At 44.9% G+C, this 143,681-nt stretch overlaps 4 protein-coding genes across 12 annotated transcripts in view; 3 read left to right on the forward strand and 1 right to left on the reverse strand.

Annotated features, from left to right (window-relative positions):
* Window positions 1-11,154: 11,154 nt before the first annotated feature.
* LOC107396789 (sentrin-specific protease 5) lies at window positions 11,155-22,653 on the forward strand. Of its 3 annotated transcripts, none has more exons than XM_054738685.2 (10): window positions 11,156-11,372; window positions 13,584-13,738; window positions 13,825-14,487; window positions 16,130-16,235; window positions 16,321-16,468; window positions 16,569-16,616; window positions 20,286-20,363; window positions 20,675-20,812; window positions 20,904-21,016; window positions 21,998-22,653. In XM_054738685.2, the coding sequence occupies exons 3-10, from the start codon at window positions 13,920-13,922 to the stop codon at window positions 22,167-22,169; spliced, it is 1,371 nt and encodes a 456-aa protein (XP_054594660.1). In that variant the 5' UTR covers window positions 11,156-11,372; window positions 13,584-13,738; window positions 13,825-13,919; the 3' UTR covers window positions 22,170-22,653. The 3 variants fall into 3 exon arrangements, with proteins under 3 accessions (XP_015832116.1, XP_054594660.1, XP_015832118.1); XM_015976632.3 differs by adding an exon at window positions 21,083-21,133 and having other exon boundaries at window positions 11,157-11,372; window positions 13,584-14,487; window positions 20,904-20,987; XM_015976630.3 differs by having other exon boundaries at window positions 11,155-11,372; window positions 13,584-14,487.
* Window positions 22,654-23,121: 468 nt separating this feature from the next.
* LOC107396788 (protein crumbs homolog 1) lies at window positions 23,122-45,001 on the reverse strand. 2 transcript variants are annotated; one of them, XM_015976629.3, is made up of 8 exons: window positions 44,711-45,001; window positions 38,220-39,191; window positions 35,745-36,295; window positions 35,506-35,671; window positions 27,684-28,578; window positions 27,253-27,294; window positions 27,061-27,183; window positions 23,122-24,182 (listed from the first exon to the last, which is right to left on the reverse strand). In XM_015976629.3, the coding sequence occupies exons 1-8, from the start codon at window positions 44,757-44,759 to the stop codon at window positions 23,930-23,932; spliced, it is 3,051 nt and encodes a 1,016-aa protein (XP_015832115.1). In that variant the 5' UTR covers window positions 44,760-45,001; the 3' UTR covers window positions 23,122-23,929. The 2 variants fall into 2 exon arrangements, with proteins under 2 accessions (XP_015832115.1, XP_054594658.1); XM_054738683.2 differs by lacking the exon at window positions 23,122-24,182 and having other exon boundaries at window positions 26,576-27,183.
* Window positions 45,002-54,332: 9,331 nt separating this feature from the next.
* zbtb41 (zinc finger and BTB domain containing 41) lies at window positions 54,333-76,895 on the forward strand. 5 transcript variants are annotated; one of them, XM_054738677.2, is made up of 11 exons: window positions 54,333-54,503; window positions 55,054-56,213; window positions 62,913-63,120; window positions 63,659-63,728; window positions 63,828-63,975; window positions 66,662-66,791; window positions 70,358-70,453; window positions 70,531-70,637; window positions 70,706-70,811; window positions 70,902-70,990; window positions 76,078-76,895. In XM_054738677.2, exons 1-11 carry the CDS (start codon window positions 54,358-54,360, stop codon window positions 76,686-76,688), a joined length of 2,871 nt encoding a protein of 956 aa, XP_054594652.1. In that variant the 5' UTR covers window positions 54,333-54,357; the 3' UTR covers window positions 76,689-76,895. The 5 variants fall into 5 exon arrangements, with proteins under 5 accessions (XP_054594652.1, XP_054594653.1, XP_054594654.1 ...); XM_054738678.2 differs by having other exon boundaries at window positions 54,335-54,503; window positions 55,049-56,213; XM_054738679.2 differs by lacking the exon at window positions 54,333-54,503 and adding an exon at window positions 54,542-54,839.
* Window positions 76,896-93,080: 16,185 nt separating this feature from the next.
* The window catches only part of LOC107396792 (homer protein homolog 3), a 71,678-nt gene continuing 21,077 nt past the window's right edge, over window positions 93,081-143,681 (forward strand). Inside the window, exons 1-7 of one of the 2 annotated variants that reach the window (XM_054738691.2) lie at window positions 93,081-93,261; window positions 93,333-93,381; window positions 97,118-97,274; window positions 108,375-108,506; window positions 108,607-108,711; window positions 110,482-110,615; window positions 123,466-123,622. In XM_054738691.2, coding sequence (XP_054594666.2) covers window positions 93,359-93,381; window positions 97,118-97,274; window positions 108,375-108,506; window positions 108,607-108,711; window positions 110,482-110,615; window positions 123,466-123,622 — 708 coding nt within the window. In that variant the 5' untranslated portion in view covers window positions 93,081-93,261; window positions 93,333-93,358. The remainder of the gene's footprint in view (window positions 93,262-93,332; window positions 93,382-97,117; window positions 97,275-108,374; window positions 108,507-108,606; window positions 108,712-110,481; window positions 110,616-123,465; window positions 123,623-143,681) is intronic. The other variant, XM_054738692.2, reaches the window with a different exon arrangement.

The following is a 143,681-nucleotide window of genomic DNA, read 5'->3' on the forward strand; positions in this document are numbered from 1 at the left end:
TGTGGAGTTAGCATGTTCTCATGCATGTGTGGAGTTATCATATTCTCTCCATGCATATATGGAGTTAGCATGTTCTTTCCATGCATATGTGGAGTTGGCATGCTCTCTCCATTTCTATGTGGAGTTAGCATGTTCTCTCCATGCATATGTGGGGTTAGCATGTTCTCTCCTCACATATATGGAGTTAGCATGTTCTCTCCATGCATATGTGGGGTTAGCATGTTCTCTCCTCACATATATGGAGTTAGCATGTTCTCTCCATGCATAAGTGGGGTTAGCATGTTCTCTCCTCACATATATGGAGTTAGCATGTTCTCTCCATGCATATGTGGGGTTAGCATGTTCTCTCCTCACATATATGGAGTTAGCATGTTCTCTCCATGCATATGTGGAGTTAGCATCTTCTCCTAACACATACAGTTCAGGCCAAAAGTTTGGACACACCTCATTCAATGTGTTGTCTATATTTTCATGACCATTTGTATTGGTAGATTCTCACTGAAGGCATCAAAACTATGAATGAACACATGTGGAGTTATGTTCCTTAACCCAAAAAGGTGAAATAACTGAAAACATGTTTTATATTCTATTTTCTTCAAAATAGCCACCATTTGCTCTGATAACTGCTTTACACACTCTTGGCAAAACTATTTTTCCACTTATTTATGTCGACAAACTGTTCAGCTCTCATAACAGGAGTGTTACAAATATGAAATTAACCAACTCATTTGGTGGCATATTAATTAGCACACCAATAAATATATATTAGTCAGTCACTTACCTGACTTCAAACTGAAATGATCTTTTGTTGTAAAACAAAAAACAAACAAAAAAAAAACAGGAGTTCTGCAGTGATTTATGGTGAATGGCCTGTATTTGATATAGCGCCTTCTAGAGTCCGGGAACCCCTCAAGGCGCTTTACAGTGTAATCAGTCATTCACCCTTTCACACACACACACATTCACACCCTGGTGGGGATGAGCTACATTGTAGCTACAGCTGCCCTGGGGCGCATTGACAGAAGCGAGGCTGCTGAACACAGGCGCCACCAGTCCCTCTAACCACCACCAGCAGGCAGGGTGGGTTAAGTGTCTTGCCCAAGGACACAACGGCAGCTACAGACTGAGCGGGGCTCGAACCTGCAACCTTCTGATTACTGGGCGGGCTCTTAACTCCTGTGCCTTGTTGCATTTATAATTTAAATAATTAAATGTCATGTTTTCCTTACCATTAGTTATATGAATTATGACCATATTCCAAGTTGTTTTCAATTCTTCTTTAACATCATGGAGTTTAGTTTAGTCATTTAAACTCAGTTCAAACATTTGGGTTGTGTAAGCACCTGTCTCCCTCCACCGGGGTCAGGGTGCAGCACTGCAGAGCAGGGCCTCACTGTCAGCAGGATCCAGACCGAACTCGTCGGAAGAGGATGTTTGTCGATGGCAGGGGGCATGTTTGAGGGCCAAAGACACTCACTGCACCGCCAACATGTTTGTTTTGTATAAGACCATCTGCACAACACGCACGTGTCACTCCAGGTCCACAGGATGCAGACTGAAACACGGATCAGACAGTTTCAGCTCGTGAGATGGACGGAGTTCATGGGTGGACATGTCACCAGAAGAGGTGTTTTACATTTAGTCCGGTTTGGGTGCAAATCTTTTTTAAGTTCACACATGAAAAGATCTTGGTTTCTCCACGGGAGGGAACAGAGCTGAGGGTCAAAGACACGCCGCTGTTTAGTCAGATGAGCTCGGGATCAGAAGGTCACGAAGGGAGGGTTGTTGTTTTTCTCAGAGCTCAATAACACGAAAGCATTTTCCTCACATCCTGCAATCTTGTATAAAAAATACCATGGTAACAAATTCAGTGTTTCGTGTCTTTTAGTTGTGGAAAACAAAGCAAATTCAACCCAAAACTGACATTACTTACATGCCATTTCAGGAACAACAGGATGGATTTTAACGAAACTCCGCGACAGAATCAGCTTTTTCAGTTCTGATGTCAACTAAATCAAAATGGCTGCCCAAGTAAATCAGTGTAAAAAGGGCTAAAATCAGTCAGTATGACAGATAAAACGCTCACATGTTATGAGGTGAAACGTGAGAATCAGAATGTTTGCTTAAAGGTTTTCCATCAGCTGAGTCAGTGTTGCAAACGTTATCAGGGAGATGGGAGGCCTCCGATTCAAGCTTCAGTGAATGATCCTGACCCTGAAAACAACAAATACCTCCTTAAAATCCAACGGTTCGCCAATTCTAATACACAGTACTATTATTTATTTATTTATTTAACATGTTTTTCAGGAGGATAAACTGCGTGAGATGTAACATCTCGTTTTCGAGCAGGTCCTCCTACAACACAACCGATAACAAATAAGGTGGCAGAGTTAGAAAGTTATAACAGACTTAAAAAAGAGAAAAGATAGAAAGTAAATAAATAATAGTAAAAATAATATGTATAAAAATATATATACACACGTAAATATATGAATATACACACATATACACATACGTACATACTATATACACAATTAAATTAAATAAAACTTATTAAGTCTTCCCATGACAGAACGTGGAATGTTGGATCCTTGTGAAGTATTCGGACATGATTACATAATCGAGGAGCAGGAGGAAAGGTCACACAGTGCAGAATTATCGACAGGGACCCCCACAGATCAGCTTTATTGAACCAAACCAATCAACTAGAGCTGTGGTTAAACATAACGGGCGTAGATAGAAGTAGATAGAAATACGAGTGGACACGCCGTCGCTGGTTTCATCATCACCCAGTTACCCATCACATTTAGTGAAGTGGACCCAAGCTTTAGCGTGCGTTCTTTCTACCATGCTGCTCTGTTTACAACTCGCTCGCAGCGACCGACGACATAACGCTCTTGCGCATGCGCAGCTGTCTAGGCAAGTTCTCGTTGTGAAGGACGGGTACCGAAACGAGGCACCGTTTCAAATGAAGTGAATCAGTGCTCAGTCGGTACTGTGGAATTTGGTCGGTACCTTAAAAAGTACCCAATTCGGTACCAATCCCTAGCTCCAATACGAGCTCAGGCAGAGGCACGACCAAGCCTCCAGCAGCATCATTTCCCAAGATTAAGTCAACTCCTTTAGTTGGGAGCTCATCCAACACCCCGACCACAAAATCACCCGAGACTAAAGGCCAGGACAGTTTAATAGAGTGCATTTCAGCAGAGATAGCTCCCATCTCAATACCTTGAAGCAACACTGAGTAGCCAGCTTGACTGTTTACAGAAAAGGACAACACTCTCTCTCTCTCGTCTCTCTCGTCTTCCTCCGCTTATCCGGGTCCGGGTCGCGGGGGCAGCATCCCAACTAGGGAGCTCCAGGCCGTCCTCTCCCCGGCCTTGTCCACCAGCTCCTCCGGCAGGACCCCAAGGCGTTCCCGGACCAGATTGGAGATGTAACCTCTCCAACGTGTCCTGGGTCGACCCGGGGGCCTTCTGCCGGCAGGACATGCCCGAAACACCTCCCCGGGGAGGCGTCCAGGAGGCATCCTGACCAGATGCCCAAACCACCTCAACTGGACAACACGCTTCTCTTTATTAAAGTTTGGGAAGCTCCCGTATCTCTCAGGATGACTACTTTGGTTTTGTTTTCAGAATCCGGAAGAGACACAAGACCCTCTGATAGAAATGGCTGACAGCAGGGGTTTTCTGAGTTAGCTTCCAAACAACAAGCTATTTCAGTTATGTTTTTCTTACGGTTCTTCAGTTTTAAAGCGTAGCAGCCACGGATTACGTGACCGCGTTTATGGCAATAGAAACACTCTGGATTTTCAGGATTAGGATTAGGAGAGGTTTTCACACTGGGTCTGATTCCTCTGTTTACTTCTGAACGACTCTCTCGGACGCGGTGAGTTAGCGAGAATTCGTCGGCCATCAAAGCAGCCTCAGAGAAGGAAGTGACCTTCTGTTCATCTAAGTAGTGAACCCAAGGACGTAATTTTCACTTTAGAAGTGGGGGGGGCACGGGGGGGGGGGGGGTCTTGACAGTATGCTCTAATGCAGAGATCACTAATAGGCGGACCTGGGTCCGGATCCGGACCGAAATGCTGTCTGGTGTGGACCCGAGCCTAATGCCAAAATAAAGTTCGCCTAATTTTATAACCGCTTCTGGCCGGTGCAGCTATTGCATTCTTTACGGTAGTATTCTAGCATCCACGAACACCCACAGGCCAATTGTGCGCGAGTTTAGTCAGACCACGTGACACCAACAAGCCAATAACATGTTTTATTCCTGCCAGAAAATACAGGCGATACGTAGCGAAAATAAACGGTTCAGACGCCGGAGAGAAGGAGAGCAGCGAAGAGCAGAAATTCGAACAGAGAAAACGAGAGATTCAGGCGGAGAGCGGTGGAAAGAAGGAGACATTCAGGCTAAGAGCAGCGACAAGGAGAGATTCAGGTGTAAAGGAGGAGGAATTCAGTTAGAGAAAAGGAAAGCGGCGACAGGCGACAAGGAGAGATTCAGGCGGGTGAGACGGAGAGAAGTAGAGAAAGCAGAAATGGCAGCCTCTAAAAAACGGAAAGTGGACAGTGAAAATAGAGCATTTAATCCAGAATGGACAGAGTCATTTCTCTTTGTTCTTCCCACTGGTGGCACAAAACCTGTTTGTCTCATATGTTCAGAAACAGTGGCACTTATTAAAAGTGGCAATGTGAAACGCCATTATGAGACAAAACACAAATGTTTTGAAGAAACATATCCCCTCAGATCAGAAGTAAGATCAGAGAAAATACGTAGTCTCAAAGCCCAATATGAACAGTCCACCAGGATCCTGAGCCACACGTTCACTGCTCAGCAACGAGCCCATGAGAGTTCCCTCAGAGTTTCTTGGATTTTGGGTCAGCACAAAAAACCATTTACTGATGGAGAGGTTGTCAAAGAGTGTATGACAGCAGTTGCTGAAACACTGTTTGAAGGAAAAGAAAAACAAGAAGTTTGTGAAAAAATAAAGCAAATCCCCATATCAGCATCATCTGCTACAAAGAAAAGTGAAACACTGACTCAGGATGTTGTAGCCCAGCTAGATGGAGCCATACAGAAGGCACCATGTGTAGGTTTGGCTGTGGATGAGTCCACTGACGTGTGTGACAATGCTCAGCTGTTGGTTTATGTGAGGTTTTATTACGCAGAGCAGAAAGCATTCTATGAAGACCTGCTGGGTATTACTCCTCTTCAGACCAGCACAACAGGAGAGGACATCTACCTGGCCATTATGGAGATGTTGGCAAAGAGAGGAATTGAGCCTTCAAAAGTGATTTCAATAACTACAGATGGAGCCCCTGCTATGATAGGGAGAGAAAAGGGAGCTGTAACAAGAATGAAGAAAGACAACCCTGACCTCTTAACCTACCATTGCATTATTCATCAATCTGTCCTCTGTGCCTCCCTGTCAGATGAGCATGCTGAGGTGATGACTTCAGTGATGAAAATGATCAACTTTCTTAGAGCGTCCTCTTCCTACCAGCATCGCATGCTTAGAGAATTCCTCAAAGAAGTTGATGCCAATGCTGATGATCTTCTGCTGCACAACAATGTGAGATGGCTCAGCAAAGGCAGAGTTTTAGCACGCTTTTGGGCCATCAGGAGGGAAGTAGCATCTTTTTTGGCAGAGCTAAAACATCATAAGGCAACACAGTTGTCTACATTTCTATAAAATGAGAAGCAGATGGACAATGTTGCCTTTTTGGTTGATATAACTTCACATCTAAACGAACTGAACTTGAGGCTACAGGGCAAGGACAATTCCATTTGTGAACTAATGACAGCTGTCCGTGCCTTTCAGAGAAAACTTGAAATGTTCAAGGAGGACTTGCAGGAAGACTGTGTCCACTTCCCAGCAGTGCAGGAACAGGTTCAGGGACAGCGAGATGTCTCGTCGTTTGTTGTCTTCATTGATAAACTTATTGCTAACTTCAGCAATCGTTTTGATAGCTTCAGCATTGGCCAGCAGCTCACCATGTTCATTCAGAACCCATTCCTCATCACAGATGTCAGGAGCTTCTCAAAGGAAGCCACACAGCATTTTAAATGGGTCAATGCCAGGGATCTTCAGATGGAGTTAGTTGACCTCCAAGCAAACTTGGCCATGAAAGAACTGTCTGCCAGGACTGACCCGTCCTCATTCTGGCTCCAAATGGTTCCTGAGACAGCTTTCTCACATCTAAAGAAAGTAGCCCTGTACATCCTGACCATGTTTGGTTCCACCCACAACTGTGAGGCAGCGTTCTCCACAATGAACATTATAAAAAACAAATATCGTTCCAGGCTCACCAATGAGCATCTCCACACATGCATGAGGATGGCTCTGTCTCCATTCAAGCCCAGGTTCAAAATGTTGGCAGGACAAGCAAGAGCTCACATCTCTCACTAAGTAAAAATGTGGAAAACATTAACCTAAATATATGTTCAGTTATTACATGTGTGCAAAGTCACATTTTTAAAAATCATTTTAAGACTTTTTAGTTCGCACGTGAAGAGGAAAAATGTAAAAAAATTAAGCTTTTTCTACATTTATTCTGAAGTTAGTAGTTTGTGAAGATTCAGTTGCCATGTGTTATTTTCTTGTTGACACTTTTTTCTACTTTTATTTAGTAAATGAGAGAACATTCCAAATAAATCATTTACATGTTCAACACTTTAAGTGACAATAAATGTCATAAGTATTTGAATTACACTGAAGTATTTCTGATTTGATATGCAAATTAATAATGCAGATGTTGATAAAACTGCTAGGATACTTAAATACATGTCACACTATTGTAGGTCGGACATAATGATCTTTCGGACCTTGGGCTAAAAAAATTCTTTCTGACTGGACCTTTTTAAATAGTATTTGTATACCCCTGCTCTAATGGGAAACCGGCTTCAACACAAACGGTTGTTTTCCGCTTGGTCCTAGAGCTCAACCAGTGCCAATTTAATATAGCGTAATAAGTTTTTGGATGGTAAAAACTGCAGGGGTCAAAACTTGACTTTGGAAAAAGTGGGGGGGACATGTCCCCCCTGTCCCCCCCCCCAAAATTACGTCCATGAGTGAACCAGTCTCTCAGGGAGATGACGTTTGAACTCCTCTATCAAAATCAATTCTTTCAGCTCGGCTAGCGAGGAGACATGAGAAGCAGCACACCATTTCTCAAACAACACCGACTTAGCGTGGGCATACTCAACATAAGTTTGGTTTAGTCAAGGTTTTTCGAATCTAAAACATTTTTTTAAACAATCTTTACTGACACATTTGCAGCAGACAAGACATAACATATTGACCAGGGGTGTCAAACATGCGGCCCGCGGGCCGAATTCGGCCCGCAAGCTGTTTAGATCCGGCCCGCGAGATGGTTGTGTAAACTTTATTTTCATACTTTACAATGTAGAGTGAAAATAAACTTTTCTTTGTGAGCAAGTTTTCTCTGTAATGAGTATAAATAAAACAAAGCTGCGCTCAAGGCTCACACAAGAACTTGAGTCACATCCTGAAGATGGCTGCCACTCAGGATGTGACTTCTGATGTTGATGTGCTGGTGAAAGCTAAAAGACGTAAAGTAAAATGAGTCAAATATACTTTAAGTGCTGCATGAATCTGATCTTGCCATGTGATCTGTAAGCTCTTTGAATCACTAAGGAATGTTTTTTTAATTTGTTGATTTATTTATTTACTACACTGTCCTCAGGCTCCAGCCTTGTTTTATATTGATTGTATTAAAACAAAGAAAACAATCTGAATTTTTTTTTTATTTACCGGTCCGGCCCACTTGGGACTAGATTTCCCTCAACGTGGCCCCTGAGCTAAAATGAGTTTGACACCCCTGATATTGACAAAACAACATTGATGTACAGGGTGTGATACATTGACAAACAGAGAAGAAAGAGAAAAAAATGTTGATAAAAATAAACATAAATAATTATACACAAATAAAATAAAATAAAATAAAATTCCACTAATACATTACCTTGTAATATGGGACATAATAGAAGTCACCAAGTTGCATATTTTCACAGCTTTCTTGTTTTTACAAATTCTACATACAGAGTCATAAAAAAAATCAAGATCAATATAAAATAAAGTGACATTTGGTATAGCCTGTAAAAATCTGACTTTAAGAATGTGAAATTTACCCAACAGACACAGCAATTTTATTACCTTGTTAACTTCCTTGTTACATTTAACGTTTAAGAATAAGACCGTACTTTCATTAAAAGTAATCAATATTTTATGAGAATCCCAAACTGATGAAGACAATTGATTCCAAAACTGTACAACTAAAGGACAACCATAAAACAAGTTCATAGGCCGTGAGCACAGAGGATTTCACCTTGTCATAATTAGCGTTGGAGACAGAGCGGATACCACTTGAAGGGCCTCACCTTTTAACTTGCAAGTCAAGAGCAGAGACCAAACCTCGCGAGGCCACTGGAGCGTCGCAGCGATCCGCTCAAAAGCTAAGCCATCCACTTCCGTCTCCTGGAACTGGGGCAGCAGCGTGATGCATTTGCTGACATCGAAAGGTGCGGTCTGCAACGGCGAACTGGCGGGTGCCACTGGGGCGGGTCGACCTCCCGCCTGGGAGGCGTCCGAACCATCGGGTTCCTGAGAGGAAGTCCAAGCAGCGGCAGGAACGGGCTTCTTATTCCGTAACTCGAGATCGAGCATTTTAAGCTGGGTTTCAGCGTCCAGTCTTTTCAAGTCCAACTCGTGACGTAGCTTTCGTTCTAGGGCGCGTTCATCCGCCTCGATGCGCGGGCGAGCGAGCCGGAGCTTCAGGCGGGTTCTACTGTGTGGAGAAGTAGGAGGACTTTGACCTGGTGATGGGGAGCCTGAAGATGACTCTTCTGGTTGTCTGATCTTATCCTCTTCTCCTGGAGTCACTGGTTGTGACGAAGGGCGTGAGTCGGTCTCAGAAGGAGGCGGGAAGATCCCCTGCGCCTCCAAATATTCCAACACGAACTTCCCTAGAGCGTCTTTTGTCAGCTGTTTCGGGACAATCAGGTCGAAGTGGCCGGCTACTCCCTGCAGGTCGGCTTTTCTGCAACGCTCCAGCAGCCGGCGCGAAGGAGCCTCCACAAAAGCCTGCAAATTGCCATGGTTGCCATGGTGACATCCGCTCCACCTCCAAGAGAGGAAAACAATGTTAGTCCTGAAAACAACACAAACTAGAATGTAAAACTGGTTTATTAATGTGTAAAAATCCTGGACGAGCCCCCAGCTCGTCTAATAGATGATGTGGTTAGGGAGCGTAAAGAAATGTGGTTGTGAACAGGAACAAACCAAGATTTACTCTCTTAAAAGGAGTTTATTTAACTAAAAGTCAGTATAATGATACAAAACAAGAGAAATCCAAAACTGGGGATTTAACAACAATAATAATATTAAACACAAAGCGCCGGGGATTAAAACCGGGTAAAGAATGAGCAGGATTAACACAAAAAGCTCCACCAAAAGGGTGAGCTAGATCTCTCTTTAACGAGGATGCCGAAGAAACACAAAACGAGCTCTAGAAACTAGGAAACGATTACCGATACCACTCAGGTAAGCAAAGCGAGACTTTAACGTCAGCACGAGGAGGGAAAGAGGAGAGCAAACGCTGCTGCTTGTTCTCTTCTGAACTTCCCCCCCTCTGTATCATCTGATGCACCCTTTTAACAGGGAGCCTCACTGATTTAAATAAACTTCACCTGGCTCAGCTAGAGCCAGGAGAGCAGGTCGTGACACTAGGGCCACCTAGTGGCTACAAAACAGACAGCGTCTGTTACAACATGCCTGGTTAGTAAATAAAACACACTTGCCTACCAGAAGAAGTCATTCGCTCTCATCTTCCTCTTGCGCACTAAAGCCATTAAAGTCCTCTTCTTCAGTGTCGGAGTTGAACAGCCTCAGAAGAGCTTCGTCACATACCTTTTCTGTGGCGATGTCAGTGTCGCTGTCCGTGTTGCTGTCATCATCCCCGGGTGAAGCTGGCTTGAATGAGTTCTTCCCGCTGCCGTCTCCAGCGCCGAACCATGGATTCATTCATGCCAAGCTTACGTGCGGCAGCACTGTTTCCCTCCTTTACTGCCAGATCGATGGTCTTCAACGTAAATGCTGCATCATATGAACTCATACGTGTGTAGTTACCATGATGAGGGGGTATGGATCGTGCCGGCTGCTTGCATGTGCTAAATTAAAATGAGCACTTTCTTCGATTTCCATTTTTGACTTCCACCTGTTTCACTTTGTGCTAAAGCGCCCCCTGCAGGTGAAGGAAAATCTTCAGTAAAGCCGCACCTCATTATAAGCCGCACGGTTCAAAGCGTGGGGAAAAAGTAGCGGGTTATAGTCCGGAAAATACGGTACTTTGTTCAGATAAAAGCAAATTTTGCATGTCATTCGGAAATCAAGGTGCCAGAGTCTGGAGGAAGACTGGGCAGAGGGAAATGCCAAAATACCTGAAGCCCAGTACCCACAGTCAGTGATGGTCTGGGGTGCCATGTCAGCTGCTGGTGTTGGTCCGACTCCGCTGTGTTTTATCAAGGGCAGGGTCACTGCAGCTAGCTATCAGGAGATTTTGGAGCACTTCATGCTTCCATCTGCTGAAAAGCTTTATGGAGATGAAGATTTCATTTTTCAGCACGACCTGGCACTCTGTGGGATATTGTGAAGAGAAAGTTGAGAAACACAGGACCCAACACTCTGGATGAGCTTAAGGCCGCTATCGAAGCATCCTGGGCCTCCATAACACCTCAGCAGTGCCACAGGCTGGTTGCCTCCATGCCACGCCGCATTGAAGCAGTCATTTCTGCAGAAGGATTCCCGACCAAGTACTGAGTGCATAACTGAGCATAATTATTTGAAGGTTGACTTTTTTCTGTATTAAAACACTTTTCTATTATTGGTCGGATGAAATATGCTAATTTTTTGAGATAGTAATTTTGGGTTTTCATGAGCTGTACGCCACTATCATCAATATTAGAAACAATAAAAGGCTTGAACTACTTCAGTTGTGTGTAATGAATCTAATATATATGAAAGTCTAATGTTTATCAGTACATTACAGGAAATGATGAACTTTATCACAATATGCAAATTTTTTTGAGAAGCTACTATGTTCTGTTGCTTCCGTCGTTCTTTGAATTTTGATTGGTTGGCGCATGTATGACGTCCATTACCTGCGCCTCTCAACGTGTGACAGTGTGTTTGACTGTTTGGCTAATTTAGCTAGTTTTCTGGGCTGCGCGGTGAGAAAAGTGTTACACCAGTAAGAGCAGAGTGGGCTCCAACGCTGCCGGGTTGAAGAGGCTTCTGTGGGAGACCAGCTCGCTCCTGTAGGTGTTTGCTTCAGCTTCACGAGGCGGTGCAGGTAAGGCTAGGGAGGCTGTCATGTTCTGTTGTATCTGAACGTAGCTGGCTCCGGGTTCGTTCGGTAGCACGTGCTCAGAGAAACATACAGGTCAGGCTGGAGCAGAGCCGGCATTAACGTAAACACGTGTGTGGCTCGTGCTGTTCACTCCTCATGGCTCACACACCGTTCAGTTAGCTGTAACATGGCTGAACTGTGTGTGGATATGAGTCTCTGTTGGCAGTGACAGTTAACTGTGTCAAAAGCCTCAGAGGCTGGACTCTTTTACCGACACACTTGCATTTTATACTTAAGCCAAACAGACCTGCGTGTGTGTAGGACACACTCTGGTCCCGTTATTAGGTACACCTACTGGTTCAGTCTGACATCTGTTTACCTCTTCATGCTGGATATCCAACAAGTTGTGACAAACGTCCCGCAGACGCTCTGGTCCTCTGTTGTGATTCTCTGAGTTTGTTGTCCTCTGAGGTTATAGTCCTCTGAGGTTGTAGTCCTCTGAGGTTCTGGTCCTCTGAGGTTGTTGTCCTCTGAGGTTGTAGTCCTCTGAGGTTGTGACTCTGAGGTTCTGGCCCTCTGAGGTTGTGACTCTGAGGTTGTTGTCTTCTGAGGTTGTAGTCCTCTGAGGTTGTGACTCTCCGAGGTTCTGGTCCTCTGAGGTTGTGACTCTTTGAGGTTCTGGTCCTCTAAGGTTCTAGTCCTCTGAGGTTGTTGTCCTATGAGGTTCTGGTCCTCTGAGGTTGTGACTCTTTGAGGTTCTGGTCCTCTGAGGTTCTGGTCCTCTGAGGTTCTAGTCCTCTGAGGTTGTTGTCCTCTGAGGTTCTGGTCCTCTGAGGTTGTGACTCTTTGAGGTTCTGGTCCTCTGAGGTTCTAGTCCTCTGAGGTTGTTGTCCTATGAGGTTCTGGTCCTCTGAGGTTGTGACTCTTTGAGGTTCTGGTCCTCTGAGGTTGTGACTCTCTGAGGTTCTTGTCCATCCTGACATAACACAGCATCCGCTCCCGTTCCTCCACTTCCCAAAGGTTCTGGGGTCTCATTTATCAGGCTAGCTTACGCACAAAACGGGGTCAGAAAACTCCGTAAGCAACTTTCCACGCAAACTTTGGGATTTATGAAAGAAAACGTAGCGGAAAAATGTGCACAACTTTAAGCTGACTAAGGACCTGGCTTACACACATGCTGGACATGGAGAGCACCTGCAGCGCTGCTGCTGAGAAGATACAATTATGAAGTCCTGCAGCATTATCACTTGTACCGCTTCGTTTTCACACAGAACATGACCCCCCCCCCCCCCCCACACACACACACACACACACACACCCTGAAGCGCAGAATGCGGAATGCAGAATATCAGCAGGGGGCAGATTGAGACAGAACATCGTGTGTGTGTGACAGTGTGTGTCCTGTCACTGTGACCCGGTTGATCATGCGCCCTGACTACCTGGACAAGGGAGATCTCCGTTTGGCTGACTGGTTAGCCCGTGTGACTTTCACCCGGGAGTCTGGGGATCAAATCCCAATTGGATAATTTTTTTATATCCGCCACAGATCTCTCTGAAAAACTCACAACATTGACGGCTTCAGCAACGCTGTGCCACTCCGTGGATTTTCTCTTATTTGTTTTGCAAAAGCACTTCCTTTCATTTCTCCACCTCACTCACAGGTACCTCAACTTCTGCTTCTGTGAAATAGCGCTTCCTTGATCTGCTGTGATCTACGGTCGCCATGTCATTGGCGGAGCGCTGCAACAGCCGGCTTATGTATATGCATGAGATCCACAAAGCACTTTGCATTGACCATTTATGGCAGTAAGTGGGCGTGGTGAGGGCGGGATGTGACTAAAATGCAGCTGAGAAACATTCTCGTTAGTCTCTGATTTATGAAGCGGAGATTGCGTGCAGCTGTGCGTCCTCCATGTTTGATAGATCACCAACCTACTTGGCGTAAGTACTTTTGTTTTGCTGAGCTTAAGTACGGTTTTAGTAAGGATTCTACGCCATGTGTGATAAATGAGACCGCTGGCCTGGACTAACGCCACTCTTGTGGCAGGTTTTGGACGATCGGTCTTAACGAGTAGTCAGTGTGTCTGACTGGAAGGAGGCTCCGCCCTCTAGGGAAGCTAAAGCTGTGTGTAATCGTAATTGTTGTGAAAAACCAAAACCTGCAAGTTAGAATTAGTTTGTTGTTAAATGATGATTCTTTGTTTCTTTCATCAGATGTTCATCAGACTAAGGAACCCAAGGTGAGACTGCTGATCATGTGAGCCGCTGTTGGTGGTCTTCAGCAGCTAGCATTAGCAGCTAGCGTTAGCAGCCACTGAGGCTGCAGGGATGGAAACGCTAACTCCGGCTTCATCACTAAACAGTCCCATGTGAGTGTCCATCCAGATGTACCAAACACAGAACCACGGGAGGAAGGTTCAGTCCTTACAGAAGAAGTTCATGTCATCTATTAAAGGTGTGTCCCATCTGTCCCGCTGGACCAAGAGACGCTTGTACTGTAAACTTCGGCTTTGGCTGTGGAGGAAGCGGAGAGAGCGCTGCCGTCTGTTGATGTTCAGAGGGAGACGGCCCACGCCAGGGACCTGCAACGACTCTGCCTCCAACTTCAGTTTAGAACCACAGTTGCAGGAAAACAAAAATGTTTTAACAAACTACAGAAAACACAGAGAAAACCCGCCTGCACCAACATCCGGCTGTTTGGAGCCACTTGAGCAGGATGCATGTCTGAACAGGGTGGCGGGAGGATGCGAGTCGCATGATTTTTCTGGGACAAACGAGGATTCCAGCTGCTTGCAGGGTCGGGACATTTGTTCTTCTTTTGTTGCCGACAGTCGGATCACACAAGCAGCTGTAGCTTTGCTTCAGAGCCCAGAAACTTCTGTCCAACCCAGAGGAGCGGCTGACCCTTTAAAACATCGCCATCCTGCGAACCTTCTGCCGTGTGCAGACAGGAACTGTTGTAGCGAATCCCAGCTCGAGGCCGGCCCTCCATCACAACCACCCAGTCCCGTCCCTCCACATCAGGACCACACTGCTGTGAAAGGGAAGGAGAGGACCATCAGTGAGGCATCGTCCTCTGTTGACGTCCACTTCATCTCTCTGATAAGAGACATCAGAGGTACGTCCGTCGCTGCCTCTGGGTTTGATGTTTGAGCTCCACAGATCCGCGGAGGGTCTGCGGAGCGGGGTGTTTACGCTTCAGGGAGTGTTTCTGTTACTCAAGGTCAAGTCACCTTGCTGAACCTCCTCTCTGGCAGAGCGGCGGCTTTGTCCCGGTTTCACACCGGAAGCATCGGTGGCGCCAAACGGCAGCGGAAGGGGTTACTCTCCGACTTCAAAGCGGTACTTTTCACACCGGGAGAGTCTTGGCAGCGGCACTGCTTCCTCGCTGTGCTTTTTGCTCGACCTGCGACGTTACACGATCCCTCGAGACTTCAGGTCACGGTTTGTTTACGCAATCCACCATTAAACCCAAACGAAGGAAATCACGTTTGATATTGCTGTTTGATGTCATATGTGATATTCCTCTCCACCTCCAGGATTAAAGCCATGAAAACACACCGCTGCACTTCTGGAACTATGCTGGGAGTAAAATAACCGTAGGGTCGCACATAAGCTTCATAAATATGAAATTACATCACTGCAGTTCTTTCATTTAGAAAATTAGCAGGGATTTTACACTGAAACAGTGTGATTTCCTGTCTAGCCCTGTGTTAACTGCAGAAATTGAAGTGTCCCAGAAGCGATTTGAGGCAAAAATAGAACTCAATCCTACTTTTAGCGGTGTGACTGGCCTGCGCGGCGCCGGTCTAAGCGGAGCGGCTTTTCTGGGATGTGCCTGGAAACTGCCAGTTTTCTGGTCCGACTAGTGGATTCTATTAGAAGCAGTGACGTTCCACGCCGCTGATGTTTTCAGTGTGAATCCAGGGTTACAGAATCTCCTCAACGCCACTTGTGAACTTTCAATCAATCAATCAATCAAATTTTATTTCTAAAGCGCTTTTCAAACAAAGTGTTATTCAAAGTGCTTTAAAAAATGACCCCAGATTCCCATAACAGGTTAAAAAACATTAACAAACATATGCAATCACACGCACACACACACAGACTCACACACACACACGAGTAAAAATTATATTAGGCTGAGTCCAGATGAGCCAAGTATGGTAACGCAAGGAAACGCCATCAGAGGAGCCGTCTGCCCCGGCAGCATCAGGTCTTCCACACTAAGTCAGGGCGCTCAGTGGAGGGGGGGCATAGACCCCCACCTATAGAGCGCCCAGGAAGCTACAGTCGACCACCGCTCCCGGGGCAGAGGGCCCCCACAGAGGAAACACTGGATTAAAATGAGTAAAAATGTAATAAAAGAGCTAATATAAATGACAACAATTAGAAAATAAGTAATAAATAAAATCATAGACAGTAAAATAATAATTTAAATAATAAAACTGTGCTAAAATATAATCATATAGAACATGCAAAGCAAGTAATAAAATATAATCATGTAAAACGAGAAATAAAACTGTAGTAAATATTTAGATAAAAGCTAACCTAAAAAGATGGGTCTTGAGTCTTGACTTAAAAACATGAACGTTCTCTGCGGCCCTGAGGTCCTTTGACCTTTACAATGAGCGTTGACAGGCCAATTGCCTTTAAAAAGTGCCAAATATCGGTTGATTTTATTGGTTAGTCTGATTGTTTACCTGCTTTATAACAACTGGCACAAAGTTTCCACGAAGGCTGTTGTTTGTGTTCCCCAGAGTTTCTGGATGGCTTCTTCAGGAGATACGGAAGCTTCATCGCTCTGTGTAGGAGTGACCTGCTGAGACATCTGAGGAGGAAGTTCAGCTGTGATTTTGATGACTGGTGAGATGGAGTCGACTCATAAGACCCTCACCCCCAAAGAGCTCAGAGAAAAGCTGATTTGTTTGATTTTGTTAAATCTGTGCAGGAAAAACCTGATCTTCTCCGAGGTTTCCAGGTTCCAAGCAGCAATCCTGGAGAAACCCGCCCCCCCGTTCCGAGTTGTCTACAAGAAGCACATCGTCACGCTGGATGATTTATTGACGCTGGCTGATCAAAACTGGCTCAATGACCAGGTTTCCTCCGACACACCTCAGACTTCTGTCTCACAAAGAGCGATAAATCCACGTCGGCTTCGAGTTTTTAGGCTGACTTTGAGTTTTCTTTCTGCTGAAGGTCATGAACATGTACGGAGAGCTGATCACGGAGTCTTCTCATCACAAGGTATAACAAACCTCACTAAACATGTCATTTTTATCTGTTTAATCCAGTTATAATTAGTCTTACCTGCTTCATGAACAGCCTCTGTTCAGAGAAATGGCTACTGTTACTGTGCTAACTGCTAGACTGAACCAGCATTTTGAAATGGCTACAGGCTCAGCCCAGCCAGCTGAGCTAAGTGTGGCTAAACCTTTTCTGTGCACGTGTGGGCAGACGGCTCTCATTTTCACTCCACCGGGTTCCAGTCTTCACCCTGGCAGGACGCACCTAGCTACGCCCCTGGTGCACGGCTAGGGTTAGGGTTAACCCTAGCCAGCAGTCAGAGAGAGATCGACTCCTCTGAGGGTCTGCTTTACCTTAAAGATAAAATATGTAAAAGTTAGTTTGTTTACCAAATTAATAATTAATACACTAGGTTAAGCTTTAACACAGAAGCAAAACGATGCTTTAACCAAGCTTTTATTTTATCATAAAAGGCATTAAATTCCAGTGGCGGGGCGGTGCGTTCCACCCCTGGGCCGTCAGTGATTTCCTATTCAGTCCACTCTAAACTAATACACCTTAAAATACCATCAATATGACATCACAGCTGGAGAATTCAAATTCAAAAATACTTTATTAATCCCAGAGGGAAATTGATTAATTAATTAATTGATTAATTGAATCCTTCCAGAATCACACACACACACACACACACACACACACACACCTTCTCAAAGGTTGTTTTTTTTCCATCTCGGTGGTGAAGTGGGGTCGGCCTGGTCACGGTTTCCTGGGTTGAACGCCTCAATCGTCTCTTTGAAACCGAGATTGCCGACCATGGACGGGAGTGAAGTGAATCATTAGTGTTTGTAACGTTAGAGCAAATACGTGTCAACGTGTTCGAAATGTAATAAAATCACCACTACTAGTGTTGCTACAGCTAGGAGTACAAGCAGCTCTCTGTTGATGCTAGCAGCTAAAGAGGTGGCTAGCTTACAGAGGCGACTCTCCGTTCTCCGCCATGACGCCGTTGTGCTCCGGTGAAAGTTTCACCGATTTTGCACTCTACATGCTTTTCCTTTGTCTTTTTGAAATGCTCTCAAACTTTGAAGCTACATTGCCGACGCACCGTGATGTCTTGCTTCTCTGGTGATTCTGATGGAGGGTTGGTCTGGATGGCGCGTGAGCCTCGAGCGGAGGGGCAGAAGCTGCCGCAGCAGGCGAGATTTTAAAAGATGCTCATAGACTAAACAACGTGTCGACTGTTACGTTTATCGTCTACAGTTCTGTTTGTCGACGTCGTGGTGACGCGTCGACTAATCGCGGCCTCACTAGCCGGAGTCGAATGTTAATGGTGTAAAAGCATAAAAGTCTACCAGAATCACGAGGTATGAATGGTTGGGAAACGAGAGATTAAAGCTGTTTTAAGATGGCGGCAGTTTGACTAGCCGTTGGTTCTTCAGTTGTGGTGAAAATAAGCCATTTTTCCAAACTGAGGCTGATCAGGCTGAGGCTGTTTATAAGGAAGATGGTACTTATTTAAAACGGTCCCTTTAGTTCAGTACAGAGGTGACCGTTTCTTTCCTTTAGTCGGTGAAGCGTTTGGACACCAGCTGTGAAAAGTCCTGAAACAAGCTCACCCTTAGGCAGGGTCTTGGCCCGGCTCTGGGACGGTAGCCATCGCCATTCTGTACTTCACAAAAATAGAAATAGCCACTTAAAGGTGCATTATGGAAGTGTGACAGCCAAAACATGTATAGAAATAATAAATGTCTTCTTCATACGTTCTCCTGCAATGCCCTGGTCCTGTAGAATGAGCCCTGGCATTTTTACTGTGATTTCCTGTTTTTCTGTAAAATCACAGAAAAAGAGAGATGCTCGGGTCGAGCAGGCTGCTTCATGCGCGTTCACGCTCAGGCATCGCCCGTAGCATTTGCTATCCGTAGCTTTAGCAGCAGAGAGAGAGGCAGTGCCACTTTGTCGCTGTTCCTAACGCCTAGTGACAAAGCTAGCTACATTTCTGAGGACCCTTAGCTACTTTCTGTAGAACTTTCTTCTAGATATTTCCTGCAAATTAGCAACAAAATAGCCATTTTCACTCCGAACCGTTCTTTGAACGTTGTTTCAGCTGTCATCAAGGATATAAATGTTACAGATACAGAAGACGTCACTGGCGCTTTAGCTCACCTAGTAAGACGTCGGACTCTCGTGCAGAAGACCTGGGTTTGATTCTGGATGTGAACATAGTTTATTTAGAGTTTCTTTTTTACATTAATGGTATATTTTTTTACAGTAAGATGCCCAAATTTTTATTTGAGATTCGCTGAACGGCATTGAATTCACAGATAAAAAAGATGTGGGTTCAACTTTCATTTTGGAACAATTTTTCAAGCAAGGGAAGGGAATGATGTGAGCATGCAGGAGGACTGACCCATCATAAACCTTTGTCGGCTGTGCTGAAGAGAAAGGTACAGAACCAAATTATTTAATTAATTAGCTGCACGTTCTCCTGTCCTCTGTCCTCCGGGCCACACACACACACACACACACACACACACACGGGACTGTCTCAGCTGTTATTTTTGTTAAGGAGTGTGCACGTACAGCATGCGCGCCTCGTGCACGAGCCTACTATTGAAGCTGCCGTTACGCTTTTGGCCTGAGGGGGCGATCGCGAGCATAAAAATTCAAAACTCCGTAAAGTCCCTTTAAGGAACAAGTCCAGACTCGTGCTTCATTACTGAGCTCCGTCGTGGCTTATTATTATTACTATTGGACAGTCGGCTGCAACGGTGGAGGGAAATGTGTTGAGCCTAAACCCCAGATGTCCAGAGAGTTAGGAAGCCTGTGCTCATCATGCGTTCATAAACGAGCAGCATCTCGGGTCGTTTGCATTAAGGAGCTGTTAACCAACGTTACCCCATCTTCACACAGCTCCCACCGCCGAGACCAAAGTCGACAAGCGCAGATCCGCTCTGCAACCTGCAATTAATCTGCGTATTTCCAGTAGAGCAGACTTGAACACATTTGTCGGATTATTTGTGTAGTAATCAGATTTTTATTTTATTTCCATGGAAAACAGCGACGGCTTGCCATCACATTTAAAAGCCGTCCCTCGTCAGACCGTCGTTTCTGAAGCTGGCTAACACAATGCCCTTAGACTCTGCTGCAAAGTGCTATTTAAGGGTGTGGAAGACACATTTTTTATTGATTATTTCTGATTCAGAGTGATTTGGATCACTCTGAATATTTCATGCAGACTGAATGTGAAAATAGTCTCCTACACCTACCTCCTGCATTAGCTTCTGATAGACAACAGAAACTCTAGGATTAGAAAATCCTGACAGATCTACATTCATGGCTGGTGGCTGAGCGTCCAGGAAACAGCAGAAAACATCTCTGCTAGTAGAAGCTAACTGTTAGCGTTAGCAGCTAGGCCACACAGCACGTGTGACTTTAAACCTGGTTCTAAACGGTCAGAACAAAGTCCTGTTCTGCTGCTGACAGGAAGCCAGAAATCATCTGAAAACCACGAGAATAAAGATGAAACCATATTTCTTTGTGTTTTATCATATTTTTATTTTACATTAGATTTGATCCTCTTCAGATCAGCTGTTTGTGTAATAATGACTAAAAAGGACGAGTCGTGGTTTCTTTTCAATGTTTGTACCTTTTTGTTTCCACTTTTAGGTTCATTTTTTCAACAGTTTCTTCCACCGGCAGCTTATGACCAAAGGCTACGACGGCGTGAAGCGATGGACTAAACAGGTTAGAGCCAGCCCGGTCCAGAGAGGTTTTGGGATCGGGCAGATCTGGGAAAACGAGTGTTCAGCGATGCTTTCGTGTCTTAAACAAACGATTCTCTGGGAAATTCAAATGAAACGTTTCAACATCCGTAAACATCGGTCAAACCTTTGGTTCTGAGCCCTTGTAGGCCTCATTCTGGTGTTTAGTCTGAGTTGAGTGAGTCTTCTTCGCAGCATCTGATTGGCTGATTAGGTAACTGGTAACAAGCAGGTTTACCTGATAGTCTTAACATCTAAAGTCACAGTTTTCATTTGTCTGGGTCGGTCTTCCAGGTGGACCTGTTCTCCAAGAGCCTTCTGTTGGTGCCAATCCATCTGGAGGTCCACTGGTGTTTAGTCACAGCCGACATCGCCACGAAGACCATCTGCCTGTACGACTCTCAAGGACACGTTCTCCAGAAAGTTGTACGGGTAAAAAAACCACTTTCCCCCTCCGATGGTTCAACTCCTGGTTAGACTCGAGTTGGTTGTGATTAAAGCCGTTCTGCTTCCTGCTCAACAGAACATCCTGAAGTACTTGATGACTGAAGCGAAAGAGAAGCAGCAGCCAGCATTTGAAGATGGGTGGAAGCTTTCCTGTGATGAGGTCTGTCATGATGGGCCACACTCCTACAGGTGTGTCAGGTCGGCGCTAACGCCTCTCCTGTGTAACGTTTTGTCTCCCTCTGCTGGTCGTCACAGGAAATCCCACAGCAGACCAACGAGAACGACTGTGGAGTTTTTGTCTTGGAGGTGCGTGCTGCTCCTAGCAAATCCCTAAAATGACTTCAGACTAAATGAAAAGGCGGAAGCAACTCAGGAAATAACCAAGAGGGTTTTTAGAGGATTTAAGTAGCGGTGAGGAGCTCAGCTGGTCTGGAGCATACAGGTGTGTTAGCCCCGGGGAGGGGGGGTGACCTCGGAGAAGAAGGGTTGAAGGTCATTGTTTTACCAGTCATGAGTGAAATCCGTGGAGCAGCAGCCAGGCCTCACTGAAGCGCCGCACTTCCCTGGGTCCTCCACTCGCGTCTTTAGCGGCAGAACACCGCTGGTGTGAGATGTTCTCCGCTCAGTAACAGCCGGCTGCTGCCACTTCAGCTTTAGGACGAACTACCAGAGTCCCAAAAAGGAAATCACCATTTGAAGTCGCCAACAATAGAAGACAAACAGCGACTAGTGTTCAGCGCCACCTGGTGTCCAGCTCAGGCAGGCGCTTCTCAGGGAAGTCTCGGGTCAGGGTTCTGTAACCTCGCTGTAGCAGCTTCAAACGACCCGGTTCAGTTGGCTTCTCCCGTTTAAATAAAAGGGTTATCGTACGATGCGAGTCCATCCATCTGATTGGACCAAACTGGGCCATAAAACGGAACCGTGATCCGATCTACAACAGAACCAAGGCTCTGTACGGATCCCGAGTCCAGACCTGAGCCTGACTGGGAGCTGTGGTGGGACCTGAGACTCTGATTAACCGAAGCTCCGCTGACCCCGGACCTCCTCCAGAACCGTTTAGAACAGTTAATGGATCGGAGGGTTTTTCGGGTCTGATCAGATTTGTTTATTGTGTAAACACCAACCAAACCTGGGTGGAAGTGAACTCATGTCAGAACTTTACCTTTGCAGTACTCCAGATGCCTGGCGTTGTCGAGGCCTTTCCAGTTCTCCCAGAAGGACATACCAAAGATACGGAAGCGGATCTATAAAGAGCTGTGTGACTGTAAGCTTCGTGAGCAGGACTGACGCGGCGCCCGCTGCGGCAGCAGCCGCACCTGCAGCCCGCCCGCTGTCGGACTGATCTGTCATTCTTGTGCGATAGCTGTATTTATTTAACGCAGATCGGGTTTTAAGAGTAAAACATCTTAGCGCAGCAGAAAGGCCTGACTCAGTCTGCAGGTTCTGGTTTTTTTTATGTTCAAAATGTCATCAAATCTGTTTTCTGCTGCTTTTCATCAACTCCTCAAGACCAAATGGAAAACATTACTTCAGGCCGCCATTCCCACTGTAGGACTCTGCATTAACAGGGAAAAACAGGAAAAACTGGGATGAGGTCACAGCAGGCCTTCCCATCCTCTCCACGCCCACGTTCTGGAGGCATCATCCGTGCTACGGTTGGTGTTGTCCACGTCCAACCGGCTTCTCGGTTCTCTGCTCCTCCACCTGGAGATGCTTTTACTGACTGAGATGAGGTTAAGGTACGCGGTGGTGATGCAACAGAAGTTATTGTTGTGTTGAACTCTGGAATTTTGAGTAAAGGTTTTAAATAAAAACACGTTTCTTAACCTTTTCCTTTATTCGACCAGGTGCTTCAACAACAGGCGTACAGCTGTGACCAAACGCTGAGAGAATGGACAATATTCATTACAAAGTTTTCTCTCGGGCTTTGTTCGGTTAGAAGGTTTAGACTTCAGATGAATTATAATTACTGACTTCCCGTTTTGAGTTTGTTTCTACTGCTTGTGCACCAGGACCTACAGCTGGGCCAGCTGTGGGATCAGTGCTGTACCTGTACAGGTGTGAGAACATCTGCAGCTCAGTGAGGTGAAGCCTTCTGGAGGTTCTGGTATCAAGGGGCAGCAAAGAAGCCACTTCTCTCCTAGAAACCCATCAGAGACATACTGAAGGTCCAGGGGTCAGACTGCTGAGGACTGGAGGAAAGTTTTCTCTGATGGCTCCTTCGTGGTTGTTAGGAGCACCTGGAGAAGAACACGTCCTGATCCTGATGTCTACTTGTTGGGGGTGGGGGTCACTCTGCTTAGCCTCATAACACCCTAAACATCCTCCCAGAGGAACTCCGTCAACCTTCCAGCAGAAGGTTGGTGATGAACAATGACTTCTCCAGCATGATGGAGCGCTTCAGAAGCTAGTCAGCATTAAGTGGACCACAACCCCCCCCCCCCCCCAGACCTTAATCCCACTAAGGATTTATGATCCATCCTCCAGAGGCAGGAGGACAAACCCAACATGGACGATGAAGAATAAGCTCCATGAGTCAGGATCTGGACCTGCAGGTCAGGGTGGACTACAGAGGTCTAGAAGACCAACCCTGAAGATGTGGACCTTTTCAGTCAACTTCACCTACTTGTCAACCAAAACCCTTTATAAGTTTCGGGTTATACCTCGGTAACCATAGAAACGCCTGACACAAAGATCTAAAACCGAAAACTTTATGGAAACCAACACCTCTGGCCATATCTGTGGAGTCTCCTACATGAATGCGTGTGTGGTTACATCACAGTGAGGGAAAGAGCTAGGCGGGTTTAGTCCTTACTAAAACAGACATGAGTCTCCTCTCCATTAGAAAGCAGTACTCCTTTAAGGCACAGCCTGGTCTGACCGCAACGACCACACCCACAAACGATGACTAACCTGGACAAGAACGCAGGTAAAACCGTGATCTCGTCAGCTCTAAGTCATCGAGTCTCTTGTAGCTAAGATCAGGATAAAAACCATTGCAAGTTGAGGAGAAACAACCCTTTCCTCTTGCTTCAGCACCACAGTGTCCCACGAAAACCCCTCCCCACAGCTCTGGTCCCTCTGTCCTGGACAGCGAGACGTCTAATCGTCGACGTGCAACCCCCACTCGATCTCTGGCTCGTCGTCGAGGCGGATGATGAGATAGGACACCAGCTGGAACAGGTTCTGCCACAGCCCCAAGAACAAATACACGTAGAAGTCGCTGACATCCATCTGGCAGTATATTCCTGAGAAGTTTATATCACACACACACTCAAAGCTGTTCACGTAGTTGATGCAGAAGCCTCCGTTCAAACACGGCTCCGAGGCGCATTCATCCACGTCCTTCTCACACCTGAAAGGTACGGAAGGAAGAGTTAACCAAGCACAGGAAATCCACAGAGCAGTGTTCTCTGCTGCAGTGCAGGGGCGCACCTAGGAAATTTTCTGGTCAGTGGTTCCCAATCTTCTGTCCTTAAGCATCCCTAGGCTGTGTGGTGACCTACCTCACAATCTCAGCACAAACATGTTGTAGAAGTAGAAATGATCTTTTGTATGGCGCCTTTCGAGATAAGAATCACAAGGCACTTGTATGTGCTAAGAGCCCCACAAACGTGGTGGGCACCCGGGTTGGGAACCACTGGTGCAGGTGTTCAGGGTATCTGCGGGTCCTTAAAAAGTCTTTAATTAGCTTTTCTAAATTTAAGGCCTTAAAACTCCTTAAAAATGACAAATAATCCTTAAATACAGTTTCCAGAGGTCTTAAATTACTAAAGACCCAATAAACAAGATTCTTTTATTTCTATAAAAATTTTGTGAATTTGTAGTTGGTGTTCAGCAATTTTTGTGTACGATGTTGGCGTAAGCGGAATCGTACACATTCAGTTACTTGTGAAAGGGGGCTCTTTTTAGATGAGCACATTAGCTGGTTAAGCTAGTGGGAGCTTGCGCCATGGGGAAGTGCAAGTTTAATGGTAACTGGATGGCTAATCAAACGTTCGCGACGTGGTTAGCACCGGTTCCAGGCTATAGCTGGAAATTATAGCTCAAATTAAATTTTTAAAAGTAGCTTAAATTTGGTCAAAGTGGCCTTAAAAAATATCTTAAAAAGTCTTAAATTTGGCTCCCTTAAAACCTGCAGATACCCTGTGTGTTGTAGTTTCAAAATGTGAGCAGATTAAAGAGGCTCAGCGAGTGGAACAGTTGGTTGGAAATGCGCTTTAATATTTGGAAACTTGAATTTGAAGCCTGTTTCTCTTTTTTTTATAATTTTTTTTAGCTTTGTCTGAATTTTCACAACGGACCACTAAAATTACCTGTGATATTTTCAGATCAATTTATTTTCACCAAATTTTTCACTAATATCCACATCCCATAGAAAAAAATCCTAAATTTTTCAAATAAATTATCTTTTTTTCTTATTCTTGATCTTAAAAACTGACAAAAAACAAAATGGTGGTTTTTATCTCGTCCAGCAGATATTCAGGGGAGAGAAAACAAAAATCAGTGACCCGATTTGATGGAGAGCCGCCTTTTTGCCTCACAATCAGTTTGTACGAGAGTCAAAGACAAAATGGGAGACGGTCAAAAATGCCGGACGGTGTCTCATTTAGCAGGATGTGTGGAAAATCATGTAAATTCAGGACCGTCCCACAGAAAGCAGGAACCCATGGCCACCCTAACGGCAGCATAGCAGCCAATCAGGAGGGCTCAGAGTCTGGAAAGGGCGAGCAGGATCAAAACATTTTTGAGACGGGAGATTTGCTGTATTGTTGTTTTTAAAATATAACATTTTGACCTGTTGTATGGTTTTTAGATATTACTAATGTGTTAAAAATCACCACAAACGGTAAAAATAAATTGATATTTAAAAAAATGTCAAACTTTAGGGGTGTGAGGGATGAATTTAGGGGCTTCAGCACCCACCAAAATGGGCTAAAAGCGCCTAGGTACAGAGTCCTGCTTTCTTCTCCATCCATGCACCGTGGCACCAGGTGCATTGTGGGAGGATAGTAATCAGGAGGGTCAGTGGGACGCTCTGGGTAAGGTTCTGCTGAAAACGCTGTGTTTGCCACCAACATGATCACCGCTGCAGACAACCAAACCCATAAAAGAATAAGTTACTCAGTCATAGCAGTGGTCTCATCTTGTTAATCTGGGATCTAGACTCATGACAGCCGTGGTCAAATGTAGGACTTGAATTCTGGGTTCAACTTTTCAGATCTTAGAAATCCTGGTGCTGCAGGACTTTCCAGGGTGTCCTGAAGCCTTCTTTACAGAAGCATGCAGAGATGTTTAAAGTTAGTCAAACTGGGACTTTGCTGTTAACTTCTTTAAAAACGAGTTTCCGCGATATGCATCTTCAAATTTATCTCAGCGAAATTAGCTATTAGTATTTCTGTCCATCCCCAGACCTTTGGCAACAGCAGCAGATGTGATTCTGACCCCTTCTTTCCACCGGAGCCGTCAGCAGCACGTTACTGCAGCAGCACGTCATAGCTGCTGATAGGAACCGCTGTGGTCAACAGAACCTTTTCCACCAGAGCCGTCAGCAGCGCGAGTCGGCCGCGTCTCAGGAGCAGCATGTCGCGGCCTTTACGTGCCGGTTCTATTTTCTACGCGCGACGCCTCTGAAACGGGTCAAGTTCGACATTTTTGGGGAAGGAAAGACAGGAAATCGGACGCGGAAATGGAGCAAAGCTCCCGAGATTTTCAGAATAAAGAACGTACTGCCTTCCGGTTGCTTTACTTTAAAAAAAGGTTACTAAATGTGCGGCCCCGTGAGAAGTGATCACCTAGCTAGCGGTCTCCTTTGTTCTTCAGGTCCGTATTGGCGATTATAAAACGGACAGAACATAAAACACAAACCATGTTGTAGTTTTCTCCTGCTTGTTGTTGTGTTTACTGACGAAGTCACTCGTGTGACTTCGTGCTCGGTCGGTGACAGCTGCTCCCCTGCTGCTTCGCGTCTCCTGGGAAGGGCCAAGCAGCAGCTTACGCGAGCAAGACGTGTTGCTGCAGTAACGTGCTGCTGACGGCTCCCGTGGAAAGAAGGGGTTACCTCCAGATGCAGATCAGCAGCCTCAGGGTCAGTGCTGACTGGGTTGGTGGTCATTGTATTATGGCTGATTGTTGAAAGCATGCATTCATATTTTTGATCAGTTGTATGAAAACCCATGATTAGATGTTTGCAGCCATGTGAAGTGTTTCTGTGAGCAGGATGACATGGGTACCATTGTCCTGTGAAGCCGGGCAAGCAGGAGCAGTGGTTTTCTGCTTCAGAGCAGTTTCCTCCATTAAAGCAGCTGTACTTCCATCTTTTACCCAAACACAAAGACACGGGCAGCTCAGGAAGCCTAGGCAGACAAACGTAAAGTAAATATCTGGTTGGTTTGGAGAAATGTACTAAACTGAAGATTACTCACGGATCTGTCTCGATGTACCAGGGGATTTCAGGGATTTTCTCACTGTGAGAAACACGTTGGTAGGTCAGTACAACGTTTAGTGCTTCTTCCGCTGTGTTATGGTTGAATATGGAACAATTTAATAGAAGGCTGTATTTTTGTAAAACGGTACCTCCACGAGGCGTTTGGAGGTGTGCTGACACGGTTTACATCTACCAGCCAATATAGAGCACTGTGGAGCAGCTGCTTCCGAGCCCAGAAGATGTGCTTATCCTACTCAAAAGAGCAGCGACCATAAAAGATCTACACCCGCTGTGATTTTAGGTGGTCTACAGCAGACGGACCCAAATAAAACATTTCAGGTATCCCGACAGCTGGAAACTGTTGTTGCGGCACGCTAGACGTCGCTTCGGGGTTTGTGTTCCATATTCAACCTTCAGAGATAAACTCACTCGCAGTAGTGGCCAGTCGTGTTTCGAGGGCAGAGACACGTGTAACTCTGGAAGCCCTTGAGGCACGTGGAGCCGTTGCTGCAGCTGCTGTTTTCGCACACATCCTCTTCAACCTCGCACTGTTCACCAGTGAACCCCGGGTCACACTCACACCTGAACCCCTCTGGTAGGCTGGCGCAGTTGCCGAAGATGCAGGGGCTGGAGTTGCAGTAGTCTGTAGGGTTCTGACATAACGAGCCTGTCCACTCAGGCAAACACATGCACTGATGCAGGTCAAACAGGTCTTCACATGCCCCCCCATTCTGGCAGGGGTTGGGTGTGCACACAGGGGCCCCCCAGCAGCCGTACTGCAGAGCAGTATCAGCAGTCATCCTCACAAACTGCTCCTCCTGAGGCCTGGGGATGTTCAGCTCTGCGTCCAGGTGGAATGGAAGAAGAAGTCCCCCAATCCTTACTGGACCCAGACAGCCAGTCAGGACTCCAGAGTGCTGACTGAGACCTCCCAGGAAAATGTCTGCTCCCTCTTTGAGAAAGTCAAAGTCCTTCACCTTCGTTTGGGAAACGCTTATGTTTCCTTTACCTCCATCCACGATTAAGACCCATCTGGATGTTTGCATCTCCTTGTTGATCTCCACAGTATGCCACTCGCCATTACTGAGAGGACCGAAGCTTTGAGCTGTCACCTGATCTGCTCCAACCCTGAGCTCCATGACCAGACCAGAGTTCAGGAGGGAGATGGTGAAAAAGTCAGAGTCTCTTTGTCCATGAAGCAAAGTCCCTGCAGGCTGTCTGGTGCGGAAGCTGAAGGAGACATCAGTGAGACTACTGCTGATCTTCCCGTTACCACGGAACTGCAGAATGCTGCTTTCAAGCTGAAACGTCACGTTGGACAAACCTAAAGTAGACAAAAGTTCGAGATTCTTATGATTGGTACTCTTCCTCTGCAGAGTACAGCAATTGATTAGCAACCATTTTTCATTCAGACCCAGTAATCAATCCCTTACCAGTTACAGGTAATAACTGTTACTAGTTACAGTTGTAAAGGGTTAATTTACATCTATTTAAGGAACCATAAGACACGAGATTTCATAGTAAATATGAAATCAATGTTATGGATCTTTGGGTACTTTTAACCAGAAGATTGGAACTTTTTATTGCAGGGATTATGTAACACTTCATATTAACTGAGAGACAAGAGAAGAGAGAGTCACCTTTAAAACGTTTAAGAAGATTTATTTCTAAACAATTTTAAACAAGACTAAGTCTAAACTCTAAGTGATGAATGGATCTTGGTGTGAATGAGACGTGAGATGAATGGTGTATGTGTGAGTGGTGATGTCATCAGAACTCTCGTATCCAGAGAAGCACGTCTGAGTGATGAAGTGATGTTTTGCTCTTAAGCTATGATTGAAGTTTCATAAACACATGAGACGCCATTTTGCCGCTCCACACATACCCTTCAGATGAGACCTCCGTACAGATCCAGAATGCCAGGTCCTCTGACCCCCCTTTCGGTACCGGACCCGATGAAACAGCATCAGCAGTACGACAGACTAGTCTTTGGATTGTCTCCAGGTAAAAAGCGACAGTTGGTTGACAGCGTCAGATGGACCCGGAGGGTCAGTGAGTTCAGCTTTTATTCTGAAAGGAACCGTTGCTTGGTTGGTAAAATACAACAGATTTTATCCAGCTTGTTGGTTCTTTGCTTAAAAAGGAAGTCCGGGTGACCGGTCCGATACTTCTCTTAGAATGCGGTGAACTGCAGAGAACTGGACTAAGATGGCGTGGGACTGGTTTTATTAATCTGGATGTTTTGATTTCTGGTCGAATCAAAGTTGGACAGATTTATAAACACCACAGAGACTATGCCACGCTTCAGAAAGGAAGGTTCCGATTGGATGAGAAAGAGTAAAACCACTCTTGTTTGTGGTTTTGTATCGTCCTCCAGGCCCTTACTCTGAGTTTTTGGATCAGATCTCTCATTTTTTATCTGATTTGGTGCTAAATACTGATAAGGTCATTGTAGTGGGGGATTTTAACATTCATGTGGACATTGAAAATGATAGCCTCAATGAAGCCTTTAGTAATATCTTAGACTCAATTGGTTTTACCCAAAGAATACATAGCTCCACCCACTCCTGCCATCATACATTGGACCTTGTGCTGACTTATGGCATAGAGTGTGAGGAAATAACAATCTTTCCACATAATCCAATCCTCTCTGACCACTTTCTGATAACCTTTGAGTTTTTTATAACTGAGTTCTCGAGACATGAAAGTAAATTTCACTATAGTCGGTCTCTATCTGACAACACAGTTGCATCTTTTAAATCAACTGTTCCATCTTTACTGTCCTCTGCATCTCAGAGGAACGTAACAGAGGGCAATATTTTTATTTCTAGCCCCTTCACAAATGGATGCTTTAGTTCATAATGTTACTTCCTCTTTAAGTGTGGCATTAGATGATGTTGCCCCTTTAAAAAAAAGGTAATTAGGGACAGGACGTTGGCTCCCTGGTTTAATTCTCATTTACGAGCTTTAAAGCAAAACTCTAGAAAGAACATTCTCTAGAGAAAACATGGTGCTCTACACACCAGGAGTCCTACTTATCCTGGAAAAATTGTCTTCTGCTTTATAAAAATAAGCTTCAACAAGCTAGAACGGATTATTTTTCATCGCTAATTGAAGTGAATAAGAGTAATTCTGAATTTATTTTCAGTACAGTTGCTAAACTTACACAGAATCATAGCTCTGAACCATCTATTCCCTTAGCCCTCAGCAGCAATGACTTTATGGGATTTTTCACAAGTAAAATTAATTCCATTAGAAACAAAATCTTTAGCATCCTCCCTAATGCGATTTCTTCCTCAGTAAGTGAGGCAGCATCAGAGGTAACTGTAGAACCTCATCTGTGCTTGAACCATTTTGATCCAGTTGAGCTTTCAGAGTTATCAAAAATATTAGCTTCATCTAAACCTTCAACTTGCATTTTAGATCCAATCCCAACCAAATTATTTAAAGATGCATTTCCTTTGGTTACTGCCCCCATTCTAGATACAATCAATATATCCTTAGTAAATGGGTATGTAACACAGGATTTTAAGGTTGCTGTAATCAAACCTTCACTTAAGAAGTCTTCTCTGGACCCAGATGACCCAAGGAATTATAGATCAATATCTAACCTTCCATTTTTATCCAAAGCTCTTGAGAAAATAGTGGCCATCCAAGTATGTGAGCATTTAAACACTAATGCTCTGTTTGAGGAATTTCAGTCTGGTTTTAGAGAGTATCACAGTACTGAAACTGCATTAGTGAGAGTTACAAATGATATTCTCATGGCCTCAGATAAGAATCTTGTGTCTGTTCTAGTCTTGTTAGATTTCAGTGCTGCCTTTGACACAGTTGATCACAATGTTCTTTTAGAAAGACTTGAACATGTTGTAGGGATCAAAGGAACAGCGCTAGGCTGGTTTACATCCTACCTGTCTGACAGATTTCATTTTGTAAATGTACATGACAAATCTTCATACTCCAGGGTTACTTGTGGAGTACCACAGGGTTCAGTGCTTGGACCAATTCTTTTTACTATGTATATGCTCCCAACTGGTAAAATCATTAGACAGCATGGGATAAACTTCCACTTGTGATGGGGCCATAGGCGCCATTTTAACCGGGGATGCCGGGGACATGTCCCCGGCAAAATTTGTGATTGGCAGCTGTGTCCCCCCCACTTTCAAAAAAGCCTGCTGATGAGGATTTTTGTTTTACCAGCTCAGATCTTATACCAGGGGTCGGCAACCTGTTCCCATCAAAGAGCCATTATTACCCATTTCCCACAGTAAAGAAAACACCGCAGCAGCCGCAGCGTTGTGGGCGGGGCCTACCCTCAGACAGCAGAGAGCTGCTCACAACAGGTGACAGCAGCCGGTACCGGTCGCTCGCATGGGCGTCACACCCGTGGGGGATGCAACACCCACACTTTTCCAGCTGTTTTGCTCACCTCCACACCAATCTGGTTTCTTTATGTCGCACTCACTCTGTTGGCCTCATCTCCTTCTTCACCTCCCGCTTCTGACAGCCGATGTCGGGTTTCCAGGAGAGCAGGAGAGGGAGGGACGGAAGAGCTCGACTGAATTCATAATTTTACATCTTGACATTAGCTGTACAAAGTCTGAGTTTGATAAAGTGAAGAACAACAATTTGCAGAGGTTTATAACAGGCGCGGTGCCAGGTTTTCATTTGTGGGTGGGCCACGGTAATTCTGGACGGACCTTAATAAGCAGTGACTTCAGTGAAGCAGGCAGGTCGCGCTAGAAAAATTCGTTTAAAAAGACGTCATAAATATTTTCCCCCGTCATTTTTATTTCTAAAATATGAAGTAAAAACTCACAATTTAATTTTCATCCATTTGTCATTAAAATTTAGTCTACACCCGTGCGTTAAGTGGACCATCTTCTAGTAAATGCAAAGCATCCAGCCCACCTCTCCAAATGCGTAAAATGTGCATCAGCCGCTAGTTAGGCGCGCCGCGCGCACCGTCAGCTACGTCAGCCCAGACAAGAGAAGAACAAATAGAGAAAGAATAGAGGATAATTCTGTCTGGATGTGGATGGAGATTACATTTTACAGCAGCCTGATCATCATTTAAATACGTAAACCATCACCTGTCTTCTAGTCCACGCTATCAGCATTATTTTAATTGGTGTGTGTGTGTGTGTGTGTGTGTGTGTGTGTGTGTGTGTGTGTGTGTGTGTGTGTGTGCGTGCCTGCTCTGTCTTCTCCATCCCCAGGGAGTCGTGGAGGATGGCTGCTTATACTGAGCCAGGATCCTCTGGAGGTTTCTTCCTGTTAAAAGGGAGTTTTCCTCTCCACTGTCGCTGCATGCTTGCTTAGTATGAGGACTGCTGTAAAGACTCTGACACTAGTCACTGACTCGATGCAATTTGCTGGGTTCCTTATATAGGAAACTTTTTTTCTGATTGGCTTAATGAACTGACCTGAATTGGAATGTTTATTATGTGAAGTGCCTTGAGACGACTCTTGTCGTGATTTGGCACTTTATAAATAAACTTGAATTGAAAACATTGATTAGTCAACACTGTTCTTGCAGCCACCAGATTGTGGGTACTAATGTTTTAGCCTTTTCCCTTTTGTTTATTGTATGTGTTTGCACCACATTTCACTAGGAAGACTGTAACAAACTCCAAATACTTCATGTATGTTTAGTCAATCACATTCAAGATGGCCGCCACACCCAGCTACTTAGGATATACATAGCAAAAAATAAATAAAAAATATGTATATATATAAATTTGAATATCTCACGTATTGAGCTGAAACCTAATATTGTAAAGCAAAAATAATCCTTCCTATAAACAACCTGACTGCTGGTGTTTGCACCTGATCCATCCTTTATCTGAACTACTTCATCCTCACTGGAGTTGGGGGGAGCAGGCGTCCATCTCCAGCGGTCATTCATTGGGTAAGACATGGAGGAAATCCTGGACATGTCTCCTGTCCACCACAGGGAAACACACTCACTCACACCTCCACAGGGACAAATGAGAGTCTCGAGTTAACAAGGAATGTCTCCGGTCTGTGGATCGAAAACATGCATGCTACCTCCACACATTTATGTGGAGAACATGCTAACTCCACACACATGGAGCATGGAGATCATGCTACCTCCTCACATTTATGTGGATAACATGCTAACTTAACACATTTATGTGGATAACATGCTAACTCCACACATATGGAACATGGCGAGAACATGCTACCTCCTCATAACATGCTAACTTAACACATTTATGTGGAGAACATGCTAACTTAACATATTTATGTGGATAACATGCTAACTCCACACATATGGAACATGGAGAGAACATGCTACCTCCTCACATTTATGTGGATAACATGCCAACTTAACACATTTATGTGGAACATGCTAACTCCACACATATGGAACATGGCGAGAACATGCTACCTCCTCATAACATGCTAACTTAACACATTTATGTGGAGAACATGCTAACTTAACATATTTATGTGGATAACATGCTAACTCCACACATATGGAACATGGAGAGAACATGCTACCTCCTCACATTTATGTGGAGAACATGCTAACTCCACACATATGGAACATGGAGAGAACATGCTACCTCCTCACATTTATGTGGAGAACATGCTAACTTAACACATTTATGTGGATAACATGCTAACTCCACACATATGGAACATGGAGAGAACATGCTAACTCCACACATGCATGTAGCACAGAGAGAACATGCTACCTCCACACATTTATGTGGATAACATGCTAACTCCACACATATGGAACATGGAGAGAACATGCTAACTCCACACATGCATGTAGCACAGAGAGAACATGCTACCTCCACACATTTATGTGGAGAACATGCTTTATGTGGAGAAATGCTAACTCCGCACATGCATGGAGCATGGAGAGAACATGCTAACTCCACACATTTATGTGGAGAACATGCTAACTCCTAGCCTTTGTGGGCTGAACATGCTAAATCTGTTGTTAGTGAGATATCTCGTGAGCCATTTGGGCTTTACTTCATGTAGTAATTATTGTAGCACACTGCTGCATGAGTAGTTATTCACGTTTCTTCTACCTGGAAGCACCTACAAGAAAACAATATGCTGCAGCAACAACGTAGGGTGGATAGGTCTGGGCTACACTTTCTGGTCTGTCCTTATCGATGAGATCTCCGCACTAAAATAATCTTTGTTTTTCATCATCAGCTGATCAGAACACGTTTTTCTTTCATGTCAGAAAAGTGGACATCTCTGAGTGATGGACTCGAAGTCTTTGTTCATGAGTTACTACAGCTTACTAGCAAACACACAATCGGTCCCAATGAAATTAATTTTAGAGATGTTGAATTAAACTTTATTAACTGCATTATGTTATGTTTAACGTTTGAACAAAGCAGCCATCTTTCCGCCTTTTATCACAATAATTTAATATTAAGCCAGAACTCAGCAGCCTCGCCTCTGTCAGTGCACCCCAGGGCAGCTGTGGCTATATCGTAGCTCATCCCCACCAGCGTGTGAATGTGTGTGTGAATGGGTGAATGACTGATTGTGTTGTAAAGCGCCTTGGGGGGGGGGGGGGGGGGGGGGGGATCCAGGACTCTAGAAGGCGCTATATCAAATACAGGCCATTTAAACTACAAATTCAAGTGGACTCCAAGGAAATCTTTCTCTAAATGATTCAACTGCTTTTATTTTCATGGCAGCTCCTACATAAATGGTTTATAACTTGAGCTTGGTTTAATACTCTGCCAGGTGATTTTATGATTAAGCCCATCTCTTGTTTCCTGAAGTGGGTGGAGCTTGCTCAGACTTTGGTAGAAAGAAGATTTTCACTGAGATTTTCTGTTTTAGGACATTAAGGGAACCTTCCAATATTTCACTTATTACTATCGAACTGATAGTTACTAAGTTTTCTGCAGATGCCTTTGTTTACGCCTCATGAACACGTGGCCTCCTAGGAGAAGCATGTCATTATGGATGACCACGGGCATGTGTGAGTAGACATAATCTGACCAGGGATTACTACGTATTAGAGGACTCCTGAGAGAAATCTCTGCCTCTACTCTGTTCCCTCCTGTAATTAGCCTCAATGTAATTAATCAGTCTGCCATCATCTGCGAGTGCTTCTCAGGACGGGGAAGAAAAAATTCGCCTCTACAAGCCGTGCTATTCTTAGAGAGCCTTGATTAGTCTTTGTGGCTGTGTTTTGGGAATAAGAATAATGCAACAGCAGGTCCTGATCCAGGATACTTACACTCGAAGCCCTGAGAGAGAGGCTGGCAAACAGCAGTGGTGGGACAGGGGGACCGCTCGCACCATTTCACCTTCTCACACCTCCGCCCTGCAGTGTTGGTGGGGCAGCTGCAGATAAAATCATCCCAAATGGAGTAACACTCTCCCCCGTTCAGACAAGGCTTGGTCTAAAAGAGAGACGGTGGTACAGAGTGTAGCTGGTGTATTTTAGACACACGCACCAACATTTCTCAGACTTACAGCACAGGCGTTTTCACTGCTGCAACCTTCAGCCACGCCCACAAGCTTTACCAGGTTGTGGGACTCTACTGGAGTAGCTACTGGATAAAACTGCAGTCGTCTGCCATTGATCCTCAGATCCTGGACACATCCCTTGAAGTAGCCACCAAACGAAGCAGAGGCTCTTGAGTCTGGTAGTCCCCCAACAAGAACCAAGTCACCAGGGTGAGTTTGGACATGCCTGACAGTTGTAGAACCCTGGCTTCGGGCTGACTGGAACAAACTAACCGTTGTTTCATCCAGTTTCACACTGATGAGGTGGAAATGACCATCGTTGACCACATTCAGACCAGATACACTCTTAAAGTTGTTAACCTGCACCTTGAGCCGGCTCTCCTCCAGCCACAGGTGGAGGTACTGGCTGGTGCTGTTGGCTAGGGTGAGCAGCAGGCCAGAGGACTGTCTGGTCCGAATAAACATGGATATAATGACAGATGTGCCAGAGTTATCGGTCAATGAGAACTCAGCATAGCTCTCGAGGTTGTTGTTCCCAAACCGGGCAGTGATGTACTCTGCGGGGGTGGTGGGAAGACAAGAAATGAAAGTCAGATGAGAAGAAAATGGCACACATGTTATAAAAATGACATTAGGTACAATCTTGTGCAGGTGAGTTGAGAAAAATATCCAAATTTTGGTTAGTCTGTAAAACTGACATAGCTAGTTTTGCTAAAGTCAGCTAGCTCGCTGTAAGGCTGTCATGAACTGGGATCTCTAGGTTGTAGAGTTTCATCCATTGATGACTTTGTTTCATTCGGAAACATCCGGTGTTTTACACACATTTAGCTTCAGGCAGACGTGGTTATTTAAAGTCTGAAACACACATTTCATGTGAATTGTTGCCACCTATACGTTAGCTCACCACCACCGAGTGAAATCATTTTGTGTTTGCTAACGATGATTAGCTACGGTGGCCATCTTGGATCAAGTTGATTTCAAAGGTAATAAGTTCTTCTTGACTAATGATCATTGATGTTCGCTCTTCTTTGTCCTGCCGCAGGGCTGAGCCACAGGGACGCATCAGAACAAGCACTTAAGGAACCAGAACGTGTTTATTAACTAGAGCTTTACCTGGAGATGAAGAATGTTGTGTTTATCGGAGGAGAGGCTTCTGAAAGCCAACAGCTCAGCATCCCAGCATTTAAGACTCTGACTTAGCGAGCCAAGAGAGTTCCTGGTCAACTAGCGAGACCCACGTTTATTTAATCTGTGACTCAGGTGTTGGTTCTTAATGCGACAGGTGTTTGACTGGATTGTGTTATTTCTGTCGTAAGCTCCTGTAAGATCTGATGTGTGTGTGTGTGTGTGTACTTGTCTTTATATGCTTAAGTGGACACATTTAACTTTAACCTTTAGTGTGTGGACCTTTCCACATTGTGGGGACAGCTGGCTGGTCCACACAACACCCACAAACGTGGTTTTTGAGGTATGGTGTGAATCAACTTTTGGTTTAGATTAGGATTAGGAACAGAGCAGCATTGGTTATGGTTAGGGTATATCGGTTAGGCATAGTGGCCTCTTCAGCTGCAGGAGCCCGGAGCATCCAGCCCCATTAATTGGCCAGGACACCACCCTTCCTCCTCCTCTTCAGGCTGCCGATGAGCACAGCTGAGCTGGCTCCCACTAGTGACCCACATCTGGGATGAAAGGCTGTGCCGTCGGCTCAGGGCCTCAAGGCGTTTATGGGGGTGAGGATGAGCCTCGTTCAGGTGCTTTGGTCAGCGGGGTGGTATACGGCATTCTGCTGTCGTCCAGGTCTCTCCTTGGACTTGAACACCTTTTGTGTTGAGAAGGTTAACTAAAACTGTTAACTGGAGATGACCTTAGGTCAGACTGCGTTGACAGTCTAGATCAGGGCTATTCAGTTGTGGGCCTCGAGGGCCGGTATCCGGCACATTTTGGTTTCAACTCTGCTTCGACACACCTGACTTCAGTCAGCAGGTGGTTAACAGGCTTCTGCAGAAACTGATGAGCTGCTGCAGGTGATACAACCACTGACTAGAGAGAGCACTAAAACCTGCAGGATAGCGGCCCTTGAGGCCTGGAATTGGATAACCCTGGTTTACGGTAATTCCCTCTTTGGTTTTCAGGTTAACTCTGGTTGATAAACTGTTTTATTGACTTTGGTTTTAAACATCTTCTGATTTGGTAAAACTCCCGCCGACGTCCGTCACAGCGGTGGGTGGGGCTTCGGCGGCTGCGCTTTACCGACTTCCAGGGAAGTTCGTTACCAAAGACGAGATGAACGTCTCTACCGGGACTCGGCTCTCATCGTTCACGTTTAAAACCCGCTCACAAGACTTGATTCGCTCGTGAATGTCACATCACCAGTGTGTAGTAGGCCTGTTGGTTTAGATGGACACTCAGCAGCCGGTGACGATTTCCTTTCTGTTAGGATGTAATCTGATTACACAGTTAAATGATGCATGTGTCTGTTACCCTCAGCGCAGTTGGGTCCCTCGTACGGCCTGTGGCATTCGCAGATGTAGCTCCTCCAGCCCTGGCTCACACAGTGCCCTCTGTTCTGACACGGACTTTCATCACACTTGTCTCTGTCGCTGCAGCCCGCTGTGACGTTGACCTGTGTGCCCGAGGCTTCAGAGCCGTCAGCAGGCAGCACCAGACGTGAGTCTACAAACACATCTCTGAAGCAGCCCAGAAACGCAGGTGCATCGTTTGCTGGACCCAGAGTTCTGGCCCAAGCCCAGCTCCTCCCGGCTGATCCAATAAAGAGGCTCTGACGAACATCCCCAGGGTCAGGGAGAGCAGCAGCCTGTTCAAGCAGCTGGACTTCAGTGTTGGGCTTGCTGGTGCAGCTTCCCTGGCTGCAGAGCAGCCTGATGAGGCTGACCACACCACCTAGTGATGCTTCCACTGTGTGCCACTTGCTGTCGGACAAATACTTTGGCAGCTCCTGAACCAGAGTGCTGGAGCCTTGTCTTCTTAGGCTGATGAGGCGGAGGTGTCCATCCATCAGCTCAATGCTGAGGAGAAGGTCATCCACTCTGTGCTGAAAGAGGGTGCCGTTCGGTCTCTCTGTCCTAAAGCTGAACGTCAAATTAAGTGGAACTTCTGTGTCCAGCTGCTGAGTTTTAACATACATGTAGCCCTGGGTCTCAAAGGAGAAGAAGGTGGAGGTCTGGCATTTTGGCCCGGTGTAGCCCAGCAGGCAGGTGCACGTGTAGGTGTGTTGATCATTCACAAGCAAAGGAGAGCACATTCCTCCGTTCTCGCACCGGGCTTCATCGCAGCCCGAAAGCGCGACGGTGCAGTTCTCCCCGCCGTACAGACGCCCGCTCGGGCTCTGCCGGGAACAAAGGCACCGGAATCCTCCGTTGTGGCTCTCACACACACCACCGTTTTGGCATGGGAGCTGTTCACATCCACCGATGTTCTCACTGTAGGACGCTCCTGGAGAGACAAACACGCATCATCATCACGCTGAGGTCTGATTGGACACAAGTAACAAAGAAGCCAGGAAAACCTAAACCAGGGGCGTCCAAACTTCTCACAACAAGGGCCAAAATCTTCAAGTTAATTACAAAAGTTATTTATGGTATTTCTTCATTTGTTTTTCTCAAAATAGGTCTAAATTATGAAAATGTGTGAATTTGAAGCTTTGAATGTTAGAAAAATTTCAATAAATCAATAGTCTGCAGGAGAGGGAAAAAATGCAAGTGGGGCCCACCAAAAATAACTCCAAGGGCCACAAACAGCCCCTGGGCCCAGGCGCGCAGATAGGGTGGGGGACGGGGGGATCTGTCCCCCCCCAGATTCAGATCGACCCCGATCCCCCCCAACTAAGGCCAGAAAGAAAACAAAATTGGTGGTTTAGTGCTTGAAGCTACTTTTTCCAATTACTTTGAACGCAGCATGACGTAAACAAACACCGACTCCAGAGGCGCCATAGTGGTTGCTGCTAGGATGCAGGATGAAGCAACGATTACTGCGTATTTAAAAAAGACCAACAGTGTAAGTAGGCGGGACCGATCTGTCTGTTTATGCGTGTTGGTTCTAGTTTCAGTACGTTGTTGTCAGTGTTGGGACTTACTCGTTATAAACGCCAAAGCCTCATTGCTGACTTTAACAAGTCTCATCTACAAATATGATCCCTCATGAAGTTACTACTTTACACCAGAAGATAGTGGAGATGTGGAACCTTCAGGCTGAGCAAAGTTTGGGAGTTTTTAGAGTTTGAAAATCGCCTCCCGCCGAGAGGCTCCCAGTCGGGGAGAGGAGGAGATGTGTGCAACATGAAGAGCGCAAATATTAGATAAAACGTATAATTGCCGGCAGGTCTGGTCTTTGTTGACTGATCACTTTGTCTGGTCATGACTGACTCTGATTATGAAGCAGAATATTGACTCTGATGAAGAAATTCACTCATCCAGCCGGGAAGATTGACGCTGCTGCAGCATCAGACAGCTGGTGCTGCACGAGAGGTGTGTGGAGTTTACGAGCTCCAGACGTTGGGTTTGATGTTGGTTTAACCTTCCCTGGGATGTGATGCCCCCCCAGATATAAACAAACGCATCTGCTAAACTTTAACTCCTGCAGCGTAGAGGAAACGTGTTAAATACGTCAACACGGTGGATTTAATAGAAGCTTTAAAGAACAAACTCTGGATGGTGTGAGGTGAGTTTGTCTCACTGCAGAAATAAAAACACACACAGAGCGTCAGCAGTCAGACACAGCTGCTCACCAACACTTGTGTGTGTGTGTGTGTGTGTGTGTGTGTGTGTGTGTGTGTGTGTGTGTGTGTGTGTGTGTCTTGTCTTGTGTCGCATGTCTTGGACACTCGGGGTAAGAGAGGGACGGAGCTGTCAACTGACCACTACCTGGTGGGGAGTTGGCTCTGTAGCATCATGAATGTCCTGTTTTTGACCTAAAGGTCATGATCTGCTGCGTCTGCTCGAGCAGAGACATAAAGTCTCTGACAGGCTAATCTACATGAGATAGTGGCCAAGGTCCTTCATGCACTCTGCTCATCTGAACTGCTTCACCTCTTTACAGCAAAAACGAAGAACTATTCTGATGAATACATAATCAACAACTCTGTTATTACCAATAATAATGTGAGCCCAATGTTCATTCAATCTGTGAAATGACAATGTTATTACTTGATATTATAATCCTGTGATCAGTAGTATTTTACAAGTAATTATAATCCTGGACATTTGCACTAGACACTGATGACACGTAATGTTAAAGTCACATGACACATTTCCTTTTGTCTGACCCAATCAGAACCTTCGTTTCTGGTGGGGCGTGGTTATCTGTGGTGTTTGTATAAACCCTCTTTTGCATGTCAAGTTCTGATTCGCCAGTAAACCAAAATATGATAATTATAAAAACTATTCCACGCCACCTTTTCTTTAGTTCAAGCGTTCTAGAGAAGTCTCAGACCGGCCATCCGGACTTCCTCTTCAGCCATAAAGAACCTCGACAAGCTGGATAAAATCTGTTGCAAGTTACACCTGACCACAACGGTTCCTTCAGAATAAAAGCTGAACCTCATGACCCCTTCAGGGTCTCGGAGACGCCAGTGATAACCTGTCGTGACCTGGAAGCATTCCAAGACTAGTTTGGTCAGCACCGCTGCTTTTCTACCGGCTTCGGTACCAAAGAGGGTCCATGAGGACCTCGACATTCTGGATCCAAGCGGAGGCTTCCCCTGGGGTACGTAGACCGACAGATGGCGTTTCATGTGTGTTATAAACCTCTTACTAAAGTTTAGAGCGAAACATTCACTCCCACTCAGAACTAACTGCTTCTTCGGATCCGCTGGTTCTGAATAACATTCCACACACCATCATCATTCACGTCTCACTCCACCTAGTCCATCAGTACACAGAGTGTTTAAGTTAGTCTTGTTTAAATTGTGTAGAAATAAATTTCTTAACTATTTTAAACCTGACTCTCTCTCTTTCCTCGGAGTTAATACGAAGTGTCGCTTAATCCCTGCAATAAAAAGTTCTGATCTTCTGGTTAAAATAGTCAAAGATCCATCAGATTGATATTTCATATTTCTATGGAATCTCACATTTTATGGTTCATAAGTAAGACGTAAACTACCCATCCTTTACAGCTCCAATGGTGACGGGAGGAAGACGGTCAGACCTGGCAGGCCCAAACATACTGTGAGTGTCTGCTGACTCCAGAGGCAGCTGATGGAGACCGGCAGCCTAAGCGGAATGTACCTCGGGTGGTAGCGGAGGCAAAAACCCAGGTGTGGGAGGAGTTTGGTGAGACAAGACTCTCATATGGCCTCGAGGAGAATCTGGTCAACCACCCGGTGTCTCAGGCGGGGAAAGCAGTGCCCTACCAAAACGGTTTACAGTGGTTACGATGTGCTGCTGACCACGACTCGGGACATTGTGGATCGGTGGGCAGAATACTTCAAAGACCTCCTCAATCCCACCGGCACGTCTTCCAGTGAGGAAGCAGAGTCTGGGGACTTTGGGTTGAGCTCCAATCTCTAGGGCAGAGGTCACTGAGGTGGTCAAAAACTCCTCAGTGGCAAAGCTCCGGGGGTGGATGAGATCTGCCCGGAATTTCTGAAGGCTCTGGATGTTGTGGGTCTGTCTTGGCTGAAGCGGCTTTGCAGTAAAGTGTGGACATCAGGGGCAGTTCCACTGGACTGGCAGACTGGGCTGGTGGTCCTCCTATGTAAAAAGGGGGACCGCAGGGTGTGTTCCAACTAAAGAGGGATCACACTCCTGAGCCTCCCTGGTAAGGTCTTTTCAGGGGTTCTGGAGAAGAGGGTCCGTCGGACTGTCGATCCTCAGATTCAGGTGGAGCTATGTGTTTTTCGTCCTGGCCGTGGAACACTAGACCAGCTCCATACCCTTAGGAGGGTACTGGAGGGTGCGTGGGGGTTAATCCAACCAATCTACATGTGTTTTGTGGATTTGGAGAAGGTGTTCGTCCACGTCCCTCGGGGGGTCCTGTGGGGGGTACTCTGGGAGTATGGGGTACCAGGCCCTCTGATACGGGCTGTTAGGTCCCTGTATGACCGGTGTCAGAGCTTGGTCACACATTGCCGGCAGTAAGTCGGGCTCGTTCCCAGTGAGAGTTGGACTCCGCCAAGGCTGCCCTTTGTCACCGATTCTGTTCATAACCTTTATGGACAGATTTCTAGGTGCAGCCAAGGTGTGGAGGGCATCCGTTTTGGTTGCTTAAGGATCAGGTCTCTGCTTTTTGCAGATGATGTGGTCCTGTTGGCTTCATTGGACAGTGATTCCCAGCTTTCGCTGGAGCGGGTCGCAGCCGAGTGTGAAGCAGCTGGGACGAGAATCAGCTCCTCTAAATCTGAGAACATGGTCTTAATTCGGAAAAGGGTCAGGGATGAGGTCCTGCCCCAAGTGGAGGAGTTTAAGTATCTCGGGGTCTTGTTCACAAGTGAGGGAAAACTGGAGCGTGAGACACAACAGGCTAATTGGTGCTGCAACTGCAGTGATGCGGGCGTTGTGGTGAAGAGAGAGCTGAGTCAGAACGCGAAGCTCTCGATTTACTGGTCGATCTACGTTCCTACCCTCACCTATGGTCATGAGCTTTGGGTAGTGAGCGAAAGAACGAGATCGCGGATACAAGCGGCCAAAATTAGTTTTCTCCGCAGAGTGGCTGTGCTCTCCCTTAGAGATAGGGTGGCAAGCCCGGTCATCGGGGAGGGGCTCGGAGTAGATCCGCTGCTCCTCCACATCGAGAGGAGCCATTTGAGGTGGCTCGGGCACCTGGTCGGATGTCTCCTGGACGCCTCCCTGGTGAGGTTTTCCTGACATGTCCAACTGGGAGGAGGCCCAAGGGAAGACCCAGGACACATTGGGGGAACTATGTCTCTCGGTTGGCCAGGAAACGCCTTGGGATTACCCCGGAAAAGCTGGCCCAAGTGGCTGGGGAGAGGGAAGTCTGGGGGTCTTGGCTTAGGCTACTGCCCCCGCGACCCGACTCCGGATAAGCGGCTGAAAATTGATGGATGGATGGATGGATGGATGGAGCTCTCAGGTTTAGTGTAAAGTTCAGAGTGAGATCATGGAATTGGATCAGGAATTTCCTACAAACAGGAAAAAGATCTCAAGGAACATAGCTGTATTTGTCAGACTGGAAAACTTTCTGTGGCTGTATTTATTTTACTTATTTTTACTTATTTTATTTGACTATCTCTTACGTGGGCTGTCTTTAGTGAACGCAAAGTCAATTTGGTACACCTGTGCAATGACAATAAGTGGTCTCAAATCTTGAATACTGTGGCTTTTTAAGGATAAATGAACAAAATGACAAATGCAGATAGAAGGACAACTTGGATGCTCTACCTTTTTAATGCATCGCATCACCACCTGGTATCGGAACAGGACTCAGTTATGGGAGATGATCAAAATCAAACAACTTGGACTCAAATCAGTGGCAAAAACGTGGCTGTACCATCTCTAGATATAAGTCAGCTTTAAAAACAAAAACAATTGTTTATGAACTAACAATACCTTCAATTAATGACACTAAATTACATATTTTTCCTACTTTATAATATGTTGTTTGAGCCCAGGAGTCTCATTATCTGAAGTTTAGCCCTTTGAGCACCTTAGAGGTCTCTGCACGGCCCTGCTGCACAGCATAGGGAATATTTTGAACACACGCTTTACAATCAGATTATCTCAACATTAATGTAGAATATTCTGGTGGTAGAAGCCTTGGTGACCTTCAGCACTTCTTGTTCTGTCTAGTTTAATGCAGAAAACACTTTTTATGTTCGTCCTGTAATCTACTGAAAGATTCCTCTAAACGTAAAATACAGTTATACAAAAGACAAGACAGCTTTATTTATAAAGCACATTTCCTACACAAAGACAACAGATGGTTAAACTTGACTTGCTACAAGATATTTTTGGACGTATCTAAGTAACGTCCTTCTCTGTGATGAGTGCAAAGATTACCTGCACAGAGTAGCCCCAGCATCCACACATGCACGTTGACTCTCAGCATTGTCCCCCAGATTATTGGGTGTGTGTCCTTATCTTCATTTTAGTTTAAACACAGCTCCATCCTCACTTCCCTGCCTTAGTGCATGCTCCCTGAAGTGCTCGGATGGCAGCGTGCTTGACAGAGAGGATTAAGCTAATGCACTTACAGCTCACAGCTTCACTGTGTTGAAGGAGCGACGGTTGCATTCGGGAAGCTAATTTGGGCGAGACCGAAGCTGTTGCCAGTGGGATATCAGAGTTCGGCACGGGTGGTAAAGCAGAGCCACGGAGTCACGTTTAGCACCCTAGAGGAGAACATTTTGGATAACTCGGGCTGCAGAGTCTGAATTAGGTGGGTTTGATCTGGGAAAGGTCTTGTATTACTCCGCTGATCATCTCAGCGTTTGTTTTGGCCGTTTTCAATGCAAAACAAAGTAGGTCTGAAATTCCAGAGTTTTTTAATGATAAATTAATTTTATAAAAAATGTACACACAAAAAATCATTAGCTGTGCTTTTATTTTATTAAATGTGCTTTAATCATATATGTGGTGATTTTAATTATATCCCATAATTTTGTACCCTTTGATTTTAATGACACTCTTGTTGATAGTATCTTTGAGACTGCATTATGATGCCCCGCGTGTCATGCAGCTCTGTTAACCATAGATTATGGCGTCAACACAGTTTGCTAACACAAGCACAACATAAGTTGTTAAGGATGCAAAAATTAGACTTATTTGATTCATTACTGTGTTATGTTGACCCATCTAACCTACGGCAAACATTAGACAATCACGCTGGGGATGCAAACACTCGTTATTATGATACGTTTTCTTTATATTAATTTAACCCTTTGATGCATAATGGTCACTACAGTAGACAGGTACTCAAAATTGTTATTTATTTGTTTTTGCTATTAAGCACAGCTGTTGAAGACTTTATTGCATTTGAGCCCCTCCAGTTGGACTTCAGTAAGCCAAGCCAACATATTTCATGCTCAGAATGCACGCTGTCCACTGAGGTGGACATGTAATAAATTATTTGTAAATTATAAAATTTTACAAAAAATGTTTGTTGAAATTTGTTTCATTCACACCTAAAGACAAATGAAAAAAATTGTTTAAAAAATCATGGTTGAAGATTTTATAATTCATGCATCAAAGGGTTAATAGATTTTTTCTAAATAAAAGCGGACTTACGAGATTGCTGTACATGTAAGTGTGTGTGTGTGTGCGCATGTGTGCGCTAATCAATGTTTTCTGACTATTCTACAAGTAACACCAGCATTTTGGTTTTCAACTCCCAGTTGTGGTCAGACTATCTCCATCAGTCAAGATAAAGCAATTTTTCTTATCTACCCTTTCTCTCTGGTTTGGAGGGATATATGTTTAACTGCTGAACTACAATGATAATCAAGAATAAAATAGAACTAGTCTTAAGTTCAATGTCTTCAGAAAAAATCAACTAAACCCCCAAACTCCTTATTTTTGCTAAAGAATTCAGTTCAATTCAAGTTTATTTATATAGCGCCAAATCACGACAAGAGTCGTCTCAAGGCACTTCACATAATAAACATTCCAATTCAGGTCAGTTCATTAAGCCAATCAGAAATAATTTTTCCTATACAAGGAACCCAGCAGGTTGCATCGAGTCACTGACTAGTGTCAGTGACTATACAGCAATCCTCATACTAAGCAAGCATGCAGCGACAGTGGAGAGGAAAACTCCCTTTTAACAGGAAGAAACCTCCAGAGAATCCTGGCTCAGTATAAGCAGCCATCCTCCACGACTCACTGGGGATGGAGAAGACAGAGCAGACACACACACACACACACACACACACACACACACACACACACACACACACACACACACACACACACACACACACACACACACACACACACACACACACACACACACACGCACGCACGCACGCACGCACGCACGCACACACAAACGAAATATACCAAGTAGTGTTTCTATGGTTACATTGTGATGTCTTAGTAAATATTCTATTTGGTGACAGATAAACTTTATTGTATTTATCCTAGTGAATCTATAATTAATCGGGTAAACTAGTAGTAGCACATCCAACGTCAAGGAAAGTAAAAAGTTATCATTAGGAGAGGGAGAATGTTTAAGTGGTTAGCAGCAGTGTGCTAGACGATGACCCCCTCCATGAGGCCACCACAGCTCAGCAGAACATCGTTGTAGCTTCTTCTGGGGAGAAAACACTTAGAGAGAAAATAAAGTTAACAGCTGAAATAGCAGGAAATAATACAGTTAAAGAGCAGATAGTAGAAGAAAGTAGTAGAGTGTGGAAAGTGGTCAGTGTGTCCTCCAGCAGTCTAAGCCTATAGCAGCATAACTACAGAGATAACTCTGGATAACCTAGCCTTTTAGATATAGGTATGTTGGAGGCGGGGCAAGGGAGAGCCGTCTTTACCGACTGTACACTCCACCTCCCTCTACTCCCCCACTTGTCCAGATTTAGGCTAACATCAGATTTTAACTATAAGCCCTATCAAATAAAAATGTTTTAAGCCTATTCTTAAAAGTAGACAAAGTGTCTGCCTCACGGACTAAAGCTGGGAGCTGGTTCCACAGGAGAGGAGCCTGATAACTAAAAGATCTGCCTCTCATCCAATTTTTAGATATTCTGGGAACCACCAGTAAACCTGCAGTCGAAGTGCTCGGTTAGGAACAAATGGAACAATCAGGTCACTGATGTATGATGGAGCTTGATTATTAACCCTTTAAGACTGGTGGGAGCGCTGGCACTCCCATTTGCATATCTGTGTTCAAATGCTTGTAGAACTGAAAGTATAAAAGATAGAACAAAACTTTTTTTTCGCATAATAAACCAAAGGAGTTACACTTATATCTCACACACTGAACACGTCTCAGAGCGCTGCGTATTTCCGCTAAAGAGTTTGCAAAAAACAACCAAAATGCGCAAATAAGAAAAGCGTTTTCATTCAGACAGACGCTGTGTCGTTCTGATCTGCAGCTCACAGGGCTTCATACGCTTGAATGAACGTCATCACATTGTCAACGTGAACTGTCACATGATTATCACTCACCCAATCACCTGCTTTGTCGTCGTTTTCCTGCGAATTCTAGTTCTTTGTAGTCCCAATCTTTCAGCCTTTTCTTGTGCTTTTTTGCAATGATACATTTAGACAGACACATCCTACACACATCATACACTCACTACAAACTCCCAACACACTCACACACCAATACGGATGTTTTGCTGAATCATGGACCAGCCAAACTGTACATCCTCCCTCCTCGAAGCGGTTGACGCCGTTACAGCTGTAACGTCCAGAAGGGGTCATTTTTCACCTACATATTGACCTACATGCCACCGGTCATCTACAGACATAATTCCATTCTCTAAAGTGGATTTTACATTCTGTCTTCCAACAAGCCAGAAGATTCTGCAGTCCTTGTTGACATTTCAGGGGGACAAGATGTCAGCCTATGTTCCCAAACAAAGCCTTCTTTTGATAAGACTGCAGGATTGCACACTCCCATGAAAAATGAATGAGTCCGGGGACCTGCGTCTGGGGCAGAGGAGGAGATGATGACGGGCTCTTGGGGGCCTGCGTCTGGGGCAGAGGAGGAGATGATGACGGGCTCTTGGGGGCCTGCGTCTTGGGCAGAGGAGACGACGACGACGGGCTCTTCGGGGCCTGCGTCTTGGGCAGAGGAGGAGACGACGACAGGCTCTGGGAGGCTCGCGCCTGGCGAGGGCAGGACTGGCAGTGACCGGAGGCAGAGACGCTGGAGAAGACGTCCTTGACTTCTGGACTGGTGGCTTCGGCCTCTGGACTGGAGGCGGCAGCGTCGACCACTGGACTGGAGACGGCGTTGACCACTGGACTGGAGGAGGAGACGTTGGACTGAAGGGGACGTCGACTTCTGGACTGAAGGGGACGTCAACCTCTGGAGTGAAGGGGACACCGACCTCTGGACTGGAGGGGACGTCAACTTCAGGGCCGGAGGGTACGTTGACTTCAGGGCCGGAGGGGTCAACTTCAGGGTCGGAGGGATCGACTTCAGGGCCGGAGGGATCGACCTCAGGGCAAGAGGGATCAACCTCAGCGCCGGAAGAGGCGTCGACCACAGGACCGGAAGAGGCGTCGACCACAGGACCGGAAGAGGTGTCGACCACAGGACCAGAAGGGGCATCAACCACAGGACCGGAAGGGGCGTCGCCCACAGGACCGGAAGGGGCGTCGACCACAGGACTAGAAGAGGCGTCGACCAAAGGAGTGGAGGGGTTGACTTCTGGACACGAAGAGGCGTCAACTTCTGGACACAAAGAGGCGTCGACTTCTGGACACGAAGGGGCGTCGACTTCTGCTTCTACCTGTTGGATCGCCTACTCACCCAGACCTGACTCACCTTTCCCCCTGGTTCCCATCAGCCTGAAGAAACGTAAGCCCAAAGGACTGTCCTTTACCTTCTTGCCTTCTGCCCCTGAATCCATCAGCATACTCACCTCTGTTCTCCTTCCTAGACTCGTCCCGCTGAGCACTTGTCCCCTGAGTTCTGCCGTTATTCCTGCTACTTCGCAGCACCTTCAATTCCTGTTTATTCACCCCCTCGTTTATTATTTTTAATAATAAATCTTATTTACCTTCTGTCTACTCGTGATTCTGCATGTCGTGGGTCAAACACCTTGTACCCAACATGACAGTAGCTGTCTGTTATTTAACAAGCAGAAACTACTCTGGGTACCCCTCTTCTCTACCCCCTGATGAGTTGTTAGCATCGATTTAGAGGGAGTCGTTGTGTTTATTAGATGCAGGAAGGTGTGACCTAGACTGAAACTGCTTAGGAATGAGATTAAAAGCTGTATTATAGGTAATGGAAAGGTGAAATTGAAGCCCCTCCCCTATTTAAAGTGGGGTTTTCACGTTTGACATGCAGTTGTGGTCAGAAGTTTACATACACTTGTAAAAAATATAATATAATGGTTCTACTGAGTGTCCCGGTATTTCTAAAACTCTGATTTTTCTCTGATAGAGTGATTGGAACAGATACTTCTTTGTCATAAAAAAACATTCATGAAGTTTGGTTCTTTAATGTCTTTATTATGGTTTAACAGAGAAAAGTGATCACATTTGCTGGGTCACAAATATACATACAGCAGTGCTAATATTTGGTTACATGTCCCTTAGCCATTTTCACTTCAATTAGGCGCTTTTGGTAGCCATCCACAAGCTTCTGGCAAGCTTCTGGTTGAATCTTTGACCACTCCTCTTGACAGAATTGGTGAAGTTCAGTTAAATTTGATGGCTTTCTGACATGGACTTGTTTCTTCAGCACTGTCCACATGTTTTCAATGGGGTTTAAGTCAGGACTTTGGGAAGGCCATTCTAAAACCCTTATTCTAGCCTGATTTAGCCATTCCTTTACCACTTTTGATGTGTGTTTGGGGTCATTGTCCTGTTGGAACACCCAACTGCGCCCAAGACCCAACCTTCGTACTGATGATTTTAGGTTATGTTGAAGAATGTGAAGGTAATCCTCCTTCTTCATTATCCCATTTACTCTCTGTAAAGCACCAGTTCCATTGGCAGCAAAACAGCCCCACAGCATAATATTCCCACTACCATGCTTGACTGTAGGCATGGTGTTCTTGGGGTTAAAGGCCTCACCTTTTCTCCTCCAAACATATTGCTGGGCATTGTGGCCAAAAAGCTCGATTTTTGTTTCGTCTGACCACAGAATTTTCCTCCAGAAGGTCTTATCTTTGTCCATGTGATCAGCAGCAAACTTCAGTCGAGCCTTAAGGTGCCGCTTTTGGAGCAAGGGCTTCCTTCTTGCACGGCAGCCTCTCAGTCCATGGAGATGCAAAACACGTTTGACTGTGGACAATGACACCTGTGTTCCAGCAGCTTCTAATTCTTGGCAGATCTGCTTTTTGGTGATTCTTGGTTCACTCTTTACCCTCCTGACCAATTTTCTCTCAGCAGCAGGTGATAGCTTGCGTTTTCTTCCTGATCTTGGCAGTGATGAAACAGTGCCATGCACCTTATACTTACAAACAATTGTTTGCTCTGTTGCTCTTGGGACCTGCAGCTGCTTTGAAATGGCCCCAAGTGACTTTCCTGACTTGTTCAAGTCAATAATTCGCTTTTTCAGATCCATGCTGAGCTCCTTTGACTTTCCCATTGTAGCGTTTGTATCCAATGAGCCCTATTTACCTGGCCTAAGAGAAGTCACCCGCTGTAGTCACTCATAATCACTCACAAGAAGTTAAGAGGCCATGCTACGAAGCTCAGTTCACTGACACGTTTCTAAGTCACCAAAATTGCTAGTTCATGTTGCTGTATGTATATTTGTGACCCAGCAAATGTGATCACTTTTCTCTGTTAACCCATAATAAAGACATTAAAGAACCAAACTTCATGAATGTTTTTTGTGACAAAGAAGTATCTGTTCCAATCACTCTATCAGAGAAAAATCAGAGTTTTAGAAATAACGGGACACTCAGTAGAGCCATTATATTATATTTTTTACAAGTGTATGTAAACTTCTGACCACAACTGTAGCTTCTTTTTCTCTCTCTAACATCTATCTTTGTCCAGAATTTCTACTCATCATTTTCAAAGGTGTGTCCCTTCTCCTTCAGGTGTAGGTGGACTGCAGAGTGTTGATCTGAAGAGGTGGCTCTCCTGTGTTGTGTTATGTTCTTGTGTAATTGTTGTATAGTTTCTCTGATGTAAAGATCTGGACAGTCTTCCCTAATTGGACTGCATCAACAACACCACTGAGCTTCTGTTTGGGTGTTTTGTCTTTTGGATGGACCCGTTTCTGATCAACACAATGACTCTCCCTCTCAATAGAGGCTAAGGACTCATCAGGGGGTAGAGAAGAGGGATACTCAGAGTAGTTTCAGCTCATTGAACAACAATACAGCTTAAAAGCTTGACTCTCCCATATTCCAGCCAGAATTGACAAAGCTCCTCAAATAAGAGGAAACAAGTCTTCAAGAAACCAAAGAAGTGCAGTTGCCTTCATTTGAACCCTTTTGGATTCATGGCTCATTTCCTTTCACTAAAGATACACTCAGAACTAACTTCGTAACCATTTTGCTCTTGCAAAGCTTTTTCCCAGTCTAGTCACAGTTGAAAAGAGAAGCACCATCGCCCTCTGGTGGTGAAAACATCAAACTGACTTCTATAATTCCTCACCACAAGATTAATTGCTAACTGCAACTATCCTCATGAATTAAATAAATAGAGATACTCTTTGCATTAACCAGTATAGAAATCTTTTGTTGGATCAAATTACACTTGAAACAGCCTCTGCTTCCACTTCAAGTCAATCTCTCTGGGCTTCTTTGATTGGTTCCATCACATACCAATGATAGGAGGTCATTGATATTATCCGGCAGGATGATGTGGGTGATGGGGCTGAGGGTCCGAGTTTGGAGTATCCGGACATTCCCTGGAGGTGGGTTCACTGATGGTGTCTGGGGCTGGTGGGCTGCTGCCCCCCTCTGGAGGTACTTGGGTTTCCTCGGGGGTGGACTTCTGTCTGTTGTGAGTGAGGCCCCTTGGGGGGTCTCGGCGGCGGCCATGGGTTGCATCACCCCTGATTGGGTCTGGGTGGGGGCCTGGTGGCTCGGGGTGTGGGGGCGGCAGGCCCCGTGTGGCGATCTGGGTGGGGACTTGGGGATGAGGTCCTGACTCGTAAGCTGCCGGGAAGAAGACAGGAACAAGCGGCAGTGCATGGCCCAGGCTCAAGGGCCTCAGGTGGACCTTGGCTCCTCTAGAATAATAACAATTCTGTCCCATCGGGGGGGGGGCTAGGAGGGGGATGACCCAACCTGACCTGGATGTCTCGTGCCTTAAATATTCTCGAAGTTGTGCAAACGCAGGGATGGGAGTAGTTATTCTGCTGGGGTGGGGCTGGGTTGGTGCCCTCGGGCTCCGTGGGGCCCTGCGATGCTGCTGCTTTGGGCCCTAGCGAGATGGGCTGGGGTCTCCATGCCCTGGGGGGCATTTTGGGAATGGAGGTGGGGAAGGGAGTTCCAGAGTTTGGGAGCGGTGCAGCTGAAGGCTCTACTCCCCGTGGAGCTGAGACGAAAGGAGGGCACAGAGAGATGAATGGAGGAGGACCTGAGGGAACGGGACAAGGTGACGATGTGAACGAGATCTGTGAGGTAGTGAGGGGCGAGGCTATGGATGGCCTTGAAGGTGAGGAGAATCTTGTAGTTAATCCTGCTGTGCACTGGAAGCCAATGGAGCTGTCACGAGTCAAATATTTTAAAATCAATTTTTTTCATCTCAACGTTATTGGGTGGGGGGGGGGGGGGGGGGGGGAAGATAAATACGCATTTGTCCAATATTGGAGGGGACACGTCCCACCCATTTCCTACGCCCTTGGATTCAGCTCATTAAACAACAATACAGCTTAAAAGCTGGACTCTCCCATATTCCAGCCAGAATTGACGAAGCGCCTCTAATGAGAAAAGTCTTCAAGAAACCAAAGAAGTCCAGTTGCCTTCATTTGAACCCTTTTGGATTAACGGTTCATTTCGTTTCACTAATGATACACCCAGAACTTCCTTAACAATTTAGCTCTTGCAAAGCTTTTCCCACAGTCCAGTTACAGTTGAACAGAAAAGCACTATCGCCCTCTGGTGGCCAAAACATCAAACTGACTGTTCTATAATTCCTAACTGCAAGATTGAACATTGTCATAGCTTCAAGTCAGACAAGCTGTGTGTGTGTGTGTGTGTGTGTGTGTGTGTGTGTGTGTGTGTGCGTGTGTGTGTGTGTGTGTGTGTGTGCGTGTGCGTGTGTGTGTGTTACAGATTTGGTTTGGATGCAGGAAGGGTTATTGAGTTCTACAGGACTGAGCTCTTAACTCAATCCTCAAGTCTTCAGGGTAAATATTCTGACGATTGATTTGACAAATGCAAAACTTTCAGGGAGGAGTGCATCCTGCTCCATCTGGAGTCAAACACATGGTTGGTGGCGGTGTGATGATCTGAGGCTGCTCTGCGGCTTCATGACTAAAAGCACTTGCTGTACCTGATCAGAACATCCTGAAGGAGAACGTCTGACCCGGCTTTGACCTTAATCATGGTCTTCCTGCTGGAAACTCCTCCATCGTGGCTGAATTTAGACAATTGTTTAATGAAGAGTGGGACAAAGCTCGTCCAGAGAGACGAGACCATCAGCTGTTATCACCAGACCAAGAGTGTTAAACCCATAATTAGATTTGTTCCTCTAATAAATTGAATCATTATTTGTCAACGGCATCTCCAGGAAATTTTCAGGTGTGAAATAAAAATGTGTTGATTAGTTAAATGAAGACTTTTTAACACGTTTTTAATAGTATTTTAAAAACATCATCTGGACTATAACTTGTTTCGTTTGGGGGTTATTTTTTTTCACTTGTGGAAACATAAGACTCGACCTCATTTTCTATCAGCAGGATAAGAGCAAACACAAGACCATGTTGTTTATAATGATTTTTGCATTACAGTTTAATATTTCCTGGTGTGATAAGTAAAGCGGAAGTCCGCTTTTATTTTGAAGTCTCACTCAGACACCAGAATACCGTAGTGTCGCGTGATTTCGCGCACATGAAAACACGCGAGAACCGCAGAGACATTTCTGGGGCGTTCCAGCCCGTCTTTCTTCAGGAAATCCTTGTTTTTCCGTCTGTGTACGTCGCATGTCTCACCGTTCGGGTGAAAATGACTCCGCAGAGGCATCATTTACGTCTGAGGTGAGCTCATTTGGAAAACGTCGCGATGAAAGGGTGAGTTTTAGACGTGGACTTGGTCGTTTGTCGACGTTCTCCTCGGCGGGGGTCCGCCCGTCAGACTGAGAACTCGTTGGGTGGCAGAAGGAAGCCACAGCACCACACGCAGCTGATTTCAGCCCAACGCTGGTCTCTGACGCGTTTGTGCCTCGGGTCTAAGGCTCTGTTTGGTGAAAGCAGGAGAATAGCTTCGTCTGCAGGTAAACATCCAAACGATAAACAAGTCACCTCCAGGCTGAGCCTCTTGATGCTGGTCCAGTCCAGTGGCGTGTCCAGATCTTTTAAAGTGGGGTGGCCCAGGTGAGGCACAACTTTGTGCATGGGTGGCACCAATGGTTATGCTTTTTTTTGTTTTACCCCCAAGCCTTTTGTGAACAATGAAAAGCCTATTTAAAGGTAAATTAGTGGGGTGGCCAATTAGATTCCAAGGGTGGCATGTGCTACCCCAGGCCACTCCCTGGACACGCCCCTGGTCCAGTGAGTCTCATCTCTCATCTTCTGTTTTCCAGCACAGACTTTTGAAAACCACAGCGACTCCAGTGAAGAAGGAGCCAAACACCATGTCGTGTCCCAGGCGTAGGAGTTTGGTCTGTGAACCAGACCCGGCCCCAGAACCCGGGTCTAGATCCGTGCAGGAATCACCTCTCAGAAGGCTGACCATGTCGCACCACAGCCACAACCTTCTGGCTTTCCTGAACGAGGACCGAACCCGACAGAAGTTCTGTGATGTGTCGGTGTCGGTGGGTGGGAAGGCCTACAGCGCCCACAAAGCAGTGCTGGCCCACGGCAGCAGCTACTTCCATGCAGAGCTTTCCAAGGGCTCTGCTACAACGACCCACGTGACTCTGGACCATGTGGAAGCTTCAGTCTTCCAGCATCTGCTCGGCTTCCTGTACACCGCCGAGTGCATCGTTGCAGAGACGGACCTACCAGCTCTAGCAGAAGCAGCCCGATTCCTAGACATGATGGATATACTGAAGTTGTTATGTGATGATGGGGAGACGAGTGCAGTCCAGGCCGGGACTAGAACTTATACAGACGTGGACCCGTCCTCCACTGACCCAGCAGGGGCGGACCCGGAGATCCACAGCTCCTCTGACGTGAAGTGCCCACAGGTCACCCACCAGTTCTCCCCACAGCACAGTTTATGTGAGAGGACCGATCTACCTGGAGAAGTCTCAAATGAAGAAGAGAGCAGGTCAGGTCAAAAGAACGAAAGCACTCGGAGATCTGCTCGTAGACGGAGGACACCCACCAAGTGTAAGAGGGAAGATCTGAAGCACTGGACTCGAGAACAACAAAGAGCTTCACTACTGAGACGAAAAGATAAAAACAACGCTGAAGAAGCTACAGAGTTGTTTGAGGAGAACCAGGAGCCAAAGCTGGATGAGAGTGTGACCACCAAAGCAGTTAAGGGGGACAACATGATGGACGAGGATGGGGAGGACGTTGAGCGGGGAGACGTTAACTTAAAAGTTGCTGAGGTTTCTGGGAGTGATGGGTCACATGCTGAGACCACAGAGCGCCAGGCTGAGCTGGAAGGTCACGCACCAGCAGCAGGAAGTTCGAGCCAGACTCCGGCGTATCCCGAGGGGCTGGAGCCGGTAATCATCCAGACCTCCAGCAAGAAGACGCTCCAGTGTCCCAAATGTGGAAAGACCTTTGACCGCACAGGTGGGACCCACGGAGGAACCTTCTGTTGGTCCTCCTTTGTTTTCATCTGCTGCGTATAGAATAGAATACAATAGAATAGAGTAGAATACAATAGAATAGAATGCCTTTGTCACTATACAATTGTAAAATGAGATGCAGAGCATCTCCTACTCAGTGTAAAAAAACATGCTGGGGGGGGGGGGTGTACAGTTCTGCAGCGCTATGTATATACAGCTATTGCACATAGAATTGGTATCAATAGATAGTGGTGGTCAATAGAGGAAGTGGGGGGCTGTGTTATCGGTGCATGTGAGTTCAGGGTGGTTATTGCTTTGGGTAAGAAACTGTTTTTGAGTCTGTGGGTTTTTGTATTAATGCACCTGTAGCGCTTCCCTGAGGGAAGCAGTCTGAACATGTTGAAGCCAGGGTGGGAGCTGTCCTTGATGATGTTTGCTGCCCTACTGAGGCAGCGGGAGGAATAAATGTCCATCATGGAGGGGAGAGGACAGCCGATGATCTTCTGTGCTGTCTTTACCACACTCTGAAGCCTCACTCTATCCGCCTTGGTGCAGCTGCCGTACCATACCGTGATGCAGTAGGTTAGCAGGCTCTCAGTGGACGAGCGGTAGAAGGTCAGCAGCAGGTCGGAGTTCAGCTTGTACTTCCCGAGGACTCTCAGGAAGTGCAGCCGCTGTTGGGCCTTCTTGATGATCGCTGAGAGGTTTTCCGCTCAGGAGATGTCAGCAGAGATGAGGACACCAAGGAACCGGAAGGTGTGGACCCTCTCCACACACGCCCCGTTGATGTAGAGGGGGGCCAAGTCGGTGCTGTGTCTCCTGAAGTCGACAATAAGCTCTTTGGTTTTCTTGGTGTTCAGGGACAGGTTGTTTTCTGAACACCATGCTGCCAACTTCAGGACTTCCTCTCTGTACTCTGCCTCGTCTCCCTTCGAAATGAGTCCGACCACCGTGGTGTCATCAGCAAACTTGATGATAAGAGTGTTATTGTGGGTCGGACTGCAGTCGTGGGTGTACAGAAAATACAGGTGGATACGTTATAGGTGGATGATGATGTGTTTTCCTTTGTTTTTGTTAGCTAAATATCTCATAAAACAATCGCTGGATGTTTGTCCACAGATGATCACCTCAAACCAGTCCAACACGACCGCTAACGCAAGCTAACGACAAAATGGCTGCTGCTTAGTCCGTTTCACAAACCCGGAGCTACGGCTCAGCGGAGTCATTCACAACAGGGTCTGTTGGTCAGCAGCGTGGCCGAAATCTTGTAGGAGATGGAAAACCGCGCCAACTTTACTGCCCAACACGTCGGTCTTTAGCAGAGATGTCATTTAACCCCTTCAGCAGTTAAACAATCAAACCCAGAGTAGGGCTGCAACAAACCATAATTTAGATCCATGAATCAGATTAAAAACGGATTAAACGGAAACATTTAAACATTCTAGGGAAACATTTTTTCTCTCCTTCTTTTACTTTAACAACAGAACGTGATCAGAAAGCTGCTCAATAGCGTGTAAAACAACCTGCTATCATCTAAATATATCCATAATTAAACTATGATCAGTAAAATTTCATGTATTTCATTAACATGTTCAGTGGTATGCAAATGGAAATGCTAACATTTCATTTCTACTGCTAAACATGTAATGGTGACATGTCTAATATGTAAGAGTTAACAATAGTCCAGTTTAAATTACACATTAGTAATTAAATGTTACAGTGGTTTTCCGTATACCTTCAGAGGTGCTGGGCAGAGCAGACTCGAACCAGCAACCTGACTGCAGCGGTTCTGCTCCGTAGCGCTGCAGCTAATGAACAGGATGATTATGATGATGGGGACTTTTCTTCTGCTCGTAGACTTTAAATATTCTTAGTTTCACGGCCATCGTGATTTTTCTGATGCTACTTGATCGTGAGCCCGCTACCCGCTAGCATTAGCTAACCTGCTCGTAGCTACACTTTTATTACCAAACGTTGGACTGTTTCTGCCTCTGTGTCTTTGCTGCTTTCTCTCGTTTCCTCCACAGCACCTAGATTAGCTCGGTGTGTGCCAGTACACGGCATCTTCCTCACACAATTATTACACGTGCGACAACCAGCTATGGGCTGTGCCTGAAGTCCCATGGGAATTCCCGCTCTTTTTAGAGAGCCGGCTCTTTCGGCTCCCAAGTGGCTCCTCAGATTTTCTGTTGCGTAGAGAACATTTATAACCAAAATTATGCTAAACTATATGTAAAATTATTTAATAATGTAGAAAATGCAATATATCAAATATTTATCATTTCCATGGATTTAATAGCTGAACACTTTAAGAACTGTTCTTCTGCCAGGCGTTCCCAGCAGACCCTCACTATGTGTTTGGGTCTGCCAGGTCTACGCGGCATGTTCCCTTGCCATCTGATCCAACTCACCACCAGGTGGTGATCAGTTGACAGCTCCGCCCCTCTCTTCACTCGGGTGTCCAAAACATACGGCCGCAGGTCAGATGATACGACTACAAAATCTATCATCGACCTGTGACCTAGGCTGCCCTGGTACCAAGTGTACCGGTGGGCATCCTTATGTTCGAACATGGTGTTCGTTATGGCCAAACTGCGGCTTGCACAGAAGTCCAATAACAAAACACCGCTCGAGTTCAGATTAGGTGGGCCTTTCCTCCCAATCACACCCCTCCAGGTCAAGCTGTCATTGCCCACGTGAGCATTGAAGTCCCCCAGCAGGACAATGGAGTCCCCTGATGGAGCACTATCTAGCACTCGTCCCAGGGACTCCAAAAAGGGTGGGTACTCTGAACTGATATTTGGCCCATAAGCACAAACAACAGTCAGGACCCGTTCCCCGACCCGAAGGCGCAAGGAAGCTACCCTCTTGTCCCCCGGGGTAAACCCCAACACACAGGCAGAGAGTCTCGGGGCTAACAAAAAGCCAACCCCAGCCCTCCGCCTCTCACCCGGAGCAACTCCAGCAAAGTAGAGTGTCCAACCCCTCTCCAGGTCTCGGGTTCCAGAGCCAATGCAATGTGTCGAGGTGAGTCCGACTATATCTAGCCGGTACCGCTCAACCTCTGCCACAAGCTCCGGCTCCTTCCCCGCCAGCGAGGTGACGTTCTATGTCCCAAAAACTAGTTTTCTTGTCCGGGGATTGGACCGCCAAGGCTCCCGCCTTGGTCTGCCACCCGATTCGCATTGCACCGGACCCTTCATGTTCCTCCTGCGGGTGGTGGGTCCACAGTTGGACGAGCCCATGTATCCGGTTCGGGCTGGGCCCGGCCGGGCCCCATGGGCGAAAGCCCGGCCACCAGGCGCTCGCTCACGGGCCCCAACCCCAGGCCTGGCTCCAGGGTGGGACCCCGGTAACCCTCCGGGCCGGGTACTCCGACTCTTCGTTTTAACCGCCATGAAAGATCCTTCGAACCGTTCTTTGTCTCACCCTTCACCTAAGACCAATTTGTCATGGGAGACCCTACCAGGGGCACTAAGTGCCCCAGACAACATAGCTCCTAGGATCATTAGGGCACTCAAACTCCTCCACCGCGATAAGGTGACGGTTCAAGGAGGAGTTCACACTCCTCAGCCTCCCTGGAAAGGTCTACGCCAAGGTACTGGAGAGGAGGGTCCAATCGATAGTTGAATCTCAGATAGAGGAGGAGCAATGTGGTTTTCGTCCTGGCCGTGGAACTGTGGACCAGCTCTATACCCTTGCAAGGGTGATGGAGGGGGCATGGGAGTTTGCCCAACCAATCCACATGTGCTTTGTGGATTTGGAGAAGGCTTATGACCGTGTCCCCAGGGGCACCCTGTGGGGGACGCTCCAGGAGTATGGGGTGGGTGGCTTTCTGTTAAGGGCCATTCAGTCCCTTTACCAGAGGAGCGTGAGTTTGGTCCGCATAGCCGGTAGTAAGTCGGACCTGTTCCCAGTGAGGGTTGGACTCCGCCAGGGCTGCCCTTTGTCACCGGTTCTGTTCATCACTTTTATGGACAGAATTTCTAGACGCAGCCGTGGTGTGGAGTGTGTCGAGTTTGGTGGCAGGAGAATCTCGTCTCTGCTTTTTGCGGATGATGTGGTCCTCCTAGCTTCATCCAGCTCTGACCTTCAGCTCTTGCTGGGTAGGTTCGCGGCCGAATGTGAAGCGGCTGGGATGAGGATCAGCACCTCCAAATCTGAGACCATGGTTCTCGACCGGAAAAGGGTGGCTTGCCACCTCCGGGTCGGGGGAGAGGTCCTTCCTCAAGTGGAGGAGTTTAAGTATCTCGGGGTCTTGTTCACGAGTGAGGGTAGGAGGGATCGGGAGATCGACAGGCGGATTGGTTCGGCGTCTGCAGTGATGCGGACGCTGAGCCGATCTGTCGTGGGGAAGAGGGAGCTGAGCCAGAAAGCCAGGCTCTCGATTTACCGGTCGATCTACGTCCCAATCCTCACCTATGGTCATGAGCTTTGGGTAATGACCGAAAGAACGAGATCGCGGATACAAGCGGCCGAAATGAGCTTCCTCCGTAGGGTGGCCGGGCTCAGCCTTAGAGATAGGGTGAGGAGCTCGGACATTCGGGAGGGACTCGGAGTAGAACCGCTGCTCCTCCGGATCGAAAGGAGCCAGTTGAGGTGGTTTGGGCATCTGGTCAGGATGCCTCCTGGACGCCTCCCCGGGGAGGTGTTTCGGGCATGTCCTGCCGGCAGAAGGCCCCCGGGTCGACCCAGGACACGTTGGAGAAGTTACATCTCCAATCTGGTCCGGGAACGCCTTGGGGTCCTGCCGGAGGAGCTGGTGGACAAGGCCGGGGAGAGGATGGCCTGGAGCTCCCTAATTGGGATGCTGCCCCCGCGACCCGGACCCGGATAAGCGGAGGAAGACGAAGACACTTTAAGAAATCTCCACTTTCCGACTGCTGGCGCTCATTTTCTCACCGTCTTCGTCGCACTCCCCTCTCGTCTTTTTCCTCCTCCTCATTCCCTCTCGTCTCCCTCCGCCCGCATGTGCTTTGCTGTGTGTCTGAGTCTGATCCTCCCTCTTCCCCGCCCCTACTGCTCTGTGTGTGGACAGTCTGGACACGCAGTTACACATGTTGACCAATCGCCTGTAGCTTTCACCAAAGCAAGAGGGGAGGGGGGAGGGGACGGCTCCCAATGACGTGCCGGCTCTTGTCGTTCACTTCAAAGAGCCGGCTCTTAGAGCCGGTTCGTTCGTTACCGACACATCACTACTATTTTGGTCCAACAACGATAGATCGTTCAGCTCTATGAAACAAGATAGATTACAAGTTCACATTTGGTGTTTCTCAGGCTCTTCTATAAAAGAAACTAGTAGTGATGTTGCAAACAGGACAGGATGGGTTTATAGAGCTAAGTTAGCATTTTCTTCATAAAACGGTTGGTGGCACTGGCAGGAGGACGTCTGCTCAGTGGGGTAAGAAGGTATGCTGCTAAATGACAGGAGAGCCCTTCTGGTCAGTCAGAGGCAAGAGAAGCAAGACTTTCCTTGGGCATCCTACGTTTCCAGTCTTTGTGTACCATTGCAGATCAATTGAAATAGTTGGAAGAAGCCCTCCTGCAGGCAGCTGCTGCAGAGAGCAGGGACAACCGCTGCAGATTATTGAAAACAAAAGTCTGTATCGGGGAATCAGAGCAACGCATCAACAAACAGTCGGCAGTGTGTGGTTTTCAGGAAGAACGGAAGTTAAGAGAAGAGGCACGGCAGTTTGGGTTGGCCGGCATTTAAACACGTCGGTAATGTCCGACGTGTTTTTGCAGACACTGATACGACCCCTCGGCTTTAGTGAATCATCCGTTTGAATCCTTTAACATCTAAATCAGCACCCCCACCCTGTCTTCCATGCTAAAATATCACAACACAATGATTTACTCCAGCATGTCTCAACATAGAAGGATCGTAGTTAAAACTCAGCAGAGCAGAAATGGATCTGCCCCATTCCCATCTCTGTCTCTGTGGTCCTAAAGGCACCGTATCATAGAGAATCCTCTTTGTGGAGCTTTTTACTATGTCATATTGTTATTTCCTCATGGAAAAAAACTTATTTTGGCTGCATTTATGTGCTTTGCTGTCTTAGCAGCAAATGTTGAGTTTTATTTTGAAAAGCCAGCAAAAGCAGGCCCTGCTCGTCCCCATGAAACTAGTCTAGGATCTGAAACCCGCCTCCCCTGGAAGTAGATCACCAACGCCCACTTTCTCTGAGTTGCAGGGATAGAGCGCTTGATTTCATGTCGCAGCTGAGAATTCTCTTCAGTTTATTTATGAAGCGTCAGATCACAACAAGCCGTCTCGGGGACCTTCACACGGTAAACGTTCCAACACAGCTCAGGTCATTAAACCAATCAGTAACAAGTTTCCTATATAAGGAACCCAGCAGGTTGCATCGAGTCACTGACTAGTGTCAGTGTCTTTACAGCAATCCTCATACTAAGCAAGCATGCAGCGACAGTGGAGAGGAAAACTCCCTTTTAACAGGAAGAAACCTCCAGAGAATCCTGGCTCAGTATAAACACACACACACACACGCACGCACACGCATGCACGCGCACACACACACACACACACAATGTAAATGACTGCTTTAAACCTCTACTGGTACCAGAGTGGACAAATTGGAGACAACACAGTGAAACCACGTGTTCTGTCCATAGAGACGGGACGCAGGTGTGGGCGGGTACGATCTGGATCTGGAAGTGACAAATTGTTCTTGTTTTTCAGGTAAATATGAGAGTCACACCAGAGTTCACACAGGAGAAAAGCCGTTCCAGTGTGACATCTGCCTCCAGTGCTACTCCACCAAGTCCAACCTGACCGTGCACAAGAAAAAGCACGCCAGCGACGCTCCGTTCTCCAAGAAGGAGCACAAGTGTCCCTTCTGTCATAAACTCCACGCCAGTAGGAAAACCCTGGCTAAGCACGTCAAAAGGTCAGTTAGCATGTTTAGAGACACAGCTGGAGTTCAGGTGGACCTCCTACCTGGACTGAGCTGTGTAAGGTCCAGAGACCTGTTTAATGAAGAGTTTCTAACAAACGATTACACAAATGGGTCTTAAGTGGTAAGCATGGTGCACCAGAGCTGGTGGACGTGACAGCAGAAACTTTTGGGCCATTCCCATCTGTACCGGGTCGGCCCGGGCCGGGTAGCGTAGGTTGTTTACATATCTGGGTGGCCTGGTATTTTTCCGGGCCAACCAAGGCTCATTCTCAGCCCTCTTCTCGAGGGGGTCTGCTTCAGGCCGACCAGGGCCAACACACCCACTGCTGACAGCAAATCCACACCTTCCATTAGAGCAAGCCTCTGATTGGTGGGTAGAATCAGCCCACATGGGCTTAAGACAAGGATGTGTGGAATCAACCGGGCCAGGCTGGGGCCGACTGGGGCTACCCGGTACAGATGGGAATGGTCCAAAAGTTTCTGGTTAGTTCTGAAGCGGCTCTTGTTTGGGCCTTTTGTTTCCTTCCAGGTTTCATCCTGAGCAGACACAGGAATTTTTGGCTGCAAGGAAAAAGAGAAGTGAAGGCTGGAAATGTGCTGTAAGGATCGCTTCTGCTCGGCTTTGAGGTTCTAACCGAATCTCACACCTGTGTGACAGGAGATGATTAAATCCTGACCTTCTGTATCCATAACAACAGATTTGCTCAAAGACGTTCAGCCGCAGGCCTCACCTGCAGGAGCACATGATCCTGCACACTCAGGACCGGCCCTTTAAATGCTCCTCGTGCGATGAGTTCTTCAGATCCAGGTTTGCGAGGCTAAAGCATCAAGAGAAGTATCACCTAGGTGAGAAACGCAACGCAACATTCACAGGGTCACAGACACTCTTTTGCTTTTCACATTTCTAAATAGGGATGAGCGAGTACACCACTATCTGTATCTGTACTTGGAGTGGGCGTGGCCTAACCCAGAAGTGGGTGTGGTTTACATCAATACGTTATTTTAAATCTGATCAGAAGTTGCTATGTGTATTGTTTATTTGAAAACTATTTACAGAGCAGCCTCAGAGTTGAGATTAAATGTTTTTGATCATAATAGTAAAGAAACTATTACAGAACAAGTTTATCAGTAAAATCAGAACATTAATATTGAAGTGCATGAATTAAGAGAGAGAGAGAAGAAAAGATCTTTTCTATAGCTCCTCTCAAGATAAAAATCACGAGGCGCTTCACAAAAACAAAACATGTAAAATAGAAAAAAGAATTTAGAAAATGATTAAAATATATTTAAAATGAGCAAAAAATTGACAATTGTGATTAAAAATGTAAAGAAAGAGAGAGTGAATAGGAAAGAGGGAGTGGATCCTGAGGAAGAGGAGAGAGAGAGAGGAAAAGAAAAAAACCTGACCGGAGCGGAGGCAGTGACTGACGCAGCACGAGCCGTTTTCAGCTCTGTCTTGTCAAATGCACCAAGTACGTTACGAAAAAAGTAACTTTAAATAACTTTAAAGTAACTTTAAAAAGAAGCAAACTGAAGAAAACATAGGGAGTACTGAAGAAACGTGAACAGTGAAGCAAGCACAGAGAGATCCGTTACTGTCTGTGTGTGTGTGTGTGTGTGTGTGTGTGTGGGTGTGTGGGTGTGTGGGTGTGTGTGTGTGTGTGTGTGGGTGTGTGTGTGTGTGGGTGTGTGTGTGTGTGTGTGTGTGTGTGTGTGTGTGTGTGTGTGTGTGTGTGTGTGTGTGTGTGTGTGTGTGTGTGTGTGTGTGTGTGTGGGGTGGTGGTGGTGGTGGGGGGGGGGGACGCGGACTGAGCTGTGAGCTCCCGGCTGCAGAGTTTTGTGTGTAGGGAGGGGCGGGCCCTCTATGTGACTGGCCAATCACAGAGCTTGAAGACAGTCAGTTACCCAATGAGGATTTTCCTTCAGCACGATTACAGATATTTACGAGTTTTACTCGTTTCATGCTCGTACTCGTCAAAAATGCTTTATCCGTACCGGATCCCGTCTGAAACGAGTATCCGGCTCATCCCTATTTCTAAATCATAAGGAGGCGATGGCGGCAGAGGGGTTAAATGCCCGCCCTGTAACCAGATGGTTGCAGGTTTGAGCCTCGCTCAGTCTGTGCTGTCGTTGTGTCTTTGGGCAGGACACTTAACCCTCCTTGCCTGCTGATGGTGGTCGTAGGGACCGGTGGTGCCAGTATTCAGCAGCTTCACCCCTGTCAGTGTACCTCAGGGCAGCTGTGGCTACAATGTAGCTCATCACCATCGTGTGTGTGTGGGAGGGGCTTGTAGAACCCTAGAAGGTGCTAGTGTTGTCAAAAAAATCGATACCTAGATATAAATCGATACTGAAAGTGGTATCTAAATGAGATATTCCATCCCTGTGGTATCGATATTATGGACTATTATACACAGCCTTCTTCAAGTACACCGACACGCACGACAGCCAGATGCCGTAAAGCAGCCTCCGCCTCCCAGACAAACAGAAGAAGAAGACGCCGCATGGCTACATTGCAATTTCCCACGCGAGTTGTCTCCGATCCAAGTTTTGTCTGCCAAATAAATAAACAAAAACATAAACAGCGAATCTGGGAGGCGCTTCACAGCCCAACTTAATTAGCATACCAAGTCCGACACGTAGTTGTAAATTCACGCTTATGTGCTTAAAGGAAACTCCCGTTTATTGCAACCCGGACTTAATTTCTAGCATGCAGTACGTTTGTTTACTCACGCTGACAACTTTGGTGCTACTTGGATTCCCCGGCTATTTAGATCCATCGGCGAATCACCGTCAGCGTATATCCATATAACGGGTTCGGACGGGCACCCATGGTGCAGCCTCGAAATAAGACATTATCTGCACCAAAACATCTTCATGTCGAAAGGTTTTGTTAGGAATCATTAACGTGATTACCCTGTTCGTTTCGAGCGGGTCTTTTCTGGGATTTCTAGGCGTAAACAGACTAGCCGCGGCTAATCTAACCGACGCTTTTAATGACGTCACTGCTGTGCGCCAGTCTGTTTTTATTAAGATTACCGGTAGATGTACCTTTGTCCTGCTGTGGAGAAATTCGTTTTCTCCCTTTATTGACCTACAGAGTTGTTCAAAAGTACAGAACAAAACATATGGCGTTACATCTTATGACAAAAATGCACCTTAAACAGAGTTTAAGCAGCAAAACATCACTCTGCAAATAGTGTATATATAGTGAGACAATTCATGATTTAAAGTGTTAACTTTCGCCAGTTTTTGTATGCACGTTTTAAAAAATGCTGATACTTGAAAGGTTTAAGCACTTTATACACTTAATTATTAACATTTAATTTTTGCAATATAAATTGAGGAATGTTATTTTTGAATAAACTTGTTCGATAAATTGGTGTTTTTAAATAGTGTCGAAATCGAGTATCGAGTTTTTTTTTCCTCAGTATCGAATCGAGTTTGAAATGTTAGTATCGTGACAACCCTAGAAGGTGCTGTATAAAGTCAGGCCGTTTACCATAACTGATGTTTTTTGTCTCACCTGCAGGTCCGTTTCCTTGTGAGATTTGTGGACGGCAGTTCAACGACACGGGCAACAGAAAGAGACACATTGAGTGCACACATGGAGGGAAGAGAAAGTGGACCTGCTTTGTTTGTGGAAAGTCGGTAAGAGAGAGGTATGTTTTCATCACAGGACGTGTCAAAAAGGCAAACATCCAACAATAAACCAGTGACTGTAAAAATACTGGACCAACCTTCTGGTACCACCGTTCGTTGGAGCTCAGTGGGTGGTTCTGATCACCTCCAACCTGGCCCAGTCACACGTCCTGTCAAAGAGGTGGAGCTGAGAGGAAGGCTCTGACGATCTGAGTCGGCCATTACTCTCCCAGCTACGAGCTAACCAAGCTAATGAAGGTTTGCGGGCACCTTTAGCCAGAAATTCGTGGTTTAGCAACTTAAACGTGAAGCATGCATCAACTCGCAGAGCTGTGGTGTTTGTGGTCTCCCTCAGAGTTCCACCGGCGTCCGGGACCGCGACTTCCTCCTGAAGAGTCTGAACACGGGTTGGGCTGGGCGTTGAGCATCGACCAAACACAGAACTCTGGCGTGGTTCGGGTCAAATCAAGTATTTAATAGGTGAGAGTTAAAAAACTAACGTTTCCACATTGCTGTCATGGTCGGAGTTACAGTTCAGATGTTTCAACCAGTTTATAAACACAGCAGGCTGATCATCATACTAGTCGTGTGCTGATTGGTTGTGAAGCTGAGGGCTGGAACAGACCTTATGCATCCAGCTGCACCAGGGGCTGGATGACATCCAGTCTGCCCAGTTTTTAATGGTCTACCTAAGGCTCATAAATCCATCCATTACCCCCATTTCAGCCAGGAGTATCCGGAATAGGCAGCGCGACAGAACCACTTTCACAGCTTGTGGACTTCTTCATTAAGCCATTTGTTTGGACTCTGCCCTCATTTGTAGGCAACACCACAGATGTGCTAAATGTTGTTGAAGAACTCGTACGTGAACTAGGGGTTGTATGAACTGGTCGACTAGTCGACTTCACGGCTCTGTAGTGACTTTTTATGCCTGTCATCAACTAGTCACTGTCACGTGATAATGAGCAACAAGATGCAGTCCTCCAGCAGGTGATGAGCCCCTGCGTCGGGAGGCGGAGGCGACGCGCTGTGTCAGAGCGTTGGTACTGACACCGGCGGTAAAACGGACATTTAACCAAACTGTGACCTTTTCCCTCTTGCAATTTAACCTTCCCCTCACCCCCATCCTAATCTTAACCAGTTTGCGCATGCAAAGCTCTGATCGTTGACGCGCTCCAGACATCTGCGTCCTGAGCACGGCCACAGTAACATTATCAAATCAGGTGTCGCCACCTCAAAAACTAACACGCGATCGTTCATGTCGGCTCATTTCCTTTCATGTTTTCTGTCGGTTATTTGTGCCTGATGCGTTTCGCCGCTACGGAGCGAGGCGCTTCACCTGTTTTGTCCTCTGGCGACGCACCCCCAAGATTCCACTATCTCCGCTCCGCTCCGGCACGAACTCCGCAACAAAAACGGTCCCGTTGTAGTCGGCCGGCGAGCAGCGGCACTCCACTGTTTTTGCGGTTGGTAGATCTTTTAGAACTGCAGTTCAAAGGTAATTCATAAGGTGAATATATATGAACCCAGGTAGCAGTTTTTCTTTAGGATTGAGAGGAGATGCAGGAAGATAATAAACAGGCAGGATAGAAATGATTTCCACGGTTTCTGTGTTGTAGCATTTGGCTTTTAGCCTCACTGTAACTTTGACTATAGCTTGTTGATTTATAAAGATGATCAGTTTCTTTGATTTATTGTTGTTGGACTGATGCCAGCCCTCAGCTTCACAACCAATGAGCACATGACTAGTATGATGATCAGCTTGCTGTGTATATAAACTGGTTGGAACATCTAAACTGTAACTCTGACCATGACAGCAATGTGGAAACGTTAGTTTACACTCACCGATTAAAGGGGCATTATGTAAGTTTGACAGCCAAAACATGTATAGAAATAATAAATGTCTTCTTCATACATTCTCCTGCAATGCCCTGGTCCTGTAGAATGAGCCCTGGCATTTTTACTGTGATTGCCTGTTTTTCTGTAAAATCACAGAAAAAGAGAGATGCTCGGGTCGAGCAGGCTGCTTCATGCGCGTTCACGCTCAGGCATCGCCCGTAGCATTTGCTATCCGTAGCTTTAGCAGCAGAGAGAGAGGCAGTGCCACTTTGTCGCTGTTCCTAACGCCTAGTGACAAAGCTAGCTACATTTCTGAGGACCCTTAGCTACTTTCTGTAGAACTTTCTTCTAGATATTTCCTGCTAATTAGCAGCAAAATAGCCATTTTCACTCCGAACCGTTCTTTGAACGTTGTTTCAGCTGTCATCAAGGGTATAAATGTTACAGATACAAAAGATGTCACTGGTGCTTTAGCTTTAGCTCACCTAGTAAGATGTTGGACTCTCGTGCAGAAGACCTGGGTTTGATTCTGGATGTGAACATAGTTCATTTAGAGTTTCTTTTTTACATTAATGGTATATTTTTTACAGTAAAACGCCCAAATTTTTATTTGAGACTCGCCGAACGGCATTGAATTCACAGATAAAAAAGATGTGGGTTCAACTTTCATTTTGGAACAATTTTTCAAGCAAGGGAAGGGAATGATCTGAGCATGCAGGAGGACTGACCCATCATACACCTTTGTCGGCTGTGCTGAAGAGAAAGCTACAGAACCGAATTATTTAATTAATTAGCTGCACGTTCTCCTGTCCTCCGCCCCCCCCCCCCACCCACCCACCCACACACACACACACACTCAAACACACTAGGGACTGTCTCAGCTGTTATTTTCGTTAAGGAGTGTGCACGTACAGCATGCGTGCCTCGGGCATGAGCCTACTATTGAAGTTGCCGTTACGCTTTTGGCCTGAGGGGGCAATCACGAGCATAAAAATTCAAAACTCCGTAAAGTCCCTTTAAATACCTGATTTGATCTGAGTGCTTCAGCCTCCTTGTGCTATTCCTCAGTTGTCAGTCCCAGCTGTTGAGCACCGGCACTCATTTGGTGTGCCCACCATCTATTCCTTCGTGTTTTACGGCCTTGTTTGGATTACCGTGCGCCATCAGAAAAAGAAGAGAAGTTGAGCTTTCGAGTCCTCCAAAGGGCGCGACTCCGCACTTGAGCTGATAGAGAAGCGTAAATCAGCCTTTAGTGTTGTTACGGTGAGCTGCAGGAGGAGTGTCTCTCCCTCGCTCACCGAGATGCACCGGGCTACAACAAAATGAGGACCGGAGCTCCGCCTCCAGTCGCCGTCGCCGTGACTGATGTGATTGTTTGACCCCGGATGTCAAACAAGATCATTGAATCGAGTTTAAACGTTACTCTTTATTTGTGACACTCCTCTGTGTGTATGTTCTTCAAGGCCAAACTCAGAATTCTCATGATCATTTTAAAACACCAGCAAAAGAATGAGGACTCTGTAATTTAGTATGATGCTTTAAAAAAAATCCCATAATCCTCAGTTATTCCACCCAGACGCTGAGTGGCGAGGTGCCGGAGATGTTTCCCAAAACGACTCCACTTCCAACCAGCAACATATTTCAATGTTTACAAGCAAAAACCTTCAGATTGTTGAAATAAGGCAGCCGGATTCTTATTAAAATAAGTCAAATATTTCAAGTAGTGTAATATCTTTTCTCCTGACAGGACAACCTTGAGAGAGCACTTGAGGATCCACAGTGGAGAGAAACCTCATCTCTGTAGCATCTGTGGTCAAAGTTTCCGTCACAGCAGCTCGTACAGGTGTGAGGTCCATGACTCGTTTGTTCTTGATAGACTGAATGCTTCAGAGTTTCTGTGTGACGTGTCCCCTTGGACAGGCTCCACCTCCGAGTCCACCACGATGACAAACGCTACGAGTGTGACGAGTGCGGAAAAACCTTCATACGTCACGATCACCTGACCAAGCATCAGATAATACACTCTGGTGGGTGTTCAGAGTAAATGCTCAGTTTTCCAGTCAGAGGTAGCTTCATGCACTTTGTGTTATTCCAGGTGAGAAAGCACATCAGTGTGAAGAATGTGGGAAGTGTTTCAGACGCCAAGATCACCTGACAGTCCACTACAAAAGTGTCCATTTGGGAGAAAAGATTTGGCAGAAGTACACGAATTTCCATTTCCCCGTTTGACTTTAAACATCCACTGAAGTCTGGAAACGATGTGAAATTCTGTCCTGTTGTTTCTTTCTGAGGTATAAAACTGCTGTGCATCAGTGTGAGGTCTGCAAGAAGGAGTTTAAAGGGAGGTCGAGTTTGGAAATGCACTTCAGGACCCACTCAGGTAGATGAAACCTATGGTGATGTTAAATGTGATTAGCAATGGGTACGAATTCGGTACTTTTTAAGGTACCGACTGAATTCCACAGTATCGACATTTGAAACGGTGCCTCGTTTCGGTACCCGTCCTTCATAACGAGAACTTGCCTAGACAGCTGCGCATGCGCAAGAGCGTTATGTCGTCGGTCGCTGCGAGCGAGTTGTAAACAGAGCAGCATGGTAGAAAGAACGCACGCTAAAGCTTGGGTCCACTTCACTAAATGTGATGGGTAACTGGGTGATGATGAAACCAGCGACAACGATCTAAGTGAGACATCCTCATCTTAATCTGCTCCGGTAGGTAAATAAAATGTTTAAGACAACGTTAGCTTGATATGTTAGCTTCCGTTTCCCTAATGGTGCGTTCGCTTTCTCCTCGGAACTCCGAATTTCCGACTAGAAGAACGCGAACACGCTCTAAAGGTTGGCTTCACTTTACTAAATGCGACGGGTGATTGGGTGAAGATGAAACCAGCGACAACGATCTAAGTGTGAGGCATCATCGTTTTAATCTGCTCCAGCAGCTAAATAAACTGTTTAAGATAACGTTAGCTTGATATGTTAGCTTCCATTGCTACCATTGTTATCAGCTAATGGTGCGTTCGCGTTCTCCTCGGAAATTCTAACTTCCCAGTAGGAAAAATCAAATGAAAAAGGACGGCAAAAGGAATGAAGATACACAGTCAATTTAGTTCACAGTAAAGATGTTTGCTTCAGTTTAATTATCAGCTTATAAAACTACAAGGACGATGTTAAAATACAAACAGTTGAATGTTATTTATAGTGATATTTATCAGATATGGTTATACATTGAGAAAAATATGTATTTAATTATAAAAGAGAATTAAAATATGAAACACTCAAAAGTATCTAAAATTGGTACCGTTAAGTACCGGTATCGATTCCTAGGTACCGGGAATTAGTACCGGATCGATTCAAATGTCAAAGGTACCCATCCCTAAATGTGGTAGTGACAGGATAACAGGTGTGTAGTTGTACTCGCCTTGTTGTGACAGCCATTGTTCATTAAAAGTAGAACAACAAAGCCTTTCTTTAAAGGTAGTGCTTTTGCTGTTGTTCTGGGACGTTCTTTGCGGTATTGTCCGAAGTGCTCTTCAAACCATGATGGCAACCGTTTGTTTTTTTTATAACCGAAGTGAATAATTTTAAACCCGTCTGAAAAGTATGACCCTGGAAATTCCTCATCCAATGACCGTGAACTGGGGATGTGTATAGGTGAAATGATGGCGATACGATACGCATCACGATACAGGGGAGGTGATACGATGTATTACGATATTTACAATACTACTGATTCAATAAACAGTCCAGACTGATACTTAGCATGTTTAACATGAGGTATCTGAACCATGACAGAGGGATTTACATTTCAATGGTGGAAACAAAACCCGTTGCACACTGCTGCCACCTAGCAGTCGGTTTGAATTGCACCAAACGAAAAGAAAATGTGTAAATTCTTCCAAAAATGAGATATACGGGTATTGACTATTGATATAATAACGCAGGAAAAAATATTGCGATATATTTCCATATTGATATTTTCTTACATCCCTACTGTGAACTGCCCTCTGAACATCTGAACATCCACCCGTCTCTGCTCATAACCCTCTGCGTTCAAAGACTGCGTTCTTGGCTTGAAGCAGCTGAACAGGAAGTGAAACCAGAACCTGGCTGCCAATGTTCAATTCTGTTTTTCATGTTTTAATTTCCACAGAGGCGTGTTTTTACATGTTCTGTTTAGAGTCTGGTACTGCTCTTGTTGCGACATGTTGAGGTGACGGACCTGTTGTCCCTGAATGCAGCTCAGTCTCATTTCTGTCGACCGACACCACACCGGGTTTATTCATAAAGCACACTGAATACAGCATGACAGCTGACTAAAGTGCTGTACGGTAAGGAACAGTGAAGCTCCATCAGAAACCAAAGATGAGATAAAAACGTGGTAAAAGAATCACAACAGGGTAAAAACAAAGACTACAAATAAAACATGAAACGCCGTGCTGACCAGTGTTAGCAGTGAAACACAAATGTCAATCAGTACAGACAATAATAAACCCGGTCATCGACCAAAAGCTAAACGGTGAAAATAGGCCTTCAGTACCGACTTGAAAGGACACACAGCAGAACCACAGGGCGTGGAGGCAAGTGTGAATGAGAAGGCCCGCTCCCCACGAGGTTTTAATTCATCTTCAGGGTGCACGGGAGCTATCGATCTGATTTCTGAGTTCTGGAAGGGATGTAGGGTCTGAGCAGATCAGGGAGGCGAGCGGGACTTGGACTATTCAAGGCTCTGTAAACAAAAGCGTTGAACTAAATGTGGTCCTGAGCAGGCAACCGGCGTAAGCGGGCGAGGATGGGTGAAGCGGTTTGAGGAACCTAGCTGAGGCATTCTAGCCTAGTGAACTAGACCAAATTCTTGCTTTGCAGTTTGGTCTAGGCATGCTCCACTGGAACCTCTGCAGCTCCTACCAGGACTCTGGCTGGCCAATCACAGCTATCTAGAGGGGTTTCAAACACACAAAGAGCTGTGATTGGTCCATACTGGTGGGCCAATCATAGTGCTCTATCTGCTTAGTGAACAAATCACAGAGCTTTATCCGCTTTGTGGGCCAATCAGGGCACTCTATATGCCTGGTGGGTGGGATGATGCAACAGAGTGAAACAAGAGTACGTCACATTCATTGTCCAGTGGAATGCGGAGATCATTTGAAAGACAACGGTAGAACCCGCCCCACAACCGAGAGCCGTCAGTGGAGCGTGGCCAGCAGACTAAATAATACATTTATTTAGTCTGGCTTGCCAGGCTAGAGGCATTTAGTACCCTCTGGAAAGCTCAGCGGAGGAGACATCAACACTAATAAGCACTGAGTTGGCACAGTCAGACGTGAGGCGATGAACGGGTGAATGAGGTCTCTTGACTTCGGACTTTTGACGAGTGATGTGGTGCAGTTAAAAGAAACCGGACCTGACATTCATCAGCAAAGGTTTCACTCCCAAAGCAGTCTCGCAGAAACGGGCGGGAAGAGTCACCAGGCGAGCCATTCCGGTTTATTGGATTAAAGAGAATGGCGTCGGTCTTGTTTTCGTAGAGCCGTGTGTGTAACGTGTGAGCGTGTGAGCCAGCTGTGGCTAGGGTTGATTTCTGGTTATGACCGGTTTGCCCATGTTGTTGGTGGCGCTGAGCGGCTGTGCTTATGAAGGCGTGGACACATTAAGAAGGCTGGAAAAGCCTGATTTTCACCATAAATCACCGCTACGCATCAGCACATAAAGCAGCAACGGCTCTTATCTGACTGCATCTTCTGCAGCATCAGACTCTGTGACTCCAGTGGGGAGCCTGATTAAAAAGGGTTGCATCTTTGAATTGGATTCATTTTATTGTTTTCTTCTGAATGCAGCTCGCTTCAGCAGCTACTTCTGAGATCGTGTACTCACCTTTGAGTGTGTGGAACACTGAAAAACCATGTTTTCATTTCTGATTCTAATCGGTCCCTCTGGTTTTTCATGAAAATAGTCTCCTACACCTATCTCCTGCATAAGCTTCTGATTGAAAATAGACGTAGTATGAAAAGCCTGACAGATCTACGTCACCCTGTCACTGAACAGTCGTGGACTCACCCATCTTGACTCACGACGGGGAAGGCCAGGACACAGTAGAGAACATCTTGGCTAGTAGAAGCTAACCGTTAGCATTAGTCCTGGATCCTCAGGTTCCTCCCACGCTGACGCAGGGAAACCCCGGGTCTCATCTGGTGTGCAGACACTGATTTGTTTTTGAGCATTTTATTTATAACAGAGAAAACCTACATCATCGTAGGGCTGCTCGATTATGGCAAAAATAATAATCACGATTATGGTGACTGAAATTGAGATCACGATTATTTAGGACGATTTTTCTATTTATGTTGATTTTATTTGTTTTTATTCAGTCATAAAACTGCTCAGGGCACAATCAGGACAAAAATAAGAAACAAGATGATCACTAAAATAACTCCTGATTCCCAGGATAAAAAGACCGATATACTTACATCTCATAGTCTATGACCCTAGGGCTATAGACCTTGGTTTAACTCATGTAAGTCTAACCAGTACAGACCCAAATACTGACAGCAAGAATTATACGGTGGCATTTATAACAAAGAAATGCAAATAAATTGATGTTCACAAAATGTTGCATAACATTTATTTAGTCGTGTCAAGGTGCTGTAGGAGAGTGCACTAGCACCGTGTCCTCAGAGAGATTAGTTATTAGTTATCAGCATGAGGAACTTATTTCTACCTTATTTATTAACTATTTATTTACAAGTCCATCAGTTAATGTAATAATTGTCCCAACCACAGCTGCACCCCCCACCCCTCAACCCGGTCTCACATCAATCGGGGCAAGCTGCACGTGTGTTTAGCGCGCCGCACGCGCACATTTAGCCGTTTTTAGTGGCTCAGGAGTCCGCAGGTGCGGTGTGTGTGTCACTCACTCTGGTTAATCCAACAGGGAGCCGGCTCCGAGAGCCGTTTCTTTAGCGACCGACACATCACTACATCATTCCCTTTCCTAATGTCCTGAAGAACGGTCCGGAGCGCAGGCAGAGTGTTTAGCTAACCTGCAGGAAATGTCGACGACAGTTATCCAGAAAGTAGCTAAGGGTTACCAGAGATGTTTCTGAGGTGTTCGCTAGGTACTTTTAAGATTTAAAAAGTCAAGAAGGGGGTCTGAAAAGCTGCTAGAAATAGCGTCAAAGTCGCCAAGTTGGCAACACTGTGGGAGGAGCGCTTCATTTGCAACTCGGGGCAGCGCAAGTGGGAGGAGCAAATAATCGGCTTGTTTTGTTTTTATAATCGTTCAAAACTCAGATCGTAATCGTGATTAAAATTCGATTAATTGAGCAACCCTACATCATCGTGTTATTTAGTAGTCATCCGTCCTGGAAATATAATGATCCAAATCAATGTGGCATTCTTGCTCACCATCAAATTCTGACTAAAGAAGGCATGAAAGCAGCAAATAACATGAGTATACTTCTTGTGCTGCAGGTGAGAAACCACACAAATGTCCAGAGTGCCATCAGACGTTTCGGATCAAGAAGACTCTAACGAAGCACATGGTGATCCACTCAGACGCGCGGCCTTTTAACTGCCCTCACTGCAGCGCCACCTTCAAACGCAAAGACAAACTCAAGTACCACGTGGATCACGTGCACAGTGTCCGGTTAGCTGAGCCGCCCCCCCGACAGGACGAGGTCATCTCAGTTCCCTTTGAGGACGCCGCAAATTCTTTCACCACTGACCCCAAGTCAGCCGCACAGAGCTCCTCTGACCCCACAAACGTCTGCGTACCTGTGACTTTGGTCTCCGTCCCTATGGCGGGAGGAGAGCAGGGCAACCACAGGACAGGGTCTCACTCCTCCCAGACTCAAGGTGTTGTGAACATGCAGGCCCACGGGTCACAGCAGAACTCCGCCTACCAGGCTGCGACAGATCTGGCCTTCCTAGAAAAGTACACGCTCACGCCTCAGCCGGCCAACATCGTGCACCCCGTCAGGTCCGATCAGATACTGGACCCCCGAGAGCAGTCCTACCTAGGCACGCTGCTGGGACTGGATTCAGCCTCATCGGTCCAGACCAGCTCTGACCACACGCACTGATGCTAACTCATTCACTGCCAGCGTTTTTGAGCGTTTTTACTGTTTTTTGAGGGGTCTGAATATTTAGCTCTATGATCATGTAAACACCAAAACAAAGAGTGGACTCGCTCTTTACATCTGGATAGGGTTGTCACGGTAACCGGTGTAGTGGTGAACCTCGGTAAAAAAGTTGACAATAATAATAACCGTCTTGTTTTTAAAACATATATTATCTTGGTGGATTACCGTGGCTGCGGTGTAGGCGCGGTGACCCTTACCAGCCACCGTATCATCTGCTGAAGTTGCCGGCGGCACATGCGCACTTTGTTGTTTACAACCAAAACTTTCTTGAAGCTAAAGCTGAAATAATGGTCAAAGGAGGAGACGTAGCGCTCAGGACATTTATTATCCCTCAAAGAAGACAAAGTGGGAAGTACGGGCATCTTTTGGATATTTGAAGAATGCCGAGGGACAGCTGATAGAAGACGGCTATCCTGTTTGCAGCACGTGCAGAAAAAGTGTCTGTGAAAGGCAGCAACGCTTCAAATCTCATGACACATCTGCGTGACCATCACCCACAACTCTACAGTCAACGCAAGGCAAGCTAACGTTAGCGTTTTAGCTAAAATGCGTGATCCGAGGATTTGGGTTGAGGGAGAATGCAACGAGTCGCTATATAAAGCAGCCGCAGCGCCGCTACCTGCATATAAACCGTGTCGCGGACACCGCCATGTTGAAATGACGCTATGCATTACGGGGCTCCCAGGGGCAGATAAGAGTTGGTCTCTCTCCGAGAATAATTATGAATTTAACAACGATTACTGCCTGATGACATTTTCCCACATCTGCAAAGCTCACTGGAAGGACACAAACCGAGGACGATATTTTCCTGATATAGGGTTTATTACTCAAGTAAGGGTAAAAAAGTATCTGATTAGAAGGCTACTTGAGTACTGAGTATCATCTGGTCTAATATTTTTAAAATGATGACATCAAACAGACAAAAAATAAGAAGTTATGGGCAAATATTGGTATTTTAAAGACTAAAGGGAAAAAATGTAAACAAATAAACAACATAATTACAAAATAACACATTTTAGGCAAAATTTAGACACAAACTGAGGACAATATTTTCCTGATATACAGGGTTTATTTAGTTGTCTGAAAATGTAACGTTTAAAAAAAATACCTCGATAATACCGAAAACCGTGATAATTTTGGACACAATAACCGTGAGGTTACATTTTCACACTGTGACAACCCTACTTCTGGAAGAGTCGGTGCGTTTCTAGCGTGTTGCGTCCCTTCACAATCTGTTCTCTAAGCTTTTTCCACAGCAGCGTCCCAAAACTGCTTCATGGATTTTCTGCTTCCTGATCACGTGACATGTGACACTCACGGATGAAGATCAGCTTTAGACACGTGATGTTTATTCTTACGGCGCAGCGGCTCGTTCCCACGCCGCCCCGTAAAAACGTGTAATGGACAACTTTAGTCGTGAGCTAACATTTCTTTTCCCTAAAGTAGTTTTTTATTTTATTATGATGTTTTTAATAAATTATGAAAAGAACTGGTAATTATGAAATGAATGATCCGTGGTTTTACAGTAAGCCTGGCTGACTGTTGGTCTCTGGATGAACTGTGTTTGATTCAGTAAAACCAAAGATGTCTTTACGGACGTGTTAGCATCTCATTTTGCAAAGATGTCAAACAAATGTTCACTCTTTATTATGACTTCATCTTTATTTAACAGCAATTTATGAGTATAAAAAGCAACCAGCAAATGATGTCCCTCACAGATAAAATCAGGTGTGAGCGCTGTGGGTTCAGGTGGATGTTCTCCAGAACGTTCTGCTGCTGCAGAGCAAACCGCTTCAGATCACAATGAATCTTAAATTCGGTGAAAATAAAAGGATTGTACAGAGTTTTGAACTCAAACACAGTTTTTATTGATCTATCACAATCAGAGTTGAAGCGTATCACGAGACTGCAGTCGCACTGACGCGTCCATCTGCAGCAGCTTCTCCTTCATGGTGCTGACTCCGCAAATGCCCTGGAGACGGGCAACCATTCCAGTTACATTATGAAGTCACAGATTCTCTTTGTTGCTTCCAGACAAAATAGCTGCATTAATGAACAAATATTCCAGTGAAACGGGAAGACTCGCCAGACTTATCTGGAGCCGGTTGCAGCCTGTGGAGTCGCACAAGGACAATGCAACGTTTTACAGACTCTTCTGTTTCTGTTTGCGTTCACGTCCTCGCTAGTTTATCCCCACAAGAGCCATGCTGTCCCTGAGAGTTGGAGTTTCAGACGGGCTCTGATGTTTTCACCCTAAAAACCAAACGGAGCTGCTTCTCTGGTCTATTAAAATGTCAGGGATGTCGCCAGATTTTCAAACGGCTACTTAAGGGAGCCGGTGGCTGTTATAGAAGCATTGAGCTGCTTGTTTACATGCTGCTGCTCATCCCGTGGCTCCATTGCCTTTACTGATGAATTTGAATACAAAGGCTCAGACTGGTACTTACATTTTATTTTTATTTAACCTTTATTCACCCGGGAAAAAAGGTCCCATTGAGATTTAAAACCTCTTTTTCAAGGGAGTCCTGCTGCAAACATCACACAAGTATACAAGACAACATTTACAATTTAAACTTGTATGAAAACAGTCTCAAATAAAATTTCTAAGAACAAAGTTAAGTAAAATATTTAAAGCTTTAAACGAGCCCAAAAATAAAAACAGTCTAAATAAAACAGTTGCATGTTATTGAGTTGCTCTCAAGATTTCTTAGTTTGGATTTAAAAACATTCAATGAAATAAACTCTGTCATCTTCCATTTTTCCTGCAACTCATTCCAAGCTGATGGCGCTGAATGGGTAAAAGCTCTCTTTCCAAGTTCAGTACGTACAAACGGGACAGAAAGCAGCAAAGTGCCTTGTAGACGAGGAGAATAACCACCTGCAATTTTCATTTTCAGGAGGGAAGTTATACAGGAAGGACCATGTAGTGCCTTATTTATAAATCTGAAAAAATGAGACTTCCTCCTGATGGTCGAAGCAGGCCATCCCATCTGAGAGTTAGGGTTATTTATGGTTAGTGATAAACCTTAGAGCAGCATGATGCACTGTCAAGTGACTGAAGACGTTTAGCTGAAGCGTTCATATACAAAATATCTCCATAATCCAGGACAGGAGAAAATGTTGCAACAACAAGACGCATCTTTGCATTAAAGGAGAAACATAACTTATTTTGAAAATAAAAACGCTGTCTTCAGCTTGTTCACCAGATTCTCCACATGAGGTTTGAAGGTGAGTGAGTCATCAATCAAGAAACCCAGATATTTATATGAGTGAACCAACGATATTTCTTCACCATCAAGAGTGGTTACTGAAGGAAGCACTTAGCCTGTCTCCTCGAGTTTGTAAACAGCATGAGCTTGGTTTTGTCTGCGATGAGAACAAGTTTAAGCTGAAGTAATGAATGTTGGACAGCAACAAAAGCTTTCTGTACTGAATCTATGGCTTGAGTAAGAGTTTCCACAGCTGTAAATAACTGTATCATCGGCATAAAAGTGCAGGTTTGCATCTGTCACGTTTAGGCCAAGATTATTAATGTAAATGATAAATAAAGGAGGGCCCAACACAGAGCCCTGTGGCACCCCCTTGTGGACTGTGGCAAAATCAGAACAAAGCCCATCTGATTTAACACACTGAGACCTGTTTTTAAGATAATTTGAGAACCATCCCACTGCTTTTTCAGATAGTCCTGACTGGAGGAGTCGACGTTTTAGAATACCATGGTCAACAGTGTCAAATGCTTTTGACAAATCCATGAAAAGGGATGAACAGTTCTGCTTTTAGTCCAGAGCAACTACAGTGTCATTTACCACTTTTAGTGCAGCCGTGGTAGTACTGGTTGTTTTCCTAAAACCTGATTGATACTCAGATAAATTAGCATTAGTCTGGTCCTGAACAGAAAACCGTTGCTGCATTTGACCACTGCATCGTTTGTGAAAGTCCACACATCTGTACACAGCAGCTCCAGAGTCTCTCCAGACGTCATGAACTCGTGTTTGTTATGTCAGAATGTTCTGAAGTGTCTAGTGAGCAGGCTCCTCTCTAGAAAGGAAACGAGACTTATTTTTGAGTGAACGGAAACTTTTCCTGCACGTTTCCTTGCTTTTACCCTTCCATTAAACGGTGCTTGTGACCCTAACCCTCTTGTTCAGATGGATGCAGACAAATACGTTTGCATAAATCCTTAAATTTTTTGTCTCCTAACAGCTGCTGGTTGCCTGGTCAGACTCTTAAAGGAGCAAGTAAAGCATGCTCCGAACTTAATCTGGAAAACTAAATCAAAGGTTGAATCATTATTGTTATAATTGCCTCAGATGAATGCTAAACATTTTGTTTACATTGATGTTAAATTGTGAATGAATGAAAAAGCTGCCTGAACACTGGGCAAGAGGATTGCTATTTCAACAGGTGGAAGGAAACACGGGTGTGTGTTACATAAACACACATTCATCACAGGTGTATAATGTGCTTTATTCATGTGGATGGGACTCCTTCCTGTCCGTAACTGCAAGGCTTCTCTGTATCTTGAGCTGAAACATCAAGAACAGCATTGAAGCAAAAGCCTCTGGGACTAAGTCCAAACTTATTCAGACATGATGAATGTGATGCACTTACCGTGGAGCTCTGCAGGAACCCAGAGCAGGAGAGCAAACACGACACTTCCCCCACATGTTGTCTGGAATCAGATCACAGCAAGACAGCAGCGCTCATATCCCCGAACGGATCTGCATCTGTTAATAATTACGGACCTTTCCCGCTAAATGATGAGTACAGAAACGGCAAACGCTGAGCTGAACGGTAAACAAGCAGCGTTGCCTCAGTGGAGTTGATCAGAAACGGCAGCAGAACAGTCTCGTTCTGTTGGGATCGTTTTAGAGCGCAGAAACTGGCTAGCTCCATCCATCCAGTCTGTCTGAAACCTGGTTGCTGGGGCAACAGAGTCAGCACATACATTCCTGGACCTGCTGTGAGGACAGGGTCTGCTCAAAGTCTCCAAGTTGGACAAGTCTGAAACACTCATTCACACTCACACATGATCTTAACTGCTTCATCCTCACCAGCAGCTGAGGAAAGGCAGGGGACAACCTGGACAAGTCTCCAGTCAGTCCGTCAGCGGGACACACGCACGCCTAGGGACAGTAGTCTCCAGCATGTTTTTGCCTGTATATGGGAGGAAACCATCTTGAGGAGAAAATGCCAACCACATATCAGACTTTCTCTACAAATCCAGGCATAGACCTTGTCAGGGAGGCTATGGGGTGCAACCCCTCGGTGATGATGGGTTTAGGTTTGAACGAGCCGGGGGAGAAAACAAAAAACATTCATTTCTGCCCTACATTTTAGTTTTTCCAACGAAGAGTGCAGACCACGGTAACCTTATTGAGCCACGGGCAATCACTGGTAATTATTTTCTTATTTTGATCTTGGCCCTTTTGCACCGCTTATTCAATTCAAATTCAAAGATACTTTGTTAATCCCAGAGGGAAATTAGAGTTTCAGTACACACAATTCTGAGATCAGACATACATACATAGGCAAGACACATGACAAGAATTGGTGACTGTGGTCATTCGCAACCCGAGTCGCGCTACCTTAATAGAGATAAGAGGGTTACATGAGGATAGGGTCAGGTGGAGGAAAAAAAGGCACTTCAGAGTTACCCTCCACAAGGAGGGCAGCTTTGCTCAGAAAAAAAACACCTCAGACAGAAATGCAACAGACTTCAGACATTACGCAACATAAGTGTCCTCACGTCAGTGCATGCAGCCACGATAAGCAGCGCTCGTCACCTCCGTTTGGACTGGGGAGGGAGGTAGTTGGGTTTATAAAGCACAGTGAATCCTGGAACGATTCAACGGTCTTCACCGGTCGCGGTCCCACCCAGGCTGGGATAAGGGAGACAGAGTTGCCATGGCGACGGCAGCATTCCACATTTCTTCTGAAGGGGAGTAATCACTTCAGCCTCACAGGGCACCAGATTCAGATAAGAACTTCATGCTGTCGTTCTTTTTAAAACACAGAAATAGTTTCGTTACCTGTTTTGACGCTACGTTTCGTCTGCGGCTGCAGACTTCTTCAGGCTGACGCCGATGGTGGCGCGTCACTTCCTTCTCCGTTTATCCGCGGGCAGCAGAGGACGTTGTCGCCCTCTGCTGCCCGCTCTCCCCTCTCCGACGATGCAGTCCCATGCGTGGTCCAGCGTGTAAACTCCGTCGTCCCTGTTCGTGGTCCCACATCCACGTCTCCTTATCTCTATTGCTTCCTTGATCCATCTTTTGTATTTTTGTAGTTCGGTGTTTATGATCCTTGTGTTGTCCCAGTCCATTATATGGTTTTCTCTTGTGCAGTGATCTGTCACGGCTGACTTCTTTATTGTACTTTCTGCTTCTTTTTTTGCTGCTCTTGTGTGTTTTCGACTTGTTTCTTTCTTGCACTCCTTTCTATGTTCTATTGTTCGTGTGTTGAGTTGGCGTCCGGTTTCTCCTACGTATGTTTTATTGCAGAGTTTGCATGGGATTTCGTAAATTACTCCACATTTAAGTCCTGCTGGTATCTTGTCTTTTGGGTGCACTAGTCTGTTTCTAACTGTTGTGTATGGTTTTGTTGGTGTGTTTATGTTGTGTTTTTTCATTGTTGCTCTTATTTTTTCTTTTATGCCTCTGATGTATGGTAGGGTTATCACTGGTTCTGGTTCTTTGCTTTGGTGTTTCTTTTCTTTCTGTTGTTGTTTGTTGTTTTCCTTTGTTTATTGCCCATGTCGGGTATCTGCAGGTCTTTAAAGCGTGTTGTATGTGTTTGTCCTCTTGTTTACGGTCTCTTTCTTCTGTTACCATGTTTGTTCAAGAACACACCTAAGATGTTCACAGATAAGAACTTGTTTTGGGGACAGACAGAGATAATTTACTCTGTCTTAAAGTTCCTCCCCATCAGCAGCTGCACCTTCTAGCAGACACTATGTTTGCTTACTTTGTGATGTTCCATGAGAATACTTGGTACTAAATAAAAAAACCTGAATAGAATTGAATTTTATCTTAGTACATACAGTACAGTCCAAAAGTTTGGACACCTGCTCATTCAATGTGTTTTCTTTATTTTCATGGCCATTTTCAAGGGGCCAAAAAGTGCTAAACACCTCTGGGAACTCATTCAAGACTGTTGGAAAACCATTTCAGGTGACTTCCTCTTGAAACTCATCAAGAGAATGCCAAGAGTGTGCAAAGCAGTAATCAGAGCAAAGGGAGGCTTTTCTGAATAAAAAAGAATATAAAACATGTTTTCAGTTATTACACCTTTTTTGGTTAAGTACATAACTCCACATGTGTTCATTCATAGTTTTGATGCCTTCAGTGAGAATACCAGTGTGAATGGTCATCGTCATGAAAATAAAGAAAACACATTGAATGAGACAGGTGTGTCCATACTTTTGGCCTGTACTGTATATGCAGATACTATATACTACACTGAGCCTGGCCAAATAGAAAAGTACTTTTTGATCTTATTTGTCAGGCAGCAGTGAGGTGAGAAACTGCTGTGGGGTGTGAGACAGCAGCGAGGTGTGAGACGATAATGAGGTGTGAGACAGCAGTGAGGTGAGAGACGATAATGAGGTGTGAGACAGCAGTGAGGTGAGAGATAATAGTGAGGTGAGAGACAGTAATGAGGTGAGAAACCGCTGTGAGGTGTGACACACAAAAAAATGTGAGTTACTTTCACTGTATGTATGCACAGATAATGAGATAATGACAATTCCTGTTAAAAAAAGAAATAAAATATCTAGGAGTTAAGATAGTTGCAGACGAAAAACAAAGAGAAGAAATCAATATGAAAGAAAAAACTGATCAAATACAAAAAACTCTGAATCAATGGCTTAGCAGAGATCTTTCTATTTTTGGGCGAAATTTATTGTCCAAGTCTGATCCTCATCCCAGCCGCTTCACACTCGGCCGCGAACCTACCCAGCAAGAGCTGAAGGTCAGAGCTGGATGAAGCTAGGAGGACCACATCATCCGCAAAAAGCAGAGACGAGATTCTCCTGCCACCAAACTCGACACACTCCACACCAGGACTGCACCTAGAAATTCTGTCCATAAAGGTAATGAACAGAACCGGTGACAAAGGGCAGCCCTGGCGGAGTCCAACCCTCACCGGGAACAGGTCCGACTGACTACCGGCTATGCGGACCAAACTCACGCTCCTCTGGTAAAGGGACCGAATGGCCCTTAACAGAAAGCCACCCATCCCATACTCCTGGAGCGTCCCCCACAGGGTGCCCCTGGGGACACGGTAATAAGCCTTCTCCAAATCCACAAAGCACATGTGGATTGGTTGGGCAAACTCCCATGCCCCCTCCATCACCCTTGCAAGGGTATAGAGCTGGTCCACAGCTTTGACTTTGTCCTCTAAAACCTTTACCTGACCTTGACCTACCTCTTTACCCAGATATGTCACCGTAGCTTTGGCGAATTCACATTTTGCCAGGTTCAGGGTCAAATTTGGAAGTGTATATGATAATATCATCCAGATACGCGCTACAACAGGGGAGATCAGACAAGACGGTGTTGATAAGACGCTGAAACGTAGCGGGTGCGTTTCTCATACCAAAAGGTAGCACCTTGTATTGCAGGAAAGAGTCAGGGGTTACAAAGGCGGAAAGTTCAGATGCCCGCAGTGTTAAAGGCACCTGCCAATATTTTTTTTATTTTATTTATTTATTGAGAACCTCATTAGCTCACACCATAGTGTGGAGCTATTCTTCCTGAGGTCTCTTCCAATTTCATTACAAATATTTTACAAAACACCCCCATCCCCATCCCCCCCACACACACACACCCAACAACAACAAACTCCAGGAGCTCATTATAATCATACCACCTCAATCGCTATAATGATATACCAATAAGTTACCACACACTTTAGCGTTCATGAAAAATCTAAATAGGTGAAAACGGAGAGTTTACACAGAGCAATAAATAAATATATCCAAGAATCAAAAATCAAATCACATCACATCCATAACAAACAAAAATTATAGAAGCTGTCATATCAGTCACATTTACAATTCATTATGCAAAATTTACTGTTGTGTAAACAAAAAAAAGCTTTAACTTCTTTTGAAAACATCTTCTGTTATTCTCTAATAACAAAAATTTCGGTATGGCATTCCATGCAACCATGGCTCTGTAATAAACTGCTCTTTGCCTTTGATTAGTTCTGCAGCGCGGTAGTGCGCACCTTATGTCACTTGTCTGTCTCGTCGTGTAATCATGATTGTCTGAAAAAAATGATAATTTGTCATAAATTATTTTAGGTATTTTTGTAGTTATTATATTTCTTATAAATGTGATCAGTGAATACTTTAATCTACATTTCACTGTTAACCAGGCCAACCTATCGTGCATCATACTTACATTTGTTCTATAATTACAACCCAGAACAATTCGTGCAGCTTTATTTTGTGCCACTTGTAACTTATTTAAATTCATTTCACTTGTATTAGACCAAATAACTGATGCATAATCTAAATGAGACAGTACTAATGTTTGAACTAAAGTTTTTATCTGCAAACGAGGAATAAATTTACAACAGTATTTGATTGTGCCCATACTTCTTCCAAGTTTCAGCAGGACATGATTTATGTGACTAGTCCATGACAATCTAGAATCCACAATTACCCCCAACAATCTTGCTTCTTCTACCTGCTCTATCTCTATGTTACCTAGCTTCAAATGCAGTCTCGGTGTCATCTGTAGTGTATATGTATTCCCCACTATCATGCATTTAGTTTTTTCTGCATTGATTTCTAGTTTGTTCATTCTAAACCATTGTGTAACTAAATCCAACTCCTTTTTTAAAATATCATTTAATTGGCCTTCTGCTTGTGCTGATGCAAATAATGTAGTGTCATCTGCATATTTAGCCATGGTTACATGTTTTAAAATCAAAGGTAAGTCATTAGTAAAAATAAAAAACAAAAGAGGGCCCAAACAACTGCCCTGTGGCACTCCACAATCTAACTGACCCGTTTCAGAATAACTGCCATTAAAATAGAAGTGGAATTTGCGATTCGTTAAATAACTTTCTGTCCACTTAATGGCGGACGACTGAAATTTATAACGTTCTAATTTTTTTAATAAGATTTTATGGTCAATCACATCAAAAGCTGCACTCAAATCTAAAAATATAGTACCAACTAACTTTTTATCATCTATTTCTTCTAACCAATGATCAGTAATCTGAGCAAGTGCAGTAGTAGTACAGTGACCCGCCTTATATGCATGTTGATAAATTGTGTTTAATCTATTTGTTATAAAATATTCTTGTATTTGTTCATATGCTACTCTTTCCAAAAGTTTGCTTAATACTGGTAGCAAACTTATTGGCCGACTATTTTTACCAGACAGTGGTTCTCGGTTATTTTTGATTAATGGAATTACTTTAGCCTTTTTCCAATGGGCTGGAAAAATACTTTGATTAAAACTTATGTTAATAATATGTGAAACTGGCAGTAAAATAAAATCTGCCACCAATTTTAGCAATCTTATAGCAATATCATCCATTCCAGGGGGTTTATCTTTACTATTTAAGATTAATTTTTTAATGTAATCCTCTGATACCTCCATAAACTTAAACTCACAATCTTTCATTTGCATTATGTCATCCTTAATTCTTTGATAAGATGTATTTTCTTCTTTTCTCTCCTCCCTGGTATTATTCAATGTTTTAATTTTATTGATAAAAAACAGTTTTAAATAATCAGCTATTTCTTTTGGTTTGGTTAAAAAAACTCCATCTGCCTCTAGAACAGTAGGTGCCTTCCCTTTTTTTTAACCCCCATAAGTTCATTTAATGCACCCCACACCTTTGCATGATCTAATTTAGCTTCTATGATTCTACTATGATAATATAATTGTTTTTTGTTTTTATTCAGTTTGGTTACAGTGTTCCTTATTTTGCGATATTCGCACCATGTTTCCAATTGATTTGTTTTTATTGCTTCTAATTTTAATTTGTCCCGCTGCCTCATACGTTCCTTAAGTTCTGTATCCAGCCATGGAGAAGCTACATTTCTTACTGCCTGTTTCCTCATCGGTGCATGTTTATTCATCACCTTTGTTAACAAACTGTCAAAGATCTCTACAGCTTTACCCGGATCCTGCTCCTTTGTTACATCTTTCCAATCTATGTTTCTTATTTCTTCTACAAAATCACTCTCTTTAAAGTTTTTAAAGATTCTTTTATATATAAAGTGTTGACCTTTTGGCACCTTGACTTTTCTTTTAATAGCAACCAAATTATGGTCACTGCAACCAACTGGAACAGAAATTGCCTCAGAACATAATTCAGCCATATTAGTAAAAATTAAATCAATACTCGTTTTAGAGCAGACACCATTATTTTTAACCTGCACTCTTGTGAAATCTTTTACAACTTGTGACAAATTAAAAGTATTAGCAAATGAGATTAATTTGCTCTTTAATGAGCAATTTCTTGATTTCCAATCTATGTTTAAGTCCCCTAATAGGTAAATCTCATTTCCTGTGTCCCAAACCATATCTAACATTTCACCTGTTTGATGGAGATACATTATAGCAGCATCCGGCGGTCTGTAATGCAGACCTCCCTTTAGGAGGTCAAGTCAGGTAACATAGTTTGAAGATCCCACATTATCAATGCAATCATCAATTCGAGGCAGTGGATAGGAATCCGGAACAGTTACTGTGTTCAGTTTTCTGTAATCAGTGATAAAACGGGACGTTCTGTCTTGTTTTCCAACTAAAAGACAAGCGGCCAAGGACTTTGACTGTTTACAGCAAAGCCATTTTCAAGCAAATGAGCCGTTTCCTCTTTCATTACCTGTCTTTTTAAGGCATTTACCCAGTAAGGATGCTGCTTAATGGGGATTTCATCCATCACCTTAGAATTACATTTAATTAAGGACCATAAGACATAAAAAAATCCATATCTAGTATGAATCCCATCTTATGGACACTGGGTTATTTAAATCGGAAGATTGGATCTTTTTATTACAGGGATTTTAAAATAACACTTTGCATCAACTGAGAGAAGAGAGAAGAGAGAGAGACTTTCAAACGTTTAAGGACATTTATTACTAAATGATTTTTAAACAGTTTAACGAGACTAACTCTCTAATGATGGATGTTTGTTGGAATGAAGTGTGAGGTGGATGGTGTGTTTGTGAACGATGTCGAGTTCAGAACCTCCGTGTCCGGAGAAACGAGTCTGAGTGGGAGATGATGTTTTGCTCCTACCTGATCAAGTTTGAACCGTGTTCATAAACACATGAGACGCCAGTTTGTCGCATCTACATACCCTTCAGTGAGACCTCCAAGGTGGATCCAGAATGCCCAGGTCCTCGGACCTTCCTTCCGGTACTGGAGCCGATGGTACAGCGTCACAGCACGACAGACTAGTCCTTGGATTGTCTCCAGGTAAAAAGCGACAGGTGTTTCACAGCGTCAAACAGGGGACCCTCCTTGGGTCAGCGAGTTCAGCTTTTATTCTGAAGGAACCGTTTTAGCCCGCTAATAGGAAACACAGATCAACACTATAAAAATAGCACAGAACTGGCAAAAGAACTAAAGGTGATTACAATAGAAGACAACGACATACTCATCTCACATGACGTCACATCTCTGTTCACAAAAACACCAACCCAAAAAACCATAGACATAGTAGTTAACAGAGTCAGACAGGACAAGACTTTACACAAAAGAACAAACCTCACAGCAGACGACGTAGCACAACTGATAGCACTGGTAGCTAACTCCACTTACTTCACATAAGACAACACAATATACAAACAACTGGAGGGCTTCTCCATGGGTAACCCGTTATCAGCCACCCTGTGCGAGTTTTTCATGGAAGACCTGGAACAAAAAGCCATAGCCACTGCCCCCCCCAAACTGGTAAATAAAATTATGGAAAGGCTACGTAGACGACATACTGGATATCATACCAAAAGGACAAACAGAACCTGCACCTCCCCAGACTCCCGGGTGAGAGTCATGCACGCTAAACATCATCCAAAGGGACATCCTCTTGGCCAAATAGCCAGGTCACATGTTCGATCGGGACACAGTGACAGTTCGCTCACACTGTCACATCTATATCTATCTATCTATCTATCTATCTATCTATCTATCTATCTATCTATCTATCTATCTATCTATCTATCTATCTATATATATATATATATATATATATATATATATATATATATATATATATATATAGTTGAGCCTACCAGGTGAACCAGTTGTTTCCGGTAAAATCTTTATGCTGACGATACTCAGTTATATCAATCCATTAACCCAGATTAACCTAATCAGTTGGGTAGATTACATGCTTGTCTTTGTCATGGTTTTAGGTATATATTTGACCCATGTGCAAGATGTTTATGTTTATGTTCATTCATTTGGCAGACACTTTTATCCAAAGCGACTTACAATTTAAAACCTATAGAGCGTGTTGTGATCTGTGGGGGAAACCGGGGTACCCGGAGGAAACCCACGCATGCATGGGGAGAACACGCATCTCCACGCAGAAAGGCCGCAGCCGAGCCAAGTTTCGAACCTGCAACCTTCGTGCTGCGAGGCAACAGTGCTAACAACTGCTCCACCATGCAATAGAACTCCCAGGAGGCGTAAAGCAGTTTAAAGTTTATTAAAGACGGAACTGGAATCTTCCACGAGCAGGACAGGACCCAGGATTGGGGGCTGTGAAGGAGAGGAGAGATGAGCTTGAGCTGAGATGATTCAGCTTCTATGCTTATCCACAGTTTAGTCACTTCCCTAATCGATTACTCTAACTCACCTCTGGTTGGTCTATCTACAAAAAGCACCCACAAGTTTCAGTTAGTCCAGAACTTTGCCGTACGAGTCATCACCTGCACTCCCCTATTTCACCACCTCCATTCAGTTCTTCAGCAACTCCACTGGCTCCAGTTAAACGGTGGATCAAGTTCAAAGTCTTACTTCTCACTTTCAAAGCTGTTCACAGTCTTTGTCCCATATATCTATCTGATCTCATTCACACAGTTTCTCCAGTCCACTCCCTAAGATCGTCATCCTCTCTCTACCTTACTGTTCCATCCTTCGGTCTCACCTCCGTGGGCCTCAGATCCTTCAGTTGCTCTGCTCCCCGGCTCTGGAATTCTCTGCCATAAGTCATGTGGAACTCTGACTCCCTTCCCACCTTCAAATTCAAACTAAAAATTCATGCTTTCCAGACTGCGTATTGTTTATGAGCTAGTTCTGCTGCTTGTTATTTGACTTTTGTTTTGTTTTCCTAGGGTTTTAATGAGTGATATGTTGCTGCCTTTAACTTTTAGCTTGACTTTTGTCATTTTTGTACTGTGAACTTGAGTTCCCTGAAAGACGCTTTAAATAAAATGTATTATTATTAATAATAATGTATGACGGCATGAGTGGGTGGAGCTATGCATTCTTTGGGTAAAACCAATTGAGTCTGATAGTCTTTGAAAAAATAGACCTAATGTTCAAAAACCCACATTTAATTTTTCTAATTTTCTGCTCATTTGAATTTGTTCTAATATTTTTCCATGATTTGCTTTATTAAGCCTGATATTTAATCTGTGTGGTTTTGGCCGTGGGCAGGACACTGTCTCTATTGGATCAGTGGCGTGTCCAGATCTTTAAAAATGGGGTGGCCCAGGTGAGGCACAGCTTTGTGCATGGGTGGCACCAATGGTTATGCCTTTTTTGTTTTACCCCCAAGCCTTTTGTGGACAATGAAAAGCCGATTTAAAGGTAAATTAGTGTGTTAGCACCTGGGGTGGCCAATCAGATTCCAAGGGTGGCATGTGCTACCCCAGGCCACTCCCTGGACACGCCCCTGTATGGGGTAGTGGGTGGGTAACAGTACAGAAGCTGCAGAGGGGTGGGTTAAACTACGACTCTGCTTCCTGGTCTGGACCCTGGGTTGTCATGGAGGACTAATAAAACTGGCCATGTTCCTAGAAAGAAGAGCTGCTCCATCCAAAGAGGGATGGAATCCGTCTCTCCGCATCAGACCAGGTTTTCCCCAAAAAGTTTTCCAATTATCAATGTAGCCCACGTTGTTTTCAGGACACCACCTAGACAGCCAGCGGTTGGAGGACAGCATGCGGCTAAACATGTCGTCACTGGTCCGATCAGGCAGGGGGCCAGAGAAAATTACAGAGTCCGACATTGTTTTGGCAAACTTGCACAGTTTTCAAATTTTCAACAGCTCAAAGCCGGGCCTCCAATTCTGACACGCTCGCCTCCAAAGCTACAAAAATGCTACGTTTATTAAAGAGCAAGTCACCCCTTACAAGAAGCGTACTTCACTCCCACTTCATGTTTGAAAAATGCAACAAATGCTGTTGCCTAGCAGACCGAGAGGGTGGAGCCACTAACAAATACACACACTCACGACATTGTGACATCATAATGTACCAGTTTACATCATAGCATACCTCTTAGCCAATAGCGATGGCAGGTTTAAATTCAAATGCAGTGACAAGTTTTTACCTGACAACGGCACAACACTGACAGTTTCAGGCAGAAAATTTAAAATTGAACTAAAATGCACTAAAGTGCAAACCTATTGACTACACGTGTCTGCAGCACGATTAGACATGCATTTATGTAGTTTATCAGGAAAAAAAGGTTGATTTGGGGGTGACTTGCTCTTTAAATGTACTATTATCACTAAAGGAGACAGAGGAGTAACTAAACATCTGACACAAAAAGCAAGAGATAGGAGACGGAGAAGCCGAGACAGATGTAGCCATAGCCGTGCTGAGGCTAAGCTAACTGGGAGAGCAACCCTTCCAACATCAAATAAACTGCGTGCAGACGTTAGGGTTCCTTAAAGGGACCACAGGAAGTGACGATAACCACGGTGCGTCAGACCCACACATGCTACAAAATGAGAATTAAAGTGCTCCAAAAGGAAACTTGCATGTTTTTAAACAAGAATTAAACGCTACAAAACGAAAATCAAAGTGCTAACAAGTCACAAGTATTAAAGTGTGAATTCTAGCTCCATAAATCAGCTGCGGGTGGGTTGACACACTTTCCCTGCTTCACTGCCACATGCTTATAGAGCTGTGTTCAGTAGCTGCAGAACCAGCAGGTGCACGGTGCTGGTTAGATAGGCAGCTGAAGCCAAGAGCCCTAAAAGCAAAGATACAATCCAGGGAGACGCTACTGGTGTTCCTGTGACCTCTGACCCAACACAGATGGACTGAGAATGGTCACTCCCTTCGTCAGCTGAGACGACTTTCTCTTTTCTTTGCCCGGTGTGTGACTCTCTGGGTCGGACTCAGCTGTTCCAGGAGTAACCACAGGCGCTGACGGGCTGCTGCAGGAGGCTGTGTGCAGCCACCCCCACCCCCACGCCACCCTCATTCTGCCGGAGAGTAAAGCAGGATTAAAGCATCTGGTGGCACAGACCGAAGGAAAGAGAAGACTACAGTTGCTGCTTCAGCGGGGTTTGAGAGTTAAATCAGGTCAGTGGCGTTTCAGCAGGGAAACATATTTATTACCTCATCCAGTTAACAGATGTTTGTTTGTTTTGCAGAAAATAAGTGCGGTTCAGCTTGTAAGATGTTTCCTCACCATAGAGAAAGGTAAGAAGCCACTCTTGAACAACCCCCAGCCCTGACAAAAGAAAGTCTTCTGCTCAGTTTATCCATAAAGTTAGTTTTAAAGTAGGAATGAGATCGTGCTGTTCCACCTCTTCTGCAGCCTGTTTAGACGTTCTTCTGGCTGAGGATCACTTATGGGATTGTTTTTATTTTACACACGTTGTCAGTGAAACACGCCAAGCAGCCAGGGACTAACAGACGGTCCATTCTTTTCTTTTTAGTAAACAAACACTGAAGTTTAGATGGTCTATATTTGTTGTTTGACGTTTATTTAGAATGTAAGTGTGTGAAATTTCCTGCATTTCCACGTTGGAGACTTGACCACGTATTCATCTATGCGACGTGCTGAAGTTCCAGCTGATGCGTAGCATGATTGGTGGCACCGGGCTGGTCTGATCTACTGGGATTTGAACCTCTATTCATCTCTAGGGTTAACGGAGCCTGGTCGGACTGGTTCTAGGTGGTAGCCACTGGCTGAAAGGTTATAAACAGAGACAGAGGAGAGGTTCCTGTCAGGAATAAATGAAACGTTCATATAACAAATCGTAGAGTACATACGTTAAAGTAGTCGCTCTGGTTGGAGTTAGTTTTATTTGGAAATGTTGTCCAAGAGTGCAGCCCATTCTGAGCTGTCATGCCATCTGGTTACCTTGGCAACGCGTGTATGATCGGGGAGCAGAGGAGGTTCTGGGGGGTTCACATAAAAAGAATACGGACTGGAATCAGATCTGTGCAGTTTGTGTGTCGCTCCAGTGGGTCTCAAGTCCCAGCACAGCTGATCTGCTGTCAGAGGCGTGTTTAATCCAGAGAGCATGCTCTGACAAATCCTCTGAAATAATAATAAGAAATGATCTTTTATCTGTCGCATCTCAAGCAAAATCACGAGGCGCACATTTAATCAGAGAATCAGAGAAAGCTTTATTGCCAGCGCTCCAGCGAACCAGAGCATAGGAACTTGACTTCACAGAACAGCCTGACCAAGGTTACACACACACATGTAGACAGAACAGATTTAAAAATATAGAATTAAATTAACAATAACATCAATTAATCAAAAACAATTAAGAACATCATAAAATGAGGAGAGTAACAATTGTAATTACAAAAAACACGAAATTCCTTCTACCATGTCAGATTCCCGTCGGGTGTTTTAGAAACCAACCGTGTGACGCAGCCGCTTCTCCACCAAAGTCATCATCATGATTTGCAAATGAGGAACATGTGTGGATGACTGAGACCTTCAAAGTGTTGCGGTTCCCCCGTTCTACCACCAGATGCTGTTCCTACGCACGGTCGGAAGTTTTCTTATGCTTAGGAACATTTTCACGCACAGGTACAAAATGATGAATACCGCACAATGCTTAAATTAGTTCCTTTGCACGATACACGCACAGATCTGTGCGTAGGTACGGTTGATAAATAAGGCCCCAGGTGTCTCTCCTGTCAGCTAAAAACAGGGAACTGAGGCTACAGTTCCCACAGGATCACCAGAACTGAACCTGAACAGACTAGAAATAATTTCCTGGTCTGATGAGACCAGCTGTTGGGTGAGAATTTGGTGTCACCACCATGATAGCATGGATCTTTCCTGCTGCTGGTGTGATGGTGGTGGTATTCTGGTCCCACTTTGGACCCCTCAGTATCTCCTGAGCCAGGTTTAAACCCCACAGCCTACCTGAGTACTGTTGGCCATGCCCATCCCTTTATGACCACAAGGTCTTATCTTATGATGGCCACGTTCAGCAGGATCATGCACCATGTCACAAAGCTCAGGTTATTTCTTACCGGTTTCTAGCACATGGTGATCGTGAGTTCACTGGACTCCAACGGTGTCCACAGTCATCAGATCTTTGTCCAATCCACAGTCTTTGGGATGTGGTGGAAGTGGAACTTCCCATCATGGATGGAGCTGGTGCTGTCATGTCAGGATGGACCAGTCACAAAGACATTAGTGGCTCATTGAAAGGTCCTGCGTCAGACTCTGAATCTTTACAGGCACTTCATTAACCTGTCAAATGAAAAAGACACACACACACACACACACACACACACACACACACACACACACACACACACACACACACACACACAGGTACACACTTGAAAGAAAGAAAATTATCTTTTCTTTAGCGCCTCTCATGATAAAAATCACGAGGCGCTTCTCAAAAACCAAAAATGTTAAATATAGAAAAGATTTAAGAAAATTATTAAAAAATTGTTTGAAATAAGCAAAAGTAGACAATTGTGATAAAAATGCAAAGAAAGCGAGAGAGTGAATAGGAAAGAGGGAAATCAGTGGATCCTGGGGAAGGCGGAATAACGTAAGCTTGCTCTGTAGCTCACAACCAGGATAAACTTATTCATGAACTCTTTAAAGGGACTTTACGGAGTTTTGAATTTTTATGCTCGTGATCGCCCCCTCAGGCCAAAAGCGTAACGGCAGCTTCAATAGTAGGCTCGTGCACGAGGCGCGCATGCTGTACGTGCACACTCCTTAACGAAAATAACAGCTGAGACAGTCCTGTGTGTGTGTGTGTGTGTGTGTGTGTGTGTGTGTGTGTGTGTGTGTGTGTGTGTGTCCCGGAGGACAGAGGACAGGAGAACGTGCAGCTAATTAATTAAACAATGTGGTTCTGTAGCTTTCTCTTCAGCACAGCCGACAAAGGTTTATGATGGGTCAGTCCTCCTGCATGCTCAGATCATTCCCTTCCCTTGCTTGAAAAATTGTTCCAAAATGAAAGTTGAACCCACATCTTTTTTATCTGTGAATTCAATGCCGTTCGGCGAGTCTCAAATAAAAATTTGAGCATCTTACTGTAAAGAAATATACCATTAATGTAAAAAAAAAACTCTAAAGCTATGTTCAACACCCAGAATCAAACCCAGGTCTTCTGCACAGGAGTCCAATGTCTTACTATGTGAGTTAAAGCACCAGTGATGTTGTTTGTATCTGTAACATTTATATCCTTGATGACAGCTGAAACAACGTTCAAAGAACGGTTCGGAGTGAAAATGGCTGTTTTGTTGCTAATTAGCAGGAAATATCTAGAAGAAAGTTCTACAGAAAGTAGCTAAGGGTCCTCAGAAATGTAGCTAGCTTTGTCACTAGGCGTTAGGAACAGCGACAAAGTGGCACTGCCTCTCTCTCTGCTGCTAAAGCTACGGATAGCAAATGCTACGGGCGATGCCTGAGCGTGAACGCGCATGAAGCAGCCTGCTCGACCCGAGCATCTCTCTTTTTCTGTGATTTTACAGAAAAACAGGCAATCACAGTAAAAATGCCAGGGCTCATTCTACAGGACCAGGGCATTGCAGGAGAATGTATGAAGAAGACATTTATTATTTCTATACATGTTTTGGCTGTCTCACTTCCATAATGCCCCTTTAAAGTACTAGACTAGTATGTCTGAGCACTAGCAGGATAACCTTTTACCTGAGTCAGTCTACTGCAGGAAGTTTTAAGAACTTGTTAATATTTTAGCTTCGCTGACAAGTCAGTCGAAATAAAACCATTTATGACTCAACTATTATACATCCTGGATGTCTGTAAATCCCACCAGGAGCAGATGAGCTTCTCTGGGCCAACAGAAGCATTTATTTGGTTGCTGATGAATAAAAGGTCTTTAGATGCTTCACTCCGTTCAACGAGTTTGTTCTAATGCTTTGTGAGGTGTGATGTTTCCAAATCTCATCCTACTTCCTGTGTTGTCGTTCCCAGGGAGCAGCCGATTTTCAGCACTCGCGCCCATGTTTTCCAAATCGACCCCGCCACCAAGAGAAACTGGATTCCTGCGAGCAAGCATGCTGTCACTGTGTCTTTCTTCTACGACACCCATCGTAATGTCTACCGCATCATAAGTGTGGGTGGAACCAAAGTGAGTGCTAAAATCATTTCAGTCGGACCCATGCTTCTGAGCCACTGGGTGACTGATTGGTGTTGGTTTTCACACTTAACTTCTCATCAAATCCATTTCAGCTGCTTCACTCCTTCAAAGATTGAGATTATAGAGGACAGAAAGGGATTGGGGGAGGGTCTTAGTACCTACTGTGACCCACATTCCTGCCACAGATCCCACGTCAGACTGGCATTAGTCTCTCGGTGACTCAACCCTACCGTGTCTCCTTCTCTTCTCATGAGGCATTGCTCTGCTGTCTATTGATTTGACAAACATTTGTTGACTCTGCTCTGGATTTCTGTTGAAGAAAAAGCTTCATGGTTAATAAACTGACAGGTTTAAAAAGCATTCCTTAAAGAAAACTAAAGATTCTTTACAGCCAAGAAGAATCGTTTCTGCTGCTGTTTCATTAACGGTGATGTCACCGAAACGCTGCTGGTGACCTTTAGATCCACAGAAATCCATGTAGGCCTTTAACTGGGCTTTAGCTGAGCCTGCTCATTTGGATGTAGTTAGGATGATGATTGGAACACGGTGTTCAGCTTGTGGTCCAGAGTGACAGCTGCTCTGGTTGTAGTTTTGTGTGTGTGTGTGTGTGTGTGTGTGTGTGTGTTGTTAGTTTTCTAATCTGTTTTTGACTATTCAGATGTTTTTTAAGAATTTTTTATATTGATTTCAAAGTCATGATTTTGGATCCAATCTCACGTCTGGTTTACACGACATGATGGCAAAGCAACAAGAAGGTTGATTATATGAGAGAGAAGCGCAGAATTTGTGTTTCTAACCCCCAAATTCCACTACCTCCGCTCCGCCCCCGCCTTCAGCAGCCGCTCGCTTCCGAACTCAATTTTTACTGGTACCCGCTCTACAACGGCTCCGCTCCGGTGCGGAGACCTGAGGTGGACAAACAAGCATGCGCGGGATTTTCGAGATCTTGCGATACAGTCCGAGCAATAAACGCGGAAGTTAGATCCAAACACCTGTTGTGTGGGAGAAGCATCGGCATGAACTGTTTAATCTGCCCATCATTTGTGTTGAGAGATCAGCAGCGTTTGGATCAACAAAGTGTGACTACTTTGATAGTAGAAACTGTATTTATGGCTTACTTTTGTGCATTTAAACTTCAGCCGCCATTGATAGTTGTTAAAAGTTGTTAAACCTGTGCATATGAAACAAAAAACGCCTTTTGTTTATCGATTTATTGTGAAAAACGGAAATTGTGCTTGCTCCTTTTCCTGTTGGGCCGTTGTGATTTCTGTCCATTTACTGCGGAGGTGCTCCGGCGTCCGGCGAAAATAGGATCGATTCTATTTTTGCCGGACGCCGGAACAGAGGGCTGCGCACTGCCGGAGCACGGCCGCTGTAGTGGAATTGCTCTGATTGACTAGAACGGGACCGATTTTGCTCCGGCGTTCGTGTCGGAGCGGAGCGGAGGTAGTGGAATTTGGGGGTTAGTAATGCTGATATGAGAGGTCTACAAGCTGTGGCTCCTAGGTCACCAGAAGCTGAAAACAAAGAATATAAAAGAATGGGACCCAATGCCTGCCTGCTTGACCACCACATTCTCACACCCAAAGCGTCAAAATATAACGCGTGTGACCAAGCGTCAATATATGACGATTCGGGACGCCCCAGCGTGTCAGGTGACGACGATCAGGGACACACTGATGACGCACCGTCCCAGAGCGTCGGTACCCAACGCCGGTGGTGAGACGGACTTTAAAACGACTTGTGAACTACTTAACCTTCCCCTCACCCCAATCTGACCTTAAGGTGAGGATTGCTGTATAGTCACTGACACTAGTCAGTGACTTGATGCAATTTGCTGGGTTCCTTATATAGGAAACATTATTTCTGATTGGCTTAATGAACTGACCTGAATTGGAATGTTTATTATGTGAAGTGCCTTGAGACGACTCTTGTCGTGATTTGGCGCTTTATGAATAAACTTGAAATGAATTGAATTGAATTGAATGGGGTGAGGGGAAGGTTAAGTAGTCGAATAATGTCCGTGTGACTGCGGGCGTCAAACACTGACGCCAGCGGAGCCACATGACCCTGCGTGTCCCTGATCGTCGTTTCCTGACGCGCTGGGGAGTCCCGAATCATCATATATTGACGCTTGGTCACACGCGTCATATTGTGATGCTTTTAGTGCTTCTTGTTTTGGTTTTAAAGACACATCCTAGTCATTTAGAACAGAGGAAAGAGCTGCAGCAAACACCTCTGCAGTCGCCATGTTTATGACAAACTCAGCGTTGTGGTGTGTGATGTACGCTACTCAGTGCTGATTGTCTCAGTTAGAATTCTCAGGGGGTGGGGTTATTTGAGTAGGAGAGTTACCAGACACAAAAGGAAGCATGGGGCTGGCTGGTCAGGCTACTAAAAACCACAAATAAAAAGTGAAAAAAATGATGTTTCAACACATTGCAGCATACTGTAAGAGACCAAGACCCCACAATGGGGAACAGAAATTGAGGCCAATGCGGAAATGAAATAAATTGCAGTTCCACCCTCATCCACTAGGGGCTGGTGTCAGAAGCGAGCAAATCCTCATTGACTCCCATGTTAAAAATACCAATTTCACAGCAGAAATAAACATGTTTACAGCCTGGTACCAAAACATGTTTTTGGTTTAAATGATCTAGTTTACACTCATGACAACTCTGAGGGGGATGAATTTTTTTCTCACTCTTCTGTTTAAGTGTATTAAAAGCCGAAAATTCTGAATAATTAATGAGCCTCCGACCCACGTGACCGCAGAGCTAGCTCCGTGGAAAGGTCACTTGTCTGCTGCGCGGCTGCCGGCTTGTGGAGCTCTCGGGAGACCTCTGTGTTCCACTTGGTTTTACCCAGCGGTCAGCCCGGCGTATCTCTGACTCAGAAGCTCTGGTGTTGTGCACAGTTAACTCCGGTTGTAGCTAGGTTGCTACCTCCGTTAGCTTAGCTCCCACCTCCGCGTTAGCTTTGGGTTAGCTTCAGGTTAGCTTGTAGCTAGTTCGACCGGGTGTCGTCAGTTGATCCCAGCCTTACAGCCCCACCCTCAGCTCCACCTCTCTTCCCTTTTGTGGAATTGTCTGGGCTTGACGGAACCTGTGACACGGTCAAAATGGCGGTGGTGGCCACCTCCCATTTCTCTTCAAAAATGTGTTATTGGGGTTTATGGAAACCCATTGTCCATATATGTATATATCGATGCAAAAGACTCAGACATACTGTTGCGTCCCAACATGAGATGGTAAAAATGTGAAGGAGAGGGGTAACAAGAAACATGGCAGTGGTATTAAAAATGCATTCATTTGTCATAAAAGGTTCTAATAACAAGCATGACAGATAGCGAGTATTATAAAAATAATGCCAAACAAAAAATTCTCAATAAGGCTACTTATCAACAATTAAAACACCTGGTTAAAACTTTGTTAAAATTTTACCAAACTAGAAGGTGCTTTAAACCCCACAAAGTTGAGAAAAGTCTAAAAACCATAAGAGAGCTAACCTTTAACAACAAAACAGCCTTCCGGCTCAGTTCTCTCGTCTTCACCACGACAGATCAGTACACCCGCATCACTGCAGACACAGCACCTATACACCTGTCGAGCTCACACTCCATCTTTCCCTCACTGGTGAACAAACCAGACATACTTAAACTTCTCTGCTTGAAGCAGGACCTCGTCTCTGACCTGGAGAAGGCAGTCTCCCCTTTTCGGATTTAGAGAAACTGATACAGGTCTCTCTCCAAAAATTAGCATATTGTGATTAAGTTCATTATTGTCTGTAATGCACTGATAAACATTAGACTTTCAAATATATTAGATTCATTACACACAACTGAAGTAGTTCAAGCCTTTTATTGTTTCTAATATTGATGATTGTGGCGTTCAGCTCATGAAAACCCAACATTCCTATCTCCAAAAATTAGCATATTTCATCCGACCAATAATAGAAAAGTGTTTTTAATACAACAAAAGTCAACCTTCAAATAATTATGCTCAGTTATGCACTCAATACTTGGTCGGGAATCCTTTAGCAGAAATGACTGCTTCAGTGCGGCGTGGCATGGAGGCAACCAGCCTGTGGCACTGCTGAGGTGTTATGGAGGCCCAGGATGCTTCGATAGCGGCCTTAAGCTCATCCAGAGTGTTGGGTCGTGCGTCTCTCAACTTTCTCTTCACAATATCCCACAGAGTCTCTACGGGGTTCAGGTCAGGAGAGTTGGCAGGCCAGTTGAGCACAGTAATACCATGGTCAGTAAACCATTTACCAGTGGTTTAGGCACTGTGAGCAGGTGCCAGGTCGTGCTGAAAAAGGAAATCTTCATCTCCATAAAGCTTTTCAGCAGATGGAAGCATGAAGTGCTCCAAAATCTCCTGATAGCTAGCTGCCTTGACCCTGCCCTTGATAAAACACAGTGGACAAACACCAGCAGCTGACATGGCACCCCAGACCATCACTGACTGTGGGTACTTGACACTGGACTTCAGGCATTTTGGCGTTTCCCTCTGCCCAGTCGGATTTTTCTTGCTTGAGGGTGTCAATGATGGCCATCTGGACAGCAGTCGGGTCGGCAGTCTTACCCATGATTGCGGTTTTGAGTAATGGACCAGGCTGGGAGTTTTTAAAAGCCTCAGGAATCTTTTGCAGGTGTTTAGAGTTGATTAATTGATTCAGATGATTAGGTTAATAGCTCGTTTAGAGAACCTTTTCATGATATGCTAATTATTTTTTAGATTAGAATTTTGGGTTTTCATGAGCTGTATGCCAAAATCATCAATATTAGAAACAATAAAAGGCTTGAACTACTTCAGTTGTGTGTAATGAATCTAATATATATGAAAGTCTAATGTTTATCAGTACATTACAGACAATAATGAACTTTATCACAATACGCTAATTTTTCTAGAAGGACCTGCACTGACAGATTTAACTATTAAAATCAACAAACAATAATTTGGTGTAATTTAAAATCTGACATAAATCATTACTGAATAAATTTTCATTTAAACCCATCATTCATTAATGTAAAGTATAGGACATATTATTCAAACACTTTGGATTTAAAGAAAGTGTTCATTTAAACTAAATATGATCATATAAAGTTTTAAAGTCATTTATGGGAGCCAGGGAAGATAGACTTCATTCAAAGAAGATAGACAAAAAGTCCTGCATCTTGCAGCCATGAAGACTCATGGCGGATGCAGGATTAGTCAAGAATACTGGCTTAAGTTCATTCCTTCATATCGGCATCACGGTGTCAGATTGACTTGTATGAAAAAGGTTGGTCTCTAAGTTAAAAGTTAACTTCTGGTCATTTTTTATGAAAAAACTTGGTCATTTGGTAAACTGCATATCCCCCCTTCCAAGGGCACAGGGTCACAGATTACCACGAGGAGTTGGACAATCTTAGAGGCCCTGGAAACCCATCAGAAGAAGATATCGTTAGTTCTGAGGCACCAAAAGCAGCAAGAGTGAGGAAAACCAAACCCTCACACAGCAGAGCAGTCAATATAAATCCCAATCAGCAAATTGTAATCCAATTTAGCTAAATCTGCAGGCAGGGACCAGAGGAGAAGAAAGCCAGAGCAATGAGGAGAAGCGAGCCAGACCATAGCAAACCACAGCGAAGCCAGAAAACAGTCCAGAACTCCAGAATAATCCAGAACCCAGGCGAGGAGGAAACAGATGCCAGGAGATGGAAGGAGAAGGCAGTGATATCATCCCAGGAAACACAACAGACCAGACATCTGGTGGAACTCAGCAAATCATCAAAAACACACACAGGGCACTAGACCATAGACCCTCACAGATGGGGTCTGATGGAAAAGAACAAATAAAAAAAAGAAACAACAACTAGCTATATGTACGCTATATGTGTTATGTGTATAGAACTTATGTGAATGGAGGTCTACTGAAAGATGACAAAGGAAAGTATAAAAGGTGTTTGATAAAGTCATCGGTGTTAGTCAAATGTAATGGGAATGTGTATGTATCTCTAAATGGACTAATAAACCTGAACATTTTAAAATGATCTGGAAATTGAAAAATAAAATAATTGAATTTGGATTAATCAGTTAACAGATTTTTCCGTGTTTCACTGTTATGAAACTAGTCATTACCTCAGATCTTCAGAAACCCACAGCATGAACACATCAAAGCCAACCAAGCCTGTACGTTATGTTTAGACATGAATTATACACACACACACACACACACACACACACACACACACACACACACACACACACACACACACACACACACACACACACACATTCAACAGAACTTCATCCAACTTCAGTCATTCTCGACAGCTCACTTTCTTTTCAGGCTCACATTAATAACTTAATTCGGTCAGCATACTTCCATCTACGTTCTATAAACCGTCTCCGCCCCTCCCTGACCCCTCACACTGCCGCCATTCTCGTCCACAGCCTCGTCACCTCCCGTATCGACTATTGCAATTCACTTCTTTATGGTCTCCCCAACAAACTCCTTCATAAACTGCAACTCGTCCAGAATTCAGCAGCCCGTATTATCACCAGATCCCCTTCCTTTCACCACATCACCCCGGTTCTCCAGCAGCTTCACTGGCTCCCAGTTAAATTCAGGTCCATCTTCAAAATTCTCCTTCATACCTTCGAAGCAATCCACAACCTCTCTCCTCCATATATCTCAGACCTTATAAGTGTTCACACCCCATCCCGTTCACTCAGATCTTCTTCTTCCATCCATCTTGCGGTTCCTTCTGCCCGTCTCACTACCATGGGGAGCAGAGCTTTCAGCCGCTCTGCTCCTCGACTCTGGAACTCACTTCCCCCAGATATCAGGAACATCGACAGTTTTACCCTTTTCAAAACAAAACTCAAAACACATATGTTTAAATCTGCCTACAACCTCTGATTTTATTCAACTGTTTCTCTCTTTGTTTTTTCTTCTTTGGGTTTTATTATTGTTTTATTGTATTTTATTACATGTTTTGTGTAAAGTGACCTTGGGTGTCCTGAAAGGCGCTTTTAAATAAAATGTATTATTATTATTATTATTATTATTATAGAACTTGGGTAATTTGAAACCGAGAACAGATGATTGATTTAGAGGCGGGTCGCCGGTTGGTGGTGGCGGCGGAGGACAGTTTGGAACTTTAGGCATAAGAGCCATGTTTAGACAGTTCCGCAAAAGACGGAGCGAGTCCCCCAAGGGGGTCAACCATGCAGAGGAGTGACCAAACAGTGCGTACACCAACCCAAGTGACAGACAGCAGTTGAAACATGCAGAGAGGAAAATGACCGAGTCAGAGGAGGACCAGGAATAAGTCACAGGCTGAAAGCTGAGGCCAGAACCTGAATAGAGCTCATGCAGTATCTACTCTACCGCATTAGCCTGAACCACGGCTGGATCGTTGAACATAACACGTTTCACCGTAGCGGGAGACAGAGCAGAGGAGATGTTATCATAGAAATGAGTAAACCCTACAACAGGCCTGTGATCATCTGAATCCAGGTAATACAAAGAGACCTTACCAACATGGCACCACGAGGGACTGACACCCACAGAGTTTGGGATGGTGGTTCAACCCAAGTGGACACGTCATGGCGATCATAGTAAACCAGCGCCAACCAACAATAACCGCCGTAGTATGTAACAGGTGCGATCAGGGTGTAACTGTCACAGGAAATTTAGAATCTCCCGCCATCTCACTAATACCACACAATCCTGCGGCTTTGTCGCGCAGAAAAAAGGTACCATGACACAGGAAGTGAAGGCCTCGAGTGAGAGAGCGCATGCGCAGGTCTGGGACTAGACAGATGTCCGGCGTGTCAGCCAGGAGATAGACTTTATTCGAAGAGGATAGAAAGAAGTCCTGCGTCTTGCAGCCTTGAGGACTCATGGCGTACGTAGGATTAGTCAAGAATATTGGCTCAAGTTCATTTCTTCATATCGGCATCATGGTGTCAGATTGACTTGTATGAAGAAGTTTGGTCTGTAAGTTAAAAGTTTGCTTCTGGTCATTTTTTATGAAAAAGGTGGCCATTTGATACCCTACAGAAGTAAACTGAATTTGACACACAAAGACAATACGATCAGGTTACACCTAGTCCAAATGAGACCTAAACCACTACTGGTTGTCTTATAACCCAGCACCAAACACATAAAGTAACCAGTAAGCCTCTGGTTCCAACCAGGGCTATAGGCAGACAAAACAGAATGTGGTGACATGTGGCTGAATGATTCCTATGCCATGATGTTCATTCATCCCTTCTTGAATGACGTAGCAGTTTAAAATGTAAACTAGCCCATGGAGCTAATGTTAAGATAAGCTAATAATATGCTAGTGACTCCTGATAAAATGCTAACATTTTGATAGCAGTGGATTCATTTATAATATAGATTATGTCAACTATTACTTGTCTTTTTAAAATTATATATTTATAGAAATTCTTTATAAAAAAAACTTTTGTTAGAAGTAAATAGCTAAAGTTTTGTTGGAAACAACATCCTTCAGCACTCACAGAGAACAGTCGCTTCTGCCTTTCCTCCCTTATCTGTATTTTCCCAAGGCTCTTTTTTGTCCCGTCTGCCTACAGAGCGCTTCTCTGCATTTCCTCTGGAAATCACTATTTTTCAGCATGGATTTAATTAATTGGTCATTCAACGCGATTGATAAGATTTTTTCTACAATGAGGACGGAGGAGGGGGCTCGCACTTGCCCTCAAGGGACACACGCAGCGGGATATATGTTCGATTCCTGGAAGAAGTGGAATATCATCTGTCTCTCTCAGCTATCCATTGAGGACGTCGAAGATATGTGGATATTTGGCCTGATGATCGCTGGATTTCTTCTGATTGGAGTGGGAGGATATCTGGCTTTCCGTAAAATTGGGATGACGGGAGCGATTGGAGGGCGACCCGCAACCATGGACGGCACCGTCCGTGTGGATACCTCACAGACTGGGACGTTGCTCGAGGTGAATCGCAAGCTGGACAATGTCTTGGCTGCGTTACCGGTGTTAGCGCGCAGGATTGATAACATCTCGGAAAGGGTCACCGGATGGTGAGGAGATGTTTAATCACTGAATTGGCTTCACTGGAGGACTTGAATGATCAATACAGACTTAAGGCAGAGAGGAAAAATTATCTCTGCCTGACCCAAACAAAGTTCTGTTATCGAATCTGACGCCATAAGCAGCCTTGGAGTTGCGTGCAAAAAACCCCCACGATGGAAGGAATGCAGACAAATGGTGTAAAACTCTATCCCCCCCCCCACCCCCCCACCCCCCCACCCCGCCTTCAGATTGTGGTCTCTACCGAGGTCATTAAGCTAAAGGATTCACTGTTCTCTGTGCTTCCCCATGACCTCCCTCCCACCTGCGGAGCCAGCTGGTTGAGCGCCACACAGGCCGCCCCCGCTGAGGAAACCAGGATCCCAGCCCCTCCCCCTACCTACCGGGTCTCATGTTGTGAACTGTGACGTTCGTGCTTACATGTCGGGTGTTTTTTGCATTAGAGTGCTACTCCCTGCTGTTGTAACCCTGTTAATGCCTTTTTTCTCCCTCCCCTGAACTTTCCTCATGTATTCCCTCATTCATCTACAAAAGGAGCGCCGTCATGGCTGCTCCCATGGTCTGCCTGCATCTGTCCTGTCTATATGTGTGTGTGTAACCTTGGTCAGGTTGTACCATGGAGTCAAGTTCCTATGCTCTGATCTGGAGCGCTGGCAATAAAATTCATTCTGATTCTGATTCTTACCTTAGAAAACTCCATTGCTAACGCCAGCTCAGCTCTGAGTCAAAGTAGCTATGCTCTCTCTGTTGACTTTCCACTGTCGCTACATGCTTGCTTAATATGAGGATTGCTGTAAAGACTCTGACACTAGTCAGTGACTCGATGCGACCTGCTGGGTTCCTTATATAAGAAACTTTTTACTGATTGGCTTAATGACCTGACCTGTATTGGAATGTTTCCTGTGTGAAGGTCCTTGAGACGACTCTTGTCGTGATTTGGTGCTTTATAAATAAACTTGAATTGAACTTCAATTGAACTTAAGTGAGTTGAATTGACTCGGCTCTCCTTGTGCATGCACGTTAGGAGGCATGGCTTTCGGCTTTTTCAGGAAGGGCAGAGAAGTGAGCAACAGCCTCTCAAACATTAAAATCTCCTCGTCCTGATGACGTCAGCTTACGGACCCTGCCTTTAATTATTTTGGTAACTTAAGTATCAACCCAGATAGAGTCATCAACCACACACACACCAAAAAATCTGCAGCTTATTTGTCCTCCCAATTAATAATGAATTAGCATCAGCCACGATGAAGCTGCTAATCTAACGACTCTGTGATTGGTTGCACTTTCACGGTCAAACTCAAATTTTACTCAAGGAAGCCTGCGTGAGCTCAGCCTTTCTCCTGATGGGACCCGTGGCATTTGCAGAAGAGCATAATCACAGAGGTCCCACTAGGAAGTGAACACTGGCTGAAACAGCTGCATGTCCAACCGAAATAGTGAAACCATCCTCCTCTTAATCTCCGCTGTTGACTGGCATTCTTCTTACTCCTTTGGCTCTCCTCAGTTATTTTCCCAAAAATCTCCTTTTTCAAAATTCCTTTTTCCTTCCTCAATAGCACTCCTTCTTCCTCTTGTCTGCGTCTTTTCCTCTCACTGTCAGCGGGCCAATCAGACACACCTGATTGGGTCACGCCCCCTTTTTAAAGACATGTTCGCCACAGAGGAAATTACATGGAATCAGTTAATTGAAGAATAAAAACAACAAGGATTGGCAAACGTCCTCAACGTCCAACCAGGAGAAGACCTAAAGGAAGACCCAGGACACGCTGGGGGGACTATGTCTCTTGGCTGGCCAGGAAACACCTTAGGATTTCCTTGGAGGAGCTGGCCTAAGTGGCCGGGGAGATGGAAGTCTAGGCCTCCCTGTATAGGCTACTGCCCCCGCGACCTGATCCTGGATAAGCAGCTGAAAATGGATGGGTGGATGAAAATGTTCTTCAGATGGACGTGAAACGTCTTCAGAAAGAAGCTTGTTTCTATAGCTTGTAGAAGTTGACTTGTGTTACTTGTGTGTCTGCAGGCATTCATCAACTGCACAGTCACACCCAGCATGACATACACCAAGACATCCCAGAAGTTTGGTCAGTGGGCTGACAGCAAAGCCAACACCGTCTATGGGCTCGGCTTCGCCACCGAGCAGCAGCTCTACCAGGTAATGACCGTTTTGTTGGCCTTCACCTAAACCTGCTTTTCAGCATGACCTACAGATAATTTACAGAAACTTATCTGGACTTTGCTTGTTTGTTTCAAAGTTTTCAGAGAAGTTCAAAGAAGTTAAAGATGCTGCTCGTCTGGCACAAGAAAAATCCCAGGACAAAGAGCTGGCCAACACAGCGCTTACTATTGCTGCTCCTCAGGTGACCTCTGCTCTCCATAACACAACAAAAAAAAGCTAACATGTGCAAGCTTCAGAATAAAATGGTGAAAACATCCTCCTCCAGATCAGGTTCAGGTAGGGTCAGAAGCACAACGCTTCAGTGATTCTGTCCACAGAGAGGAGGAACAGAAAATAGCTAAAGAAGACTGAGCTGGGTCACTTGTTTCTAAGGCAAGTGGAGGTGAGAAAAACTAGGACGACAGTAGAATGATCACCTGCTGTTCACATCCGTTCAGAACCTTCTACCTGCGGACGTTAGCAGCAGTGTTGGGAGTAACGCGGCACGAAAGTAATTAATTACTGTAATGCATTGCTTTTTGCTGTAACGGTAACGGCTCAACTACTCCAGCTCATGGACGTAATTTTGGGGGGGACAGGGGGGACATGTCCCCCCCCCCCCCTCCATTTTCCAAAGTCAAGTTTTGACCCCTGCACTTTTTACCATCCAAAACAATATTACGCTATATTAAATTAACACTGGATGAGCTCTAGGACCAAGCGGAAAACAACCGTTTGTGTTGAAGTCTGTTTCCCATTAGAACATACCGTAAAGATACCCCTCCCCCCTCCTCCCTCCCCCGTGTCCCCCCCACTTCTAAAGTGAAAATTACGTCCATGCTCCAGCTGCGTCCTGCACGCGGCCGCTGTAACATTCACAAAACTGATCCACTAAAACAAAACAATTCACCTGCGATCGTTCATGTCGGCACATATTCTCTGGTACTTTCTGTGCTTTTCTGACGTGCTTTGCCTCAGCTGAGTTCATAATCTGTACCCCGGTGATTTCAACTCATTGCAGCTGGAGCGCAGCACGTGTTAAGATCCCTTTGGCTGATTAGTTAGAAAGTAGGAAGTCTAGGAAACAGTTTTTCTGGAAGACGGAGAAAACATGCAGCATGCAGGAAGGTTAGAGAGAGAAAGGGCAGGAAATGATTCAACAGAATCGGCACGAAGAGCTCAGCTGGAGGAGAAAGTAGCTTCAGACAGCAAGGATTTGGACTCTTGTTCTCTGATATTTGGACATTTGCCTCAGATTGGATGACAGCAACAGGGCCGTACCACTGACTCTTTTTGCTCTGCGACGTTGACGCTTTATCTCCTCAAACAACACAAGCCTGGAGGAGTTCTGCTTAGTGGTGGAGTTGCTAATGCTAATGATTAGCTTCTACTAGTTGAGTAGTTCTCTGCTGTTTCCTGGATGCTAAACTAACAACAGCCTTCCCCATTGCAAGTCAGGATCTGTGAGTCCATGAATGTTCAGTGAAAGTGTGACGTAGATCTGTCGGGCTTTTCAAATCCTAGAGTTTCACTGTTGTTAAATATCAGAGGCTAATACAGGAGATAGGTGTAGGAGACAGTTTTCATGTTCACCCTGCAAGAAAAACTCATAGTGACCGAATAAAATCAGATATAAGATTTAAAAGGTGGTTTTTCAGTGTTCCACACCTTTAAGCATCAGATATCATTACCTGGCTGCAGCAATGATCCTCCCAAGAAACCTAAAGTTTGGGAGTTTGGGAGAATATCATGTTATTGGTGATGATCGGCTCCTTGTCTGTTTTTGTTTTTCTGCTTCATGGCTTTCTCCAGTTCTCACAGGTGAGTTTGTTGTTGCTCTGTGTTTATGATGCAAGAAAATTAACTGCTTGGTTTAATCCGTTTCCTCCAGTTAAACTCCATTTTAGTGCCGAGTCTGGTTTTCTTTCTAATGCTGTGTCTCATCAACAAAGTCCTTTCACTTGTTTCTCAGGACCTCTCAGATGAGCTCCAGTCTCCACTGGTAATGTGTGTGAATGGACCGGAGGAGAAGCTGTTCCGTAGCCAGAGCGCAGATATCACCCTTTCTTCTGAGAAGGAGCGGATCAAGAAGATGCTCTCTGAAGGGTACGGAGCACACAGAGCACACACCATCATACTCAAACTCACACACTTTCTGCACTGATATCCTCCTGAAAGCTGTAGATTCTGGTAAAATTGCAGTAGCCTGTCTTTTGGCAGGGGCGTGTCCAGGGAGTGGCCTGGGGTAGCACATGCCACCCTTAGAATCTGAATGGCCACCCCCACTAAGTTCCAGTTTAAATTGACTTTACATTGTCGACTAAAGTTTTGGGTTGTAAACTCCAAAATAGTGCGTGGTTGTGTGCACCTTTCACCTTGTCTTCCAGCCCAGGCAGGTAGTATTAATATTATTTAATATTTTTTCATATTCACATACATAGGATTTAGAGTCCCACTCAACTCCAGTTGGTGGCAGTAATGCAACAAGAAGTGACTTGCTAACCACCACAAAAGTAGAAGATGAAGAGGGAAAAAAATGGTGATTGTGCAATGTGAAACTCAAAAAGTCACTAGAAAGTAAATAAACAAATAAACGATTTGTATAAATAAATAAGCATAACCATTGGTGCCACCCATGAATAAACAAGTGCCCCACATGGGCCACCCCATTTTAAAAGTCCTGGACACAGGTCTGTCTTTTGGATCTCTCTGCAGCATTTGACACGATTGATCATGAGATCCTGATATGATCCTTTGTGACGTTCTAAGCTGGCAGCCCTCCACTACAGTTCAGACTACCCACCCTTTTTGGAGACCTTGGAGGGGGTGCTGGAGAGTGCTTCTTCTTGTGACTCCCTCGTTCTGCTGGGCGCCTTTGACGCTCACGTGGGCAATGACCGTGAGACCTGGAGAGGTGTGGTTGGGAGAAACGCCCCGCCCGATCTGAATTCGAGCTGTGTTTTGTTATTGGACTTTTGTGCTCATCATTGATCGTCCATAATGAACACCATGTTCAGATATAAAGGTGTCTATATGTGCTCTTGGCATCAGGATACCTTAGGCCGCAGTTCCTGCCATCATTTCATCTGATCTGCGCCCGCATGCTTTGGACACTTGAGTGAAGAGAGGGGTGGAGCTGTCAACTGACCACTACCTGGTGGTGAGTTGTTACAAGTGTTTGTGGATTTGAAGAAGGTATTTAATCGTGTCCCTCGGGGGCCTTGTGGGAGTATGGGGTACCAGGCCCTCTGATACGGGCTGTTAGGTCCCTGTATGACCGGTGTTAGGTCCGCATTGCCGGCAGTAAGTCGGGCTCGTTCCCAGTGAGAGTTGGACTCCGCCAAGGCTGCCCTTTGTCACCGACTCTGTTCATAACCTTTATGGACAGGATTTCTAGGCGCAGCCAAGGTGTGGAGGGCATCTGTTTTGGTGGCTTGAGAATTGGGTCTCTGCTTTTGCACATTATGTGGTCCTGTTGGCTTTCGCTGGAGCGGTTCGCAGCCGAGTGTGAAGCAGCTGGGACGAGAACCAGCTCCTCTAAATTCGAGACCATAGTCTTATGTTAGAAAAGGGTAGAACGCCTTCTCCGGGCCAGGGATGAGGTCCTGCACCTAGTCGAGGAGTTTAAGTATCTCGGGGTCTTGTTCACGAGTGAGGGAAAGCTGGAGCACAAGATCGATAGGCGGATTGGTGCTGCGTCTGCAGTGATGTGGGCGTTGTACCGGTCTGTCGTGGTTTAAAGAGGGCTGGGCCACGAGGCAAAATGAGTTTTCTCTGCAGGGTGTCTGGCCTCTCCCTTAGAGGTAGCGTGAGAAGCTTGGTCATGCAGGAAAGGCTCAGCGTAGATCTGCTGCTCCTGCACATTGAGAGAAGCAAGTTGAGGTGGCTCGGGCATCTGGTCAGAATGTCTCCTGGACGCCTCCCTGGTGAGGTTTTCCAGGTACATCCAACCAGGAAGAGACCTAAAGGGTGACCCAGGACACCTTGGAGGGACTATGTCTCTCGCCAGGTCAGGGAACGCTGTGGGGTACCCCCAGAGGAGCTGGCCCAAGTGGCTGGAGAGACGGGAGTCTGGGCTTCTCGATTTAGGCTGCTGCCCCCGTGACCCGACTCCAGGTAAGCGGAAGACAATGGATGGATGATGTGAGCCTCTGAGGGATGGTCCTAAACTAGTTTTTCCCTTTTCTCTTGGACAGAAATTTCAGTGGTGTTAAAAACATACCATACCATACAAATGGCACAATTTAAAGTGACAATGTGTAGTTTTTACAGTTAATCTCTGGAAATATCCATCAAAATGTTGTAGTAAATGACTTAAAAGATGCCCAGTTGTTGAAAAGTTTTGGAAGATTTATAACGTATAACAACAAAAATCTGTTCTAAAAATAGATCAAAAGGATCTAAGTCTCTGGGTGACGTCATATTGGATGCAAGGTTTCCTTCTATGGAAGGCTGTCAGGACTGAGTCTACTGATTTGTAACAAATGTTTACAAAACTTACACCATGAAAAAACTTTGTTGTTTTACACATTTATCTCTTCACCCGTTGCCAGTGATGCAAGCTTTGCCCTCATGTCAAAGCGCAGCCTCGCACCGCCCAGGCGGCAAAAAAACCTCCTGCTCTCAATGCACGCATGCTCAGCTCGCACGCAGGAAGTCCTAAGAAGTAATCTTGATGGCAAGAACAAGATCTGGAAGATAAACCGCTATGCCCTGCCAGTAATCAGATCTCCTGCAGTAAGGATAAGCTGGCCAAAGGAAGAAATACATACCACAGATGTTAAGTCACGGGAGCTCCTAACCACGCATGGAAAATTCCATCCCAAATCCAGCACCCTGAGACTGTACACTAGCCATGAGGAAGGAGGCAGTGGACTAATGAGTGTGAGAGCCACTTTCCAGGATGAAGCAACCAAGATCCATAAGTACATCAAGGATAAGGCCCCAACAATGGCGACCAGAGAAGGAGACGATGGAAATACAGTCACGGGAGGACAAACTCCTAGATGGGATGTACCACCGATAGATAACTGAAAGGGCTTATATCAAGAAATCCCACCAATGGCTAGAAAGAGCTGGTCTGAAGGACCGCACACACTCATCCCGACTGCACCGGAACAGGCCCTGAACACCAGAGCAACAAGAGGCCAAGATCTACCACGCCAGACAAGACCCAAGGTGTAGGCTATGCAAATTGGCCCCTGTGGCAATCCATCGCATAACTGCAGGGTAAGATGCAGGCAGGGAAAGCATACATGGAATGCCACAACCAAGTGGCTGGCATAGTGTACAGAAACATTTGAGCAGAATATGGACTGGAAGGTGTGCAGAACCCTCAAGCTCCCAAGCCTCTGGTACAGGCAGTGGTGGTTCTCCATGGAATTACTCCCCGGGCGAGGCCCCCTTTGAGCCCCCCGCCCCCCCACCCCCACCCCACCACCACCACACCACTCCACCTGCACGAACACACTCATGTTTTCTACAAACAGGCATGTTTTATTAGAACGACTATTGAACATTCATTTTTCTAAGTTGCACATATTTACATTAATTACTATGAAGTTGTCAGAATGTACAGCAATATACATTATATACTGTATCAAAATATATAGAATCAAATATACAAAAACAACTAAAGTAACTAAATATTAAGAATATATGAACATAATATATAATAAATATTCTATATAGCAAAAATATTTCACACATAACAAACTAAAGATAATCACTACAGCATTGCACTTAGAACAGAAAACACAAACTAAAATTAAAACCTAACCTTGATGCAACGTCATCAATAATGTCATCATATGAAATCTGCTCCCCTACTGAGTGATTGATACTAATCAGAGCCAGGTTAGTGAGCCGCCCCTGAAACATAGCTGACCTCAGGTGTGACTTGATCAAGTTTTGAAAAGCTCCTCTCAGCTTGAGCCACAGTGACTGGCAGAGCAGTCCAAAAGTTGGGGTAGATCTCCAATAGATCTTTATCATGATCCATAATATTTTAGAATTGCCTCTGTGTCACAATCTGCTCCTGCCTCCTGATTGGTCTTTATTGTTCTCACCTGCCCCTTGTTAATCTGCCCACGTGTTCCTGATTGTTTCCCTGAGTATTAATACCTCCCGTCTTGTTTGAGTCTTTGTCGGATCATTGTTGTTTGTTGTCAGCGTTGTTTTGTTCTGTCGTTCCCGCTTTGCCATTAAAACCATTTTTACTTTCTCCGAGCCTGCACTTTTGCCTCCTGGTCAGCTCCTCCACACATGGTCCGCCGTCATCCACACCCGCAACGTGAAACTCTGAAATTGTAATTTAAACTGACATAAAAAAAACTGTAGACTACCAAAAATGCCAACTTTTACAGAACAAATCATGTAAAAAATAATCAGTGCAGCCATCTGCAATAAATAAACAGGATAGTTAGTGGTGACTGGGGAGTTTTCTTCTGCTTGTACAGTTGTTTTATTTATTATCATGTGAACATGATCAACATGTGTTTGTTGTTGTTCAGGCAGGCCACAGGCTGCAGCGAGCATTTAACAAATCCTAGTTTGAATCAGTAAAAAATGATGGATTTTTTTCAAACCATTTGAATATTCGTTTCAATATTTCAGCCCTATTAGCTCTGTTAGCAACTAATTGACCGAATTTAACCGTTAAAATCCCAGTTAACTGGTTCAAAAAATTGAAAACATGCATCATGAGAGAAGGGGCGGATTTAGCAATTTGGGGGCCTAAGGCAAGCAAAGACACGAGGCCCTCCACAGCTGTTATTCTGATTTTATTTTTTTTTATTCTTACTACAAAAAGGTTGTATAACTTCTTCACTGGTCCAGTCTTGGATGGCACTGATGTCAAGAATCTCTGGAACTGCATCTGAATGGAAAAAAGAATGTGTTTAACAAATATATTTAGCATGAAATCATTTGATTTGTACAAAAATAATGATATTCATGTTTCTATTGATTTATTGCCCACCCACTTATTCTCTTCTTTCTCATTTTTTCTGGTGAAACACCGCTATCTCGTGCCTTAGTTGGTCTGCTTTCACTAAATGAAGCAATAAAACAAGACAAAATGGTTAAATATGGAGATACAGAAAAAAATGACATACCGGTAACCATGTCAAAGTTACCATTTTCTACCTTTGCTTTTATTTTCCTTCTCTCTCTTCTAAGTCTTGCCCTTGAATGATTTGTTTCTTTCTCTCCTCCTCCTCTGCTCCTTTAATCATCTTGCTTCTCTCCTTTCCCTGTTTCTTGAGCTTTGTAGATTGTTTCTTCTCTTCTCGTCCTCCTCCTCCTCCTCTGCTCCTCTCCTCCTGCATCACCGCAACTTGAGCTTCCAGCAACACTCTTCCACTTCGCTAAAAGCGTTAGCATTTCTAGCTCTAATGCTAGCGGCAGCTTCTTGTTCATTTGCCGCATTAAATTTGCAACTTCCCTTGGTGTTACTCTGCTGTAGCACCGTAAAAAATTCTGTGACCAATGGCAGGGTTGACACAAACGTTTTGCTTTCTTCCTGCTTCTTACGTTTTTCAGACCCACTTGGATAACTTTGCTTCCTTTTCTTCTCAGACAACAAACGTCCTCTTCTATTCTTCGCTTCCGCAGCTCCGCTGATAACACATTGTGGGTGGAATAGTCCATGGTAGCTGGGCAACGGGGGACATTGAAGCACTTTCACAGAAAGCAGTCTCATGCCAATTCATTACAATACTTTTTACAATGACGGGGTTCCCTCGTTTCAGAGCGAAAAGTGCCTTAAACATATTAGTTAGGTGTTCATCATGGGGCCCTTAAAGTTTTTGAGACCCAAGGCAATCGCCTACCTTTGCCTAATGGTAACGCCGCCTCTGCATGAGAGCGTACATACCTTTATCTTTCTCCTCTTTTTTTCTTTTTTTTTTTCCTGAATGGGGCACCTGGTGGTTTTAGCCTTTTATGTTCAACTCTTCTGTTTGGCTCTTGACTCAATAAGTGTCCTTTAGTCAGGACTAAACAATTTGACCTTGATGGGGGGGGGGGGGGGTTGTTTTGTTTTTCCTTTTTTTATTCGGCCATTTCACTCAACTCAGAAAAACCTGAAAGAATGATAGGCCTGTGTTTATGATGTTATGAATGAAATGTGCGTTAAATGGAAGAACATCAAGATGTGATTGACTTTAGCCATGTTAATACAGTTGATTCAGCCCCTACCTGCTCATTTCATTTGGGAAAGACCCAGAGGTGAATCCCCCCCTCTCTCTTCATACACACACGGTGCACCTGAACCCTCTCAGTTAGCAGGAGCGCCTGCAGCTGCAGGGGGCGCCAACTTGCTGTTTCCAATCCAGACACTGTGATATGACAGATAATAGAAAACCTCGGTGCGCCTGAGATTTCGTTCTTTTTTATTTTTTACTCAGCGCTTGTGTGTCCCTTTTGTGTCATAAAAAAATGCCGACCTGGACAACTGCCCTGTCTGCCCGTGCCTAAAACCGCTACTGGGCAAAACATCAGCAAAAGAAAACGAAGTTAATTTCATTAAGTCGAGCATAAATTCTGTCTTACCTTTGCTGATTTGTTGTAATAATTTAAAAAAAGCACTTGGTTTGTGTAACCCAATTACCCCATCATCACACTGAGCTGATTTCTGACTGTCTTGTGTATATTTTTTACCTGATAGAGGGTGTTGATCAGTTTCTAATGCAACATTCCACCATTTTACGGTTCTTCATATAAAAAAAAAACCTCCACGAGGTGTACTCAGCTGCTCTACAAAAACAAAGCATGGTGAACTGTGGAGAATTTCCGATTCTGTCCTGACCTGAGAAGAGAATCCGCCCTGTTGGTCTTCTGTGCTCATCTGCATTGTTGCTATACCCTTGTGCCCTACTCTTTTATTGGGGGGATCCAGCATGCATGCGCCACTTAGCGTAGGTCTCTCTCTCTCTCTCTCTCTCTCTCTCTCTCTCTCTCTCTCTCTCTCTCTCTCTCTCTCTCTCTCTCTCTCTCTCTCTCTCTCTCTCTCTCTCTCTCTCTCTCTCTCTCTCTCTCTCTCTCTCTCTCTCTCTATATATATATATATATATATACACATATATATTTTGTAACTTTATTTAACAAAGTGCAAGTATACATCAAGAGAACACATTAAGTGTACATACAGATCTTTAAGAGGACATTCAGCCAGGGGGATTAATTATACAAATATATGTAAATATCCACAAACATCAATTGTTTGGAGAGCCTCTTTGTTAGAGGACTGAGAAATTAGATTTATATAGAGTTCTACATCTTTAAGGAAATATGAAAAATATGGCGTCTCATTAGAAAATTTACATTTATGGATCTGGACTTTAGCCAAGAGAAGTAACACGTTTATTCCAAAGAAAGACATCATACTTTTTGGGTGGGTTAAAAAAAAACAAAGTAACACATTTTGCCATCTTAAAGAGAAATCCTTAAAAATATGCCGAGTAATAAACCTGCTGAACTCTTTACAAAACATTTGAGTGAAAGAACAGTGCCAAAACAGATGAGTAACAGTTTCTGGATGACCTCCACAAAACTGCAGTTAACATTAATATCTCTTTTAAATTTCACTCTGTAGTGCTTTGCAAGGTAAATTTATTGAAGAATTTAAAATGACACTTATTTTACTTTATTTATCAACAAATATTTATGAGGGATCATCCATACTGCCTTCCAGTTGATATCTGGAACATAGTGATTCCAGTATGATGTGACATATGGGTGCAAAACCATAGCTTTTTATTACAAACTGCACATTCGTTTACAGCCTAGGTTTATGGTAGAGATTGTTGCACCCAAAAGGAGCAGGAAATACATCACCAGATGATTCAGATGTGGTAAAAGTGTAAATAACATTTTAAACTACACTTAAATGCAGATTATACACAGCACTTTTAGTCTGCATAATGTATAGTTTGATGAGTTAAATTTTCATGTTTTTATACATATATATTTTTTGTGATTTCTATCTTCTTCATCTTCTTCCCGTGAGACTGGGGGGGGGGGGGGGGGGGGGGCACCTAGCACCCCCTATCAAGTTTCAAGTTTATTTATAAAGTGCCAAATCATAAACAAGAGTCACTCGAGGTACTTCACACAGTAAAAAATCCAACACAGGTCAGTTCATTAAGCCTATCAGTAAAACGTTTCCTTTATAAAGAACCCAGCAGGTTGTATCAAGTCACTGACTAGTGTCAGAGTCTTTACAGCAATCCTTATACTAAGCAAGCATGCAGCGACAGTGGAGAGAAAAAACTCCCTTACAATAGAGTGTAAAATGTGGTCAGTATGTCCTCCAGCAGTCTAAGCCTATAGCAGCATAACTACAGAGATAACTCTGGATAACCTAGCCTTTTAGATGGAGGCATGTTGGAGGATGAAGGTGAAGGGTGAGACAAAGAACGGTTCAGAGGATCTTCCATGGATGTAAATTCAAAGAGTCAGAGTACCCGGCCCGGAGGGTTACCGGGGTCCCACCCTGGAGCCAGGCCTGGGGTTGGGACCCATAAGCGAGCGGCTGGTGGCCGGGCTTTCGCCCATGGGGCTCGGCCGGGCCCAGCCCGAACCGGATACATGGGCTCGTCCAACTGTAGACCCACCACCCGCAGGAGGAACATGAAAGGTACGGTGCAGTGTGGATCGGGTGGCAGACCGAGGCGGGAGCCTTGGCGGTCCGATCCCCGGACAAGGAAACTGGTTTTTGGGACATGGAACGTCACCTCACTGGCGGGGAAGGAGCAGGAGCTTGTGGCAGAGGTTGAGCGGTACCGGCTAGATATAGTCGGACTCACCTCGACACACAGCATTGGCTCTGGAACCCAAGTCCTTGAGAGGGGGTAGACACTCTGCTTTGCTGGAGTTGCTCCGGGTGAGAGGCGGAGGGCTGGGGTTGGCTTTTTGTTAGCCCCAAGACTCTCTGTCTGTGTATTGGGGTTTACCCCGGGGGGCGAGAGGGTAGTTCCCTGCGCCTTCAGGTCGGGGAACGGGTCCTGACTGTTGTGCTTATGGGCCAAATATCAGTTCAGAGTACCCACCCTTTTTGGAGTCCCTGGGACGAGTGCTAGATAGTGCTCCATCAGGGGACTCCATTGTCCTGCTGGGGGACTTCAATGCTCACGTGGGCAATGACAGCTTGACCTGGAGGGGTGTGATTGGGAGGAACGGCCCGCCTGATCTGAAATCGAGTGGTGTTTCGTTATTGGACTTCTGTGCAAGCCACAGTTTGGCCATAACAAACACCATGTTTGAACATAAGGATGCCCATCGGTACACTTGGAACCAGGGCAGCCGTATGTTTTAGACACTCGAGTGAAGAGAAGAAGAAGAAGAAGAAGAAGAAGAAGAAGAAGAAGAAGAAGAAGAAGAAGAAGAAGAAGAAGAAGAAGAAGAAGAAGAAGAAGAAGAAGAAGATATCAAGAGAGGAGCGGAGCTGTCAACTGATCACCACCTGGTGGTGAGCTGGATCAGATGGCAGGGGAAGATGCTGCGTAGACCTGGCAGACCCAAATGCATAGTGAGGGACTGCTGGGAACGCCTGGCAGAAGAACCTGTTAAGACGGTCTTCAACTCCCACCTCCGGCAGAGCTTTGACCAAGTCCCGAGAGCAGTGGGGGACATTGACTCCGAGTGGGCCTTGTTCCACTCTGCGATTATTGAGGCAGCTGTTGCTAGCTGTGGTCGCAAGGTGGCCGATGCCAGTCGTGGTGGCAACCCCCGTACCCGCTGGTGGACACCAGAAGTTCGGGGAGCCGTCAGGCTGAAGAAGGAGGCCTACAGGGTGTGGCTGGTCGGTGGGTCTCCGATGGCAGCAGACAGGTACCGGATAGCCAAGCGGGGTGCAGCAGTGGCAGTTGCCGAGGCAAAATCTCGGGCGTGGGAGGAGTTTGGTGAGGCCATGGAGAAAGACTATCAATCGGTTCCAAAGAGGTTCTGGCAAACTGTCCGGCGCCTCAGGAGAGGAAGGCAGCAACTCGCTCACACTGTTTACAGTGGGGATGGGGAGCTGCTGATGTCAACTGGGGCTATAGTCGGACGGTGGAAGGAATACTTTGAGGAGCTCCTCAATCCCACCTACGTGCATTCCGAGGAGGAACCAGAGCCGGGAGACCTGGAGATGGACTGTCCAATCTCGGGGGCAGAAGTTGCTGATGCAGTCAAACAACTACACAGCAGAGGAGCCCCGGGGGCGGATGAGATTCGTCCTGGGTATCTCAAGGCTATGGATGTTGTAGGGCTGTCATGGTTCACACGTCTCTGCAACATTGCATGGTCATCGGGGGCAGTTCCTGTTGAGTGGCAGACCGGGGTGGTGGTCCCCATCTTTAAGAAGGGTGACCTGAGGGTGTGTTCCAACTATAGGGGGATCACACTCCTCAGCCTCCCTGTAAAGGTCTACTCCAAGGTACTGGAGATGAGGGTCTGATTGATAGTTGAATCTCAGATTGAGGAGGAGCAATGTGGTTTTCGTCCTGGCCGTGGAACTGTGGACCAGCTCTATACCCTTGCAAGGGTGATGGAGGGGGCATGGGAGTTTGCCCAACCAATCCACATGTGCTTTGTGGATTTGGAGAAGGCTTATGACCGTGTCCCCAGGGGCACTCTGTGGGGGACGCTCCAGGAGTATGGGGTGGGTGGCTTTCTGTTAAGGGCCATTCAGTCCCTTTACCAGAGGAGCGTGAGTTTGGTCCGCATAGCGGGTAGGAAGTCGGACCTGTTCCCGGTGAGGGTTGGACTCCACCAGGGCTGCCCTTTGTCACCAGTTCTGTTCATTACCTTTATGGACAGAATTTCTAGGTGCAGCCGTGGTGTTGAGTTTGTCGGATTTGGTGGCTGGAGAATCTCGTCTCTGCTTTTTGCGGATGATGTGGTCCTCCTAGCTTCATCCAGCTCTGACCTTCAGCTCTTGCTGGGCAGGTTCGAGGCTGAGTGTGAAGCGGCTGGGATGAGGATCAGCACCTCCAAATCTGAGACCATGGTTCTCGACCGGAAAAGGGTGGCTTGCCAACTCCGGGTCGGGGGAGAGGTCCTACCTCATGTGGAGGAGTTTAAGTATCTCGGGGTCTTGTTCACAAGTGAGGGTAGGAGGGATCGGGAGATCGACAGGTGGATTGGTTAAGCGTCTGCAGTGACGCTGAGCCGATCTGTTGTGGTGAAGAGGGAGCAGAGCCAGAAAGCCAGGCTCTAGATTTACCGGTCGATCTACGTCCCAATTCTCACCTATGGTCTTGAGCTTTGGGTAATGACCGAAAGAACGAGATCGCGGATACAAGCGGCCGAAATGAGTTTCCTCCATAGGGTGGCCGGGCTCAGCCTTAGAGATAGGGTGAGGAGCTCGGACATTCAGGAGGGACTCAGAGTAGAACCGCTGCTCCTCCGGATCGAAAGGAGTCACTTGAGGTGGTTTGGGCGTCTGGTCAGGATGCCTTCTGGACGCCTCCATAGGGAGGTGTTTCGGGCATGTCCTGCCGGCAGGAGGCCCCCGGGTCGACCCAGGACACGTTGGAGAGGTTACATCTCCAATCTGGTCCAGGAACGCCTTAGGGTCCTGCCGGAGAAGCTAGTGGAGGTGGCCGTGGAGAGGACGGTCTGGAGCTCCCTAGTTGGGATGCTGCCTCGGCGACCCAGACCCGGATAAGCGGAGGAAGACGACGACGGCATGTTGGAGGCAGGGCAAGGGAAAGCCGTCTTTACCGACTGTACACTCCACCTCCCTCTACTCCCCCACTTTTCCAGATCTGGGCTGTTATCAGATTTTAATCATAGGCCCTATCAATTAAAAATGTTTTAAGCCTAGTCTTAAAAGTAGACAAGGTGTCTGCCTCACGGAATAAAGCTGGGAGCTGGTTCCACAGGAGAGGAGCCTGATCACTAAAAGATTTGCCTCCCATCCTATTTTTAGATATTCTGGAAACCACAAGTAAACCTGCAGTCTGAGAGCGAAGTGCTCGGTTAGGAACATATGGAACAATTAGATCACTGATGTATGATGGAGCTTGATTAAGAGCTCAATATGTGACAAGGAGGATCTTAAAATCTATACTGAATTTAACAGGTAGCCAATGTAGGGAAGCTAAGACAGGAGAGATATGATCTCTCTTTTTAATTCTCATCAGAACTCTAGCTGCAGCATTTTGGACAAGCTGAAGACTTTTAACTACATTCTGTGGACTTCCTGAGAGTAATGAATTACAGTAATCCAGTCTTGATGTAATAAAGGCATGAACTAAATTTTCAGCATCACTCCTGGAAAGGATGCTTCTAATCTTAGCAATATTCCCAAGGTGGAAAAAGAAAATCCTACAAACCTGTTTAATGTGGGATTTGAATGACATGTCCTGGTCAAACATAACACCAAGGTTCCTTACTTTGTTCTCGGAGATTAATTTAATGCCTTCCAGGTCAAGTGATTGACTAAGCAATTTCCTTTTCTGAATTTCAGGTCCAAAAATGAGAACTTCAGTGTTGTCTTGATTTAAAAGCTGAATGTTTTGAGTCATCCAGTTTTTTATGTCTTCAAGACAAGCCTGTAATCTACCTAACTGATTAGGTTTATCAGGGTTAATGGATAGATATAACTATCGTCCACATAACAGTGGAAGTTTATCCCATGCTGTCTAATGATTTAACGTTTCACAAAAGCAGCACTGTGTCAGTAAGAGGGCTGTAGAGTAGGAGAAGGCCATGTAATGCAAAGGTTATGACATTTGTCAACAACCTGCCCTACCATTGGGCAGAGGTCATCAGACATTAAGTGTTCAGCCAGTTTCATCTGCCTGGAATATTGTGTGCTTCTCCGTAGCAAAATGGCCCTCTGTTTTTTTAGTTTTAGTCTTTAACATAAAGACCCCACTCAATAGCATCTTGATACCAGAGCCCATATAATCTTATCAACATGATTATCCTCCCAAATTAACTTGGAATTGGTGTTGTGTGCTTTCAGGTCTATTTGTGAGATAAACCTGGAATCTGAGCTCTTCACTCTGCAGGACAGCAACTCTAAATTGGTGGCAGCATTGCACGAAGCTAATGCTAATGTGGCACAATGGAAAAAACAGCTGGCAGCATATCAGGAGGAAACCCAACGACTCAGAGAACAGGTGAACTTCTATCACTAAAGACCGGTTCACAAGACAGAATTTTTAAACTGTCAGCCAATTTTCAAAGCATGTAAGACCACAAAGTATTAACAAATCACAGATTTCCAGTTTTGGTTATACAGTGTGTTGTTGGCAGCCAGTCCAAAGCTACACACTACACACAAAATACTTTCACCAGTTTAAATCACAAACATTTCCTCAGACAGGAAATCTCATGAGATTTAACTTGACTTTGATGTAAACAAACATTGCAGAGGCATGCAGCACTCTTTAGTCGCCTTATTTTCTGATTAGGTGGATGTCAACTTCAATAAGTTTCAGCAGGTTCGATTATCAAACCAAGACAATCCAACATGTTTGAAAGCCCAGATTTCTGACTGGAGTGGGTCTGTCCTTCTAAGTTGACCAGAGCGCCTGTAACACACCACAGAAGATAGGATTCTCTGGTAGGATTTTCTTTATTGTGCGCAACTTTAAGCTTTTCAAAAGGGATGGGGGTGGTGAAAACTTAACATTGAAGTCACGTTTTATCGTAGGAGATTTCCCATTGTGGGGAAAGTGCATGTCTGAAGGTAGTTTGTGTGTAGTGTGTAGTATTTGCTCAGTTGCTGCACACACAGTTGCTGTAGGACCAAAAGTGGTAAATTCTTGATTTTGCACTACAATGTGAATGGTCTCTCATGTTTTGAAAATTGGCTAACAATTTTAAAATCCTTATGTGAAAATCAAGCGTTTTGAAAGTATTCCATTATAAGGTTATTTTAAATCCACCGGCAGTGCTGTAAGTGGGCTGGCATGCAGCGGTACATAGTACTGGTACTTCTAATTTTTACCTTTCAGCATACCCAGCCTTTTTTTCCTGGGTACTGGTAGTTTGTCATTAGTCAAAATATCGAAGAATTATTTAAAAAATAATCTGTCTGTCTTCAAGTAAACAACAGCCCTCCACATACTGGTGTGAGCCATGTGGACTGGGGTCACACCAGCTTCAAGCAATGCTGCTTCCACTTGTAACTTGTCCTGGGCAAGGCCGGATTATAATATGGAGAAACTGGGCACAGGCCCAAGTGCCCACAACCACAAGGGGGTCCACGCGAGCAGTAGTCTTTTATTTTTTATTTATTTATTTTTTTAAGCAGCAGTCTTAACGTTGGTGAAAAATGTTAACAAGTAATTAAACTTGTGCCTGCATTTTCTAAGTTAACACACATTTTTTTTAACAACGGTAGTTTTTGCATCTTTACTACCTGCTTCAGCTCTCTCCCCCCTCCCCCAGCGCAGCAGCCGCAAACTCACTGATGTGCCTGCAGCCTCTCAACATTGAAAGAATAATTTCATTTTCTGTTCCTCAATTCTGATTACCTTCAGTGGTGTCTGTTTATTGCTACCAGGTACAAAAACGAACTTGTTTTTTATTTGACTATTTTTCTGTCCTGTCTGTTTATTATCTTCCTGCATTTCCTCTCAGTCCTGAAGAAAAACTGCTACTTGGCTTCATATATATTCACATCATGAGTTACCTTTGAACTGCAGTTCTCAGATTCCTCTTGTCTCAGACAGGAGACAAGAGGAGGAAGGAGACAGGAGACAAGAGGAGGAAGGAGACAGGAGACAAGAGGAGGAATGAGACAGGAGACAAGAGGAGGAATGAGACAGGAGACAAGAGGAGGAAGGAAACAGAGTCAAGAGGAGGAAGGAAACAGGAGTCAAGAGGAGGAAGGAAACAGGAGACAAGAGGAGGAAGGAGACAGGAGACAAGAGGAGGAAGGAGACAGGAGACAAGAGGAGGAAGGAGACAGGAGACAGGAGCCTTTCTCGCCTGAGCAATATATGGAGAAATGGCTGAATTTGGGAGTGAACAGTAAAAATCATAAATTTGACTACTTTTGTCCAAAATGAAACCATAACATCACAGAAAGCATGATTATTTGATGCAGATGATACAGGATCAAAAACTGTGGTTTGCATTGAAGTTGATGGGACGTTTTTGTCCATTACAGGCACAAGAGGGTGGTAAATTTTAAATCCACTGCTGCACAAAAGCTAAAAAAGCATAAAATGTGATATTTTGCCAGACTCTTGACATGTCCAAGGCTGATTTAAAAAATGATTTCAGTCACTCAAAATATGTTTAATGTAAAACATCTCCTCTTTTGTCTGCTTTTTTCATGAAAAAATGAGCATCACATAATCAAACTGGCATATAAAGGGTTAAAATTTAGATAAATATTCAATATTTGAATTTTTTTTATCAGAACTGAAGTTGATCACAAGATTTAGACTCAAAACGCAGAAAAAAATATTAACCTGGACCATTTTTAAAGCAGTTTTAAAAGTGGACGTTTTTGTCCTCTAGAGTGTATAGTAAATTTTAAATCTGTTGCTATGTAAAAACTATAAATACAAAAATTTAAACATTTTAGATATTTCATAACATAATCAAGACTGATTTGTACTAAACACCCCAGGCAAAAAAATGTCTTTTTTAGAAAACAGCTCAGTTTTTGTGTGTTTTTTTTAAATTATAAATTGCATCAATGACTTTGAGTATTCAAACTGGCATTTCAAGGGTTAAAAGCCTCAAAATGATTGAATTTTTTTTACGTTTGAGCAGGGCTGAAGTTGTCCAACAGATCTATGAAAAAAAAAGCAAAAAAAAAATTTAATTATACATTTTTTATGGTCTTAGGTGAAGGGTGAGACAAAGAACGGTTCGAAGGATCTTTCATGGCGGTTAAAACGAAGAGTCGGAGTACCCGGCCCGGAGGGTTACCGGGGTCCCACCCTGGAGCCAGGCCTGGGGTTGGGGCCCGTGAGCGAGCGCCTGGTGGCCGGGCTTTCGCCCATGGGGCCCGGCCGGGCCCAGCCCGAACCGGATACATGGGCTCGTCCAACTGTGGACCCACCACCCGCAGGAGGAACATGAAGGGTCCGGTGCAATGTGAATCGGGTGGCAGACCAAGGCGGGAGCCTTGGCGGTCCAATCCCCGGACAAGAAAACTAGTTTTTGGGACATGGAACGTCACCTCGCTGGCGGGGAAGGAGCCGGAGCTTGTGGCAGAGGTTGAGCGGTACCGGCTAGATATAGTCGGACTCACCTCGACACATAGCATTGGCTCTGGAACCCGAGACCTGGAGAGGGGTTGGACACTCTACTTTGCTGGAGTTGCTCCGGGTGAGAGGCGGAGGGCTGGGGTTGGCTTTTTGTTAGCCCCGAGACTCTCTGCCTGTGTGTTGGGGTTTACCCCGGGGGACAAGAGGGTAGCTTCCTTGCGCCTTCGGGTCGGGGAACGGGTCCTGACTGTTGTTTGTGCTTATGGGCCAAATATCAGTTCAGAGTACCCACCCTTTTTGGAGTCCCTGGGACGAGTGCTAGATAGTGCTCCATCAGGGGACTCCATTGTCCTGCTGGGGGACTTCAATGCTCACGTGGGCAATGACAGCTTGACCTGGAGGGGTGTGATTGGGAGGAACGGCCCACCTGATCAGAACTCGAGCGGTGTTTTGTTATTGGACTTCTGTGCAAGCCGCAGTTTGGCCATAACGAACACCATGTTCGAACATAAGGATGCCCACCGGTACACTTGGTACCAGGGCAGCCTAGGTCACAGGTCGATGATAGATTTTGTAGTCGTATCATCTGACCTGCGGCCGTATGTTTTGGACACCCGAGTGAAGAGAGGGGCGGAGCTGTCAACTGATCACCACCTGGTGGTGAGTTGGATCAGATGGCAAGGGAACATGCCGCGTAGACCTGGCAGACCCAAACGCATAGTGAGGGTCTGCTGGGAACGCCTGGCAGAAGAACCTGTCAAGACGGTCTTCAACTCCCACCTCCGGCAGAGCTTTGACCACGTCCCGAGAGCAGTGGGGGACATTGAGTCCGAGTGGGCCTTGTTCCACTCTGCGATTGTCGAGGCGGCTGTTGCTAGCTGTGGTCGTAAGGTGGCCGGTGCCAGTCGTGGTGGCAACCCCCGTACCCGCTGGTGGACACCAGAGGTTCGGGGAGCCGTCAGGCTGAAGAAGGAGGCCTACAGGGCGTGGCTGGTCTGTGGGTCTCCGGAGGCAGCAGACAGGTACCGGATAGCCAAGCGGGGTGCAGCAGTGGCAGTTGCCGAGGCAAAATCTCGGGCGTGGGAGGAGTTTGGTGAGGCCATGGAGAAAGACTATCGATCGGCTCCAAAGAGGTTCTGGCAAACTGTCCGGCGCCTCAGGAGAGGAAGGCAGCAACTCGCTCACACTGTTTACAGTGGGGATGGGGAGCTGCTGACGTCAACTGAGGCTATAGTCGGACGGTGGAAGGAATACTTTGAGGAGCTCCTCAATCCCACCAATGCGCATTCCGAGGAGGAACCAGAGCTGGGAGGCCTGGGGATGGACTGTCCGATCTCGGGGGCAGAAGTTGCTGAGGTAGTCAAACAACTACACAGCGGCGGAGCCTCGGGGGCGGATGAGGTTCGTCCTGGGTATCTCAAGGCTATGGATGTTGTAGGGCTGTCATGGTTGACACGTCTCTACAACATTGCGTGGTCATCGGGGGCAGTTCCTAGGGAGTGGCAGACCGGGGTGGTGGTCCCCATCTTTAAGAAGGGTGACCTGAGGGTGTGTTCCAACTATAGGGGGATCACACTCCTCAGCCTCCCTGGAAAGGTCTACTCCAAGGTACTGGAGAGGAGGGTCCGATCGATAGTTGAATCTCAGATAGAGGAGGAGCAATGTGGTTTTCGTCCTGGCCGTGGAACTGTGGACCAGCTCTATACCCTTGCAAGGGTGATGGAGGGGGCATGGGAGTTTGCCCAACCAATCCACATGTGCTTTGTGGATTTGGAGAAGGCTTATGACCGTGTCCCCAGGGGCACTCTGTGGGGGACGCTCCAGGAGTATGGGGTGGGTGGCTTTCTGTTAAGGGCCATTCAGTCCCTTTACCAGAGGAGCGTGAGTTTGGTCCGCATAGCCGGTAGTAAGTCGGACCTGTTCCCAGTGAGGGTTGGACTCCGCCAGGGCTGCCCTTTGTCACCGGTTCTGTTCATCACTTTTATGGACAGAATTTCTAGACGCAGCCGTGGTGTGGAGTGTGTCGAGTTTGGTGGCAGGAGAATCTCGTCTCTGCTTTTTGCGGATGATGTGGTCCTCCTAGCTTCATCCAGCTCTGACCTTCAGCTCTTGCTGGGTAGGTTCGCGGCCGAATGTGAAGCGGCTGGGATGAGAATCAGCACCTCCAAATCTGAGACCATGGTTCTCGACCGGAAAAGGGTGGCTTGCCACCTCCGGGTCGGGGGAGAGGTCCTACCTCAAGTGGAGGAGTTTAAGTATCTCGGGGTCTTGTTCACGAGTGAGGGTAGGAGGGATCGGGAGATCGACAGGCGGATTGGTTCGGCATCTGCAGTGATGCGGACGCTGAGCCGATCTGTCGTGGGGAAGAGGGAGCTGAGCCAGAAAGCCAGGCTCTCGATTTACCGGTCGATCTACGTCCCAATCCTCACCTATGGTCATGAGCTTTGGGTAATGACCGAAAGAACGAGATCGCGGATACAAGCGGCCGAAATGAGTTTCCTCCGTAGGGTGGCCGGGCTCAGCCTTAGAGATAGGGTGAGGAGCTCGGACATTCGGGAGGGACTCGGAGTAGAACCGCTGCTCCTCCGGATCGAAAGGAGCCAGTTGAGGTGGTTTGGGCATCTGGTCAGGATGCCTCCTGGACGCCTCCCCGGGGAGGTGTTTCGGGCATGTCCTGCCGGCAGAAGGCCCCCGGGTCGACCCAGGACACGTTGGAGAGGTTACATCTCCAATCTGGTCCGGGAACGCCTTGGGGTCCTGCCGGAGGAGCTGGTGGACAAGGCCGGGGAGAGGACGGCCTGGAGCTCCCTAGTTGGGATGCTGCCCCCGCGACCCGGACCCGGATAAGCGGAGGAAGACGAGAGACGAGAGAGATTTTTTATGGCCACTTTTACAAGCGGACGTTTTTGTCCTCTAATGACTCTTTAGGATGACATTTAAAGTGACGCCTGAGGGTTAAAGAGGATATACGACGACTCTCTGCTGAACTGCAAAAGAAAGAAATGCTGCTGGATAATTTTGGATCTTGTATCCTTGTGCTGTCTGAGACCATTATCAGTCAGTTTGAAGATAAAACATCCATGCAGGACTCTCTAATCCTAGACACCATTGCTTGGGATCACACTGCACCACAAAAACTGATCCAGCTGTACTCCTGACCCATTTTCATCTTGGTCAGAGGTTGTGGTACGTGGCCATAGGAGAGCCCCTGTTGTTGATTCCATCCCTCGACTTGACCTCAGACTTTCAAACCGCTTCTCTCCACTTGTTGAGGAACAACCAGCTGATACATCCAGGCTTCCTTTTCCCTCTCAACCATCTGTGACACAGGAGTCTGTAGTCCACAAGAAGCAACCTCCACAGTCTCTTCCACCCCAGACCACCATCAATGCTCTCCTGGATATACATCCTGGTCTGCTGTACTCCATCCCAGCTTCAGTTAAAAGAGTGATCATTCATGTGGGATCAAGCAATGTTCTACATCAGGAATCCATCACTCAACAGCATGTTAACCATCTCTTTGACGTTCTGAAGAGCAGCAGAATGTCTGTTTTCATCTCCGGCCCGATCCCCACAGTTTCTCGTGGATGTGGAAGTTTTAGTCGTCTGCTCTGTCTCCACTCCTGGCTTCAGTCTGCTTGCAGGTCCCACAGTTTTGGTTTCATTGATAATTTTAACCTGTTTTGGAACCGCTTCTCCTTTTTCAGACGAGATGGTATTCACCCTAACCGACATGGCTAAGCATGCTAACCACTAACATCCAGTATGCTGTGCAGTCCCATAGATATAGGGTGTGTCCGAATCCATGGGTAGGATGCTTGTGAGTACGTGTCCTCGCCGGTCTAGCAAGGCCGGGTCCTTGCTCGACCGCTAAAACTGGAACCAGCGGCTCTGAATTCGGACAGACTAGCCTTCACCTCTACGGTGGCCCGTAGGTCCCGTCACAGCCGCGGCGGCAGCTACACGCAAAGGAAAAATGCTAAAGCTAGCGAAAATAGCTACAGCAGCTTCACGTCCATCAGCAGCGTTTGTTCACAACCGTTTTCAGGTAAAGTAACTTTGTTTATTCTAGAAGCTTTCAGGACTTACATGCTAACTTTAGATGGCTTCATGTATGTTTTAAGCTACAGAATGAACTTGTTAAACGTACACAACACATTACTACAGAGTATTATCATGTAGGTAATTCATATAAACCAAATGCATTATAAATGCTTAATGCAGTAGGATGTTTTCTAATGTAAATTGGACCTTAGAATTTCTTATTTTGCATCAAATGAGAGTAAAACGCTTTTAAAAACAGGCTTTTTAATAAAATAGCATTGAAATGTTTTCAGTGTGCATTTGTTTATTCAAGTTAAGCCTAATAATGATTCGATCTGTCTTAAAAATGTACATTCTCTGTAGTTTTTATTTAACTAGTCCCTGCTGAACAGAACCAGTGTACTGAAGGTTATATGTTTTTTTTTTTACATTTTTCAAATTAAAAAACCCTCTTATTTAATCTATTACAGGTCAGCATGCACTGTGCTGCACATCTGCATCGGTGCTGGTGAAGTTGTGGGTCTGGAGGATGAGCCTGAGGAAGATGTGTGGAGGAGGTCAGTGGTGCTCTGTCCTGCAGGAGGTACCAGCAGACCACCACTATTGTTAACAGGCAAGTCATTTATGTAGGAACCTCTATTAAAACAACACTGTGGTTTTATTTGCTGAAGAGTCACAATTGTTATACCAGTGGATCCATAAACCATCTCCTCATTTCATATTTCTGAATACATCACAGAGATGTAACAGTCGTCGTCTGAGCCAGCCCAGCAGGCCCTGTAGATGGACGATGGAGTGGACAGTGAGAGGAAGCGTCCCAAAGCTCTCTCTGCAGACCGTCCTGTATGATGTTCCTCTGGCCAGAAACGTCCAGCCACGGGTCTGCTCCAGTCCTCCATCCACGTCTGGATCCTCCTGCAGCAGATCCAGCTGCACTGTTAAAGACTTCCTGCTCACTCCGTTTAAATAAATGATCCAGGAATTCAATTCAATTCAATTTTATTTATATTCCGCCAAATCACGACAAGAGTCGTCTCAAGGCACTTCACATAATAAACATTCCAATTCAGGTCAGTTCATTAAGCCAGTCAGAAATAATGTTTCCTATATAAGGAACCCAGCAAATTGCATCAAGTCATTGACTAGTGTCAGTGACTTTACAGCAATTCTCATACTAAGCAAGCATAAAGCGACAGTGGAGAGGAAAACTCCCTTTTAACAGGAAGAAACCTCCAGAGGATCCTGGCTCAGTATAAGCAGCCATCCTCCACGACTCACTGGGGATCGAGAAGACAGAGCAGGCACACACACACACACACACACACACACACACACAAACACACACACACACACACACACACACACACACACACACACGAGAGGAGCCTGATAACTAAAAGATCTGCCTCCCATCCTAATTTTAGATATCCTGGGAACCACCAGTAAACCTGCAGTCTGAGAGCGAAGTGCTCGGTTAGGAAAGTATGGAACAATCAGATTACGGATGTATGATGGAGCTTGATTATTAAGAGCTTTATATGTGAGAAGAAGGATCTTAAAATCTATTCTGAATTTAACAGGTAGCCAATGTAGGGAAGATAAGACATGAGATATATGATCTCTCTTTTTAATTCTCATCAGAACTCTAGCTGCAGCATTTTGGACAAGCTGAAGACTTTTAACTACATTCTGTGGACTTCCTGAGAGTAATGAATTACAGTAATCCAGTCTTGATGTAATAAATGCATGAACTAGTTTTTCAGCATCACTCCTGGACAGGGGCGGATTTAGGACTGAAGAAGATCCGGGGCTTAACACACACGCGCGCGCACACACACGCGCGCGCACGCGCACACACACGCATGCGCGCACACACGTGACACGCACTAGTCAACATCATATATATTTGTCTTGTACCACATAATGTTTAATCTGAAGCTACATATTCAGCATATTCAGGGCAGAGTATTGTTCCTGTTAGTGTTTAGTGTGAGATGATAGTGAATATTCCCTTTCTTTCTCCAACAACTTTACCTGATAGTAAGCTAACTTTAGGCAAACCAGCAGCACAACAAATATTTTCAAATAAGACTCACAAACCTGAGTCAACACCAGTCTCATCAGAGCTGGGGTTCTGTCGTTGTACTTTTGGTCTAAAAAAACGTCCTTATATCCATCTTCACTCATGCGTTTCAGACAGAGACTGCAGAAGCCAGCTGCTGAAGGGCTTCTCTTCAGTCTCAGGTAAACTGTATACTGACTAAGTAGCCTAGTGGTAGAGTGTCTGCCCTGAGATCGGGAGATCAGGGGTTCGACTCCTGGTCAGGTCATACCAAAGATTTTGAGAAAAATGGGACCCAATGCCTCCCTGCTTGACACTCAGCATTGGATTGGGGTTGGATTGGGGGATTAAACCACCAAATAGTTCCCGAGCGCGGCGTGTCTGCAACTCAGGGGATGGGTCAAAATCGGAGAATAAATTTCACCACACACCTGTGTGTGTGACGACTAAATGGGACTTTACAAACTACTGCCAGCTGCGCCCTCTCTGTGTGACTTTGGTACTGCATGTTACTTCCGCGATTTAGATCCGGGGCTTATCATGAAAGATCCGGGGCTTCAGCCCAAGTAGCCGGGCCTAACGCCGCCCCTGCTCCTGGAAAGGATGCTTCTAATCTTAGCAATATTCCGAAGGTGAAAAAAGAAAATCCTGCAAACCTGTTTAACCTGGGATTTGAATGACATGTCCTGGTCAAAGATAACACCAAGGTTCCTTACTTTCTTCTTGGAGATTAATGTAATGCCATTCAAGTCAGGCGATTGGCTAAGCAATTTCCTTTTCTGGATTTCTGGTCCAAAGATGAGAACTTCTGTCTTGTCTTGATTTAAAAGCAAAAAGTTTAGAGTCATCCAATTTTTTATGTCCTCAAGACAAGCCTGTAATCTACCCAACCGATTAGGTTCATCAGGGTTAATGGATAAATATAACTGAGTATCGTCAGCATAACAGTGGAAGTTTATCCCATGCTGTCTAATGATTTTACCAACTGGGAGCATATACATAGTAAAAAGAATTGGTCCAAGCACTGAACCCTGTGGTACTCCACAAGTAACCCTGGAGTATGAAGAAGATTTGTCATGTACATTTACAAAATGAAATCTGTCAGACAGGTAGGATTTAAACCAGCCTAACGCTGTTCCTTTGATCCCTACAACATGTTCAATCTTTCTAAAAGACCATTGTGATCAACTGTGTCAAAGGCAGCACTGAGATCTAACAAGACTAGAACAGACACAAGATTCTTATCTGAGGCCATGAGAATATCATTTGTAACTCTCACTAATGCAGTTTCAGTGCTGTGATACTCTCTAAAATCAGACTGAAATTCCTCAAACAGATCATTAGTGTTTAAATGCTCACATACTTGGATGGCCATTATTTTCTCCAGGACTTTGGATAAAAATGGAAGGTTAGATATTGGTCTATAATTCATTGGGTCATCTGGGTCCAGAGAAGGCTTCTTAAGTGAAGGTTTGATTACAGCAACCTTAAAATCCTGTGGTACATATCCATTTACTAAGGATAGATTGATTATATCTAGAATGGGGGCAGTAACTGTATAGTCACTGACACTAGTCAGTGACTTGATGCAATTTGCTGGGTTCCTTATATAGGAAACATTATTTCTGATTGGCTTAAAGAACTGACCTGAATTGCAATGTTTATTATGTGAAGTGCCTTGAGACGACTCTTGTCGTGATTTGGCGCTATATAAATAAACTTGAATTGAATTGAATTAACCAAAGGAAATGCTTCTTTAAATAATTTAGTTGGGATTGGATCCAAAATGCAAGTTGAAGGTTTAGATGAAGCTAATATTTTTGATAACTCTGAAAGCTCAACTGGATCAAAACGGTTCAAGCACAGATGAGGTTCTACAGTCACCTCCGATGCTGCCTCACTTACTGAGGAAGAAGAAATCGCACAGCCGAGAGACGTTGGAAGTCAACTAGATTAGAAAGTCACAGGCTGCACTTTAGAGAACTGATAACCTCTCTAAATAAGACAGTGAAAACTTCCAGGGCCACAAAAATAACTGTAAAGTCCTGTTTGACACCATAAACCAGATTGTTTCAACTCACGCCCCTCTTACGCCAGTTTACTCAAGGTCTAACTGTTAACAACTTTCTAGCATTCTTTCAGAATAAAATATCAGGGCTAAAATTGACTAAAACTAAGATGCCCACCCAATAACAACACTGCTAAAGAAATATCTCCAGACTGTGAAGGTTGGTGTCAAAACATGAACTTGAAATGGTCATCCATACCTTTATCTCCTCCCGACTAGGTTACCGTAACACACGTTTCACATGTTTTAACAAAAAGGCCCTTGACCGCCTTCAGTTGGTCCAGAACTCTGCAGCGAGGCTCCTAACTGGAGCAAATAGCACACATCACTCCTGTTCTGATGTCCTCTACACTCCTATACAAAAGTCGAGGTGATCGTTCCTTCCAGACTGTTGCACCCCGACTTTGGAATGATCTTATTTATCCTTACATAGCATTGACAGTCTGGACACTTTTAAAAAACAGTTAAAGACCCTTTTGTTGAAAGATGCTTTCACCTAAATCTTTAATTTTCTTATTTTTAACTCAAATTTGTAATCATATTTCATCTATTTATGGAATGTTGACCATATGTTTTCTGATGTTAATCTATTTCTGTTTTGAGATCGTTATGATTTTATGACTTCATGTTTTATTTTGTTTTGATCTATGTGAAGCACTTTGTGATTCTATGTTTGTAAGTGCTATTTAAATAAAATTTACTCACTTACTTACTAATGGCGGGGTCACTTCCTTCTTCGTTTTTTTGCGGGCAGCAGAGGATGGTGTCGCCCTCTCCCTCCCGTGCTCTTCTCGCTGATGACACAGTCCCATGAATGATCCAATGGTCAGACCCCATTGTCTCTGTTTATGGTTGTATGTCCATGTCTCCTTATTTCTATAGCTTCCTTAATCCATCTTTTATCTTTTTGTTTTTTTGGTTTTCTGTTGTACAGTGGTCTGTTACAGCTGATTTCTTCATAGTACTTTCTGCTTCTTGTTTGCTGCTCTCATGTGTCTTCGACCTGTTTCTTCCTCACACTCTTTCCTCTGTTCTATTGTTCGTGCGTTGCACCAACAAGTAATTTGTAGACATATGAACGTAAGCCAGTCACTACACAAGCAACAAAAGAGAGGACACAGGCTTTAGTTACAATCACCGTCTGTCCATGGTGCTGAAAGAAAAAGACGGCTCACCTGTGTTATCTGATGATGATTAAAGGGACTTTACGGAGTTTTGGATTTTTATGCTCGTGATTGCCCCCTCAGGCCAAAAGCGTAATGGCAGCTTCAATAGTAGGCTCGTGCACGAGGCGCGCATGCTGTACGTGCACACTCCTTAAAGAAAATAACGGCTGAGACAGTCCCTTGTGTGTGTGTGTGTGTGTGTGTGTGTGTGTGTGTGTGTGTGTGTGTGTGTGTGTGTGTGTGTGTGTGTGGCCCGGAGGACAGAGGACAGGAGAACGCAGATTTAAAATAATGCATTGATGTAAACCACACCCACTAATTTCCAAATAATAATAAATAAGAGGTGCATTCATCTGTGTATCTCCTTTGATCCGCATTAGTGATGTTTTCAGCACCAGAACAGTGAAGCAAAGAAACAGATTCCTGAGTTTATGTTAGTAATTTTATTTATTAGGTGCATCTGACCTGTTCTAGTTTTCTCTGAAATGAGATCAAATCAGTGCTTCTATGGGTCGTCTCCTCTCTGCACTGGAAACATGTACTTTATTATAATGTTCACTGTAATGCATCTTGATGTTCTTAACAAATAAATTAAATCAAAGATATTGGTCAGTAATGCCAAATATGTAAATTTGTGTTTCAGTCATTTTTATACTGGCTTAAAAATACTTCATTAAGTCTACTAAGCAGGGGTGTAGAATGTGTTTAACAGGGCCAGCCCAGTAATGATCTTGGACCAAAATAAAGAGGGCAGAAAGTCAAATAAAGGGGGGCAGAAGGAGATGTTTTTCCAGATGCCAAGAAAAATTAAATGCCAAACCCCCCTGCGAAGTGTGTCACTGAGAGTTTAAAAATAAATTATTCTTGTGCAAATATTGGTGTACTCACCTTTAATACTAGTTATTAAAATGCAGCAGTTGCTGGATTGGTGCTGATCAAAGTGGAGTGCGTCAAATAAAACAATATTAACATAAAGGTGAGACGTGTTATCACCCCCCCACCCCACCCCCACCCACCCACCCACCACAGCTGGAAAAATTCCTTGGGGAAACACTGGTTATCGTTAACAAAAACACTGCCGCGGAGGAATATGCGTTCTCATCTCTGTTGTGCGGCCACTGTCTCTCTCTCTCTCTCTTTCTCACTCTACTCTCCGCAAAGCTTTGACAGGCCCTCACAGAAAGAGAGGAGGCGGGTTTGAGTTTCAGGAGGGTGGATACTCTAATGAGCCACATGATAGTTTGTTCATTTAAAATCAATATCGACTTGATCTGACTGTGGGCAATCACCAAGTGGTCCATTTCGATGGTCAGGCAACCAAAAATTTATCCAAATCCCTCAATGGCCAGTCTGCACCTGAGCATCTGTCAAATACTTTATAAGGAAACACTTTTATATTTTTTAGTGAATCAATCTGTACAAGTAAAACACTTGTAAACACTTGGAAAGAGCCAGAGCTTATTTCTAAGCAAATGGCCCAGATGGCTGAAAATGGTTCAAGTCTCCAGTGTGGTGCACAAAGGAGAGTGGTTTATAGGACAGCAATATTCTACTTTCAGTGGCCTAGTTAGGTAAATGAAAAAAAGGAGAAAAGAATTACCAGTGGGAGCTAGCAACTGCTTGTTTCTTCCTTTTTTCTTTTTTTGCTCCTTTAAAATAATCCACCATCACGTAGTGCTCAGGTCTGGCCTCTTGTATGTTATTAGGTCCGAGCTGCAAAGGCCTATTGTAATTGCTCCGTTTATTATTCTTCTCTATTCTATTGACAAAAGGAGTGCCTTTTTGGAGCTTTTAACATATTGAAAAAGTTACCAAATTTTGGCCAAACATAGATTCTCTACATAAAAATCTTGAATTTTAAATGCCCTGCGAAAATTGCAAAAAATAATTGCTCAACAGCGCCCCCCGGAAGTGAAAAAATCAGCACCCTGATGTACCTTTTTTCATTGTAGAAGTACGAGATTTGCTACACCCTTAGTACTCCCCAAGACACACAGAAGTGTCTCTTACACCTATGGTCAGCATCAAACTGGAAGTCGGCCATTTTGGATTGAAGTGGCGAATTTGACCCCGTTTTGGTAGTTTGTAGAGTTCCCACTTGATTGTACTACTCGATCATCTTTTGGACGATTGTCTCAAAAATTGTGTGCAATTGTCCAGAAGAGGTGGGCGATTGAAATGAGAAAATAAAATTGAGTTTTTGGATGTTCTGAAGGGGCGGGGCCAGGCCTCGAAGCACAACTACTTGCCAAAAAAATATAAATGGCTATAATTTCATGACCGAAAGTAATACTGTTGCACAATTTTCTATGGTCATTCCTCATTTGCCCCAAAGAAAAATTAATGATTGGTTGATGATGTCATAAAAGCCCCGCCCCCTCAGGACATAAAAGGTCAAGTTTGACTTTGAAAGGTCCCAAATCTCCCGATTTCTCTTTATCACCGCAATCTTGTAGCGGGTAACTGAAGACAAGTTGGGGTTACAGGCCATCACTTTACAAGAGCTTTCGAAATAGGGTGAGGCTGTGATTTCACGGAAAACTCAGGTGTAACACCTTGGCCATATATTTGCCTCCCATTTGTTTCATTCTAACAATATCGTCATGAAATTTCTTGTGAGTGATCCTTGTCCGACCCCCAACAAAACTTTACATCAAAATTTGTTGAGTGTGGCCTATTTTTTAAAATGGCACCCCCTTGCGCCATTAAAAGTGCCAGCCCAAAGCCATGCTTTGACTGAGGGTAGCGAAATTTTGTACGCTCATTTAGTGTCTCAAGACCTACAAAAGAGTCTCTTGGAGCCATGCTCCATGTTCCACAAGAAGTCGGCCATTTTCGTCCAAGTACTGTATTTTGTCTTTATTGCACACGCTGAAGGTATGCTAACTAGGGGTGTAACGGTACACTAAACTCGTATTCAGTTCAGTGTTTTGAAGGGCTCAGTTTGATAAATTTTCAGTATATTATCATTAGATTTATTTATTTACTTAATATCTGAGGCGGCTCCTATAGTGAGCAGAACCAGGTGGCATCACAGTCTGCTAATCTAGCATGATGTATTAAATAATTTCACAGGGTATTCGCGCCACAGACACATATACATAGATGACCCATCGACTGTCACTGTCTATTGGAGATGCGGTAATGGCCATCCGCCATTTTACATAGATTAGCCCCCAGTGCATTAATTTCTACCCAGGAAAGTGCTTACCCAACTAAAAACATGTTTTATCAACTTTTTTACAAAATCAAACACAAGGTATGGCATGATAAATAAAATATAAATATAATTAAAATTAAAATAAAATAATATTAAATATAAAATCCTATCAGGTAGGCTAGAAAAGTCACTAGTAATCCCATGTGATCTGTTTTAAATAGTACACTGGTTGTTGTAACCGTAGGCTGCACAGAAACGGGCATAGTTGCTCGCTCTGCATTGACTTTGGAGAATTAGGAGACCCATCCAGCATGGCGGTGGCACTGTTACACTCTTCAGCGCCCAATGGGGTGTTTACGTATTCATGCCTATGCAGCGCACTCTCATACAGACGAGTGTTGTTGTTGACTTGTTTTTTTTTTCCTTAAAAACTCACCTCACACCGCCCAGAGTTTCTACTTTGAAACTCGTAATAAATAACGAGCTTCCTCCGCACCGTATTTTTCATCGTAAGATGAAAAATTTACATCAGTTGTCATAGCGGAAAAGTTCAGCGGACATGTTTGTTAACATGTTTGCCGCTGCGTGCCTACACACTGAGAGAAGGGAGGGAGAGGTGACACGATGCTCAGTGCCTCTACACAGACTCCACATTAGCAGCGACAGTCAACTGGTTTAATCCGGTCTGAAAGACGTTGATAAGAATTTGCAGATCACATTTTTTAAACAGAGATCGGGCTCGTGCAGCCATCACGCATCACTCAATACCAGCGTCCGTGCGGAAACTTGCCAAGGAACTTTTATCTGCTGCACTTAAAGCTGCTTTCCGGAGTTTTTCCACTTTCAGAAATGATGTATGATTTTTCAGAAATCTGTAAAAGCAATTGTCTCATCATGTACTGTGATGAAATGTAAGCAATACGTCTTATCTATTTATTTATTTTTGCTAAGCACACCCCCTTCCCCACAGAGCTCCTTGCAATAGGAAACTGAGCACCGACCAGAACTAACCAATAGCATTAGACTACCGCTTACTTGCTTCAAATTTAAGGAATACCTCAGCTGATGCAGAGTTGATGAACTTTTCACGGACAAGTAAGTCTTTAAAATATAAATGTATGAGAACACAAATGGCATGAAAATAATACTCATAAAACAACGTGTTTTAGCTCTGTTTGTCGGCTACAGAAGCACATTTATAAACAGAAACGTGAAGTCGCGATCTTAAACCAATATACATTTTGTGTGATTATGCTTGTCAGCCACTAGATGGTGCCATCGGATAAGAGAAATTCAAATTCAAAGATACTTTGTTAATCCCAGAGGGAAATTAGTTTCAGTACACACAATTCTGAGATCAGACATACATACATAGGCATAGACACATGACAAGAATTGGTGACTGTGGTCATTCGCAACCCGAGTCGCGCTACCTTAATAGAGATCAGAGGGTTTATATGAGGATTGGGTCAGGTGGAGGGAAAAAAAGGCACTTCAGAGTTACCCTCCACAAGGAGGGCAGCTTTGCTCTGCAGGAAACACCTCAGACAGAAATGCAACAGACTTCAGACATCACACAACATAAGTGTCCACTAGGTGGGGAGGTAGGGTTTGGGACTATCCTCACATCAGTGCATGCAGCTGCGATAAGCAGCGCTCGTCACCTCCGTTTGGGCAGGGGAAGGAGGTATTTGGGTTAGAGAGCACAGTGACTCGATTCAACGGCCTTCACCGGTCGCAGTCCCACCCAGGCTGGGATAGGGAGACCGAGTAGCCATGGAGACGGCAGCATTCCACATTTCTTCTGAGGGGGAGTAATCTCTTCAGCCTCACAGGCTCAAGGGCACCAGATTCAGATAAGAACTTGTTTTAGGCCAGACAGAGATAATTTCCTCTCTGTCTTAAAGTTCTGTTGATCTCCAACCCCTCTAGATCAATAATGGCATAGATTAATCTATCCCAATCCGTGCTGATCCGTCAACTCTATCCTTGATGGCATCAACCTTCTGTGCCAGAGTCTGAATCTCAGCCAAAGTTCCAAGCTTACGACTCATCTCGACAATTATATGAGTTTGTGCGTTCACAGCGCGGTGTAAGCCATCCCTGAGCTCCGGGATTTAGCCAATATTGCTCGACGGCTCATTAATTTTCCGGTAAGCCAGGTAACCGCTCAGGCCAAACAGCACGAAACCTGACACCAACACCACGAATATCCAGACGTCTTAAGAAATACTCAGGAAAAAAGCTTTATATCACGCAAATGTGTGAAAATTTTATTATTTAATGAAAAAAATAAACCGAAATGGTACGCAAGTGGACCGAACCGAGCTGCCTGAACCGAAACGGTTCAGATAACCCCCGTGAACCATTACACCCCTATTGCTAAACCCCCTCGCCCTTTTCACCTATCACCTTAGACTTTCTGCTTTAAACTCTTAACCCACAGGCTTCACTTTAATTTTCATACAAAAGAGTCATTAGAGGACAAAAATGTCCACTTGTAAAAGTGGCGATAAAAAATTGATTTATTTTTTTTGCTTTTTTTCATAGATCTGTTGAACAACTTCATCCCTGCTCAAACATAAAAAATTCTATCATTTTGAGGCTTTTTAACCCCTGAAATGCCCGTTTGAATACTCAAAGTCATTGATGTAATTTATGAAAAAAAATCACAAAAACTGAGTTATTTTCTAAAAAAGACATTTTTTTTGGTCTGGGGTGTTTAGTACAAATCAGTCTTGATTATCTTAAGAAATATCTAAAATTTTGAATTTTTTGCAGTTATACTTTTTACATAGCAACTAGGGCTGCTCGATTATGGCAAAAATAATAATCACGATTATGGTGACTGAAATTGAGATCACGATTATTTAGGACGATTTTTCTATTTATGTTGATTTTATTTGTTTTTATTCAATCATAAAATTGCTCAGGGCACAATCAGGACAAAAATAAATAAGATACAGGACGATCACTAAAATAACTCCTGATTCCCAGTATAAAAAGACCAATATACTTATAGCTCATAGTCTATGACCCAAGGGCTATAGACCTTGGTTTAACTCATTTAAGTCTAACCAGTACAGAACCAAATACCAATATCTTGCAAATACTGACAGCAAGAATTATACAGTGGCATTTATAACAAATAACTGCAAATAAATTGATGTTCACAAAATGTTGCATAACATTTATTGAGTTGTGTCAAGGTGCTGTAGGAGAGTGCACTAGCACCGTGTCCTCAGAGAGATTAGCTATTATTTATCAGCGTGAGGAACTTATTTCTACCTTATTTATAAACTATTTATTTACAAGTCCATCAGTTAATGTAATAATTGTCCCAACCAAAGCTGCACCCCCCAACCCCCAACCCGGTCTCACATCAATCGGGGCAAGCTGCACGTGTTTAGCACGCCGCACGCGCACATTTAGCCGTTTTTAGCGGTTCAGGAGTCCGCAGGTGCGGTGTGTGTGTCACTCACTCTGGTTAATCCAACAGGGAGCCGGCTCTGAGAGCTGTTTCTTTAGCGACTGACACATCACTACATCATTCCCTTTCCTAATGTCCTGAAGAATGGTCCGGAGCGCAGGCGGAGTGTTTAGCTAACCTGCAGGAAACGTCGACGACAGTTATACAGAAAGTAGCTAAGGGTTACCAGAGATGTTTCTGAGATGTTCGCTAGGTACTTTTAAGATTTAAAAAGTCAAGAAGGGGGTCTGAAAAGCTGTTAGAAATAGCGTCAAAGTCGCCAAGTTGGCAACACCCTAGGAGGAGCGCTTCATTTGCAACTCAGGGCAGCGCAAGTGGGAGGAGCAAATAATCGGCTTGTTTTGTTTTTTATAATCGTTCAAAACTCGGATCGTAATCGTGATTAAAATTCGATTAATTGAGCAGCCCTAATAGCAACAGATTAAAAATTTACTATACACTTAAGCCAAAAACGACAAAAACGTCCACTTTTAAAACTGCTTTAAAAATGGTCCAGATGAATTTTTTTCTGCTTTTTGAGTCTAAATCTTGTTATTTCTGACCAACAAAAATCAAATATTGAATATTTATCTAAACTTTAACCCTTTATATGGCTGTTTGATTATGTGATGCTCATTTTTCATGAAAAAAGCAGACAAAAGAGGAGATGTTTTACATAAAACATATTTTGAGTGAGTGAAATCATTTCTTTTAAATCAGCCTTGGAAATGTCAAGAGTCTGGCAAAATATCACATTTTAGGCTTTTTTAGTTTTTGTGTAGCAACAGATTTAAAATTTACCACCCACTTGTGCCTGTTATGGACATAAACGTCCCATTGACTTCAATGCAAACCACAGTTTTGATCCTGCATCATCTGCAACAAATAATCATGCTTTCTGTGATGTTATGGTTCCATTTTGGACAAAAGTAGTCAAATTTATGATTTTTACTGTTCACTCCCAAATTCAGTCATTTTTCCATATGTTGTCCAGACGAGAAAGTTTACACATTTCTTTAAATCTGCTGTTTTTATT

Source organism: Nothobranchius furzeri, chromosome 11 (genome assembly GCF_043380555.1).
Source record: "Nothobranchius furzeri strain GRZ-AD chromosome 11, NfurGRZ-RIMD1, whole genome shotgun sequence".
NCBI lineage: Eukaryota > Metazoa > Chordata > Actinopteri > Cyprinodontiformes > Nothobranchiidae > Nothobranchius > Nothobranchius furzeri.

What these genes read in the sequence shown, in the direction of transcription:
- zbtb41 (XM_054738677.2), top strand. Translation starts at nt 54,358, where the DNA reads ATGAAAACACGCGAGAACCGCAGAGACATTTCTGGGGCGTTCCAGCCC. An exon ending in AAAGACCTTTGACCGCACAG is followed by an intron (nt 56,214 to 62,912) that starts GTGGGACCCACG and finishes CTTGTTTTTCAG; the next exon opens with GTAAATATGAGAGTCACACC. An exon ending in GTGAAGGCTGGAAATGTGCT is followed by an intron (nt 63,729 to 63,827) that starts GTAAGGATCGCT and finishes CCATAACAACAG; the next exon opens with ATTTGCTCAAAGACGTTCAG.
- LOC107396788 (XM_054738683.2), bottom strand. Translation starts at nt 44,759, where the DNA reads ATGCTGAGAGTCAACGTGCATGTGTGGATGCTGGGGCTACTCTGTGCA. An exon ending in GCTGGGGCTACTCTGTGCAG is followed by an intron (nt 39,192 to 44,710) that starts GTAATCTTTGCA and finishes TTGTCTCTCCAG; the next exon opens with GAGCGTCCTACAGTGAGAAC. An exon ending in ACGACTGGCCACTACTGCGA is followed by an intron (nt 27,295 to 27,683) that starts GTGAGTTTATCT and finishes TGTTTCTCACAG; the next exon opens with TGAGAAAATCCCTGAAATCC.
- LOC107396789 (XM_015976630.3), top strand. Translation starts at nt 13,755, where the DNA reads ATGTACCAAACACAGAACCACGGGAGGAAGGTTCAGTCCTTACAGAAG. An exon ending in TCTGATAAGAGACATCAGAG is followed by an intron (nt 14,488 to 16,129) that starts GTACGTCCGTCG and finishes TGTGTTCCCCAG; the next exon opens with AGTTTCTGGATGGCTTCTTC. An exon ending in AAAACTGGCTCAATGACCAG is followed by an intron (nt 16,469 to 16,568) that starts GTTTCCTCCGAC and finishes TTTCTGCTGAAG; the next exon opens with GTCATGAACATGTACGGAGA.